Source organism: Tauraco erythrolophus, chromosome 6, assembly GCF_009769465.1.
Source record: "Tauraco erythrolophus isolate bTauEry1 chromosome 6, bTauEry1.pri, whole genome shotgun sequence".
Lineage (NCBI taxonomy): Eukaryota > Metazoa > Chordata > Aves > Musophagiformes > Musophagidae > Tauraco > Tauraco erythrolophus.
The window spans coordinates 10510184-10638037 of record NC_141470.1 but is presented as its reverse complement, the minus strand read 5'-3'; the positions used below and the strand labels follow the sequence as shown (position 1 = coordinate 10638037).

At 49.5% G+C, this 127854-nt stretch overlaps 3 protein-coding genes across 5 annotated transcripts; all 3 read left to right on the top strand.

The window, feature by feature from the left end:
* Nucleotides 1-7923: 7923 nt before the first annotated feature.
* ASCL2 (achaete-scute family bHLH transcription factor 2) lies at nucleotides 7924-8445 on the top strand. Its single transcript, XM_086613831.1, has one exon. It carries the CDS (start codon nucleotides 7924-7926, stop codon nucleotides 8443-8445), a length of 522 nt encoding a protein of 173 aa, XP_086469957.1.
* Nucleotides 8446-71277: 62832 nt separating this feature from the next.
* TH (tyrosine hydroxylase) lies at nucleotides 71278-89478 on the top strand. Of its 3 annotated transcripts, XM_086612890.1 has the most exons (14): nucleotides 71278-71424; nucleotides 71643-71666; nucleotides 76483-76686; nucleotides 80053-80227; nucleotides 81012-81100; nucleotides 81317-81384; nucleotides 83130-83180; nucleotides 84069-84214; nucleotides 84630-84765; nucleotides 84899-84968; nucleotides 85307-85363; nucleotides 85927-86022; nucleotides 86216-86349; nucleotides 89319-89478. In XM_086612890.1, the coding sequence occupies exons 1-14, from the start codon at nucleotides 71278-71280 to the stop codon at nucleotides 89476-89478; spliced, it is 1557 nt and encodes a 518-aa protein (XP_086469016.1). The 3 variants fall into 3 exon arrangements, with proteins under 3 accessions (XP_086469016.1, XP_009985216.2, XP_086469017.1); XM_009986914.2 differs by lacking the exon at nucleotides 71643-71666 and having other exon boundaries at nucleotides 71278-71367; XM_086612891.1 differs by lacking the exon at nucleotides 71643-71666 and having other exon boundaries at nucleotides 71278-71375; nucleotides 76479-76686.
* A 16105-nt stretch (nucleotides 89479-105583) lies between these two features.
* Nucleotides 105584-109666, top strand: INS (insulin). Its single transcript, XM_009986915.2, has 3 exons — nucleotides 105584-105673; nucleotides 106174-106390; nucleotides 109530-109666. Exons 1-3 carry the CDS (start codon nucleotides 105584-105586, stop codon nucleotides 109664-109666), a joined length of 444 nt encoding a protein of 147 aa, XP_009985217.2.
* Nucleotides 109667-127854: the final 18188 nt, after the last annotated feature.

Genomic DNA, 127854 nt, shown 5'->3' with positions numbered 1-127854 from the left:
TTACTATTTTTTTTTAAATCTGCATAAATAATATCTTGGGAGAAAATTTAGGCAAATGTTATTTACAAAAATATAACCTGTTGTTTAAAGAAGACATCAAAACCTCCAAACAGATCTGCAGAAGAGTCTTCCCTCCCCATTTAGAAACCACCACATGGCAACAACCTTTGTCTGAGACTCTATTAAAACTTACTTGCAGAAGAAGGAAAGATATCCCTTTCGTAGTATTTCATTCAGGAAAATGTCTATACATAAATATAAACCCCTGCTAAGGAGTCCCTCACTGTCCATGGATGTTTTGACTCTCTCCCCTCTCCTAGCACTGAAGACCCCATGGACCTATGTCTACAGAAAAGTCAGGTGACTTCTGGTCTTCAAAACCAGCTGCCTGCTGGATGCATATTTCCCAAAAGTAAATCGCAAAGAAGCCTCAAGAACAGTCTGGCCACAGGGAGACTGAATGACTGAGTGCCTTAATCATCCCTAGTTTTGGAGCTAGACCAGTGGAAAAGAGGTGAAATAGAATAATGGAAATAGCCACACTTCCCCCAGGTGGCAAAGAAAGCAGGGAAAAAGGTAAAAACATCCCACATCAGTAACTGTAGCTACAGGAAATTGACAAAGAAGAAAGAGGAGGAGAGTGAAAAAAAGGAAGGAAGATGTGTTTTGTAGAGCAAAGAGAAGCAAGAGAAAGTGAGTTGCACAAAGCCACGTGCACAGGAAAAAGCATGACATGATTTTCTGGCTACATTGCTAGCTTTCTCGCAAGCTTTCTTGCAAAACAACTTGGTTGCAACCTTCCGAGACACCAATGAGAGCTGCCACAGCTGCTTCTGAAAAGAGGTGTCCCCCATAGCTCATGGGTCCCTGTCCTGGTGGGGCCCCCTGATGCCCACTGGGAGAGACTGAAGTACCCATGTGGACCCAGAGAGCTTGCTGCTCCAGCCACCAGCTGGGAACCACCTGAGAACGACCAACAGATGGACAGCAGGGAAGGAGAGCAGTGGGGAGAAGACTACAGAGAGAGGGCAACAGGCTGGCGAAGCAGCTGATGCCCAGCCACACGTGTCCAGGAGCAGGAACCAGACACCGCCCACAGTGGTGCAGACTCCCCAGGGACAGGAATACAGCTGCAAGGTGACCAGGTCCACATGGTCCTCACCATGTGCCAGGTGGAGAAAGTGCCTTATAAAACACCATGGTGGAGTTAGGACTGCATCTAAACGCAGAGCTGTTAGCACCCATCATTTCTTCTGGCGCTACGGGACAGACGGTTGTGTTGTCACCTGCATTTTCAAGGGGAACGACCACCAAAGGGGCACAGTATAAATGCAGCAGAGTTGGTCCACAGATGGAGTTAGAGGTTAAATCTGGAAGGGTTGCAAGAAGGTATGAAGCACAGCTCTGCGTGTAAAAGCGGCTCCAGAAACCCAGCCAAGGGCAACGGTGAGCTAGAAGTGAGCACGCAGCCGTGGTGCCCACCGTGGGCACGCCTGGAGCCTGCAAGGAACAGGAGAAAGACCATGCAGCCCATCTTCGTTTTCCCCTAGACCTCAGTTTCTGTTCCCAATCTTAAACGCATGCTGCCAGAGACCTGTGCAAAGCCAGATCTCACACTAGAGGTCCCCACAGACCGGCAGAAACCCTTCCCGAAGGCCTGGATGATTCAAGTGGGCTTTCTGAAGAGAGTAGATGGGCAGTTCCCTTCCCAGTTCCCCAAAAGTCTCCTCTGTCCGTGCAGGAGCCCCGCACCTCACTGCAGGACAACCACTGAGATGGTCACCATCATCATCTACACCCCTTGGAAGTGCTCCTAGTCTCTCCACAAAAGATGCTCTGTCTCCTTTTGTCTCCTTTTTCTCCAGACATAAAATCAGGGACCTTCACTGCCACATCAAGCTCTCAAAGCAAGCAGGTAACTTCGAACACCTGGGTTTAAACAGATGTTTCCTCTGGTTTGGTCGTGAATGCCTATTCCTGGGCAGTTGGCCCATGTCCTCTGATGCTTCAGACGCTTCTCCCACCTCCAGCGCTCAGCACTCCACCTTCATGCCGGCTTCCTTAATGACCTGCTCTGGTGCTGTGCTGGATTTGGGGATGGAGGAATTTTCTGCTGTTTCCCTTTCCTCCGTCTAACACTTTATCCCACACAGGTACAGCTTGAAAGATTTCTCTTTGAGGCAGAACGTATGTGAATTTCTAACATCAAAAAATAATAAAGAGCAAAAGAAGTTACTTTCTCCGCCTCACCAAAAAAGTCAATAGTAGGAGCATTAGTAGACCTGGAGCATTATGAGGTTGGGCTCTGGCTGAGGGAGGGCACTACCAAATTGAGCAGAAGGTGTGCGTGCGTTCCTGTCTTAACTGTGGCCATCCAAGTGCGTCTTTACAACACTTCACTTTCGCTGGGACTAAATTTCCTCTGGATTCCTCTTGGCACATGTCTGCCTCGGCACCTCTCTGCCCAGGGCACCCTGGCAAGAAGCAGGGTGTTCCCCCCGCCCCATCCCAGCGGGAAGAGAGGCAGAGCTGGAGGCATGCCGGCCAACCGTCCTGGCGGCCAGCGCGCAGGCTGGCCGGCAGCACAGCTTTTCAGGCAACACTCGGCCTCCTGCCCGCCCCGCCGGGTTTTATCAGTTGGTCCCCTTTGCAAAGAGCACAACTTATCGCTCCCAAACGCAGTGCAAAAACCACAGGTGACCACAGCTCCCGCCTGCGGCTTCCTCCCTTATCTCTGGTTATCAGCTGGAGCATGGAAAGAGGGTGGTGAGGCTGGAAATACCCTGGGGAGCCCAGGTGCCCTCTTCCTCTAGCCTTGTGGCAGCTTGCAGCCTTCTCTTAGGCTGTGAAAATACATACCAGCATTGCCAGCTGCACGGGCGTCGGAAGGACCTGCCGCCTCGTCCGGAAAGCAAGGATTGATTTTTAAAAAGGGAACAAAGCTAGATCGTATTTTTTTTTGCCGAGCTAAAAACCTCCAGCCCTCTTCTGAGCTGGAGGGAAACGCTGCCCACACTGTCAGATGGAGCTGGGGGATTTGATGTATTAAGGCTGCACGGGTGAACTTGGGAGACGAAATATAAATGGAGAAGAGGCTGAATTCATGCCTGTGCTTGCTCGCCATCCACTTTTCCAGCTCTTGCTCTATAGAGGCAGCCACCAATGATGCAACGGCAGCACCGCAGCCCCAGCTGCTTCAACTCCAGCCAGGCAGCAGGTAAGAGAAACCTCCCCCTTGGCTTTGGGATGCTGCTACTGGTGCTCCCATGAAAGGATGGGCAGGAGGCAGGGGAGAGGAGGTTGCCTCAGGAGGCAAAACTACACCCATTGTCCAGGAAGGACACATCCATCCCAGGTCTCAGCGGCCCCTTGGGAACCTCCTCCTTTCCTGGCTCACACCACCGTTATGGAAAACACCTCTCCTACACAGTAGAAAACAGCTCCAAAAGTGGCAGATTTACAAGCGTTGCTGGTTCAGCCCATTCGGTCCCTCAGCTCCTGCCTGTCACGCAGCTATATTCACCCGAGAGCTCGCTCGTAAATAAAACATGCCCGTATCGAACCCCACCGCAGCCTCGGAATGTCGGGAAGCCAGGGAGCCCTCGCAGCCCACGTCTGCCTTCCCGGGCGCATCACAAGGCCGCATTGTAAAGGCTGCTTAGCATTCATATAGCACATACGCACCATCAAAGCTAAAAATCAACTTTTAAACCCGGGGCTGTCGCTTTTCAAGAAAGGAAGGAGAGGAGAAAAGGGGAGGTGCTGGGGTTTGCCAAGCTTCAGATGCACCATACAGTTCCGCTGTGAATGGAAAGGAGGCTGCCTTGGAAGAAACAAAACCAGAGAGAAATCATAAAATCTCCCAAGGAGGTTTTTAAATTTTATTTATTATTATTTCCAAAGCGTGTCTGAGAAATCCCCCAGTGATTCCCAGGCGTTTTCAAATTAATTGTAGGTGAGCAAAAAATATGTCAGAAGAGTTATTAAAAAAAGTTCATCGAGGCCAAGGAAGATTACACTTGAAAAGAAAGTGTAAGCTGAAGACAGGGAGCTCCCTGCAAAGAATAAACTCAAATAAACTTCTTTCCCCCCAGGAAAGTGAAAGAACTGTACTCACAGCTTTAAAGCACACCTCCTCTACTTCAACTGAATTCTTTTTTCCTTTCCACTCGGTGTCTAATTGCAAACCATAATTGCCCAGGAGCCAGTTGTGCAAGTGATGGACCTGAAGACACAACTCTAGCCCTGCTCCCAGCAAAACCAGCGCGAGCAGAGCTGGCAAACAGGGATTCACCTGCTCACCAAGAACGGGGCTGCTTGGCTGCCCATCACCATTCATTTCTGGCATTTGCCCTCTTGAGCCTTGTTGCAACAGGACCTCTATTGCCTTCCACTGAGGTCCAGAAAGTTTTGGTGAAAAAAAATTTAAAAGCTGCTGTCAGCCACCTGTAACACGCAGGTCACGGCGGGACCCAGCACCTCGTGTGCCACGTTCCCACCAACACACGTGTCAAGTCAGGTGGCAGCATCTCGCTCTCACCTTTGGCAGGTGCGAGAAGCATCATGCAGCATCAGAGCTCGGAGGCCCTTCAGCGCAGTCACCCCCTCTCCGAGCAGAGTTCGCCCACCCCGCACCATGCAGGGCTGCCAGGTGTCCATGCCAACTGTGTGTCTGTGGCTTTTGCCTTACATGTGCCAGGAGAGGAGAATTTCTTCTCCCCACCCTCTGGGGACCGGGAACACATCGGCGAGCACATCGCTGGATGCTCTCTCTCTCTCCCCAGATTATGATCAGGAAGTTGATTGTGAACACAGTGTTTAACGATGTCTTGTTCTACTGGATCTCGCATACTCGTTAACTTTATGGAGAGATTTCAAGTAAGATTACATTTCTCGGAGCACGAGATGTACCTGCCTTCCTTCAGACTATCAGGAAACCAGCTGTGTTGTTAGGAAAGCATAAGCAGTTGCTTTGTGCAGTGCTAAGGCCTGCACTCGACAGCCACATCTGGCTGAAATCACGCGTGGTGGTCAGCAGCCCTGAAGCCAGTTTGGACAGGTCAAGCTCGTCCCCAAGCTGAGCATGGAACCACTGGGGCTGGAGGCTGCACACCCTCCCTTGAGACTGGATTTACCAGTGTTTGAACTGTGCGTTATTAATGACAAAAAAATTCCCTGCAGTTATTTTTGTACGATAAAAATCCAGTTATTACTCTCGAGCGTGGCTCTTCGATACAGAAGGTTTTCTCTTGAAGAGCATCAAAGGCAGCAGCTTCCTCTTTCCTGTGAGAAAGGCTTGTGTCAGAAATTAAAGACGGGATAACGAAAGAACATCGCTATGACTCCATTGCAGCAGTGCCCTTTCTGACTCAGCCACCAGTGCCAGCGAGCGCCAGGGAAGCCCCAGCTTTGCCCACGCTGAAGACAAGCGCCAGCGTTACACGGCTTGAGCCGAGTGAGCCATCCCATCGCCGAGCATGTTCGTACGGACTAGCAGCTCCCCTGCGCTCCCTGGGAATCCACCAGGCAAAGCGCTCCTTCAGAGGAGCTGTGTGGCTGCTCATGGTTTTTCCCTCAGGTCTATGGCACAGTCAAGGAAGTCTCGAAAGCCACCGAATTTGGGTGCTAAGCCTGATGTGTGCTTGAGCGGGATTTCCAGACGCCCGGAGCATTCACAGGCTCCTGCCTGTCACTTCTAGGAATTCCAATCTGGTTGCCTGCGACGCTGCAGCGGGGCTCGCTCCTGCCATTGCAACCGATCCCCAGGGAGAAATATTTCTCTTCCAATGCAGTGGAGCCTTGCTGCTCCCTAAATACTCCACGCAGGTAGAAAAAAGCCTCTTCCGTGTCACACCTAGACATCATGGACGGCTCTTTGTATTGCTATTTTTGGCTTAGATACACCCCAGGAGCAGCACCGGAGCTGTTCGGGGTAGCCAGGGGGATACAGATCCTTGCAGATCCTTATAGATACCCAGATCTTGCTGCAGAGCCTCGCTGGCTCCACGTGTGTAGCAGGGGCGCACACATGTCCCTGCCACCAGGTTGCTGCCAGAGACCCCGGCTTTGAGCATCTTCCCTGCCAGAAAATGAGTCCCCATAACTGACGCCCCGCCCGCACGCTTCTGGGTGGAGGGACCCTGCAGAAGGCAATTAGCTCCGCTCTTACCCCAATTAACAGCTGCTGCAAACCCTCAAGTGGATGAGCACCTTCTACCTCCCGCAGACGGCCACACCGAGGGGCCGCGTGTAGATTTCGATTAGACAAAAGGAAGAAATTTTTTACAATGAGGGTGGTGAGGCACTGGCACAGGTTGTCCAGAGAAGTTGTGGATGCCCCATCCCTGGAAGTGTTCAAGGCCAGGTTGGATGAGGCTTTGAGCAGCCTGATCTAGGGGAAGGTGTCCCTGCCTGTGGCAGGGGAGTTGGAACTAGATGATCTTCAAGGTCCCTTCCAATCCAAACCATTCTAGGATTCTATGACTGGCACAAGGAATGAGGCAGAAAGGGCCTGAGTCGACCCCACCGAAGCCAGTGAAAGGGTCTGTTGGAGACATTTTAGCATCACACTATATTTTGTTGTTGTTTTTTTTTTGAAGGCTGAGCAGGAGCAAAGCTCCAAGGACAGCACAAGCTGCAGGGAAGCCAAGAGTGGACCGTAGTGGAGAGCACCTGCTCCATCCACTCTGCTTATTTAGCAAAACACCATACAAGTTATTTCTCACCACAAGCTCCCGGGATACCAAGAAGCAGCTCCCTTGTTCTCCCCATCAAATTCAGCCACCCGAAAGCACCTGACCCTGCTGCTCTTCCCCCGCAGCTGGAAGCAAGGCTGGATCGACGGACAGCCAAGGGGGGGCTGCTTGTCGCAGCACAGGGAACCCCAGCGTCACAAAAGCTTTGCATTTTCCTCCTCTTCCCCACGCCTTTATCCCTGAAACTCTCACTTAAGCCTGCGAAGTCGGCCGGCGGAGGACGGCCTTTGCAAGATGACTCACGCAACTGCTATAAATTTATAATTTTTTTTTTTTTTTTGTACATGTAACAAAGCAGAGCCCCGCCGTACCCCTGCGCTTCGCCAAGCAAACACCGACCGGCAGCCAGGTGCCCGCACCGCCCCGACCCCGGTGTTCGATGGCGGGGCTGCTTCCACCCAGCGCCCCGCGGGGAAAGCCCCGCCGGGGCAGCCGCGCTCCCGGGGCCGCCGCCGCCGCCTTCCCGACAGGAGGTGCCCGGGTGTAGCGGGGGGACATGGCACTCGTGGAGGGACAGGACCCGCGGCCGGCACCGCACCGGGGGCAGGGGGAACCCTGGCGGCTTGCGCGTGTCCGCGCCTGTGTGCCGCGGGGGGCGGGGAAAGGGGGGAGGAGGGGGGGGCAAGAGGGAAGCCCCTCCCCCGAATAATAATAATAACAATGAAATTAAAATAAAATATTAAAAATATCAAAATAGAAGCGGTGATTCAAGGAAAAAGTTGCAAAAAGAGGGGCGGGAGCGGGCGGGGCGGCGGCGGAGGCGCAGGGAAAGAAGGCGGGGGGGGGGGGGGGGTTGCCGGGGCTGGCGGAGCCACGCGCCGGGCGCGCGCGGGGGCGGGGGCGCGCGCGGGGGATGGGCGGGCGGGGGGGCGCGGCGGCGGCGGGCGCGCGTGGCGAGGCGTGCGCGGCGCGTGCGGCCGGCGGGGGCTCGCGAGCGGCGGCCCGTTGATAAGGGCCGTCCCGCGGCGGCGCCCGCCGCAGAGGCGCGGAACGGCGGCGGGAGAGGACGGGGGTGGGAATAAACAGCCCCCGCGCTGCCCACCCCCTTTTTCACTTTTTTTCTTTTAAATTTAGGGGTTTAAATTGTTTTAAATTTTTTTTTTCTTTTTTCTTTTTTTTTTTTTTTTTGCGCGCGCTTGCCGCCAGCCACCGCCGTGGCCGCCCGGCGATGAACGGCGGGGCCCTGCCGCCGCCGCTGCCCCCCGCCGCCCCCCGCGGCCGCCGGCGGCCCGCCTCCCCCGAGCTGCTGCGCTGCAAGCGCCGCCTGACCTTCGCCGCCCTGTCGGGCACCGGACCGACGGCGGCGACCGCCGTGGCCCGTCGTAACGAGCGGGAGCGCAACCGTGTGCGGCTCGTCAACCTGGGCTTCGCCGCCCTCCGCCAGCACGTCCCCCACGGCGCCGCCAGCAAGAAGATGAGCAAGGTGGAGACCCTCCGCTCCGCCGTCGAGTACATCCGCGCCTTGCAGCGTCTCCTCGACGAGCACGACGCCGCCGCCGCCTTCCCCGACGGCCGCGGGCGAGCGGCCGTCGGGGAAGGCGGCGGCGGCGGCTACTCCTCCGCTTCGCCCTCCTTCGCCTCCTCCGTGCCCGGCTCGCCTTGCTCTTCCGAGGAGAGCGGCTACGACGCGGCGCTCAGCCCCGAGGAGCGGGAGCTGCTGGACTTCACCAGCTGGCTCGGCAGCTACTGACCCGGCGGGAGGTGAGGGGGCAGCCGGACGGGAGGGGGGTGCCGCTTCCCCCCGGCCCTCGGGGGAGCGGGGGCACGTACTCACCGCGGCTCTTTGCAGCTCTCTCCGCAGCCGCGCTCAACCCGCAGTACCTCAGCGGCCTCGCTCTCCGCAGCAGCCAGCGTGTCCCGTCCCCCCCCCCAAAAAAAGAAAATACTCACCCCCTCCACCTCGGCGGGACCTCGCTGGCTGCTTTCCTCGCCGGGTTCACCCGTCGTCTTCGGGCTGTGGAAAGTGCAATGGTGTAAATGACCGGCGGGGCTCCGCTACCGGCTCCGGGGCAGCGGCTCCACCTGCCCGCCGGGAGCTGCCGACGGAGGAAGCCCGAGCGACCCCCGCCCCGGCTGCTTTCTGGTGTTGCTTTGGAGGGGTGGGGAAAAAAAGAAATGAAAAACACTTGATGCTTCCTTGTTTCTGGAGGGGGAGGGAATTTTTTATCATGTCAGATTCTATTTTATATGTAACTTGAACTGCCTGTGGGAACACTGGTGTATGAAGACTTATTTTTGTACAAGAAACCTTAGAGAAAAGGGGTGAGGAGATGGTTCTATTTTTAGCAAATCCTATTCCCTTGTTCTTGAACACTGCCGGCTAGAATGTTTTGGGAACGTACACGGTTTAGATAAAAAGCTGGGGTTGTTTTTTTTTCCTCTCCAAACACTTTAGTAAAAGACTGTAAAGTTATGTTGTGTCTTAACATGGTGTCCAAGTTTGCCTGGTGTGAAGGTCCACTTCTCTGAAAACTGAAGTTGTTGTTTGTTTGTTGGTTTTTTTTTTTTTAAAAAATGTATTGAAGGCATTTTTGTATGCACTTGCTAGGATTTCTTAAGTTGTACATATGCAGTTTTTAAAAGAGTATCATATTTTATGTAAATTGACTTTATAAATAAAAATCTATTTATAAATGGCTTCAGGGTTGTAAGATGAATGTATTTGCCAGAAATGCCCAAGGTAACTTCTGCCCGATGGGGTGGGAGAGGGGAGTAATGAGTGGTACAGCAGCGAGGCAGTTCTCCTGGAGCAGGTTTCATGTGCAAAAGGAATTAAGGAGCAGCACAGCATAACCTCCAGGCATGCTTTTTTCCCCCATTCAAGTTTTACGAACTCAGCACTTGTTGCAAGTACTGCAGAGATGATGTGTGGGGAGATGCACATGTGTGTAGGAGACAAGGCAGGTTCAGTGCTGCTAACTCCTTTCCAGGACGTACAGAAGGTGCTGTAGTCTGTGCTGCCCTTACCTACAGTGATGGGAGGAGAGTCATGGAAGGGTAAGGAGGGAGTGGATATCTGAAGTTGGTTTTTTTTTTTTTGTCCTGGCAGCTACTCTCAGGAGCTAGGTTGGGGTGCCTTTATCCAGGGGAGCAACATCTCTGAGAACAGTGTTGTCATTCAAAAAACCACACGTAACCAAGAGCATCCCACTCTGACCTACTCTAACTTCAGCTGCATGTGCATGTACTTTGTCTAAAGGCAGTAAACAAACATGAATTGCTCCTTAGAAACAATTGTTGGAGACTCCTAAGCTCTGTCCATTACTTTTGGGCTCATGATGAGGATCTGCTTCAGTGGAGGTGAGACAGATTGCTGTGGAACAAAACACAGTGGTGATGGCATGAAAACTACGGCAGAGGCTCTTACTTTCCCTGAATAGCTCTAGTGAATGTTACTAGTCAAATGGAGCAAAATGGGCTGGCCTACAGAATATGCTGAGTGAACATGAAGCAGAAAGGGTTATTAAAATTGACCTACTTTGCAGGGACTGTGTGTATCATCTCGCTGCTGTGTTAGTACTGGGAAGGCAGAAGTTTTCAGGAGTATGATCACTCAGCAATCTCAAATTCAGTAATTGCAGTAGGTGCTCTGCAATCCAGATCTTTAAGAGTGTTATGCATTCATGGTTCTGTTTGAAGAGAAAAAAAAACCCAAAACCCATGGGAAAATGCAGGTTCTAAGAGCCTGCAAGCAAGAGCAATAGTTACTGTGCTTCAAGTTCACTCCGTAATCGAAGTTGCTCTAATAAACAGGCCTTTTCAAAGTCCCTGGAAATTGAAGCGCTTAATAAATTGCTTGCAAAAGTTTTGCTGCACATGACTCTTCAGCAGCCCCACAGGTAGGAGTGAGAGCTGTGAGCTATCCTGGGTCTTAAGTGACCTGTTTCACTTGGCAGCAGCAGATAGGGCAGGTGGGGTGAGGGAGTGACATGGTACCTTTCCCCCGTGGGGACTTAGGGGCTTCATCCTTACAGATGACCTCCAGAAATTGAGTCAGGCATAAACCCATGCAGATTCTCACATTTTTATTCTCAGCCTAAACCAGCGTAACATCTTTTCCAAGCTACTTAGAAATCAAGACCGCTGTGTTTATCTGCACAACTGTCCCGTGATGGCAGAATGCGTTTTTTTAGAGTGTTTTACTACTGCTTGGCAGGTTGGTTGTTTTCTTTCCTTAGGAACACCAATCATTTTTGTATTTCCAAAAGCCCTGTTTGGCTCTTGGTCAAGTAACTTCCAGCATTATTACTAGGTTCATCAGATCACCCAAGATACTGTTGCAGCAACATTAAAGCGGCATCGACTGTAACTGTATTGGCAAGAAGCTGGCTGGGAACAGTTTTCACTTAAGCAATATTAATATCAGGGGAAAAAAAAGAGCTCAGTCAGCATCACGAGTTACCTTAACGCTGTCAGCCAGTGTTTGAGTAGAAACTAAATAGCGGGAAAATCAGGAATGCCCAATTTACTTTGAAAAAACCCAAGGTATTGTATCATTCTGGCCTTTCAAGAAAGCATTAAGGAGGATGCAAGGTAGGTTCTTTGGCTGTTGGAGAGACAGCGGGTACCTTCAGCCAGCCTATCTCACTCTTGTTCAACTGAAGCCACCCGAAAACTGCTTGAACCGAGTTGAGAAGATTCCTGATCCTGAAAGCTTACCCCTAGACCTCTATGCTCCATTTATACAAAACACTGTGGAGCAAAGACTTGGAGATGAAAGTCATCTGACCATCAGAGTCACCTGTAAGCAGCAAGAGTAACATCAGATCTGTTTTCTCAGCTAGGTCCTTCCTCTGCCTGGAGGAGCCACCTCTATGTGATGGTGGGACCTTCAGTGTTGGAGTTAGCTGCCATTACCCAAGGGCTGCAGTGGGGGCTTCCAGGAAGCCTGGGGACCTGCCTCAGCTGCTACCCAGCACACTTGTGGCAGGGTCAGGGAATATTTCTGATGAGCACATCATTTCTCTTTAGATGTATAACTAGAGATTCAGTGCCTAAAATGGAAATGTTGTCTCCCCAGGAAGACACAAACCCAGCCTTAAGGCACAGGGCTGCAGGAGAGTCAGATTCAGGCAGAAGAAATACACTGAGGAGTTCTGAGAATTAAGAAAAAATCAAAAAGCAGTAAGCCGAGGGCACCAGAAGGCACAGGCTTGTCAATGTGCAGCTACAAAACGCACTTCTGTAAAATTCTCATATCTACATCCACCGACGGCTTCTCATTTTCCTGTGCAGCATTTCACAGGTCACAGAAGCAAGTTGCAGGATGGTGTCAGGATTAGCTGCCCCCTTCCCCAGGGTGGAAGAAGCCTTCAATTTTCAACCACGATCTCTTCCTTTGGCATTTTGAGTTGCTCAGGCTGAAGCTTTTCTTGTTACCCAAAGCACATGAAACCCAGCTCACGGTAAAAATAGTTCCTTGCAATGAACTATGCATTATTGCACTGTAGCGTTTAAATGATGCTGTCACCTCTTACTGGCAACCTCAGGTTCAGCTGCATTCCTACACTCCTTCCAAATTTCTTCATCTCATTAAAAAAGGAATTTTGTAGGAAGGGGCTACACCACCTGCTTGAAGGCTTGCACATCACGAGAAGCACTAAGAAGCAGGCATGAGGGTGCCCTGCAGCATCTCCATGGCAGGATGACATGGCTGGTCCTTCTTGCGGGGCGAGTGGCTGCAGCAGAGCCCCAGCACCACAGTGGTCTCCAGGAGAGTACTGCCTCAGAGCACTTTAAGGGATAAGAGTCCAAGGGAAGAAGGCTTTTTCCTGTTCCTACCACCACATGGTACCACCAGCAAATACCAGCTCTACCACAGATCCTCCTGCAGAGAACAGCCAATGGTTGATTTCAATTTATGACAACTCACTTTTACATTAACGCCTCGTGAAGATCTTGCTGCGGACCAGGCGCAGCAGGCAGCGAGGCAAGCTTCTGCGTATCAGCTTGCTTCTGCCTCTCCTCTCATCTGTGGGGAGTAGCCACCAGCAAAATCCTTGTCTTGCCAGCCTCTGGTCTGCGTACCGAGGCTTTCCACCCACCCTGGTTTGTGGGCAGGCGGCCGTGCGCTAAGGCTGGTCCCCAGGTCATGTCACTCTTTTTGCACAGGTCGCAGAAGAGCCGGCTAGCAGGAACAATTTCCAGTCATTTCTTATCCGGATTGGATGTGGGCCAGGAGCCCAGGAGCCTGCGTAGTTGAGAGAGAAAGGCAGCCCCTTGCCCAGCAGGCAGAGCTGGCCCACCTTTGCCCAGTTTAGACACCAGACAATGAGGGTTCCATTTGCTCCCCAGAAACTACCATCAATGAAGCATTACCCAGAGGTATACCTGGCAGTCATGGGACTCAGAATATTAAAGCAGCACCAGCTGTAACCACAAATTAATGTTGCACTCTTAAGAGGCTGTCAGGCAGTATAAGAAATGACTTAAAATCCTGGGGACACCATAAGCCTCTGGCTCCTTCTGAGCTCTGTGCATGCCTTGGCACACATGGATGGAGGAGCTCTGCCAGGTGCTTTCAGAGCATCCCTTGGGACCTCACTGTGGGTCTTCATGACCCGGTCCGTGCGGCTTGCTCTTTGGAGAAGTGAGTTGCTGCTCCTGTAGCTGAGTGAGGACATGGAGAGGTTTTACACTTACCAGTGCTTGATCTTTTTATTATATCCAAGTAATTTCTTCTATCCATTATTTTCCTGTAATGAAGATCTACTGGGGAAGAGGCTAAAGCTAACACAAGAATAGAAGTGGCATAGCTAAGGTGCTTCCCAGTAAGAGGGACTGCTTTGCACCTCTGCTGTCACCATCATCAAGAGGGGAAAATCAGCATCCTTGGCTTAGAGAAAGCGTGGTAAAACCATCAGAGACTGGGATTTCCACTATGTTTTAAATTTAGGTTTTCTCCTGTTCTTGAAAGCCTGCAATCAGCCAGAGATCATCGTTTGGAAGAGGATGAATAAATCCTCATTTTTTACAGAGTGGTGCCTGCTCCCTCACTCCTGTTGTCTCTTCTCTTTTGTCTCAGGGTACAACAAGGTGGCAAAAGAATAAATGACATGATCCACACAAGTCCTAGCACGGCTGTGCTGCACACAGGTGAGGCAGGAGAGAGATCCTCAGAGAAATCTCAGCCAGCTGGGAGGCTCCAGCACCAGCATCCACACACGATGAGCAGGAAAAACCCTAGACAGACATTTATTATCTGCCCAAGTTGTCAGTGGTGTTGTAAAATGGAGGAGAAATAAACAGTCATGTAGAGGAATATGGAAATGAACAGGAGGAACACGTGCAAGAAAGTGGTCAGCAGTGGAAGATATAGGGCATTAAATTAGAGCAATAAGCCCAGAGAGATGACTTAAGTATTAGGCTTTGACCCCCCCAACCTATAAACACTTCTGTTTATGGGTAGATGTTAATAAGATCAGAGGAAAGGAGATTAAACAGCAGAAAAGGAGAAACTTCTGGTAAGACGATTGTTTGGCTGCAGGGACCAGGGCAGCCCTTCGTGCTTTGACCTACAAGCATCCACCTTGCTGCTGGAGAAGCCTCAGTTCTCTCCTTTCTTGATCTCCTTTCATCTCCTGGCCTCAGCCTCACCACTTAAAGCCTGCAGTACAATAGTTATCCAGTCACCAGACCTAGTAAATTGTGCTTGCTTTTTAAGTTGTTTGTTTTTGTTGTGTGGTGTTTTTTTTTTTAAAGGGGAAGAAAAACCAGCAGAGAGAGTCATGATAGCCCCAAGGGGAGTTTTCTGTTAAAGTCACTGCCAAAAGAATGGCCAATTTGTAAGTGAAATGTTGACATTTTTATAACACAGCAAATACCTTTCCTTTGAGTGAAGCACTTCAAGATTTTTTTTTTTAAAGATTCATTTTGTCAGGATATTAAATACTAGGAGGAAGTGTTGCAATACTATAACACATTTTCCCTTTCTCACTGTTTCCCACTTTCACACACATGATTCCTCCAAGGCTCCACGAAGGCTCCACAGTCCCTTTAGCAGAGCTGAAGCAGAAAAAGCAGGTGAAACCCACTAGGTAAATAAAAATCTAGCTTAGAAGTATTAGTAAATACCATCATCCTCTTACCAGCACAGTACCTGCAAATTCCTCTTTGCAGGCTGCTGGCTCCCACACCCCTGGCACCAGCCTGCCTTCAGCACGGGCTCGCTTATATTGAAGAGAAACCAACTGGTGCTGGTGGAAGTGGCTGCTCCCCTGGGTGAAGCACCTGGGTGCGATGCCCTGCTGAGGGGGCTCTGCCCTGGCCAGCCCACCCCGATTGCTGCCTCTTGCCTAGGAGACACCTGGCACTGGAGCAAACTGGGCAACGGAGAGGGTGAAACGTGCTTTAAGCAGCTTGAAGTTGGTGGTGTGCACTGTGTTTGGGTCTGATTTGAATGGAGACGAGGATGGGGACCGGGTCTCGGTGCACCCTGGCATGGCTCTGTGCCGTGTCCTTGCCTGAGTACCTTAAAACTTCATTCCAGCATCCCCCATGACTGTCCCACAAGCTGCATCCCAGTGTGCTGCACAGACCTGGGATGCTACCGAGATAGTTTATACCCTTCAGTCTTTGGTCTTGCTAGAGGACAGCCAGTAAAGAGGGGTGAGAGCAGAGAGGCTTTTGAAGTGGGGAGACCACAAAGCTCATTTAGGATGCATACACCACTGAAAAAACCCCAACCACCAGACAGTAATAACTTCAAACCAGTGCTGGCTGGAGTTGAAAACAGCGATGTACTGGCAGAAAAACTAGCACCTAAGCCAAGTTCAGACGTGGTGTAAGCTGAACTTGACTCTGTTTACGATGCTGAAGAGAGCTAGTGGTTGCCGGCAGGCAAGTCTTGCCATTAAAGAGAAGCACACAACTTGTAAAAGGGACCTCTGAGCACTCTTTCAGGCCCAGCAGAAAGCACAATCAACCCCCTCTGTGCAGCAAAACCTGCTGGAGAAAGCAAGGGCAGCGCCCGTGTCTCGCACATCCCATGGCCGGTTGGGCCTGAGCTACGTGGACAGGACACTTGGTGGGATCTAGGGTACAGGACAGGTGCTGCACTTGGCTTACATGTGGTAGAAATCACCCAGAGCTGGACCAGGAGCAGAGGACAAGGACTTCTGAGGCTGCCAGAGGCACAGGCTGGGGTGGGAGGCAAGGCAGGCTGCCTGCAAGTTGCTTCTGCTACGTTTGAGGGGCACAGGATTGAGGACCATTCCTTGTGAGCAAACCAAACAGCCACTCGCACTGTGCTGCTGCCTTCCCATCCCAGCTTCTCACCACTATCAGCCTTGACCCGCCGAAGCAGCGTCATCACTGCGTCGGCACCGTTGCATCACTGCACCCTTGTACGGGGTACGATAACCGGGTCTTGCAGCTGCTGTCTTCAGGCACTCGGTACAGAGGCAGCAAGGAGCAGCTTCGGCATCACTGAAGGAGCTCAGTGTAGGCTACTTCATCCCGCTAGAAAGCCACGCCGCACGGCTGGATTAGCCCTGGCTCCAGAGAGAGATTCTGCATAGCCGGGCAGCGGATTGCGATGCCCGCCTGCTCGAACAGAAGCAATCTAAACAGCTGCATAGCTCTTTTCTAGCAAGTTGTTATAAGCCAGAAGAGTTAAGATAAGTGCAAAGTAAATTTCTTCTGTTAATTTATTCATGCCCATTTAGATTTGTTTTGTTCTGTTTTGATAAGAGAAGTGAGTTGAGACTTCTATGGGAGAGTTATTCACTTCGAGCAGTGCTTGTTAGCATGTGATAAAGCTGGTAATGAACTCCCAACTAAGTTCTGAGCTGAGCGTTATGGAAGCTATTAGTTTGCCAAAGTTGATTAAGTTGTTTATTGAAAATAAACTAAGTGGAAAATTTCTTTTTGTTTTCTTTCCCCTGATAATTTATTGTCTGAATTGAGATTTTTTTCATATGGCTTTTTTTCTTCAGTAAAAAAGCAGATGCAGTGAATAAGAAGCATTTTAGAAGTGGAGCATTTGGGTTACAAAATGATCTGGTTTAGGGGCTGTTTGATGGAACAACTTTTAATTCCAAAATGTTAAAAGTCTTACTGAAATCTCCAAAGTTCTGCATGGTCAAAATGTACAAGACTGTTTGCTGAAGCAAAGACTCCACTTTGGGTCAACTTATTTTAAAATTTTAGTTTTTTGGAAAATTTGAAGCACCTCTAAATTATAGCATCAAAGTACAGTTACGAGATCTGGGCTACCAGAAAAATCTTAGGCTCTGTCTCTGTCTTAACAAAGCGCTGGCAAGTCCACATTGGAAAAAGTCAGGTGGCCAGTAGAAAACCGGCAGGTTGGAAGAAATAACACCTGTGGTGGGGTTTTGGTTTTGGTTGCTTGCTTTGTGTCTTGGCTTGAGGCAGTAGGACTTCAGACCTCCTTCCTTACTGAGGAAGGACATGTCAATGTCAAGGAGATTCAAGCCAGGGATGATCCTGGGCATGTGAGAGGCAATGCCCCAGGCTGTGGCCACTTCCATGGCAAGAAACCGCCTCCAGCAAAACCCATAAGAGCAGCTGGGGGCATCTGTAGAGGTGTGGATATGTGGGACATCTTGTCCCCAAACTTCTCCAGCCATAGGGGCAGCCTCGATGCTCCAGGTTTATGCTCCTAAAGCATCTCAGAGGGCAGGGGTCTGCATGGCGTTAACAGCCCCAGGCACTCTCCGCCCAGGATTCAGCCTTGCCATAGGATTTGCAGCACACAGCTTGTATCAGGGATCAAAAAACCATGCTGAAACACAGACGTCATGGCTTGTGTGTATGGAGGGGGTCTCCTGATAGGCTCCCTGAGCTCATTTTTCACTGCTGCTGCCTTCGTTCTTCCCCTCCCACTGCTACTTAAAATTAACTTTGCATCATATATCACCCCACTTTCTTTCTCGGTGCTTTCACCACGGGAGAAAGAGCTGGAAGCTGGAGGTGGAGCAGGGGAGCAAAGGAAAGAGAGACAATGGAAAAAAAAGGGAAGAAAGTGAGAGGCTGGGGGGTGGGGGCAGGGGGTGGGAGGAGGAAGGGCTTGAAAGGGCTGGGGGGAGGACAGGGGCAGGCTGGCCCCCGGCCGCCTCGCATTGTGCCCGGCTGTATCCATCTAAATAAAGGGACTGTCCTGACTTGTGTCCCAGCTGAGAGAGGTTTTCTTGCCTTTCGGATTTTGATGTTGTCCCCTCCCCCTGTTTGCTCTCCTTCCCCTGTCCCTCCCCTCCACCCCCCTTTCATCCAAACTGCATCAAAGCCCCCCGGGCCTTTCCACCCCCTCCCCAGAGGCACAGTGTCCCCTTTTGTGACCACCCCCCGGGCGACCTTTCCTATCTCCTTAACCCCTCCCCCCCACATTTATCCCCATGCCCCCGGGCAGACAAATCCCGGGGCGAGGGGAGGGTGGCAGCTGGGAGGAAGAGTGCCCGCGGGGAGGGGGGTGACCCTGGGACAGATGTGCCCTTTTGCATCCCCACTTGCCCCAGTGAGGCAGGGGTGGCATCGGGGGCATGAGAACGGGGACGTTATTAGGGAGTGGCACGTGCCCGGAGTGGATCAGCCTGCCGAGCATCCTGCAGGGAGCCAAAGGGTGCACAGAGCTTTTGCAGATTTGGCACCGAAAGAGAGCCTGTCCCCTTTCCCACCTTACATAAATGCCGGCCCCACGAGAAGGGGCAGAGCCAGGTTCGGGTTGGGGTGGCTGAGGACACTCAGGCATGGGCACATAGACCTTCAAGGAGCAAATATCCAGCCACAGCCTGCACTGGGGGTGTTTGCTGGGGGAAAAAAAAAACATATTTGCTGGTCTGGGTGCAGCAAGAGCCTCCCCACAGCTTGTTCTGCTGCGCCTGTGGGCTGCTCGCTTCTCTTCTGGTTTTCCCTCCTTAGCATTTGTTTCCCTCAGGTTCCTGCTGCTTTGTCAATCTTTATGAGTCTCCACTCGCTTCAGCGGAGCTCAGTCACCTGTTGGGGCTGTGGCCTGCATGGAGGCTTCCCCTTTGGTGGCTGCACGGGATGGTAGTGCAATGAGGTCCCTTCAGCCTGCACCACAAACAGTCCCACCGCTCACCTTTCTCATTCTCAGGTCACCTGAGAAACACACTTTGTCCTGCCAGCTCCTGGCTTCCCTGCCAGCAGGCAGTGAGGAGGTGCGGGGCACCTCACTTTCCCACTTACCAGGAAGGGATGAGTCTGCCCCCGGGAAGCTGAACCCACCATCGGGAGTGATGCCATTAGAGGCGGTGAAGAAAGTGGTCTTGTTTTCAAGTGTCTCCCACAGCATTATTTTTCTCCTAGAACAGGGTTTAAGCATCCTTCACGCTGGGCTCTCCTGGCATACAATTTTTTAAAGCTGGTGCAGGTATTTAGAAATAATTTAGAATTATTTGTAATAGTTTAGAAATAATGCCCTGGGCTGCTGGAGGAGCAGGAGGCACAAGGGTGGGATCAGCCAGTGACAGGGAAAGGGACAGGGCCACACTCGCTGCTGCCCAGGCTGCATGCCTAGGGCTAAAGCTCTGTGTTAAATGGTGTCAGCCTTTTTCTCCAGGATACTTAGCAGGTTCCAAGATCTCCAAGAGATGGGTAACACCTGTGCCTTGAAGTTTTTACGGTGGATATTTATTTTAGAAAACCATGACCAGCTCTCTGAACCCCGTATTTCCTAGCCCCCCCTAGCCTGGCATGTGTCCCTGAGCAATCACAAATGCGCAGAGGCACGATACGGCGCTCCAGCTATGAAATCCCAGTAAAAGCCCTTATTCTGCATGTTTGATGCTCTCAGGCCTTGACATTCATGTGGCCACACCTCTGCTGAGCTCTGCTCCAGCTGTGCGGGCTGGCTGCCCTGGAAAGGCAGGGCTGGGGTGGGCTCATGAACGCCTCCTGTCCCCCAGGGCAGACGGGGACATCAGAGGGGGCTGGGGTGGCTCACCGCGGCTGAGGATCTGGCTCGTGCTTCTTCACCGTCTTGATCTATAAAGGGAGGGCTCAGATCCATGTAAGTGCCCCAGGTTGTCCAAAACGGAGAACTCTCCATCCCAAAGTCCTTGTCTCCCTGTGTTTCAGATCCTATTTTGGCTGCCCAAGGTGATACAGTCAGATCCTAAATTAGCCTCTTATAATCCAAATTGAATTTAGACCCAGAAAATCCCCTGCTTTCAGATGTTTCTGGTTACACAATAACCCTGGCTCTCCTTCTCAGAGGAGTGAAATGGCAGGATTTTGAAATTCCTTGTTGGTTCATGTTTGCATATAAATGCTGATTTTATCTTTTCTGTACACAAAGTAAACACAAAGCTGTTTTACAATAATGTTGCCGTTGAAACATGCACACAGGATGGCAAAACAATCCTGACTTAGAGATGTTTCCAGACTCAAGGACCATGCCTCCCTTCACACAAAGAAGCCGCCCGCTCTGAGATGCCCGGCCCACCCTCATCCCTGTTGATGCAGTTCAATGGGCAGATTTCGTAAGGCAGGAGTAAGATCCAGCAGTAAAAGTGAGGCAGTGGTGGTAAAAAATGTCGATTCACTGGCTCTCCAAGCCAGTGAGCAAGCCTAAGCACAGGCTCCGGATGGAGCTGAATTTTTCCGTAGACCCTCGTGAGCTGCAGACCAGGCTGGAAGTGCACAGACCCATGGCAAATGCGTGATGGTGGCACTCACTTTAACAGGGACTTATATCTCTTATCTTGTTTTAATGCTGGTCTACACAGGGAATGTAATTCAGATTAAAATAAGGGCTTGAAGTAAGGCAGCTATTGACGATCAGCTCTCTGGGAGAAAACTTACACTAAAACATCCTCGTTGTGAAAGGACTAATTCCAGTCCCGGACAGGAGCAAAGAGAAATGAAGTGCTGCTGGGAGGAGATAACTGACATTGAGTAAGTTAACTCCACGTAATTCCTGAATTACAGAGCCCTACTTGGGGACCAAAGATGGCCATACTTAAAAAAGGACCACGTCCACAAGCCTGATAGCCTAATTTATGGAAGGAATATGGTAAAATCAAAGAAAATCACATTTTCTGATGATTTCTTCTCTGTCAGTGGATGTTGCAGAAACTCCATTTGAAAGTCAATGGCTTCTGGTGAAAGAGGCACTCTTGGGTGCAATGAGAGAGGATAAAAATCCAGCCCAAATAGCTCCCTTCAGCCATCTAGGAGTGTGGTGTCTACTTTTAAGTTAGTCATTTGTCTAGTCATCTACTTTAATAGCCAACGAAGACAGGCATTTTCTGAGAGTAATTCATTCTGCTTGCTGTAGGATGACTATTTGACACGAGATCAACCGCCCCTGGGTGATGCTTGTCCCTCCTGATCGCTGTAGGTGGGTCTGTGGTGAGTAGATGCATCAGTCCTAGCCAGCTTTAGGTGGTCACAGGTAGATGAGTTGTCTCCTGCCCTATATACCTGAGTGCTCACGGAGGCTAAGGCACTTCCCGCTGTCCAAGAAGTCATTTCTGAAATAGCATGTATTCAGCCCAAAGTTCACTGAAGTCCAGGTTGCCGTAGCTTTCCTTGGCCTTCGCATCACATCTGTAGTAATGCATTTGAGGCAGCATCAGAAATGGACCCCACTTTATTGCTGCTGGTCACCATACCTGATCTACAGCACAGATCAGACTGAAAAAGCCCGCAATCTCATCCATTGGCCATCAAGCCGTCGTCTTTAAATGGTGCTAAATGCGTCCAGCCAAAGCTGGCTAACATGTTTTTCATGTCCTAGCAGTTTTATGGGAATCAAATGTTGCTGCCTTTGACATGGTAGGAGCAAAAATTGTCACACAACTGCCTCATGTGGCACAGTTAAAAAAGTGAACTTGCAGGATATTTCTGTTAGAAACCTCACTTTTCTTCTCGTTAGTTTGGACAAAAGGCTTAGGAGAAGGACTGTGCCTGTTCTTGAGGCACTAACTCCTGTGGCCAAGGCCAGGGACATCAGAAAGTGGGATGACGAAGACAGCTGAATAATCTGAGAAATGTCAGATTATTTATCAACACGAGTTGTCCTGCAGCCCATGTAGGGGGATGCAGTGGGACAAGCAAATCATCCCAAGCGTCCTGGCTCAGCTGCCCGAGCATGGCTCACACCTCTGCAGTGGAAATCACGGCTTGTTTCCATAATGCAGCAGGTTACGCTGCAGTGTCAAGACCTGCTGCAAGCCCTCGCTATCACTGGCAGCCAGGTAGTTAATGCTCATGCAAATTTCATTACTACAGGCAGAGCCTCAGCCTGTCTAGAAATGTGAGCATCTGCTAGGCCCAGAATGAAAGAAAAAGTATATTAAATTGCCAGGAATTATAGAAAATTCACACGCCAGTATCCCCTCTCTAAATGGAGTCACTCACCCACAAAGCTCCTCATCTAACCGCACTTGGGTGGCTTTTACTGCCTTCATTGTTCCTATAAAAATCTCATATAGATTTCAGTCCATAAAGAAGAGGGAAACTCTGTTAATTGCCTTATGACTGCAAGACAAGCCCACCCCTACCTTGCCCTGAGCCTTCCTCCTTGCCAGAATCACAGCTCCTGATCCCTCACCAAAAGCCACGGGGAATTTCAAAGAGCTGGAGAGACCTTCTCCTCTCTGCCTCCACTTCTGTCCTTTGCGTTGCAGGAGGACAGGCATAATACATCACACAGTGAGGGAAGGGACACATACACTTCTCTGCCTTTAAAGAAGCCCTATCATATGTATTTTCTGTAGGCGAGCAGGTGTCACAGCTGTAGGTCTCCCAGCCCACACTGGCTGGGTGTCACTGCTCCTGTCCCAGTACCCTCTCCCTGTCCCTGCAGTCCCCCCAGTGCTCCTGCCTTACCTCCAGCCTCTCTGGGCGGTGATTAATGGTGCCCATCAATCAGGCACGGCTGCGATGAATGCGGCGGGCAGTTCGCCATTAACCTTGGGGAACCTTGTGTGTCCCGTGCCCCCCCCTCGCCCTTCCATCCCCCTCCAGAGCCCCCAGCTGAGATTATCGGGTGAAATGAGGCGGTGTTCCTATGAACTGGGCCCTGGAGAACAGGTCTCCTCGTCTTTTCATATTGAAATGGCAAAGCCTGAATGCTCCTTTGAAGTTTGTTCTGCGGGGGTGGGGGGTGGGGGGTTGGGGGGGGGGGGGGGGGGGGGGGGGGGAGCCCCAAACGCTGGTGTTTTCCTTCAATAACGCAGGAGAGAAGCAGGATTGGGACAGTCAGCTCGCCTGCCTTGTGCTGAAGGTGAGGTTTAATTGGAGAAGAGAAAGTGTAAAATTGTGGGGCAATTACCAAAGAGGAGAGAGTTTCACTTGACGACTTCTTATTTTCCCATCTGGATAGTACCAGGCAGCCCTGGCTCTGCCAGTGCTGTGCCAATGCAGGCAGGAATATAGTCCTTGCTTTTAAGCCTGCGGCAGGTTGAGGAGGAAAAGCTGATGAGACCGTTTGAACAACACCTGCACCCAACACCCAGCGTTCCGCTGTCGTGCTCCGTGTTAACACAGGGTGTTTTCTCCCTGAAGGTGTTCAAGGCCAAAGTTTGCACCTCCGAGTGTGAGGGTTTGCTTGTCTGCCTGGTGGCAACTCGTTGCTGGGGTTGAGATTTCCTGGGCAGGCAAGGCTGTTGGTTCGGGGTGAGCATCCGATGGGTCACACACCGACTGTGGCAGCAGGAGAGCATGAGGAACAGCTGGCGCCTTCAGCAGAGACCAACCCAGGGCTTGTCATCCCAGGAAGGAAGCTCTGGTGGGAGAGATTGTGCTCTGACAGGTGGAATGCACTCCTCCTTTCCCTCCTCCACCGGTCCTTAGGGCTCCCTCATTTGCTTATAATCACCAAAAGAGGCTTTGTTGGTAAGAAATAAAGCTGCACGTGCTCCATTAGAGGCCCATGGGGCCCTTTCTGGTCTTGTCCGTTGCTGATAAGTATGTAAATTAATGAACGAACTGCAATTAATAGCCAAATCCCTTTCAAGAAACAGCCTCAGGCTTGAGCGTTTCTGAACAGGGTTTTACCAAACATTTGTCTCTTATTTGAATGGACATTATGAACATGATGAACTGTGCTGTTCATATATATATACGTGTATACATGCAATCCTGCATGCATGCAAATCTTCGTGCATCCAGTCAGTGTCTTCACGCTCAGGAGGAGGGGGGCCCGCTTTGCTCGGGGATTTTGGGGGAGCCACTTGGGTTAGCATCAGTTCAGTGGACGGCCTCCAGCATTAGCCTGTTTAGTCTATCTTTGGCTTCCCCACCGCTCCTCCCTCTGGATGGTGGGTGCTCCAGGAGTGCCCCGGGGCTGCCCCTCGCAGGCGAGTGCTGGGGGTGAGCGGGCAGACTCGCCACCCAAGGAGCCCGACGAAGAGGCTGGAAATGCGAAGCTGAACTTCACGATGGCACTTGGGGAGGTGGGGTGAGGTGGGGAGGGTGCACGACTATGAAGATCTCCCTTCAAATGTTATTAAATAATATTTTGCTGCTGCGGCACGACAGGTGTGGAGGCGCAGGCAGGTAAACACAGCCCGGAGCGGGGCAGCCCGCCAAGTCTGTTTCCTTACATAAATCTCTCCACTTCAAGGTATGCAATTAATCCCGGCTCCAGCCTCCGTTCACCACAGACCTTCTTTGTACACATGATGTATTAATCACCAGAAAGGACTTTTGTACCTCTGCTATCATTCCTGCTTTGCAGGCTGCTGCAAAGAACTTATGGGACCGGCAGAGACCCGAGGACGTGGTGGCAGAGGTGGGTTGGCGATGGCATCTCACACCAGATAGCCGGAGGATGAGCGTGAGCACGTGTGTGGGCACATGCACGTGTGGGTGTGCGTACCTCTCTGCCATACCATGGTGTGCTGCAGCCCATCTGACACTGATTTTGCCAGCGGACCCCCGGTTCCACTTTCCCTGGAGACAACTGATGTTAATAAGTAACAGCTCCCCACCCTGAGTTTTATAGGGGCGATTACAAGAATTCTCATTACAGAGCCCAGGAGGACAGCAGATCCCCAGCAGGAAGCCTGAGCCTGCAAGAGCCTGCATGTACGTCTGCATCCTCGGTGCACCCGGGTGGCCGGTGAGCCACAGCCCTATCTCCTGCATCTCAACGGAGGGAGAAGAGGGCACGGCCCGGCAGTCCGAGGGAACCTGCCCACACACTGGTCCCCAGCACCCCCAGCCCGGCCCCGTTTTGGCAAGCCCAAACGCTTTGTGCTGCCCAGGGTGAGCTCTGCTGGGAAATGCCTCTGGGGCCACTGCAGTGTCCAGCTTGGACTGAGCGCCCAACATGGCCAGGCAGCTCAGATGCCAAGAGCCCTCAGTTTTCCATTTTATTCCCTGTTTTGCCCTCCACAATGCACACTGTACTTACTTTACATCCCTTTTTGAACAGATAGCAACAAGACCCTGGGAATTACACGCTCGCCTGGCAAGGTCTGATGGCCCCTCCGGTCCCTATTTCCCCAATAAGCCTGGCAGCAGAGCAAGGCGTTTCTTGGAGGTGCAAAGCATTAGGGCAATGGCAGAATGAGGCCAAGCAGGAGACACTCAAACACCAGCCTTGCTTGTCCATTTGTCCTGCCACCCTTTTGGCAGTAGATGCCTCCCGGTCTCCTGGCATAGCTGTCCCTCCACTCTCTTTCCCTCTGTTACCTCCTTCCCAATTGCCTTAGGAAGGAGCCCAATGGCCACAGCTGCAGCTCGCATTGGGTCAGCAGGGAGGGATGTAGGGGAAAGCAGAGGAAGAGGGGAGCAGATGGCCCGGAGCGCTCCTATCTCCAAGGCCTCGGAAAGATTACAGATGCGCTTCTTCAAAGCAGCAGAGATTGGAGCGCGGGGCGGGTGGACACCCACCCTGCTCCCGCCGGGGCCGCGCGAGCCCGCGGGGACATCTTTCTGCCCCATCTGCTTGCAAGGGGTCAAGGGCTGAGCCTTCAGGCGCCCCGATAAGTGGGGGCAGAGGGAGTCGTGAGCAAGGCTGGAGCTCCTTGTGTGCTTCCAGCCATCTCAGCTCAGCGTTCAGTGCAGCCGGAGCAACGTTCCCAACTGGGAATATATTTACATGAGGCACCTGGGTGGCAGGTCTCCTGCTCCGAAGACTTTACTCAAATGCTGCTCAGAGCCCCTCAGCAACACGGCAGTGACCTCAAGGTGAGGGGTGAGGACTCGACACCTAACACTTGTGACTCCCCAGCTATACCTGAAGTTTTTTTGGACATCACCAGACAGCGCCTGGCTTATGTTGGAGAGGCTCTGCAGCCTGCAGGTAACCCCCCCCAGCTCCTAAACCTTCAATGCCCCCCCGCAGCGCTGTGCTCCTTAGGGGAACCACGTATGGCGAACAAGCACGTGTCCCTTGCTCCAGGGAGATGCCAGCTTTTCACTTCAAGCCATGCATTATTTTAGGACCCTCTTTCTAAGCCTGCTCATCCAAAGGCTTTCCACTTCTTGTTTCCCTTTGGCTCTAATGCTTGTCCCTGGATGTCCTCAGCCTCTATTCCCAGCAAGCTAAAGATAGTTACCGGTTTTCTTCGGCAGCTGTTTCTCTTGCTGCGGCCTTTCTCCCAGGTGGGAGGCAAGATGCTGGTTCAAAGCCATTCAGTAGGCGCGTGAGCGAAAAAGAGACGTTCCCGTTTGCAGGGCGAAGACTTGCCGGCCCCAGCCACGGAGGGCAAGGCACGGCACGAAGGCAGAGCACTGACAAAGTAGCCACTCACCCCGAGATCAAGCTGCTGAAGACCTACGTTAATTAAACGAGGAGAATGTTTTTGTTTTGACATGTTTATTAATTATCGTGATGACTGTTCACAGTTTATATTGCAGTAATGCCTCCAGGCCCGAATTAGCAGCGTGGAGTCACCCTGCTATCCAGTGAGCAAGCACCCTGAGGGCAGAGCCCCTGCCCTCAAGAGCTTACCCACCAAAACACTGCCAGCTTGTATGGATCATCTGGCTCCTAGATCCAAATCAAATTTCTCGAAATGTGCAGCACACAGGCGACTCAATGTCTCCCACACAGGTGACACACCAGGGGGTTGTAGAAGCAACCCAGCTTTGAGGCAAAGGCCTTGAGGCAGAGAGGACTCACGGGGAGCTGTGTAGATAGCTCAGCTCGGAGTTGTTTGATGAGTCCGTGCTGCATTATTCAAAGAACCAAAACTTGATTTGAGCCTTGAAATCCCTCAACAAAGAATATGCCCTGAGTCTCAATCCAGCCATTGTCCAGTTGTCTGAGATAAGGCAAAGGGAAGCTGGAAGATTTGTGCTTCAGCCACAACTTTGTGTACTCAGACAACTTTGTGTATTCAGACGATCAATAACGAGACAGGAGAAACTCCATGTTACACCCCCAAAGACCCCCTCAGGCATGGTACCTACATAGTCACGTAAACCAGGGGATAAAAGACCTATGATTTGGGTTGGGAATCGGGAGCTTCTTCTCCAACTACACAGCTGGTCTGTGAGGAGATTCTTCCCCCCTTGATCGGGAAGCCGGCCAAGGTAACTTCCTTAGGATTGAGAGCCCTTACCTGGAGGGCTAAGTGATTATTTAGCATGCTTTAAGTCTAGTGCCCTTGTGTGTTGTCTCTTTTGTGTGCTGCAATAGTACATTCTGTGACTCTCTTGAATGTTGTGATAGTGTATTATAGTAGTGTCTATTTTGGTTTTAAATTGCGATAGTGCATTCCTCCATTGTGTCCATAAAAACCTGCAATAGTGGCGTATTGAATCTGCAAGTGCAGTTCCAGTAAATTGTTATCTTGAACCTCACAGTTGAACCTGTAAGCGCAGTGCAAATAAACCGTTTGCTTGAACCCCGTAGTTGAGTCTCTTTTCATCACAGAGCTCAAGGCAACTTGGCAGCCCAGATCCTTACAAACCACCCGCAAACTCTTCTTTGCACCTCGAGGTGCACCCAAACTGCCCTGTTTTAAGCAGCGGGAGACAGAGCTGTGTCCATGGATCATGTCCTGAGGACCACGCTGCCACGGGGCCACCAGAGGGGACCCAGGGTGGGGGAGACCTGCAGAGCAAATCGAGTGGCCACGAATGAGGGCCAGAAAGGACACCGAGGCACCACGTTGCCTATTTTTGCTGAAGTCATTAGCAGCTAAGGGCTCATCTCCTCGATGTGATGTCCTCTTCCCTCAGGGTCTTTTTCAGTGGGTTGCAGTGTGGAGCCCACAGGGTGAGTGAAGCAGAAAAAAACGGAAAAAAAAAGAAAAAAGAGAAAAACAAAGAGACACAACTTTCTAGGCCCTGCAAGCATGGAAAAGTTTGGGAGCCATTTCTCTCCTGCCAAGGGAGCCTTTTCTCTCTCCAAACATGGGCCAAGACAGGAGCAGAAAGCGGGAGCGGACGCAAGGGCATCTCGGCAATGCAGGCATGGTCCTCTGCGGTGCCCCGTCACCACGGGTGCCCACGCAGGGCAGGGTGACAGTGAGCACCTCGCGGGTGACAGAGCAGCGATGCGGCTCCTCGCTGGGCAGGAGGCAGCCAGGGGACGGGTGAGTGAAGCCCAGCAGCTGGTGGCTTGTAGCCCTGGGCAAGGGCGATGGGAGACAGCTCTTGTCGACAGCCTCCTCTGGGGGTTGAAGTAGCAATCCCGGAGCTTGGGTGATGGCAGAGGCCAGAGTTCCTGCTGCTCGCTAATTCCCTGGGCATTGCTAATTAAATTGGGGGTGTTTCCTCCAGCTACTGTCACACTGCGAAGGAAGGCAAGCCCTTGCCTGGCACCCTTGAGCAGTGATGGAGAATTGCTGTTGAATTGCAAAGCTCCTGCATTTCTGACCACCTCTTCCTCTGTCTCCTAGCTTCCCAATGAGTTGCTGCTGCTTAAAAAGCAGGCAATGGCCTCCGTGGTGTGCCCAGGACAGTGGAGGGACCCGGAGGGCGCTGGCAGCTCTCAGCTCTGGAGCTGTGCAGGCATCTGCAGGTCCTGCTGCTGTTGCCCTCCTTGGGGGCTGCCTGGATGCTCCCCGGCTTCTCCCTTTCTCTCTCAGGGAAAGCCCTCCTGCCCCAGGATGGCTATGCCACAGAATCCCACCACTCCCTTTGGCTGAGTCTTCAAATCAGAGCCAAAAGGAAAATGTTATTGGCCTATACCTCAAATTGCTCCAGAATAGATAGCTGGCAAGTCTCGGGCAACTGTCTAGTGAGGCCATCTTGAAAAAAGTCTGAAAACGGGAATTTTCCTGATTTTTGGCATTCTTTATTTCCCTTAAGACTAGTAAGGAGAATACAGCTGTCCCTATGCCTTGGCTTTTGGACAACATCCTTGCAACTGGGGCACTGCTGGGAAAGGAAGGGGCACAGATGCTGCATCAGCTGGGATCTGGGGAGGATGGGGCCAGGGAGGAGCCCTCAGGGCTGCCCAGTGGCTCTGCGCTCATTCATCGTGCATCTCTGCATCCCCAGGTCCTCCAGTGGTACAGTTGATCCCAGAAAGGGGGACACCCACCGGATTCTGGGCAATAGCTAGGGACCTCAGGAGCAAGCGGAGTAAGAGTGTGCACGCCCTCTTTCTCCTTTGCCTCCCTTTGTCATGCTAATGAAGAATTAGGTTTTTCTTTTGAAGTCTCTCTCCTCCAGCCCCAAATAAGCCACCTCGTCACCATGTCTCCCCCTTTCCTACCACCTGAGCTTTTCAAGCTCCGTTTCTTGACCCGTGCCCGGCTCTGCACCACCAGCCAGGAGCTGGAAGATCCCTCCTGCTGCCTCCCTTACACTTCTATCAGGTTCAACCTGTTCAATTAGTGGTGCCCCAGGCGCTGTGGGTTCCAGCTTTCTCTTTCTGCTTCATTTAATTTGAACACACGGACCTCTCCCTCCCTCCTCCTCCTCCCTGCTCCCTCCAAGGCCCGGGGCTCTGCACTGTGAAAGGCGCAAGGCAGGGCATCACTTACACACCTGGAATATGTTGCAACAAGCCCAGCAGCCTTTTACAAGAAAGTCTCAGGCCCAGACGATGAGTTAGAAAGTCCTTTGCAGAGCCGCCTTTCTTGGGTAAAAAAATGTGCAGCTAAAAACCCATCCACCAATTTCCATTGCTCCTTGGGGGATTGGTTTTCTGCCCTGCTTTCTTCTTTTTGGGGTTTAACATTCTCCTGTGCAGACGTGGAGAGCCAGCCAGCCGGGCAGGTACACAAACGACACAGGCGCCGACCGAGGGAAGGATTCGCCAAAACCACTCACTGGCTTTTTTTCTGGTTTCAAAAGGAAGCTGCTATTGAAACACTTCAGTTGCTTGCCTAGTTGTGGAGAACCTTCTAATGGGCACTTCTCTCACCCCGTCCTGGTGCTGGTGTGGAGATACCCGAAGAAGATGCAAGACAGCTGCTCAAAAGCATAGATCTGACTTGCCCAACTGTCCGACCCCAGGATTAAAGCCTTTGCCTACGGGGTGCAGCCTGGAGGAGCCCTGTGCTCCTGCTGAGAGTGGAGGGGGCTCCCTGAAAAACCTCACAACAGCGACAGCTTCTCCTCCCAGAAAACACCTACCCTTGAGACCCATATAAACAGACGGATGCACACACTATACATACGTAACGCACCTCCCCTGGCATCCCCAGGCAGAGAAGCAGACCCCGTGTTGTGGGCACGGTCCCTGTCCCCATCACATTGTCACACAGGGCTACGGAAGAGGCTGAGTCTTGCCATTTCCCTCTACGTATGCACATGGGCAGCACGATCAGGGCTGGCATGGCTGCTTCTCCCCTCTGCTGTGACCAGCCAAGGAGGTGGGACATAGCAGCTGCCTGCCTTGTTGGTCTCTCTTCCAGGCACAACAGCTGCCTTCCTCAATGAGGACCAACACCTTGGTCTGAAAATGATCCCATCTGCTCAGCAAGAAGTATTTCTGCCTTGCAACTGGCCTGTTTCAAAATCCAGCTCTCTGCAAAAAGAGGGCGAGGATTGCAAGAGTAAGGCTACAGAAGGCACTGTGGGCTGTGGTGGAGGAGGGATGCTGTGCCCGTGGGCAGCATGTTGGAGCAGCGCTGCTCTCGCCAGGGGGAAATCCGGTGGTGGCGGGGGGAAGCACGGCGTGCTTTGGGTGAGCAACGCGACCTGACAAGTGGCTGCTGCTGCTGGGGGCTCTGCTCTGCTGTCGGGGTGTTTGGAGGCACCAGGCTGAAGAGGATGACTTTGAGCATCTGCACCATGCAGTAATCCCCCACAAAGGCACAGCCCACCATGCTCTGCAACAAGCAAGAAAAGAAACTTAGAGCTAAAACTAAATAAAACGATCTGACCCATGAAACTGCATGTTTGGGGAGTTCAGCAGAGTAAGTGGGACAAAGTGCCACCAAAATCTACACACCAAGACCTATTTTGCTGGTAGAAATGCTGGCTGCTGCACTAGGACCGACAGCAGCAGCAGCAGAGACAATGATGTGGCCATAATGAAGTGACAGAAAGTCACTGGGCCTGTCATTTTGGGATGAAGATTTAAAGATCTCACTTGCTAAAGACCCAGCTGGAAATATTACACTAGTCTGTGTAAATCTCTTTTGTGCTGCCACTACACTCAGCTGTCCTGCTCACGTGGTGGCTATACATTGCAAAGCATAAACGCTTCCACGTCTCATTTTGTGCTGGGCAGTTTCTCCATGTGGTTTCTTTATGCCTTGGGAGCTTGTTCTGCAATGTGCCATTTATTCCTGCCGATCAACTTAAACAGATGTTTGTTTGCTTATTTTACAGGTGGGGAAATATTTGGCCAAGCTATACCGCTGCAACACTTTATCCAGAGCATCCTTCGTTGTTTACCAGAACTCAGCGACTGGGTGGAACAAGAGTTCAGCCTGGTGACTGCTGCTTGTGAGCATGAAGGAGGAGCTGAGTGGATGCAGATGCCATCCAAGGTTGCCTTCTCCCTGTGAGTGGGGGTTAGTGATGCTCGCTCAGCATTTTGCAACGGACTGCTTCAGACGGGGAGCTGCTGGAAGACCCCCTCTGTGCTGCAGCTAGGAGCACGGGCTGCTGCTAAGAGGAGCCATCCCCAGCACGTGGGGTGAAATTTTGTTGGGGGGTGAAGTTGGCGGGAATTTTTATGACAGATATCAGCGCCGCTGGCTTCTTCTTTCCTTTTAAAAACAAAGAAGAGTGCATTATTGCCTTTTGTCTCAATCTTTTGCAACCTTCAAACGCTGCCTCGGACCTGTTTTGGCCGCTTTCTGTTTTGAAATGGTGAGCAGACGGCCATAAAGCTCTCTATAATCTGTCTGTCTCACCTGGGTGACTCACTCTGAAAAGCCACAGGCCGTGGCAGTGGCTTCACGATCCCGGAGGATGACTCAGAGTGAGGACCAGGAACGGGTGGACAGGAGCAAGGGGTGCTCCTGAAGCCTCACCCCCATCCACCCAGCGCCTGGTGGGAGCAATGGGTAGGAATGTGCACCCAAGGGAGAGAATTTGTAAGGCAATAAAAGCTTTTAATGCAGGAACGTGGCTGATTTCCTTTTGGTAAATCCCTGGTTTTGCTATTCGTACCTCTCAGGAAGATGATGCAGCCAGCTATATACTTTTTTCATGCATTTTACCGTTAAAAAGGCACGCTTTTAAGAGGTTTTGAAGAAAAAGAGGCTGTGCTTATTCCACTGACCCCGTGCTATCTCTTTATAAACATTGCTGAAAGATTTCTATGGCCGAGATGGGTAACAAAGGCAAGCGAAAGGCTCTGCAGAGCCACAGCTGGGATCTTTCATGCTCCAGGGAGAGAGGAGCATCCTGCGTCCCCCTGAAAGGTTTCGGTTGGAGCTGCCCCACTTGTTCTCACCTCCTTCCCCTCTCTTTCACCCAGGACAACCCACGCTGGTGCTGGCCGAGCTGGAGGAGGGGGAGAGGAGGACGATGCTGGCGCAGGGAGGGGCTGGAGGAAGAGGAGAGGAGGAAGGGCAGGAGGGACGAGGAGGCGGGGCGGGCAGCCCGAGCACACAGCCAGAGAGGAGAAGGGCGGAAGGGGTCCAGCGGACGAGGCGGGGGTCCGCAGCGAAGCGGAGGGGACGGGACGGGGCTGCTCCCCTCGCACATGAAAGCGGCTTTTCAGACGGAAATGGCGGGGTCAGGAGCAGCCCTTGGACAATGGTCCCTTTCGCTCCGCTCCCCGCCGGCCACAAAGGAACGGGGGGACGCTGCCGGCGGAGCCCCTCACCGCTCTCCCCTGGGCTGGGGCGGAGCGAGGGGCCGAGCCCCGGCCCGGGGCTCCCCGCCGCTCCGCGGACTGCTGCCGGGCTCGTCGCCCAGGGCCCGCGGGGCACGAAAACTGGCTGGAAGAATGCTAACAAGATGGGGGGGAGGGAAACGGCGGGGGGGGGGGGGGGGCGGAGAAAGAGGGAGGGAGAGAGAGAAAAGCCAAAAGATTTCAACACAAATAATCTTCAAGGAGTGTTCTGTAAATAAAAGGGAGGGCATCGCGCCAGGAGCACCTGCCTCTCCGCATTGACATTAATTGTTTGGGGAAGGAGAAGAAAAGAAAAAAATTCCGCTTGCCGTGTGTGCGGCCGTCTGCCCGTGGCTCGAGCAGCTGGGGAAGCGAGCCGGTGCAGGGCTGCGTCGCGATGGGTGCTGCGTGCCCGTGGAGGCGGGAAGGGATGCGATGCCGGGTGCCGGGCACGCGAGCGAGTCCGTGGGTGCTGCGGCAAAGCCAGCCCTCGCACACAAACCCATCAGGTGCCAGCCTCTCATCCGCTCTGCCTTCCTCCCACTGCTTCATTCCTGGGTGGTGCATGAGGATCTCCATGCTTTCTAAAGCTCTTGGTGGTTTAAACTTCTTAGCGTCTTGTGTCACTCGTGGTTCTCACTATTGTTTTCTCTCCGTATATCGTTCCCTTGCCGGGTGCTGCCAGGCTGCCGACCTTGTGGCTCCTGCATTGCTGAGTTCCTCAGGCGCAAGTTTTGTCCTGTTCTAGGGGTGAGTATAAAGGAGCTGGAAGGCTCCTGCACCCACACAAGCAGCAGAGAAGGATTAGCCCGTGCATGAACAAGTCCCTAATCATCCAGTTTGGCAATTTCCTGAGGAACCACCTCACCTCTCCCGGCGAGGATTTACTCTCCGGGTCTCAAGTGCATGGCACTGCCGGCAAGCAGCACCAGTGCTTGCAGGCGCTCAGGGGCAGATGATGCTGTGGCAGCCCTGGTGCCTTTTCCTTCTTCCCTTTCATCCGAAAACCTGTGCCAACCTTGGATGAAAAGCTCTCCTCAGCGTGCTTCCAGGGACCTGAAGCATTGACGCATCAGTGCACGCGTTTTAGGTTGAGACACTAAGGGCACCAGTTATGCACAGCATCTCCAAGCAGCAATAATGTGGGACCTGCTTCTTCCCTTTTAGCCATGAAGGACATCAAGGCACACAGGGTTATGTGATGACAACAAGGACGTGGGTGGCAGGACACAGTGCAAATGCAGACAGGGCACAGGGCTGAATCCTCACCCATTGCTTGGAGTGTATTGGAGGCTGCCAGAGCTGCCTCCCGGGCACCTCTTCTCTCCCTGCTTACACAAATAACACTTGCCTGAGGCACACAGCAGGCCCAAGCAAAGAATCGAGAAATCATCCACTGCTGCTGATGGATTTGTTAGCTGGTGTGAACGGTATACTCATTTCATCTGAACACCATGAGGATGATTACAACTTGCTAAAGAGCTTTCCTAGCTATTACCTTCAAAGATCTTCCTACAGATGCAGCTAATACCAGCCAAGGGTCGGTGGCTAATGCTAGTTTGCTGCTCTACCTTGGAGCTGACTGCATGACTGAATTTTGCAGACATTGCTCAAATGCCATGAAACAGCACAAAACTGCTGCATTTGTTCATCTTGTGCATGCAGAAGAGCCTGGGTGGGCTATGTCACTGCAGGTGGCTAACTGTCCGAAAAGTCTGGTTTGGCAATGCAAGCTGAAAGATGACCAGCTAAAGCCCTGTGGCGTGGAGCAGTTCTTGTAGTGCTTCCTCAGGGGAGGCAAATCTGTAGCAAAATTGTATTCGTGGTGGCATCACCCACCTTAAAGTAGGGTTGCGTGGTTGCAGCACAGTGCTCTGTTGGTGTTATATTAGACCGAGGTGTCAGCATTGATCAGCTCTCTGAAGCTGGAGTTACTGGAGGAAAGTCAAATGTCTTCTAACAAAAGTAAATTATGTTATTCTATGCCCAAGCTTTCAGTTCTCTATCTCCAACTTTCTCCTCTCGATAGTCACTCATCCTTACTTAGGGTGCTCACGTCTTGGCCTGCTCCTCAGTCTGCCTTAACTCTTTTGTCTTCTGCCTAATGTCCATCTCTATACATCCTAAAAGCGTTTCTCCCTGCCCCATCACTCCTCTTTCAGGCATGAATCCTACCCCGTGCCCTGGTGCTAGATGCTCCCCAATGGATTGCACGTTTCCGAAGCAGTCAGAGATCACGCTCGGCGTCCCCAGCTGACAGCAGGGACCCTTGCAGAGCTGTCAGCCCCCTGCAAAGGATGGGGAAACCTGCAGATTCGGGAGGGTGGGAGGAAAGGCCGCCTGCAGCCGATGCTTCCTTCCCCCCATCCCACCCGCTCCCAGTTTAACCATTAACAGGCTGGCCAGCCCCGCCGAGACAATGGTCTGTTTGTTTAGCGCCGAGGGAGCTCGTATGGGGGGTGGGGGGGGACCTGGCAGTTTTATCAAAGCGGAGTGATTAGCTCTATTAGAGAAGGGATTTGTGTAAACAAAAAGACAGGTGCAAAGAGACGATTCCAGCTGGCAAAGGCTTCACAGAGCTTGAAGCATTTCAGTGGCAATAAAACTTCTTCCAGGAAACAAGAGTCAGACCAGAGAGAGCGCGGGTGCTTTTAGCTTATTCGGCTGGCCCTCTTGACCGCTGGCCTTCCCAACTGCTTGTCCTCCCTGGCCCAGGGGACAGGACGTGGCCATCGGGGCCCCCATGTCCCTCACCACTCCACCCAGTTTGCAGGTGTCTCCAGGCCTCACAAGTCCCCTCCATCCCAGGTGGGAGGAGGATGGTTTTCAATGATGGTATGGAGTAGCATAAGCTCTCTCTTGGGGACGTGCCATGTGTCACCCCTGAGCCAGATGATGGACTCCACTTTGTAGTGGGAAGGCTAAACCCTGTCCTGCTGTCCCAGTAGTCTTCCTTCCTTCGTCTGGAGAGAGAAGTTCTCTCCATCCTCACTCCAGCCATGTCCTGCTGAAGTGATGCTGGACCACTACGGTCCCATCAGTCATCAGCAAAGATGTTTGGCATTTGCTTCACCTGTGCAATGTGGCTTGTTACAAGCCTGGTGCCAACCTCTGCAAGAAGGGATGAAGGTGTAGCCCAAAAAATGCACAGACCTTGACCTATCTTGAAACCTTTCTTTGGAAACAGAGGTGTAAAGCCTTATTGACAGCATGAATACCATAAGCTCCCCGTTCTAAATACTCACTTCCACTGCATTTACTGACTCACTGTAGTAATTATTATTCAGTTTAGACTACACCGAGACCAGAATAAGCATGCTTTTTATCTCCATTGCCAAAGTGGGTAAAGCTTACTTGTAAGAAGCACTTTAAAGCAGAGCATGCAGCTCTTCTAGGCCAGCTCTTTGGAGCACTGCTGAGCAGTAGCTGAAGTTTTGATTGTGAAATGTTAAGTGAGTGAAGCAAATTGAAAAAATAGGAGGAACTTCACCATGGGCTGTTTTTGCTTCTCTGATTTGAGATCTCAGCAAACCCGAGCCACGAATGATTCAAAGAAGAGAAATTTGTCACCCTCAGCTGCAGTGTGCAAACCTCATGAAGTTCAACAAGGCCAAGTGCAAGGTCCTGCACACGGTCAGGGCAATGCCAAGCACAAATATAGGCTGGGTGGAGAATGGATGGAGGGCAGCCCTGAGGAGAAGAACTTGGCAGTGTTGGTTGGGGAGAAGCTCAACATGAGCCAGCGATGTGCACTTGGAGCCCAGAGAGCCAGTTGTATCCTGGGCTGCATCCAAAGAAGCGTGGCCAGCAGGTCGAGGGAGGTGATTCTGCCCCTCTACTCTGCTCTCCTGGGATCCCTCCTGCAATACTGTGTTCAGCTCAGGGGCCCCCAACATAAGAAGGGCATAGAGCTGTTGGAGAGAGTCCAGAGGAGGGCCATGAAGATGATCCAAGGGCTGGAGCACCTCTCCTATGAAGACAGGCTGAGAGAGTTGGGGTTGCTGAGCCTGGAGAAGAGAAGGCTCTGGGGAAATCTTTTAGCAGCCTTCCAGTACTTAAAGAGGGTCTACAGGAAAGCTGGAGAGGGACATTTGGAAAGGTGTGTAGTGATAGGACAAGGTGTAGTGAATTGAAACTGAAAGAGGGGAGGTTTAGATTAGATAAAATAAAGAAATTCTTCACTCTGAGGGTGGTTGAGGCACTGGAGCAGGTTGCCCAGAGAAGTTGTGGATGCCTCATCCCTGGAAGTGTTCAAAGCCAGGTTGGATGAGGCTTTGAGCAACCTGATCTAGGGGAAGGTGTCCCTGCCCATAGCAGGAAGGTTGGAACTAGATGATCATTAAAGTCCCTCCCAACCCAAACCATTCTATGATTCTAAAATTCATTGTCACAGAAGAGGACAGCTAACACAGGTCTGTCATTGTTTTCTTCTGCAATAATCTTTTCTGCAGTAACAGATGTGTTTTCTGCTTCCCATGCTACCTGTGTCCTTAAAGGATCTCTTCAAAGGAGCTGTACTGATGCTATAACAACATGTTACTGAGTGTAACAGGGATGAAAATGTTCCTTCAGATGTGTTATACTGGCTAAGTATGCATTAGCAACGCTGACCGAGGGCTGTTTGCTAGCTGATTCAGGCCCAAATGGCAGCTGAGCACCTACTGAGTTTTTCAGAAGCCTGCTAGATTATAATCTACATTTTTAGGTACTGACTTGTCTGTGTTTTTAGGCACCCAAGTCAACTCTTCATCCCTTAAACCTCCTTTGAATTCTCCAAGGGCTTCTAAAGCTTTGTTGTGTGCGTGCGTGCGTATATAAAGTTTCCTATATTACTCAGTTTTAGAATTTTTAGAGGTCTTTTAAAACAATCTCCCCTCAATTAACCCCCAAGCCAGGCAGTTTCCCATTGCACGTGTGTCCTGCTGGGCTGAGGGAGAGGCAGGTGCATCCCCACGCAGGCAGGCTGGAGGGTGGCTCCTGAGACCTCTTTTGCACACAGATCACCGGTGCACTGAAAGTCTGCAAGCGAGGTGCCACGCTACGCCACCCACCTACTGCACGACCTTTGGGACTTCAATCCACCTTCCCCTGCCTTGACTTTTTTTATACCAACAGGAATGATAGGGTTGATCTCTGTTTGCAAAGTAGCTGTAGATCTTTAGGACAGTGTGCCCTATGAAGAGACTTCATGAACTATTGCTCTGCTCACAGCTGGTCATGCTCGTAGCTGCATTCTTTGGCTGGTTGGAGGTAGCGTTTATCACCAAAGGAAGCTATAAAATAAGGCCCTGGGGCTACATTTTCAAAAACAGGTGCCTCAAATGTGGTCACAAAATATGCACATCCCAAAAGAGAGCTGTGCAGCAAGCACTGGGCCCTGTGCACACACTGTCTGCATTGCTCGAGCAGTATGTGTTTTGACTGCCCAAAGTCTGATGCCGCTTAAAGTTACCCCTCCTGAGTTCAGCTGCTCTCTAAAACGTACAGTTTTTCGGAATGTTGCTTTAACAAGAGATCCAAGGGCTCTCTCACTGCTTCTGTGTCTCTGTTGCACTTGCTGTATGGATGACTTGCCTGTTTGTGTCCCTAGATGAGAATGATCATCATTTGTCCTGCTGCGTTTTCCTCCCCTAATGGTGACCTGCTTGCTCCATGCTATTTCTCTATTTGTGGAATATATGGGGCTAATAGTGGCACTGATGCTAAAATCAACTCTCTCAGGCTAAACAGGTCCCAGCATGTGATTTCCAGCTACCAAGTCTGCAGTGGTGCCTTTTGCACCTTCCCTCATGCTGATGCTGTTTCACCACCCCAGAGTGTGCATGCCCTCTCTCCTTCTCCCTTCCCACCTTGGTGGTCTGTGACCATTCGCTGTTCATCTCAGCTGAAAACCAAATGGAGAGTAAAGATACACATGTGGGAAATCAGCGGTTCAGGCAGTGAGAGCAGAGATCGTGTCAAACCAAAGCATGACCTAAGAAGACCCGCGCTTTCAATCCAGCAAACAAAGCTCACTCCTGATTATAGCTAAAATCTTTCTTGTGAAAGTGTTTCCGTTTTACCGGTATCACATAATTTGCATCGACAATGAGGTGAGTCAGTTCCACTTTGTTGTGGCATTGTATAGCTGTTCAAAACAGAAAGCTCAGAGGCTCTGCTCTTGTATCAGTCTTCAAGGAACAGAGCATATTTCCCCCCATTAATTCGAAAGCATCAGTTCTCTTCTGCATTCAAATGGCAAAACAGATCCATCAGCATGACAGAACCATCTGAGGGATCTTCATTTATGCCTCTTCCCCAAGGGTCAAATAATGGAGATAGGCAAGAATGGAAAGAAAACCAGGCTCATGAAAATTCATGCAATTATTTCTTGGCAAGTCATCACTACCGTTTTGCTTTTGGGTCAGGAGGATGTAGAAATGCTGTTGACTGGGCAGAGATCTTGTGAACCTGGGCTGCTGGCTGCCTTGCACACCCCACCAAGGAGCTTGACCACAACGCACCATGATGAAGAAATGGCATGAATAGCAAACCTGTGATTTCCCCTGGTCTGCACTCCTTCTGGGCTATGCTTTGAAAGAGCATCTTTCATGGCACCGTCAGTTAAAAGCTTAGTTTGCACAAAGGCAGGAAGTGAAAAGGAGGAGAAGGCAAATGAGATGTTCTCTCTATGGCTTCTCAACAGTAAGGCTTGAATCTACTCTGCCACGGAATCAAATCCATGCAAATGCTGGGTATCAGCTGTGTGTAATGGTGACTGTTTCACAGAAGGACAAGGTGCTGTTTGCCGAAACGTGCAACGGCACCTGTACGTTATAAGCTACGGATGACCCGCCGGCAACCTCAAGAATTGCAACGCGTGTGCAAAAGGTGCGTTTTGCATTGCCTGGATGTCACAGACCACAGCACTTTGATGAAAGGACAACGGGCATCCTGGGTGGAGTCCTGGAGGTGAGTCATGGCTGACATTGCTCTGGGTGGACCTTGGCTAGCTGAGAAGATGGCAGTGGCCCCGTGCAGCCTGTGCTTGATGCCCAGTAATGTAACGTACAGGTTAGTCATGTCTTGTTCTGAGTGCAACTCGTGCTGCTACCTCCATCTCCTTTTTCCCCCAAGGGGTGAATTTTTGGCAGCCTGTGGGTGCAAGCGAGCTGGTGGCCTACACTCCTACAGGGCAAGAGGTGGGACTCGAGACCACACAGGTCTCTCACCACAGTCAGAGGGCTCCCAGCCTTTGGTCTAGGGCAGCCCTGCTGCAATGTGTTACTCATTTCACCCTGCCCGTGCCAGACACCAGCAAAGCCATGATTTACGCTACTTCTAGGAATGGAGCCGTGCAAACCTGCAGGTGCCTTATTTCTGGGTACCTAGTTTGTGTTTTAGCTCTCCTTAGGCAAAGGCAAACAACAAAGTGGAGACTGAGCCTGACACACCTCTCTTGAAAGCCATCCCAGTGCTTCCTAGTAGCATGGAAAGGCAGTGAGGCTCCCAGAGTCCTGCACACCTCTCCTCAGGAATATATACTTGTGTGGAGAGGTACAAGAGCTTCCTACTGGTAAGTGCTCTTAAGAGCTGATTAGAGCTTGCAGACACCCGCAGAAACCCCTGGGAGGATGGAGAGGGAGCTGCCACCCCAGCCCCTGCTACTTGGGATTAATTCGTGCTTTGTGGCATGTTTCTCTGACAGAGCGGCAGTGGCCCTGGGGATTCATCCTGCGCTTGCTTAACCCGCCGGCTGGCCCCAGTCCTGCTCCTCCTGTGGGCAGGGCTGCTGCCTGGCAGAAGGACCTGCCCCTGGTTGCTCCATGGCCCCCAGTCCTGGGTTTCCATCAGAAAGGATCAGCTGTGATGTATGGGCTGCGAATTAGTACCTTTCTCTTCAGTGCCTCGGAGGGGTAAGTGTGTCCTAGCATCCTAATAGTGCCAGCAGGATTTTCTATAAGAAAACAAACCGAATCATACCAACAGCAACAAAAAACAGTATATGCCTAAGAGAGAATCGACAATGTTACACATGTGCCACTGCAGACTGTGAGAGCCCTTCCAGGACACCCCTAGACCTCAGCCATGCCTGGGGACGTTCATGGTCCTCCTTCTGAGAGGACAGCCTGGATCCCAAAGGGCACCAGCACTACCCCTTGGTGATCGAGAGATGTTGGGCTGCTCTGAAACACTCCTGCCAGGCACTCGGCACCTTTAGGGGCCATGTGAAGACCTGCTCAAGCCATGATGATTAGGAAGAAAAACTTTAAAAAGAAGATTTGAATATGTGGAAAGACACAGAAGTTATGAAGGCAAGAAATGGCTCCTTCACTATCTGTAATGTACTGGCTTATGAGCCTGGGTTGGTTGTTCAGATGGTTTGTAGGTGATGAGCATCAATGATTGCAATGGCTTCTGCTGGTCTTGATAAAACCCTAACTTTAGATCATGAATCTCTAGCTTTGCCTAGGCTTTTCTTTCCTTTCCCTGTCTAACTTATTAGGATGTTCAAGCAGCTTTGCTTTACTCCTACGCATCAGCAGCCAACCTACAGAGAAAGGCACGTGGCAGAAGAGGAGCATTGCAGCCTGGAGAACCAAGGTGTGATAGAGGGGCAATACTCCTTATGGCAGGGTGCAGCATCGAGCCTGCCAGTGCAGCCAAGCACGGCTTCTAATTAGAGAGGGCATGTTCCCGAGTTCCTCTTCTATGCCATGAAGTCAGTTATACTCATTGCTTTGGTGCAGACATTGGGCTGGAAAGCCAAAGCTGATGTGTGAAGGCAGCAGCTCCGGGGCCGAAGACCATCAGGGAAGAGGATGGCAGGGTCCTGCTGCACAACAGTAATGGAGACATTGGCAACGCATCTCTGCTCTCGTGGGTGTAAAGGTGTCTGGGTGAAGCACTGGCCCTTAGCGAGGCGGCAGCCAGACTCTCCTTGCTGCAGCATGAGTGCTTGACCAGCTCCCTCATCCTCAGCAACCCAGAAACCCCTGTGGGCCCTTCCACCCCTGTCCCTCCATAAGTGGCTGTGAGCCCTTCCCATATACACCTGCTTACTGGCTTTTATTTTATTTTATTTTATTTTATTTTATTTTATTTTATTTTATTTTATTTTATTTTATTTTATTTTATTTTATTTTATTTTATTTTATTTTATTTTATTTTATTTTATTTTATTTTAATTTTATTTTATTTTATTCCAGGCAGCTCCCCTATGGTTTGGCAGCATCCGCAGTGAACCCTGGCCCATCCTGGGGCTGGGGGCGTTCCGTCTGGCTTTGCTGGGGACCAGCTCCACGCAGCCAGTGGAGCATTCCTCATCCACCCTTTCCATAGAGGCGTGCATGCCTTTTGTTACCTGCCAGGGAAGCGGAGGAACAGGATTGCTCAATTAACATATATGTACCTTGGCAGGGCACCAGCCCGAATCGCTGGCTCCACCCTGCCTTCCCTTCCCCGTAGCCATATCGCTTCCCCCCTCCTTTTCTGACATACCATTCCTCCTTGCTATCTAGGCTAATCTTCATCAGTCATTGCCCTGATGCTCTCCTGCTCTGACACGCTCCGAGTTTCAGCGCAATTCCTGCGGCAGGTCGTGTCATGTCCTCTCACGCCGGCTGCTTTACACGGATCCCCGCTGAGGCACCGCGCAGCCTTGAGCAAGACTTCTTCTGCACGCAGTAATTTAGGGCGTCTTTCTTTATTGCTCCCCGGGAGGAGGAGCTGGGGCTTTCGGTTTGCTTTGGAGAGCTGGCTAAAACGCGGCGCGGGGCAGAAACCAGCCAGCGTGTTCCAGCTTGAGCTCCCGCCCGTGTGATTTAGACACTGAGGGATGCGGATTTGTTATTTCTGGAATGTCAGAGAGTTTCACTTGGGGTGGTTTTCTGTTTGTTTTCTAGAAGGGCCCAACTGATACCCAGTTTATGGCCAGTGCGCCGCGCTCTTTTGAGCAAAATGCATCTGCTTCCGCAGGGCTCTCTGCCACATCTCCGCGGCTGCCGGAGGTACATCACTTCCCTCGCGAGCCCACGTGTGTGGAGGTATCGATTGAGGCTCTGGCAAGGGAAGGAGCTGGTATGCACCATTCCTTCCTCCCTGTGCTCCCTATCCTGTCCTTCCCTGTGCTCCCCTGCCCACCTCCATCCGATTTCCCATCCCTCCAGGCCACACCAGCCCCTCTTCCCATCCTTCACTTGCCTTCTCTGTTTCTATACATGCTTCTCCATTTGCTTCGTGTCTTTGCAAGGGTTGTGCTTTGTCATGTTAGATGACACCTTGCCAGGTCACCATGCAACTCAGCTGTGCAGCCTTCAGCATGGCGTATAAAGAGGTGCCACTGTTTTTTTGGTAAGGTGTCTGTGAAGATCTCCCCCTGTCCACTTGAGCCACGTCCGGCTGGTGGAGGTGAGCTTTGCAGAGCACCCAACACTGCACTGCACCGAGAGAACAGGGAAAATCTTGGTGGTTTTGATTGTGTGGGTGAAGGAAAAGAAGTATGTGAGCTGCTATGAGGAGAAGCCTCCCAGGTCTGGAGGACACAGAGGTGAAACATCCCTCAGCATGGCCATGGGACCAAACCAGGAGACTCACTGCAACCGAGCTGGTGTCCCGTGTCCGTGATTGCCCTGGCTGCTCGGTTAACAGGCAAAAGAGATCGTGCTGCCTTCGTGCTTACATCTGGTATCACTTCCCCGGGCCAGTGGCAGGGCTGGGCAGTGCCCGGTGTCATGGGCTGTAATCCCCACTCTTTGTGCTTTGTTGTGTAGCGGTTACGCGAGCTGATGTTGCAGGGCGCTTTGAATACCAACAACGTGTTTGTGTGTTATCTTTTGCCCTAAGTAATTGCAATGGACCTGAGAGATGAGATGTGGTGAGAGAAGGCGGCCCTGGAGAGAGGACATGCTGCATAGAGAGGGGTGCAGCCATGGAGAGGGGACACGTCCTTACCCTTCGGTAACTTCCCAAAGGACGTTTGGAGTCAAGCTGAGAAATACAACCAAACCAAGTTATAAACATGCTGAATTACAGCAGTACTACTTTAAATTTCCAGGTGTTTCTTTCTTGGAAGTTACTGCCGCTGGGTAGTGAATATGCTCCTGTAGACACCAGAAATCCTCCTTCATGAAGGACTTTGAGTTTCCCAAATCTGTCCCCTCTCTGACCTGGAGCCATTCTCCCTGTGAGCCTTTTAGCTCAGCTGAAACCTTCCACATTTATGGTCTTTAGGGTTATATCTCACCAACGACATGTAAAACTCCAACCCCAAACTGAGGAAGGTGGAGCAGCCCGTAAGCCCTGGGGCCCTGGCTGTTTCACCTGCTCCATCAGAGGAGGGAAGGAGCAGAGCAAGGAGGGAGAGGACAATCCATCCCTGATGGGCAGTTGTTTTGCGCCTCCCCCCCACTTCTTTCCACCTTAGCAACTGGCAGTTACTGTTATTTTACTTAACAATAAATAAGGAAGAAGGAAGTTCAGGATGCAGGCATATAAAAATGCTTGGCCAAAAAGCAGAAAACAGAGGGAAACCAGTTCGAGGAACTGATTTCCTTTCACAGTGACAGTTTTATCCCCTCCTGAAAAGAAAAAGGCAAGAGCGAAACATGCCTAGTGCAACCACTAAACCACTAAAAAGGCCAAAAAAAATTGGTTGCTTAACAGCTGGTCTTCAAGTAAAGGTGGAACAGAGCCGTGCTTGTTGCAGGCCCGTTCCCCTATCTCTGCTCATGATGACTAAGATGTTTATCACGCACTAATCCTGGAGCAAGTCATCGCTCTCTGCAAGAGCAATGATGACCCTAAATCTGGAGGTACTCTCTGGTGGTCTTTGTAGACCTGCAGTCTCAAAGCCAGCCTGATGTAGGTGCTCAGCTTAGGCTCACTGGCTTCTGAAGACCTTTTGGGACCTGCAACCAGCCCGGGCTGCAATCCCGATGATGAGGGATCTATTGAATCCTGCTCCCCTTGTGCCTTGATTGGCCACACCTGGGCAACGGGTAGCCCGGCTCTGCCCCCTGTCTCTCTGCTCCCCCTCCCCGTGCAACCAGCCACTGCCTGGCCCCTAAGACGATGGGGAGGAGGAGGAGGAGGGCATTAGGCAAATATCCCCAACTTCTTAAGATTCCTGCTTAATGAGCACATTTGCTCAGTACCAAAGTTTTGCCTCTGTATCAGTAATCTTATCAGGCTGAGCCTGCCTCTGCCACCTGCAAGCAGAGATATCAGAGGGGGGGGCCATAAACCAGTTTGTTTTAAGTTCCTAGGCGCTAAAGTCAAGAACAAGTTTCAAAGTGAACTTATCACTTTATTTTTGCCATAAAAAAAAAAAAGAAAAGAAAAGAAAAGGGATAAAACACGACCGACTAGCTTTATGATTCACTGATTGCAGATGTTTCCTGTCGGGTGGCCGGGGCGCTCGCCTTTCTGTTTGCCGCTACCGAAAGGCGAAGGCGCTTGGCACCGTTTTGGGCACGTGTCGTGCAACAGTTGAGCCACGGAGCCTTGCACGCCGCCTCCCCACGAGGTGCCAAGTCCTACGGCTTCGCCTTCTCTACGTGCCTGTGTGCGCACAAAAGGACTTTCCTATCTGTACTCGGGCTAAAAACGTGTTTCCAAAAGGAGTCGTAGGGACTCGCAGAAGAAAACAAGGTGTGGTAACGTGTAACTGCCCACTGTGCCACTTCAAGAGGGTTTTGAAATATTTTCTGGCCAACTGCTCAGATGTCTTACTCATAGCAGGTCTGGGTCGGATCCTGACCAGCGAATGGGCAGAGGATTACACTTGACCTCACCTGTGGGCTCACCGAGTCCTGTCCAGGGTTCAGTGGTGGCTCGCTGCTGACTGTATCTGCCTTTTAGCCGGGCACAGACTTTATCACATCCAAGAACAAACCAATACACTGACACTATCTTCATCACTAAGGAACAGAACAAGACATAAATCCCTTATTTCTACAAATATATTACAAATATGCTGGACCTCGACTGTTTGAAAGTAATCGACCAATTCTCTCATGCCTTAAACAGATGAAAATCCTGGTTTTTTAAGAAAGTTTCGAAGGTCCATGCTTTTTTCAAGTGGTAAGTTGCATCAAACATCTCACAGATTTGGAGCAATAGAAATCTCAGAGGAGACACGTGCTGGACACAACGCTGGTGACGTGAAAAATGTGATTTATCTCTCTTTTGACTGTTTACCTCGCGGATACCAACAGCGTCACATTCAGGCACTGCCTCCCTCCCTCATTAAGCACGCCATGCCTGTGTCAAAAGAGTGTAGGTACATGGTATAGGGAAACGCCATGTGTTTCCAGGCATATGCTTGGCTGAGCCGCAAAGCTCAGCATCTCCCAGCAAGGCAGCACAGCACGCGTGTGCGCCCAGCACGCTGCCAACGAGGGTATCGCCGTCTGCACGAGCACAAAAACTCCTGCGCTTCGAGCTCTTGAGCGGGGTCTACCTGAGGATGGGCGGTGGTAGTGACACGCAAAGCTGGACGAAGAAGCAAGGAGGGGATTTTTGGTATCCAGCCCTACCGGCTGTCCCGTGCCTCTGCCCAGGCAGCTGTGCCGGTGCCGAGCAGCTGGGCTGCGGATACGCTGGAGCACTCATGACCCTGCGGCTCTGCCTATGTGTGTGCAGAAGTTGCTGGCGTGGGTCGGGATGAGAGATGTCAGCCTGATTTTGGAGGTAGAGAGGGAGCCTTTTCATCTCAGGGGCTGCTGAGAGCAGCCTTCACACATGGGCTTAGGTCTGGGAGCAAATCCTTCACATGAACATGCTGCTGAGCACACCACTGAGTTGTCCTCTCAGAGCCAAGATGTGCACCCAAACGCCGGCTTGCTGCTATTTTTGAAGGGGGAAATAACCCTGGGACAGAAAAATGTGAGGCTCTAAGGGTTGTTTTTCCCCCTCTTTATCCCTCGCTAAGCCATGAGGACGCGGTGTAGCTGGAGGCATAGCTTGCTCAGGATCTGTCAGCTCCCCAGCCCTACCCTGTGCTTTAAACAGGACAAACAGGTTATGACATAAAATTTCGAAACCTGGGGGGGTTCCTTGCACGGGAGAGGTTAGCACAGGGGCACTTCAGGCCCCGGGAGAAGGGGAGGGGATGCTTTCACCTTTGAAATGCAGACACAACTTTTCCAAAACCGGAGCTGGCTCAGAAGAAAACCAAACCCGCTCTCCCCACCCACCTCTCTCCTCCAGCGGCTCTGCAAAGCTCCGTACCTCTGCAGGTGGAGGCTCAAAAACGTGTCACCCCAGGCGAGGCCTTATCTCAGCCGATCCCAGCAGCCCTGGCTGGGGCAGCCACTGGCACCCTGGGGCCGGGCTTCATGCAACCGATTGGGGAACGCTTGGGCATCCAGATGCCAACCATCTGTGGGAGGGGAATTGCCCTCCTCTTCCTGAGCACCATCTGAAACAACCCAAGCCTACCCAAATACGGACAGCCTTAAACCCAGAGCCTGCGGAGGCGCTGCCTGTCAGGTCTCTGTGCTATTCCCACTGTCACGTTGGATGTGATGCTGGCAGATAACGGGAACAAGCGGGTCTTGGTTTTATTACTCCAACCACATGTTGGTGTGGGAGGGCAACTCCTGGGGCTGCGAGATGTTTTGATGGCATTGAGGGGAAAGCGTGTGCCCTGTGAGGCAGGGAGGGAAGCTCTTGCCCCTGGGCATAAGATCTCTTCCTCCTCATGCCCCGAAGACCTTGCACATCTAGCAGTTTATGGAGAGTGAAGAGGATGGAAAACTGCTTTTTGTCTGCCTCACGGCCTGCGGAGCCCCTTGTCTTGTGCCCTTGCCTCTTCGCCGTGGGGGCTGGAGCACAGGCAAGGGCCCCCCCTCCAAATTTAGGCTGTCTCCATGGCCCCAGGGCAGCACCGACCCCCATAGTACAGAGCTGCCCTGGTGGGGCAGCAAGCAGGAGCTGGGTGCCAAAGCACCTCTGCCCAGGGTACATCGCTGCATCCGCTCTGGCACCCCCAGAGCAATCCGCAAGGGGAACATGTTCTCCCTAAAATATGAGAAAAGTCTTGGAGAGCTTGGAAAAGTTATGTGCGAGTTACTAACTGAACTGCAGATCGGGCAACATGCCTAAAAGTTACTGTAACGGGAAGGACCTCTTTGGGGTCCAGAACACTGTCTGAGAGATGCCCTGAGAATTGCAGGGTCCAAGCAGAACTGGTGTTCACACATGGGAGCTGCCTGCGCTGCCTGCAAGTGAGAAAGACAGGTAAAAACAGATTTTGGGACAAGAGTAACCACTAAGCATAGGCATTTTGCAGGCTGCAAGTACTTGTTACACTCCAGCAGCACCCGTGCTGTACTTTTTTACCTTAAAACTGCTAGAAGCCATCCCATGGGATTTACTATACAATTTTACAAGAGAACATGGTATTTCTACTGGTTTATGGTGCCAAGGTGCATGGCATTGGGAAAGTCAGTGGTCTGCATGGTCCCGGGGCTGTTTGGTGCTCAGGGCACGAGGTGTAGAGTGGGAAACAGCCAGGGACTCCTAAGAGGAAGCTGGCCGTGGACCTAGACCCCCTCCCAGCTCCAGCACATCTCCAGGAGGTCCCCTCCTGTGGAAAATAGCATTTCTTAACCAAGAGATGGTGTGGCGGGGAGGGAAGCACTGCAGATGGGTGTCCCTTGGCTCAGCTCAGCCACCTCTGGGCACGGGATGCTGTTGCACACACCTCTGAGTATCCCGGGTAGCCCCAGCTGCTCTCAGACCATCCGTGGCAGTGGAAAGGGCAAGCAGAGAGAAAGCTGCCACCCTGCTCCAGCTCCCCCCGCTGCCCCTGACCCCCCGGCTGACAGGTCCCCAGGCCCCAGGAGGATGACACCCTGACATTTCCCCTTCTTCTTCTGTCTCCAAGTGTCACTTCTCAGAGTAGTCAAGGAGCTGCCAAGCTCCCTGTCCCCCGCAGTGCTTTGGAGGGCACCCGCTGCAGCCGATGCGCCTGGCGGGAGGGAGTGAAAGAGAGGCAGAGCGGGGCAGGGGGGATGGAGATGACAGCAGTTGGGAACCCCCCCATCTGCAAGCGGATCAGGCTTTCGCTCCCAGCCATTGTGGGAACTTCCTCATGGATCTGTATATATGTGTTTTTTTTTCAAGTAATTTCTTCTAGCTTCTGAAGCCCTCCAGTGCCAAGCTGTCATTTTGCTCTTTTAATCATATTTTGTGCCTGTGTTGCTCTCTAGGCCAGTCTGCAAGCTGCTTCCAAGCTGTCTCAACACTTAACCATTTACAGCCGGAAAGACATGCTGAGATGTTTTTCTGCTTTTGGAGGACAGGTCCTTCCCCCTTTCACCTCCCCTTCAGAGGCTGCTGGAGCTGGTGCTACAGTTGCAGGTTAGTTGCCACAAGATCCCCATGAAGGAGCAGGGAGAGCATTTGGAGAAGAAAAGAAAGGCAGTCCTCAAGGAAACCCCCTTGTTACCCCTGGTTTAGCTCAGATCTAGGGCCAAGGGAAGTAAAAACTAAATATTCTCAAATCTTTGCTGTTCTTGGCAGCTCTCTGAAGGGAGACAAAGGTGTGAAATGGTGGCATGGAAGAGAGATAAAATGGGTTCAGTAACATGCATTTTTCCTTTGGCAGGTAGCAGTTACCAGAAGCCTCAAGAAGAGATACCCAGCTCCTGGCATCCCTGTCCTCCTTCAGCTGGGTTTGCTCTGGTGCAAGCAGTACATTACCAGCAGAAATTCCTGAAGCCCAAAGGTCTGCCAGATCATCTGGAAGCATGAGCCCTTCCCAACAAGCCTAGGGACAAGGTGGCAGGAAGCTATTTTAACCCAGAAGATGCTTTTATGCACAGCATCTGCTTGAGCAATCTCCAGAAGTGGCACTCGGCTGCCCTGGCACATTTGCAAGTGCCAGGGACATCCCACCAAAGAGATATTCCAAGCAGAGATGATGACCAGTGCCTGGGGGGACAGGAAAATATCTCCTGTGCTTTTTGCTGTTTGCGTTGACTAATACAGAGACCACTGTGAGCATGTACCACCTGCCATAGGGTGATATGGAGGCTTTGGGGACTCAAGTCTCATTTTTTAAATGATGGAAGCACTGCCTCTTTCCAGATGGAAAGCAGGTAAGGAGGTGGCCCTGCTGCCCTAGGCTTTTTGTGCATGTAAGCGGCTGGCAGGGCAGCAGAGGAGCCCTCCGCTTTGTGCATCTACAGGGACCGTTGCTGCTGGGTGGAATGGAGAAAGCTCATCTGGAGCTGGTGGGAAGCAGAGCTTCCCACACCAGTGATGCCCATGCTAACCCATTTATATGCTGCAGAAAGAGGGCTCCCAGGGACTTCAAGGGAGCTGCTCCAGTACCTGGAAGAGATTTGGTGGGATTCGTACCTCCCTCACCTTCCCGCTGCTCTCACTCTCGGCTTTGTTACAGCTCTCCTGTGCAGAGCAGTCTCTGCAAAGGGGCACCTCTGAAACAAGAGGTCTTGCTGCACCTGCCTGTCAAAGTCACGTCCACTGGCTGCAGCAGCAGTGACATTTAATGCTCTCCAGCCTTGCAAAGACCTTTGGGTTTGAACCCATCGCATGGATCAATCAGTGGGCTTATGTTACTGTAAGCAGGGGCAGATGGTGAGGACAAGTGTGTTGCTTGGACATAAACAGTGGCAAGAGGTGATGGTGAAGATGGTGTACCCATGCAATGGGAGACCTGCTACAGGCCATTGCCTGTAAAAAATGCCTGTGAGATCCAGGATGAGTCTGCAGGGTCGGTAGTTAGATTAAAGATGTTCTCCCTCACAGGAGAGGAATTTGGCCCGTGGCAGATCCCAGCCTCTTGCCCTGCAAGATGCACGTGCATGTGGCTGCGTAAATCGTAGCTGGCTTGTGTCCTTGCTCGGAGCAGTGGCAGGGCTGGGACACACGCCTGGGCCCCCAAACTGCCCCATGCTCCCCTGCCAAGCAGCATCGCTGTAGCCTCTGCTGCCTCTCCACGTCTTCGAGCTGTGCCCCACGTGCTCTTGGTGGACCTAAAGAATTTGCCTGCCCCTCCAACTCTAAAGTGAACAGGTCCTGCTTACTCTTCATTATAATAATTAATGCTATTACTTTTATTACGGGGCTACCTAGAATCTGCCTTCAAGGGATGTGTTAGAGGAGATGATGGCTAAACACACGGGATAGGACAGGCTCTGCCCTGCAGATCTGATAGCCAGGGGTGTACATCTTCCTTGATTTGGAAACGTGCTGGTTGTGCTTCTAATTGACTGCAGGTGCCAATTTGGTAAAGCACAGTTGTTGAACACAGCTTTATGAACACATTCCTCCTTTGGGATTCTGTTTCTCACTTCCCTGAATGAGCCACAGATAAGAAGACCATGTCAATGCTTGCCTGAGACTTTCCAAACCTGTTTATTCTGGTCTTGTTCTGGTCATCCAAAGAAAGTGCTTTGGGATGGAGATACATCTAGCAAGAGCTAGAGTGAGGGCAATGGCTGTCTTTGGACCCCAGCTTTTTCTACAGCAAACCAAAGCTGCTACATCCAAGAACAGCATTTTTTGGGAGCCCTGAGCTGTGCTAGGGCTTTCTTTGTCTCATTATTGGAGCCCAGTTGCAGCGCCTGAGCTCTGCTCTCCTGTAGCAAAGGCAAAAGAAAGGAGCGTGTGCTACAGCACGTTCATCAGCATAGCCGATGCTATGGGGTGACAACTCGTCCCTTCTCTTGGGCATGTGACAAGAGAGTCCATGCTTCCCAGCAGACCATTTGCTCAGCAGAAAAGACTGCAACACGTCGCATTCTTGGCAAACTTGACGCAGTTTTCCCTTTCTTGCTTCCCCTCCTTCCCTCCTGCCTGACCTCTGTGCAAGTCATCCCTCACAAAAAGGGTTGGGTTCCGCCCTGGAGCTCCAGCAGAAGCAATGCAAAGGGACGCAGAGAAGCAGCCTGTGCCTGCCACGGCCTGGCGAACCTGTCTGTCTGACAAAACTGACAGTGGGGTTTCCTACAACCCTTCAAGCACTGACACTGAGGCTGGGAAGTGCTGCTACCAGTGAGGAACAGAGGTGTATGGCAGCATAGCAGGGGCTGAGAAATGTATTGGTGAGTGAGAAGGGCTCAAATCCTGCAGTGGTGACAGTGGCATGGGACAGACTGAGTGCGTGGTCAGAGCCGACGGCTGGGATTGAAACCCAAACCCTTAAGAGAGCCTTGAAAACTTTGAAGCGTCTTTAAAAAAAAAACCCAAAACTTCGAAGGCAGCAGTAGCCCTGGTGCCTCTGCCAACGTCCTGGCAGAAAACATGCCCTCCTGGGTGGGTGCATCTGCCCAGCGTGTTTACAAAGCACTGGCCAGTCTTGCTGTGTTGGCAGAGGGAGCTGCTGTGGACACGTATACCCGAAGAGATCAGAAACAAGGAATATCCATCTTCCAGGCAAAGGCTGCTTTTTCTTGGGGTTCAGAGGGTAGAAGAATGGGTTGTGAAGGGCCAGGAGCACCAAGAGAAGAGAGACAGCACTGGGCATGGCTCATGGCCATCACTAAAGTGTCCTTCGGCAAAGTGTCCAGGTCAGCTCTGCTCTCCTGTGGCTGGCCAAGGGTACAGTAGCTGGCCTCATCAGGGCAGTGCTAACCAGTGTCAAAAGAGCAGGGACAGCCTTACTCCAGGGAGACTTTACTGTGACAGCCAACAGGAAGGGACTAAGGGGTGTCTGAGACGTAGACACAGATGTCCACCTCCTAAGAGCCTGAGCTGTTGACTGTCACAGCTCGGTCCAGTGAAGCAACCTGCTCCAAGGGAGGGGAGGGGAGGGAGCCAGGCTGCCACGATCCATTGATCGTCAAAAACCCCATCTTCCCTTTCAGGACTATTGGAGGAGTCTCCAGGCACCCAGAGGAGAGACTGCTGTAAATCATCACCCCACTATCTTCTTAAACAACTTGTCACTTGTATATCACCCATCTTTCTGCAGGTCCCCATTCATCAGCAACAACAGGAGCCCAGCAATGGCATGGGGTGCCCAGGGAAAGCAGGAGAGCAGGAGGAGAAGAACTGGTTGAATTTTGTAGGATTTTTTGTTAAACTGAATTCAGATCAACATTCCTCGGAGATTTTATGGCAGAGCCCACAAACAGAAGCTCACTGTCAACCTCAGGAGACTGCCATAGGCATACCAATACTTTGTATTATATTTCATAAGTCTGTCACTCTTGAAGTGAGAAACTCATTCCTTGGGTTATTTTCCCTGCGAGAATAATTCTGTAAGCGCAAGCCGTGCCCTGGGGCATTTGCAGCACGTAAACTCTAAGGAAAAAAAGCGCTGCCTTTATACCTTGCAGCAAACCATGAAACGCGTTGGGTGTAGGCTGGTGCGGGGCTGCAGAGGGGCTTTGCAGCTCTGCCTTTACATTGACAGCAAGAACCTCTGCAGCTTCCAAACAGGGAGATCCAGGCGGTGGCACCCGGGGCTGTCCCTCTGCCCGGTGCGCGGCTCCTTCAGCGGAGCGGCTCCCGCCGCTTGTTCGCCGTTAGCACGGCGGGGTGCACGGGGGCCTCTGCCTGCGCTCTCCTTCTTCCCTACGCCACCCAGCACCTCCCTAAAGCCCGGGGAAGCGGCAGGAGGGATGCGCGGGAGGAGGACGCCGGGGCCGCCGGCGGACCCGCAGCGCCGCCCGGTGCGCTGCGCCCGTACTGCGGCCGCGCCGCCGCCGTGCCCATGCCGTGCTGCCGCTCCGCCCGGCCCGGCCCCGGGGGCAGCCTGGTGGGTCCCCGCTGAGGAAGGGAACACTCCGCCACCGCACGTCCCGTAACTCCGGTCCCCGCTTTCGCCTTCCCCAGCGTCAAAGAGCCTGTGCTGCCGCGGAGCAGCAGGATCCCCTCCGCCACGGGGGTGCCGGGTGCTCAGGACGCAGCTCACCAGCCGGGGCGGGGGCCACAAGATGATGACATCTCGCCTTTGTGCCCCAACATTTCCCTCCCTCTGTCATAAACGCTCCCCTGCCTTCGTCCAGCTCCACCCGGGCAAAGCGTGTGAGGTCCAGGTGCTGGTGGTGGAGCCCCAAAGCAGAGCACGCCCCACTCACACGGCAGTCTTGGCCTTGCAATGGGCTGGGGGTACCTTCCAAGGGAAGGAGCCCTTAGGAGCAGGAGGATTTTAACAAAGGTCTCCCTGCTGCTGGGATGGCACCTTCCAGTCCCTGCTTGTTCCCTGCACCTCGCGGCCCCTCACGGTGCACCCTGCTAGAAAGATGCTCGTTCATCATGGCCAATGCCTTCTTGACAATCTCAGATGCACAGAGATTGTCCCTGTCTTGCCAGGGTCATCTATTTGTTTTTTCATCTCAAAACACGCTACAGAGAAAAGTACAGGTTTCTCAGTATTCCCTGCACCACAGTTTGTTCCCTGTCTGCAGTTTAACCAGCCACCAGCATTTTCTTTCAGCCCACTGGTTAAGATATCCAACAGTGCTGGCCAGAGAGGATACCATCCTTTTTTTTCCCAAGTATGCTTTGCTTTGGGCTTGCTCTCCACAGTTCTTATACTGCACAATTAACTCTTCTTTGCATTTTATCTCATCTCCCTAAACAGAAAAGCTTTCAGCCTGTCATTTGAGGTGCCTTAAATTAAGATGACATTATTTGAAACAGCTTTGCCACGCGACCACCCCAAGACCAGCTTGGATGCACGGCTCCCTGCAAGGTGATGGTGCAACGAAGACCTGCCCTCGCACTGGGGCAGCAACTCTGTCTTTTTCCCATAAGAAATCACATCTTCCTATTTTCCTGCGCTTCCCAATTCCAGCCACCTCCGGTGTCACTGCAAAGTGCGACCAAAAAATCTATACTTTTTCAATACCCTGTGTGTCGTCCAGGAAAGGGCTAATAGGAGAGACAGACCACTTGAGAGGCGGATCGATAGACCCGCCTGATTTGGGTGGTAGGTGCCTCGCAGAGCCAAGCGCTGTCTAAACCCTCAATTACCCTTCCCTCGCCTCTCCCTGCCTCCTGACAACCGCAGCGGTTAAGCCCTCTTCAGCATCTGTAAGCACATCGCTGCCTAATAAAAGGCTGCGAAATGCCAGCACATCCCTGAGCCACTTCAGGAGGTCACTATTTAATGCTGAAAAGAGATGCGCTGGAGGGACACAGCCCCATGCCTCCAGTTGTAAGGAAAATAAGGAAAACAGGGATGAAAGGAAAAAGCAGTTTTTAAAAAATACTTTAAGAGGAATGAGGGGTTTAAGACATTTTAGAAACAGCTTCTGGTGAAGCCTTTTCTGAAAATCAGGCCCAGATCAGTCACTTCAATACAGGTGTCTGAACTGAAGCCTTTTTAGGTGGCCTGGGTTTTGACTGTGGAGAAAGGGAGCAGGGAGGCTGCCGGCCCTGCTCTGCCATGGGGCACACTTGGCTTTGGAGCTGTTCCCTGTCCCCTCCTGTGTCCCAGGGTTGCAGGTGGGCCTGATGGGGAGGGAGCGGCAGGTGCCCGTCCACAGAGATTATTGACAGTCACCCTGAAGCGAAGCAGGATCCGAATGAAAGGGTCAAAACAAGGGAGAAAGAGGATGAGTGAACATGCTGTCATGAGCGGACGAGGGACAGGAAGCTTCTCCTGGCTGGGGCTGCAAGTCTGGCTGGAGTCAGCATGCTCAGCTTCTTGGAAATTTGGCAAGGGAATGAGATTTCAGGCTTCCTCATGCCCATTTCCACCCATTAAACAAATGAGTGTTTGCTGAAAGGAAGAGAGCTGTTCCAAGCCCCTCTTGTTTCAGGAAACCACTTCCTTACAGATATCTTCTGGTGGAAGTGGCTGGCAGCGGAGAGGAGGTGAGGTGCAGACCTGAGTGCTGCCGAGGTTTTGCAATCCTACTTTGATGCGTCGGCTCCCCCAGGCAGAGCTTGCCTGGTGTGAGGACCCACGGGAGCAGCTACAATTTTCTGTCTCCTGGTTCAACTCCTGGCTGACCACCAGCAACCTGTGCTGGGGCAGAGGGAAGGCTTTGGAGGAGGGGTAAGGAGAGGCTTGCAACATCAGACATGTTTATGACCAATTGCGTTTGCGGACGGTGAGTCACGGTGGAGAAGGGAGCTGAGAGGATGGTTTGGATTTCTCCTCCTCCCAGACGCATCTCTTATTACAGTTCTTTGAAACCTAACAGAGTTTTGGTATCACTGACCAAAAGGCAGGGTGGAGATGGCTACAGGACTTTAAATGTGCTTTGCATACAAAGTAGGCAGAGGAGATTTCTATGACAGCTTTAGCTCCTATTTTAAGGCCAGTTGGCCCTTAGAAGGAGATTTCAGGTTCAGGATCATCTCCCAGACATCTCTGGGCCACCATTTTTCCAGAAAACATGAGACTGAAGTTTCTTTCAGCATGCACATGGGAAAGCAGGCAGAAATAAAACACTTCTAGTGTCCTGCACAGCTGTAGACTTTGGGAGAAGGGAATCTGCTTTTCAGGTCTTGCTGGCAAGAATAGAAGTCCAGAGACTGACCTAACCATGGCTAATCCTATCTCCCTCAGTGAGATGGGAGAATAACCAAGAGATTATGAGGGCTAGTGAGGCACCAGCAGGAAACACAACCTGTTTTGCTTATTGTGTGTTGGAGGCCTGATGGGGCAACCATTATGGGAGACAGGGAAGGGAGCAGCACATGGTGTCGTAATTACAGAAGAGCCTTAGAAAGGATGTGAATATCATTTTTCATGCTACTGTTGAACAGAAATGCGGCATAGATTAGATCTAAGGAAGAAATTCTTCACTATGAGGGGGGTGAAACACTGGAAGAGGTTGCCCAGAAAACCTGTGGATGCCCCATCCCTGGAAGTGTTCAAGGCCAAGTTGGATGAGGCTTTGAGCAACCTGATCTAGTGGAAAGTGTCCCTGCCATGGTACAGGGTTGGGAACTAGATGATATTTAAGGTCCCTTCCAACCCAAACCATTCCATGATTCTATGATCTTCCTTCCTAAGTCTTCTAGGACTTCTGAAGCACCTTGCAGAGGTATATATTGCCATCTTCCAGAGAGGCTCTGGAAGAAAAGGGGAAGCCTTCTCTAGAGATAGCATCAGCCACTTGAACCACCATTTCTCTTGGTGCACCTGTGCCCACAATGGCTGGAGGATGGAGGGAAGACTCCCAGGCCATGACTCAGTGTGGGGCCCACTCTAGAGCATGGAGTCATGCCATTCCACCACCAGTAGAGATGAAAGGCCACCAGGCATATCACGAGCAGCAGCTGGTTGCCCGTCCCCGTGCTTGTTTGACCCCGCCATCACTCCATCCCCATGGCTCACGGCTATGCCACAGGCATTGAGGACCTGATGGCAGCAAGTGAAGAACCCTATGGTTGATCTAGTAGCAACTCCGACATATCATGGAACTTAGAAGGTGTCATATTATTGATAAGAGTATAAAGTGGTCATTAAAATCTTCCCAGCAAACTGAAAAGTACATTGACCAGTTAACAGCTGGAGGGAGGGAAGCTCTTTTTTTTTTTTTTTTTTGTTTTTTTTTGTTTGCTTTTTTCTTTTTTTTTCTTTTTTTTTTTTAATTTTGGAGTTTTTTCAGGTGGGCTTTTTAAGAGGACCTTTTTCAAGAGGTACTTTTTTTTTTTTTTCTTTTCTATTCTCTCCATTGGCTATCCCAGAATGGCAGAGCGGTTGAGTTTAGAAGTGATCTCAAGATTGCCTGTCCAGGCCTCTGCTCAGGCAGAGCAGGTGCATGGAGCTGGGTCCATCTGGGATCACCAGGAACCCTAGGGCCCTCTGTGCAAAGCTGATTTTCAGCCAGTTGGCCCCCAGCATGTGCTGGTGCCTGGGATTATTCCCCTGCAGGGACAGGACTTTGCATTGTCACTTGCTGAGGTTCTCAGCTAATCACTTATCTAGCCTGCTGAGGTCCCTCCAAAGGGCATCATGACCATTTGGCCATCCAGTGTGTCCCAGGCTATCTGGGGAATGGAGGCTAACCTCAATTTGAGTCTGACTTTTAAGCTCTTCCTGGGCATGAGGAGTCCTCCCGGTCCTTTTTGGGGCTGTAGGGGTGACTAAGGCCCAAAAGGAGACCAGTGGGACCTACAAGCTGTTTTCAGTTTTGGGGCATGGACTTCCCTGATAGAGGAGTTCAAAACACACTGTCACCTGACTGACCCAAACATACTGTAAGAGCTGCTTGCACAGAAGGCCTTTCATCTGGACCAGAGGGAGCTGCTAATTCAGGGAAAGAAGCTAAGAGAGATGCTCTAAGGATAACCGGTCTCACCCTGGCACCCAAGCCGCTGTTATCGCTCTGCGCCTAAGCTGCACTGCTTTGACTGTGCTTTGGTGGCCGTTTGCCACTCTCTAGGAGAGTGAAGAGTGCCAGGAGAGAAGGTCTTGCGCACAGCCAGTGCACAGCCATGCCCCACTGCCAGCTCCCCAGGTTGTGCTGCAAGAGAAGAGCATGCTGTTTCTCCAGAGCTTTTTTCCCAAGGAGCGAAATGGTGAGCAGCATTGGATTTCAGCCTTGGGTCCCCACTGCTGAGCAGCTGCAATTGCCATGGAGATATCACAGGAGTGGAAACAAGTGCCCCAAGCTGGGGGAACCATGAGATGGAGATGGCGACCAGGTTTTCTGCCCATCCAAGGTCTGACATGATCTGTATTGCCTCTGCCTTGGTTATGTCCCTGAGACCATGGACTGCCATGCAAGGAAGGTCTGGCACTGGGAGGGAGGATGATGAGGGTGGGATGTTGGCCCAAAGCAGACAGCGAGGCCACACCAGCTCTGCACTGTTCACTCATTTAAGGTGCCTGAAGGTGTTGGCCTCCCCCAGCAGGGATGCATCCGAACAGTGCTGGGTCTCATCAAACAGGAGCTTAGCAGAGACCTTCTCCAGGCGCTGCTGGGGCTGAAAAGCAGCCCTGCATCACCGGGAACAACAGGCAGCTGTCTCTGCACCCGCCTTGCGCTGCTTATCGGCAGGACAGCGGGAGCAACTCCATTTAGGGATGTGTTTGCTTTGCGCAACTGCAACAGTGCGATATGGGCAGCAGCAAGAAGTGGGGGCCCCCGCCGCCTCCCTGCTGCCCGTGTCAGTGCTACGGATGCTCGTGCACACAGACAGACCCTTGCTCCCATCCCAAACCTCCTCCCATGTCCAGCCCACAGCCGTGTGCTCACCTTCTCCATGCTTTCAAACCTCTCTGCGCTGCTTACATTTGTCCAGTCCACCCCACCCTAACCTCCACCACAGGGTGTGGGAAAGATCCCTTGCCACCTCTTAACCCTTCCACCTCTGAAAAGCAGAGAGAAATACACAGATTTGCAGTAACCTCACTTCTCTGGAATCTGACTGGAAATGCACAGTTAAAAAAATGGTTGCCATTGAAAAACATTCTGAGTAAAATGCCATGAGGGAGCCCTAGACTGAGAGAAGCCCCCCAGCAGAGGCAGCAGCACTTCCTCCCTTGGGACACACACCCTCCTCACCTTGCCTTCACCCAGCTGTGTGCTCCCGCCACTTAACTTGTCTTGTTAAATACCTCCGTCACCCAACTCAACTCCCTGTCATGGCAAAAAGAGAAGCCGAAAAATTTCTCATCCAGGTTGGGATGGGCAACCATCCACCCATAGTGGAAGGTGTCCCTGCCCAGGGCAGGAGGATTGGAACTAGATGATTAAGGTCCCTTCCAACCCAAACCATTCTATGATTCTATGATTCTATGATTCTATGATTCTATGATTCTATGATTCTATGATTCTATGATTTTGCTCAGTCATTTGGAAAACCCTGGCACCAAGGTGAGAAGCTGGTCCTGCACGTGGTTCTGGGATTGCATCCCAGCCTCAGCACCCTCAGCTCCTCCTCTCCCGCCTCATCCTCCACAATTTCTCAGCCAATTTCAGGAATAAATGTCTGGCTAATGGCAGGGCACTGGAAGGGCTGATCTGTCTCTGAGCACAGCATAATGACAGGTTATCAGGCACATTGATCCTGCTCCCATTTCTGAGTGCTGGGGAGAAGGCTGCAGCATCCCGCAGCCCCCAGAGATGGAGCTCCATGGCAGCCTCCCGGAGCCTCTGTGCCCCAGAACCACCCTGGGACATCCTCCGGGGCATGGAGGGCTCACTTGGGATGTCCCAAGCTTGGGGCTAGATGTCTGTTTTGTGTTGTCATGAGGGAGACTGACTTTCTGCATTTTGGATGCCCTTTTGAAGCACTGAAATGAGGGGTCTGATGGGGTCTTACTTGCTCTGCCTGCCAGGTGGTTTCTGAACTGATGGAGAGCTTTGATTAGCACGTGTTCTCTCCTAGTGCTGTTGCACTTGGGTCTCTCACAGATCAAAAAGTTCCCTGAGCTTTCTTTAAGGTTCCTTTGTGGAGATGCTACTGAGCATCCCTACAAAATAAAATCTATTTTAATATACAGAAAACTACTCTAAGCTGCAGTACATGAGGACCCGAAGAGATAAGTCGAGTGCAGTTGTCCTGAAGCCAATGGGGTAAGTCCTTTTACACCCACAGTAGTAAATTTCCCAGTACATTAAAGCTCACACCGAAAAAAATTTGGAAAGTATGGCAATCCAGGGGAAGATCCTGTTGGTGGTTTTTTGTTTGTTTTTCTTTTTTTTTTTTATCATGAGAGCCTCTGTCCATCCTAGTCATGCTAAATGACTGACTTGGGAAGTGGAGATTTGGTTATAGTCCTGGAGAGCACTGGATCTGTAACAGCCAAACAAACCATAGGAAAGTGTTAAACTAACCTTCTGCCATCCCATTATCAAAAAGAAAAGAATAAAAAAGGAGATAATCCTTGTTTAAATATCACGACCGGCAGCTGAGTCAGTGGGAGCTTTAGACTGGAAATGTCAGGGAGGAATTTAGATTTTCAGAGCAGTTGCTGCTCTGCAATTATCATAAGTCACTTACAAGGACCCCTTGTCTCTCATTGCCCTCAACCACGCATCTGCAGGGAGCAGGGAGCAGAGAAAAAACACATGGCCCTACTGGGGACAGATAAGGGAAACTGAATGCCATCCCACTAAAGGCACAAGGCAAATCCCTTCAGGCTACAGCTGGGCTCCTGCATGGTTCGGGTCAGGCGTAGGTGGGGAGGAAGGGGATGATGGGGACAGGGAGCTGGGGGAAAGCAATATAAGAAAGGGAGGGGAAGGGAAACAATATAAGAAAGAGGAGATCACTGGAGAAAATCGCATGCTGGCTCTCTCCAGGAAGGCATTTATTTGCTTCTGGCAATGTTTTGGGGGTAGAAGTGGAAGGGAGACAGAATAAGAAAGATCTGGGGGTTTTCAGCCTCTTCCTCTTCTGTCGTGCTTTTTCTCCTGTACCAGCATGCCTGGCTGCCATCTAGCACGTCCCTGATGTAAATTAAATAAGTGAAAGTACTATTAACTCTCCTGAGGCAGGCAGTACCTGCACCAACAGGGGAAGGAGGAAAGATGAGCACTCAAAATGCATAATTTCCACGTTAGGTGACGCAGAGACACGCATTTTCCCAACTCGTACACGTGAGAAGGCTAAAGACTTCTTCTGCAGGGATGGTGTTTTCTTACCTGTCTTTTCTCACTAGAAATGTGAGATTTCCAAGCCCAGGTCTTGGCCAAGTGCAAAGTAGAAGGACCTGAGCCATGCTATGTTGACTGGAGTTGGTATGGGTCCACCATGCCTCCCTGGCTGGGGACAGCAGGTACCCATGCCCCAGCTTTGTGCTTTGTGGCAATGGGTCATCACAGTCGTATCTCCTGCACAGCACGTGGGCTGTGCCATCCCCATTAGCCTTAGCCTGTCCTGTCTCTATGTCCAACGGACATGATCTTCAAGTGAGGTAGCCATTCTGGTTAGGACACTTCAAGCAAAGGGGAATATGGCTTTCCCCATGCCTCTTGGGCTTGCTCACCATCACTATTAAAAATGTATGTCCTACTGCTTACTTGAAATTTTCTTCTTTGCCTGACTGTCAGCTACTGATCTTTTTGTTCTCTTCTCCACTAGATTAAAGGATTTGTATGTGTAGAGGACAGTCCTATCATGAGGAGGGTAGGAAATGTAATCTAGTAGACCCTGCTTTTCCATTGTGTCATCCCAGTAGCTTAATGGCAGAATTACTGAAGTCAGGCACGTTGTACCAGCATAGATCTCAGACTCTGGTTTCTTTACTTTCCATGACTGTGGATCAATAAAACACTGTTGATACACCTTGAAGATCCAGAAGAGAAGCAAAGGGCTTTGATGAGTCATCCTCTTAAGCCTGTTGGGGGGAATGAACCTTGCCATGGGTGATACATTTACTCTCATCCCCTGAAAAGGAGAGGAAAATATTTTCTTATGCATCTTCTCTTGTATTTACTTGATGAATACCTGTTAGAAATAACAGATGAGATCCTGAGCAGATGTGAATCAATAGGAAAGCATTGACTTCACTGTGAAATGCTGGTGACAATTTCTAATTCAGAACTGGTTGTGTCTCCATAATAGATCTCATCCATTTGATGCTGAATGCCTCTCTGCCTATAAGCAGAACGATGAATAAACATTTGTATGAAGTCAATATGGTGACATTTTCATAGGTCTGAGGCCCTTTGTGTGACTCCTAATGCTAAAATCACATCAGACCTTTTGTTTGACAGGCAGATGGTTTTTATCCTCAAGTGCCCGAGGAGAGAGAGAACTGAGTGGGTAAGAAGTTGGTTATTCTCTCTTCACACAGAAGTAGCACTGAGCGGCATTTCACTGGTCCACCTTGCTGACCTGGACCTGCCATTACAGAAGATGAGAAGGGGAATACGAGGAGGGGGAACGAGATATATCTACGTCAAAGAAGTGCCATGTTCATTAAAAGGTAGAGTGTTGGACAAACACTGACACAGCACTGATGGAAAACCCTTGGCTTCTTCTAGCATCATTTGCTTCCATGGCTAAAGCAGCAAGGAGTGAGTCACCAGGAAACTGAGGAAAAACAACACTCAGGGAATGTCCCAAAAGCAGATGCGACGTCCAGACCTGCCTGAGCCACTCTGTGAGGCCTCACAGTGCAGGTCCTAACAGTCACAGGGGACGGGTGGCAATGGCTCAAAGTCCCTTCTGGTCCCACGCCATCAGCTTTGGCCTTGCTAAGACGGCACCGACACTGTGCTGTCTTAGCAAGGCACAGTGAAGTGTTTCCGGTCATTCGGAAACATTGACAGGAACTTGCTTTGGATCCCTCACCGTAGCTTGTCTTTCTCCATTCTGATGCAGCCAGGAGTTAAATAAGTTATGTCTTACTCTGTGGCATGGATGGATGAGCAAGGGGGTTAAACACATCAGGGCAGGACACCGTAGTTACTAGCAGTGAAGACACAAAGCACCCTCAAAGCCCACTTTCAAAAATGACTTAATACAGTAGAACTGGGACTTAATGAACTTGGCAATAAAGACAGGAACATCCCCTTAACTTTCTCTTTTCATCCAGAAAAAAGAGTTGGAGGATCCAGGTCACTGGATCCAACTCTCAGTGCTGGATCTTCCAAGGGTCAGGAGAATAAAAATAAGCAGTAGCATGAGTCCCTTTTCCACACATTTTGAGCAATGCAAAGGCCTGATGGGCAATCAGACTACAGGCCAGAGGTCTGAAAGGAGGCGAGAGCCAAATAGTTCCATGGAGTTCTGCATCTGTTGCCCACCATTAACCGTTTCTTTGCAGCTGAGAGTTACAGCAATCACCAGCCTGGAGGCAGAAGGCAGGAGAGGAAGGCAGCGAGTTAAACGACTTGCCTGCGGCCCTGCGGTGAGCAGCCAGAAAAGGCAGCCCCGTGTTTTCTGCGCTGGTTGGCGGCAATAGGATTAGCGCCAGACATTTGATTTTTCTTGTCATAATGTTCCTGATGTTTTCAGGGAGTTGTTTACCTGCGCAACCTTCTCTTTTTCCAGAAAGGCAAATTCACTGTCAAACTCAATTTTCAAAAATTCTGTGCCGGATGTCCATATGATAATTACTGTTTCTGGAGGGTTTTTTCCCCACTTCAATCTTTCCTCTCCTCTCAAAAGGGCCGTTTGTTTGTTTGTTTGTTTGTTTGTTTTTCCCAAAGAAAGCTGACTCCAGGAGCTGGGAGTAAAATATTGGGTAACGTAGACATAAATTTAAATCACAAGAACTGGTAGTACAGGAGGAGACTTATTGCAATACACGTAGACTACCTTTCTGCACAAAGGTGACATTCCCTGATGACCTAGTTAAAGAAGTTGTCTATCAGTTGAAATACAGGGGGCCGGAGGTGTCAGCAATTGGTTTTACAACCCCACGAGATGGCATGCTCCGAGAGACGGTGCGTTTTATTCCGCCACCCGTTCCCGACTGTCTACTTGCTGCCCACATTTCCAAAGAGAAAATTGCTCCTAAGTGCTTCCTCATTGATCCGCGACAAGCTGGTTGTTTTGGGTTCTGCAGTGGCGGTTGAATCATCCATACAATATTTCTGAATTTTCACTCGCCTGTTCTGCGTCCGTTTCCTGAAAGACAGAAGGATTGCTGCTGCGTTTGTTTCCAAAAGCTTAGGGCGAAATTCTCTCTTCCTGGGAAGAGGCTGATTTTTTTCTCCGTCCAAGCTGCCTCTCTTCCCTCTGAAAACCCTTTCCCAAAAACATTCACTATTTTGCCGGAAATCAGGTTATGTTCCTCTGAAAAGTTGATTGCTGTGAAAGCTTCCCAGAATTGCATTTTCATTCTTGGTCAATGAGAGGAGATCTGATGGGGTTCGAGGAAAAATTTGAGCAGCATGAGTACAAAATTTTGAGTCTAAATGTGGAGGTGAAAAAAGAGTTGTGAAACCAGCTGCCCCCCACTTCAAAGTGGAGGATGGGAGGTCATTTTTTGTGGATAATTAGTAGGAATATTCTCAAGTTTAGCTAAAACCTGACCTGGCCTCCTGAAATACGAAATCCCAGACACGGAAGTTTGCATTTAGCTGCTGAGGGTGTTGGCCTTCATCCTTAAGTCGTTGGTTTGCATCTGTGGAGCAGATCTGTCCTGTACAACACACTGTGAAAACGTACTGACATATTTACGGAGGCAAAAAGGCTCCGGAGGAGGTGGCACAGCTCTGCTACATCTTCTCTAGGAAAGTGTATCCATCTTCTGCCACTTTCTTTTTCTTTTAATGTGGTTGACTTTTTTGATTCTGCCTTGGGATTTACCCACTGGCTGGAAGAACAACCCCTGCACCATGGCTTTTCGTGTCCCAGTGGTCACCTCTGCAGCAGGGAAAATGGGGGGCCAGGACCCCACATCTGGCCTGTCCACTGGACCAGGTCTGAAGCTGCTAAACCTCATCTGATCTGGCAGAGCTTTTCTCCCATGGTGGCAGGAAACATCTCGCAGCACATCTCTGCTGCTTGCAGCCCCCCTTCCCCTGGCCTCATCAGTTGTGAGAGAGCATGAACATGAAAGTCAGTGTTTTCTAGATAATAGGAGGCTGCAAAGTTAAGAGGGAGATGCGGATTTTAATTATCCTTTTTTTTTTTCTCTCCTGTCGCTGCCCCAGTCCTAGGGATGCTGCAATGACGTGGAGGCCTGAGGTGTCATTATGGGTTATTAAACTCCTTTGTGGCACTTGGGGATGTTGAATGGAGCTGTGAAGGCAAAAGAGAAAAAAAACATCTCTTGATGGAGCTGGCTAGCCCCTCCCTGTAATTGCTTCATGTGGCAGACTGTAATTATTCAGGCTGTGGAGGGGAAGAGGGAGAGAGAGCAAGTCAGTGGGAGAAAGAGCAACAAGGGGGCTTGGGCACCCCACATGGCCGTCAGGGCTACCTTGGCTATGATGGGAAATGGCAGCTAGTGCTCACATCGGTGCACACCGTCCCTTGCTTTGGCCCTTGGTGGGACACTGTCACAGCACAAACCATGTCCCTGCAGCTCCCCGGGCCACTGGAGAGACACCCACCCTCTCCAGACTGGGCTGTAACCGCCTTTGCCACTGATTCACCCTGGGACTTGTATTAAGAGCATAGGCTGTTGCATGGAGATCTCTCCATCTCCCATGATGAAGGACAGGAATTTGGCAGATGGGGTTTTCCTCTTGGTCCCCTACCCCAGGTGCTCCGGAACAGTGATTATTGCAAGCAATGCTTGAGGATGCACAAAATGACCGCATGAATCCAGCCAAAGAAGATAATTACCTTGCTTTTCCCTCTGCACCCTCAATCCTGCATCCAGTGACAGGTGGAATGAGGCTCTGGAGCACCAGCAGCACTCTGCACCTTAATGCCACTTCTGGATCCTTTTTGGGTCTGCTTTACCCTCAAGGAAGGCACAGCCAGAGCTGCCCAGTTTATGGGCTTTTCTGTTAGGGAACTCGTGCACTAAGTGGTGTCCAACAGTGTTTGCTGTTTCTGCTTTATGTCAGATTAATCCCTTAAAACACACAGCTGGATACACATGGCACCCACACACATTCAAGGACGCTCCTGCGGTTGGAATGTGAGAAACAAAGCAGGGATGAAGACACGTCCATCTGTCGTATTTCCTTCACAAAGCTTCCTGAAGGCTCTTCTTCCTCATTAGCAAATCTGGTAGTTAGTCAAACATGACAAAAGCTGAGACGAGCCTGGCTTAGTTTAACCAAATAGGCTCACAGCCCCCAGTAGTCATGTCTGATATCAGCAGAACTTAAACATGGACCCAAACAGGTGGTTTATACAGATGTAGATAGATGAAGAGATGGAAATGTCTGAGCTGTGGGTGGTCTCCAAACAGGTGGGACTTTGCCTGGGAAGGACACAGGTGGAAAATGCGTTAAGGAGCTTTGCCCTGGACTCTCTTGGAAAAAGCAATGCCTGTCCTCTTGCAGCCACTCTGATAAGCCTGCTCTGAAGGACGTCCACCTGCTGCTCACCTTCTTTCCCAAAAGGAGAACCTTCTGCCACATGGTTTCTCCCAGCTCACCTTCTCTGTCAGCTCCTCCAGGATAGGAGAACCAATCTGATTTTCCCACTCTTATCAGAGAAAGTCATATAATCGCTCGTGACAATCTGGAAGTTTTGCCCTCGTTGGCATGGGAAGCAGGACTTCACTTTGGCTATGTGGAGCCTCCATGCTGGAGAGCGTTTCCATACAGTGCAGGGCTCTCATCACCAGGCGGGGATCAGTGGTGACAAATTAGCAGGGCTTAAAGAAGAAAAGAGTTGTACACCTAATCTATCATCCATATAAAGAAGAGGGATTAAAAACCAAGGGCTTTGGGATGAGATAACTAAATCGAAGAACTGATGAACTTAAATAAAGTGCTGGATTTCACAAGGAGAGGAACAATATGTAGTGAGACAAAAGGAAAACAGAAAATATATTCAAAGAAATTCCGACTATTTGTAACTTGTCCAATGTTATTGGCACTTTTTAAAGCCACTGTTTGTCAGAAGAGCCTTCATACGTGATCTCTGAATATGTTACAGCCTGCAGGAAGGCTGAGTGACTCATTCTGTTCTCATATTTATTAAAGTATTTTACCAATTTTCTCAATTCTTTACATGAACTGACATTTTAAAGCTATCCTTTCAACAAATTGATTACAAATTTGGATAACTGGAACTTGCTTTGATGGCTGATTTTAGATTTATCATCCCTGCCAAATGTTGTTGTAAACAGACCTTTAAACTAAGTCAGCTACCCAAAATCAAAAATCTGACAAAATGGTTTCTTTTTCTGATTCTAAAGTAAGAAAACAGTATGAAGGAAAAAAGATCAAATTCATTAAATATTTTAAAATATTTTTTGCCCTAAAATTAAACCGAAAACCTCAAACAAAAAATGCTAAAATTCCATATTCTACATGCTTTAGTGCAATACAGAAGAGTTCATCCAAAATTCAAAGTTTCTTTGATAAAAATATTCAAATGCAATTCTTCTAACTCTCCTCCTACTCAAGTAACTTTTTCTTTCACAAATGAAATCCCAGTGAAGCTGGCCCAATCTTGGCAAGGCTTTTAATTGAAAATGCTCATATTGTAACAGTGTGTCACACTGGCAAAGTCTCCGAATGGTTTTAATCAAACACTTCTTGAGTACTTGGCCTAACTATGGCTTTCTGCCCTTAACACCTTTGCTGCTTCATTCTGGACTATCTAACACCACCATTGCATGAAATGGTCTTGTGTGGCTGTAAAGCCGCATGGGACAACTTTTTGAGCAGAGCAAACAGGCAGTGGTTGCAAGAGGCATCCCCTTTGCTTTCTTTACGTGTTCACTTCACCGGCATTTAAGGAGTTACAGAATCCTCAGTGAGGGCTCTTCATTGATGTGTAACATGAAAGATAGGTAAGTTTTATTTTTGTGGCCACTTTTGGAGTTGGTTCTTCTTCCTGCCAGACTTCATAAATTATCTTCAGATGACCAACATGGTCTTAGTTTCCTTTTAACTCATATATTTCCATATGACACCTACTTCCTACATACTAGGGAGCACTAACAGCGAAGTGATTCAGTCTTCTTAAAGCAAGACACTGCTGCAACCTAGGTCAGACACCTGCTTGTCTGAAGGAGCTGTTTCTGTCAGTTTACTGAACTACTGCTTGTCTTGAATCATAGAATCATAGAATCATAGAATCATAGAATCATAGAATCATAGAATGGTTAGGGCTGGAAGGGACCTTCAAAGGTCATCTAGTCCAACCCCCCTGCAAGGAACAGGGATATCTCCAACTAGATCAGGTTGCTCAGGGCCTCGTCCAACCTGGCCTTGAACGTCTCCAGGGATGGAGCATCCACCACCTCTCTGGGCAACCTATTCCAGTGTTCTACAACTCTCATGGTAAAAAATTTTTTCCTGATATCCAGTCTGAATCTACCTCCCTCTATTTTAAAACCATTATCCCTTGTCCTATCACAACAGGGCCTCCTGAACAGCCTCTCCCCATCTTTCTTGTAGGCCCCCTTGAGGTACTGGAAGACCGCTATAAGGTCATCCCGGAGCCTTATTGAATCCCATCCTATATCAGAAAGGTATAGAAGGTAAACTTATAAACCCACAAAAATCCAAAAATTTTTCCTGTGGTCTCTGGAGAGGACCAGATCTCTTGTGGGGGAAATATCAGAAAGAATTGCTGTGACTGACGTCTGGAGAATTTTCCGGGGTCAGCATCCCTCTTCATGCTTTGTGGCTGTGATTGGGCTAAGACAGAAGTGTTCCAGCATGGGAATGAGCATTATACTGCTTCAAAGTACTGTCTATGAGAGTCTTGAGAAAAGCCTTGCTTTGAAAAAGTCAGGACGGAATGTGGAAACATGAGATAGTGTGAGTGGCAATCTGCATGAGATCCTAATCTTCTTAAATTTAATGGAAATATAAACCTCAGCAGGAGCTGGGCTGGGTTTTAAACGAATGCTGTCCTACAGTCATCCCCAAAACCCTTCGTTCCCTTAGCCAGGAGACAATCCATGCCTGAGCAGGTTGGCAAGCATGGACATTGAAGACAGCCTTCACTCCTCAGGTGACAGCGGTCTCGGTGGCAGCGGGAAGCAATGCCGATGACTTGTTCTGTGCACCTGTTGGAAAAAAAGGGCTCAAAAAGGTTGTGAAAAGGTGCAGCCTGCAGTTAGTGCAGCTGGGATGCCTTACCAAGATGGCAGCGCAGAAGTGAGCGCCGTTATCTCGGAGTGGTGTTCCCTGCACCCCAGCTTGGCTGGCTACCATGGTCCACCTTTGCCAGTGGCACCAAAACAATCAGCCACAGGATCGTGCTAATTTGTATCCCCCAGTAAGGGGGTCCCCAAGGCCACCCCACCCCAGCATCCAGGAGGTGACTGAGCCTGCAATACTGCTGCCTGCCCAACTGCTGGGCGGTGGGGATGACTCAGGACCTGCCCCCAAAATGTTTTTCTTGAAGATCTTACAGCACCAGGCAGCATTCCCCTCCGTCAGTTTGGTGGGTTTTTATCTTGTGTTTTGAGCTTCCAGGGTTTAGCAGAGGGCAAACAGAAGGTTTAGGAGACTCAGAGGGGATTAGGGATGAAATTAAAGCAAAAGCAAGGGCTGCTCTTGGTGTGTGAGGTGGTACCACCTGGCAGGATGCAGAGGCTGGGGAGAGAGGAACCCCGATGGCTGCTTAACTCCTTTCTCTGGTTTCCACTGTACCCAACACCAGGGTGTTCTCAGCACCCACAATAAGCGAAACTGTTCCACTTGAGTTAAAATCATTTTTGGCTCGCTACTGGACCAAATCTTTAGCTGCTGCCAGCTGCTCACTCCAGCTTCAACTTCTACCAACCTCTAGCCAGCTGGGGCATCCCAAGCTGCCTTGGTGGGGCTGGCAGCTTTGATCATGCTGTCTGCTACCTGGTGTTTGCAGGAGATGGCAAACATCAAGAGCTTTGCAGCCTTGAAGAGGTCAGTGGGATGTTGATTCTCCAGGGCTTTTGGCACTGAAAAACTCATCAGCACACTGGCATGAACTCAGCTGTCCCGCCATGGAAAGGAAGAGCCACCAACGCTAACGAGGTGTCTTCAGCAGATGTCTTCCACAGCATCGGCAGCTCACACAAAGCAGGAGTGTGCATTCCTACACATTCTCACTGTTTGGGGTGGGAGAGCTGCTACAAATCCCCCAGGAGGAAATAGCCACCTTTGCTTGCAGCGAAACAGGGTCTAGGGATGGGTCCTGAGCTGCCACCTGCTGTCATAGCCCCAGAGGTCCTCAGGCATTTGGTCTCTTAGGAATTACCGCAAGAGGAGCAAAGCCCTTGGAAAGGTAGGATTGGGAGTTTTTTTTTCCAGGTGATTTTCTCTAAAGCCTTTCTCACCTCTGAGGACTCGAGGGTCCTGCTGTCAGCGTTACACGGCCAACCCAAAACGTGAGGTGGTGGGAGAGCGCACAGTGTTTGCAGGGGCCAGGCGTCGGGAGATGTGTGCACGAGAACAGCATCCAGTCCCGCGGCTGCCTTGGGGGAATCCGTGTAATTTTCCTATCCCTTTACTACCTCAATGACAAGGCAAACAAGGGGGAAAAATGGGCCAGAGAGGGCTGAATCTCTTCCTACCTTTTATTTGGTCCTTTCACAGATCAAAATCCTTTCATGCAACTCCCAAGCTGGGAAAGCAAATGTGTCGGATTGAAACACGGCTCCAGAGTGAACTCTATCAAGAAGAAGGGGGGGAAAAAAAAGAGTAGAAATCTTTTGGGTGCAGGCAAACAGGTTGGGGAGAGCGTCTGGTCTGCGAAGGCAGGGTGTCTGCAATCTTTGTAGCGATTAGATTTAATGGGACAGAAATGTTTCTCTCCTTCACGTCCCCTCCTCCTCTCAGCCCGAGGGGGAGAAAGGAGGGAGGTGGTGATGGGGAGGTGGCGGGGGTGGGGGGGAGAGAAGATTTGAAAGAGTCTTTGACGTCAGCCCTGCCCTATAAAAAGCCGGCAAGGAGCTGGAAAGCGGAGATCAGAGCTCGTGGAAGAGCAAAGATGCCAACTCCGAACATCTCCACCTCTGCAGCCAAAGGTTTCCGCAGGGCGGTGTCAGAGCTGGACTCCAAGCAAGCTGAGGCCATCATGGTAAGACAACCCTACCCCACTTCCTTCCCTCCCTCTCCAAAAACTGCAGCCTCTCCTGTAGCTATAGGCAGAGGCAGGCAGGGATAGATGGACCAACACTGCCTTTGCGGGAGTTCCCCCAGATGGGCACCTCCGGGCTCCAGGCTGGCAAAGAGAAATTACTCAAACAGTTCTCTCTACGTACTGGTACATGTGAAATGCAAACATTTAGGGAGACGAAAGCTTGAACCCAACCCCCCCAACTGAAAGCAAGGTAAATAACCAATAGACCTAAGGCAGGAATAACAAGGACACCCCGTGTGAATGGCAATTCAAAACCCTTAATGCTCTCCTGATTTCAAGGCAATAAACTGCAGAGATTTCACCCGTTCCAGCATAATGAAAAAGTGTGGCTGTTATTTCAGACAACATATGAGGCACGGGCAATTTAATCACTTTGTTTGCTGCTGCTGCGTCCGCAGTTTCTCTCTCTCCCAGCACATCCTTTTCCCCGCTTCTGTTCCCAGTCCTCCCTGATGTGATCTCAGCCCTAGGTTTAGCCCCGCGAATGCTTCTGCACACACCAGATCTGTATGTGTCAGGGAAAGGAGAGGAAAACTTCCTGCTGAGCTCTCAAGTGCCTTTAGAAAGCTGAGTGTGGCCAACCCATTGGACTGGCTGTAGGGACAGGGACATTTCACCTCCTAACCCAAATTCCAGGGCAGGCAGGAGGAGACTGGAAACTCTTGGCATGGGACAGTCCTGTGGGTCAGAGCTGTGGCCAGGCTGCAGGTGACCCTGGAGGAGCCGGAGCAGCCAGTGGCAGTGGGTGCAGCAGAGGGGACCCCCTCAGGATGCTCGGCAGGAGGAAACCTGGGAATCAAGCCGAGCTGGGGAGCAGATGTGTCTGGCAGATGTCTGCAGGGTGACTCCAGCAGGTCGGTTATAGAGCTCCCCATTTCCCTCCCCTACGCTCACTGCCTTTCTCACCTGCTCTCCTCTTAACTCCTTGTGATGCTCTGACTCGGTAAAGTCAGCTGCTACATCGGCAGCGAGAGGTGTTTCAGAGAGTGGAGTGTGCTGGAAAGGAAGGGAAACATTTAGGAAACAAGGAGGTAAGCTTGCTTTCTCTAATAAATGGAAATTGGAGAAGGCTTCCCTGTCACACGATCATTTTCATTCTGGCAAAATAACGAACGCTTAAGTGGTTCTTGAAAACCCGGTATTTTCCATGTTGCTCATCAAATCAGTACTTGAGATGCTCATTACTGTCTGGAGAAGGGGCGAGTGTTTGGTTATTACCCACTCTGGGATGCTGCTTTGTGTTTGATGGGAAACGGGTCACTGAGTGAAGGGTCCGGAGGAATTTGGGTTCACCAGGTGTGCTGGCAGGAGCCTGGCAGCCTGCTTGGGGTGAGCGGCTCCGCCAGCCTGCGGGGGACATAAAACCTCAGCCCATCTTTGAGTGTCCCTTCTTTGAATGGAAATTCTGAGAAAAATATAAAGGAAAGAAATCTTGGCTCTGTTAGAATCACTCTGAGAGCTGGCTGCGTGAAAGGCTTGGCCCTTTGCTCTCACCTGGCATAGGAGCTCTCCTCAATCCCATCACTTATTTTGCTGGCTTGTACCAGGCAAGAGGCATGACTCTGCATTTGTACATGATGGTGCGTGTCCCTGACTCTCATGGTGTTGGCATGGTCACGAGCAATTGGCCATCCAGCCCCTGCCCACCACTGCACCAGCTCCAGCAGCTCCGAGGTGTTCCCTTGCCACTAACCCCCAGGGACCCGTGCCCAGCTGTGGGGCAGACTCTGCAAACTAGGGGGAAAAAAAGACTTTTGCAATCCCAGAATTCATCTACACCAGCAGGTATTTTACATGTCAGCTGGGCCAGCCGAACACTAAACTCACACCGTGGAAAACTCTTTTGTCATATATTTAGTTTTTTTGTTGCTGGTAGTTTTTACAAGACACCCTGGGACTGGAGCTGGAGCAGAGTTTGGTTACAGAGAACACAAGCGGAGCCAGACAGGAGACAGCAGTTGGAGGCAAACTAGCACGAAGGAGTGACCAGGGAAGCAGGGGTGGGACATTACTGTCCCCATGCTGCAGGGAGGGAAATAGTCTTTACAATCCTTCCTGCTTGCTGCAAATAATGAGCCAGAAAAAAAAAAAAAGTGCCAAAGTCCTTTAACTTAGAACAGAGCATTCTTGATGGCACTACTCAGGCTGAGCACTCTGAGCTGCAGCAAATTGAAAGAAGGAAAAACAAACTAACCTCTCGTAAGAGGTGAATGATCGTATTAGGCTCAGGCCCTGGTTAGGCAAATAAATGCTTTGCAAAATCAAATTAAAGTTCTGACTGTAGCTAGTTATGTGCTCAGGGAGCTAGTCTGCAAGGCAATTCAGAAATACCACATATCGGCGTTTTCCAAAGAAACGAAGGCATTTATCATGAGAGATCGGTTTGGTTTAGTTTATATCCCAGATTGCTAATTTTCAGCAAAAGGAGGTAATACCCCGATGACCATAAATGTGAGGGGCAGAGAAGAGGACCATGAGATGGGGAGCACGCAGCCAGGCAGCCTTTACCCGGCAGAGGAGGCAGCAGCAGACCCCTTCCTACGCTCTTCTCCCAAGCAAAATTCAGCATTTTTCTCTTTTCTTTTCCTTTCTCTTCTTTTCTTTGCTTTTCTTTGCTTTTTTTTTTTCTTTTTCTTTTTTCTTTTTCTTTCAAAAATTTACCCACCCAAAACATGCCAGCACAGAGATAAGGAGCTTCCAGGACCCCTCGACGGAGTCTGACTGGTTGGGGCTGCCTCTCCCAGTGCAGCTGGCCAGTCACACAGATCTTCTCGCTATTTAAACTCCTCCCAGGTGGATTTTCACCTGATTTACAGCCTGAACATGAGAGTGTAATTTCCCTCTTCTCCACCCCAGAAGTAAAATTCTGCGCCTTGAGGCACAGTGTGATAAAAAGCCCTTTTAGCTAATGCCCTGCCTGGCTTGTGACTGCTGCAGAGCCCAGCCACTGTGGCCAGCACCAGTCTGTTTGCCCTGCTTATTGCAGGCACTTTAAAGCAAACACCTGCTTAGCTTTAAACACCGTAGCGATATAAAACCCATGCTCAAAGCTGAGCTCGTGCTCACAAGCTTTTAAAAGTTATGGCTGAGGATACTTATGACATGTCTTCTCTCTTTGGGCATAAATACTGTCTATTTAGGCAAGCAGCAATACGTACTTATTTGTTAGAAGGTGTTTTTCTGTGCCACAAGGAATAAAGGGCTTGAGGATCAGCAAATATGATTTCAGAGGAGTGTCTTTATTAAAAAAGGACCAGCGAGAAGTGCGTGGGCTGGTGCCTAGATGTGCAGCATTTTTCAGGCTGCATTTAAAATGTCAGCTTTACACTGCTAAAGCATCCAAGAGGATTTTCACAGGAAACTTTGGTTACTGATGGTAGGCTTTGAAAATCAGAGAGAAAAGAGGCTTAGTAGTTGAGCAGGCTGACTTTTTAAAAGGAAAACCTTCTCCAAATTTTCACAAGGTAGGGAAGATGCTCCTTGGTTAGCATCTGTATCTTTTGGAAGTATTTTAATATAATCAGAGGGAAAACTGCAGCCAGTTCCACTCTGTATGCAGGTGCTGGATGGCTTTTTATGCTACTCCTTCCTTGGTGCTGCCCCAGGTTTCTTTTAGCAAATTCTGAGAGTTTGTCATCTGGTTTGAATATTGAACATAGAAAACGGGAACCAGCTGAGCTTCCTCTAAATGGAAACCTGTCTGTAAAAAGACCAAGAACAAATAAGTTAGTATATGTATATATATAGAAAGAAACTACAGTGATGAAAATAGTTTGTAGCTCACAATAAATATAAATGAGTGACCTAACATGACCCTAGGCACAGAGTTGCAGCATTTTAGATACAATTCCAAGTAACAGAAATCTGCAGCAGTTTGTTGGGACAAAACAAACCTATAGATCAGTGGGAGGAAATTGTTTTCTGGTGTATAAGGAAGTGGGTCCCATTACACTTCAAAGGACAAGCTTCCATAGATTCATAGATTCATAGATTCATAGATTTCTAGGTTGGAAAAGACCTTAGAGATCATCGAGTCCAACCGTCCCTAGTCCCCATTAAACCATATCGCTAAGTAGATCATCCACCCTATTCTTAAACACATCCAGGGATGGGGACTCAACCACCTCCCTGGGCAGCCTATTCCAGTGGCTGACAACCCTTTCAGAGAAGAAATACTTCCTAACATCCAACCTGAATCTTCCCTGACTAAGCTTATACCCATTTCCTCTTGTTCTATCACCCAACACTAATGTAAAGAGCCCTTCCCCCACCTCCCCACCATCTTTTCTCAAGTATTTGTAGGCTGTAATCAGGTCTCCCCTCAGCCTCCTCTTCTCCAGGCTAAACAGCCCCAACTCCCTCAGCCGCTCCTCATAAGTTTTATTTTCCAGCCCCTTGACCAGTTTAGTCACCCTTCTTTGGACTCGCTCCAGGAGCTCAATATCTCTCTTAAAGCGAGGGGCCCAAAACTGGACACAATATTCCAGGTGCGGCCTCACCAGTGCCGAGTACAGGGGAAGAATCCAGTTAATGTCAGAAGAAAACATCACGTTGGATCCTGGGAGAAGTTTGGCTAAGCTGCCCTGCTAATGCACCTGCAAACAGTTCATGTTTCTGGGCCAGGCCACAGCTGTGGGCTTCAGCTGTCCCTCATAGTGTATCTTTTCTCAGATGGCTTCATACTTATCTAATGCCTCTCCACTTGAGTTAATCAGACACCTGAAAACTGTGTAAGATTGTTTCGGATTTTTATTTTTCGAAGGATATTGAAAACTGTTGCTAGGGAAGGTGAGGGAGAAGCCCACTCTCTAGTCATGTTACAGGGATATTTTACACAGATTTTTCCTAAAGCTCCACATTTCCGAAAGTTCAGTTCTAAAGCTTTGATCCTCATCACCAGATCTTCCTCTACAAAGCCAGGCAAGTCCATCCAACCTTGCCCTTCTAACTCTGCTAAGGCGCATTGGTCACACCTCACCCAGCTACCAGGGATGCCTCTGATCTCCCCTACAGCTCTATCAGAAGTGTTCTTTATTTCTGTTCTGCCTTCAGTCTCCACGGTTCATTGGTAGACGTCAAAGCCTCATTGAAGATGCCAGGAAGGAAAGAGAGGCTGCAGCTGCAGCCACTGATGCCACAGAGTCTACAGAGACCATTGTCTTTGAGGAGAAGGATGGGAGAGCCATGCTGAACCTCTTCTTCATGCTCAAGGGAGCCAAGACTTCACCACTGTCCCGTGCACTTAAAGTATTTGAGGTGAGTACCTAGCCTGTTGTACTGGACTCAAAGAATACACTACATGTTTCATGGCTGTTCTGTGAGAAATAGCATTTGAGTCAACTAAGGAAGACTCAGACTAGGTCTGCCTACTGCCAATTATCAGTTAATTGTCTGATCTCCCCACAGATATGCTTTGGTAATGCCCCAGCGTGCCCTCACTTTCCATCACTAGGAATGAGCCATACCTCTGGTAGGGCTGTTAAGCTCTGGGCTTAACTGTGCTTAATTACTGGAGCCAACCACACGTTTTCAAACCTACAATACACACCCTTGTGACTTGTAGCATACTCTGACAGCCCCCTCCACTGCTCAGCACTGCAACTTCACGTGTAGGTCTCTGATCCCACATTCAAAACACGCCATGTACCCTGCGTGGCTACAGACCAAGACTGCCTGGCTTGTGGGTCAAGGCTTTGGGCAGTCTCTGAATGGCATTGCTGCACTGATCCTTGGTCAATGTTATAGGAACAACTTCACCCTGGGTGTAAAACTGGTATATTGATTTCAAAATTACCTCCCTACATCAGAGATTAATTTATTAACATTTTAGAGATTCTGTTGGTTCCCCCCAGAGATGCACCCTGTATATGGCTTTAATACCAAGGAAAAATAGCAACTAATTGAGATTTTTCCCTCTAGCCAGCAATATAATATTGCATTATCTAGGATCTCAGTACCACGAACAGAAAGACTGAGATAAGTGCTGACTATTTAAACAGTAATCAAAACATGAAAACTTGAATTAATGTAGTCAGTTTTCATCCAGAAGGATTCAAAAGTGTTTTGCAAACTGAGGTTCTGGGATATGTTTTATCTACAGTAGTTTAATTGCATTTACTTCAGCAGGGAGAGGAGAGGACAATTTGTTCCCATTAATCAGTCACGTGAGTTGTAAGGGGCCTCTGGAGGTCTCTAGCCCAACCTCCTACTCAGAGTTGGTCCAGTCACAGCAGGTTGCTTGGGGCCATGTTTGTTGCATTTTGAATATCACCAAGGTAGAGAGCAAACAGTCTCCTTGGACCCCTTGAGCAGTATTTGACTGCCTTCATGGTAAAAAGCTTTTTCTCCTTTCTTTCCCCTCCCCCTCCCAACGTCCTTGCTTCCAGCTTGAGCCCATTGTCCTCCCGCTATGTACTTTTGAGACAAATCTCTCTCTGTCTTGTTTACACCCTCCCAGCAGGTACTAGTAGACAGTGATCTAATCTCCCCTGCCTCTTCACTTCTTAAGGCTGAACAAATCCAATTCCCTCAGTCTTTCCTCATATAACGTGTTCCAGCCCCCTGAACATCTTGGCAGCCCTTCGCTATACCTGCTACACTACATCAATGTCTTTCTTCTACGGGACATGGTACTCCAGATGTGGTCTCCCTCATCACGGATGATAGAGAGGACGAATCATTTCCCTTGACCTGCTGCCTACAGTCTTGCTACTACAATTCAGTGTGTGGTTGGCCTTTCTTGTCACAAGGGCATGTTGCTAGCTCATATATTAATACACATGATAACTATATAACACCTTCTTCCCATGAAACGCAACCACTTCTGGGGTAAAATCAGATCACCAGCAATACTATTCATCAAACCCACTGCCTAACAGCTGTAAACATCAAAAATGTGTTTGAGGGATGAGTATTTCCCTGAAATTGTAGGGCACTCTAGGTATTCATCTCCCATGCAGTACTATTTCTGATAGTCTTATGAAAAGTTTTAAGACCTTCAGCAATTACAAAGCATCTTACGTCTCCTCTAAGAAGATTTTTGCAAGAAAAGATGTTTTCTGGGCAACATGTGGTTCTTGTGTCACGACTGAAAGAATCCTTAAGACAAGCTTGTCAGACAAAAGCCTTGGTGTTGCCATGGTTGAGGCAACAACCTTCCCAAAAAGCGCACAGCTTCCCTTCCCAAAAGTGCACAGCTGCCAGATAAGGTATGAAAACTCTGTCAGTGTAACATTTCGAATGCAACACACTGCTTAGCAGGTATGAAACATGGAAGTGTATGCTTTTGTACTTGGTGGATTTTATGCTACATTGCATTTAAAGTCTGTAATTTAAACAATTTTTAAAACATCAAGCAAGAAGCAAGAACAGCTTATGTACAAATATTATTTATTTCTTCCTGGGGCAATTTACTTGCTGCATCAAGAGCTCTCCTGGTAAAAAACCTCTTTGAGCTTGTCACAGAGAGAGCTTTAAATACAATAAAAAGACAAGCATGTCAAGCCACGACAGAGTAAGATTCATTTCCCAGATCCCTCTGGCAATGCAGGTACAAGATATGAAAGCAGACAGGCATAATGACATTTGCCTCATCATGAACCAGGCTGCAGGGAAGCTGGTTTCACTCTGCTGTATGTGTTACATGCAGCCAAAGCATAGGTAATGCAATCACGGCTGTCAGATTAATGCAAAGGTATTGATTATTGAGGGGACAATGTAATAGTGAAGTTGGTAGATACATTCAAAAACACAGTCCTAAATCTAATTTACCTGTGGCCTCACATCTGCTCCTTCTCATCTTTCTGCCTCTGATTAACAAAAGAAATCATGTCCCTCCCTCTACGAAAGATGTCGCAGAGACGTTGGAAAGGTTGGGTCATTGCCCAGGGGTTTGGGCTTGTACTGGCAGTTCTCAGTGAGCTAGAGAAAATATCTACAGACCTACCGGGGGCCTTTGGAAGACTGCAGACTCCATTTTGTCTTCTCCTTGTTCTTTGGGGGAGTTCAGTTCCGATAAGGAGCCCAAATGAGGTCAGTTGTGACAGGGAGCCCCCAGTGAACGCTACTGCAGCGGGCGGGGCTCAGCCCCGCTGGTTCAGCACCACGGACAGAGCCGCGCCGCCGGCCCGCGCCCGGCCAGCGGCCGCCCCTTCTACGTCATCGCCGAACACCCCCAAACCGGCAAAAAACCACCTTTGCCTTAAGGCAAAGATCAAAGGAAAGGGGGTCATAGGAAGCGGCATTTTGCCATATCAGTTTCCACTCTTGATACAGGTTGGAACTAGATGATCTTTGAGATCCTTTCCAACCCAAACCATTCTATGCTTCTATGCTTCTATGCTTCTATGCTTCTATGCTTCTATGCTTCTATGATTCTTTGTCACTGTGGAAGTCTTCTGTTGATCGCTGTTGACCGGTCTTGCTGGTTGTCTGTCCAGAAGGAAAACCTGTGGAATTAACGGATTAAGTGTGTTTACCCCATAGAGGGTAAAAAAAAAAAAAGAAGAAAAAGGCAAGGGGGAGTCCGTCCCAAAGGTATCCATATGGACATCTTTGGGAATTACTAGCCAGTGTTTCAACTGTTGTTTAATGGTTTTGTTCTCTTTCTCCATGTCCCAAAAGACGTTTGAAGCTAAAATTCACCACCTGGAGACCAGGCTTAGTCGAAAACCCCGTGAAGGGACCGCTGAACTGGAGTACTTCGTGCGCTGTGAAGTCTACAGCTCTGACCTCAATACTTTCATTAGCTCGATCAAGAGGGTAGCAGAAGACGTGAGGACCACTAAGGAAGACAAATGTAAGGAACTTACAAACTGTTTCAGTTTTGTGGAGTGGCTGAGCTGTAGAAACAGAGTGGAGACTTTGTTATTCTCAGAAAAGAGGAAGGGCTACTGTATGCTGAATTTTAGCAAACCAGAAAAGACTACCTCTAGGACACGTGAATCCTGAAAGCCACTTCCCTCTTTGCCCATTTCTCAACAGACTCCATAGTCCGTAGGCCATTCTTCTGGTGTCAGATTGAAAAAATAGAAATAGGAGATGAAATTTCATGTTTTCTTTACACCTCTCCTGTAGAGTTCTCCATCCCTACTCCTGTTTTGTACTTTTTTAATGCTCTTTCCTACCTATATGTCAGGAACTCTGTACAGATACAGCACTAAACTACAAGACACCCCCCATGCCATCCTGTTCTGAAGGCAGGGTGATTCTTATTGTAAAATATCCCTAGAGGTCTGCAGTGATTACTCTACAACCAGTTGGACCTCTGGATTTGTTTTTAATGTGAAGTCTGGAATCTTTAAGTAAAAACCAGCTTTCTCATTTACTTTTGTTACAAAATACTCTGCTGAGAGATGTGCAGGGAAGTCAAGAGATGGAGATCACAGCATTAGACCTGACTCCAGGACAGGAGCATTGAGAGTGTGGGGCTACTTCCCAGAAGACACAGCTGTGTTGTGTGCTTTTGTGTGTGTTGTGTTTGGTAAACCAGGTCAGATGCACATCATTCAACCTTACAACTCCTTCTCAGCAGGGGATGCTTATTCTTCACTTCCACAGCTAGTTTTTCTCTTTCTCTTTAGTTCATTGGTTTCCCAGAAAAATCTGTGAATTGGACAAGTGCCACCATTTGGTCACCAAATTTGACCCTGACTTGGACCTGGATCACCCGGTGAGTTAGTCTGTGTGGGCACATCCTCACATTGGAGTCCTGAGCCTTCTCTCAGAAGCAGGGAGCTGGAGAACATCTATTAGTGCAGCTGATCAGGGAACTGTAGTGCAATCACCACCATAAGAGAAGTTCCTCTAGCCAGTGGTGAACTTTGTTGGTTGAGAAATTTTAGTAACTGATTAAAAATTCTGTCTCTCTTCCTATTTATCATCACAGGGCTACTCTGACCAAGTGTATCGCCAGAGAAGGAAATCAATAGCAGAAATCGCTTTTCACTATAAGCAGTAAGTCTCTTACCTAACATCCATGCAGGGATAATGCCATGTCAATACAACCTGTTGGGAAGGCATTGTGGTACTTGCATGAGACTTTTCCTCTTTTATGTTTTGTCTCCCCATTCAGCCTTGCCAGCTCTTTTTGTTTCCTTCTGTCTATGTATTCCAGTTTCTTCTTAATTAAAATATGTCTGTGGTCATTAATTCATACTTTGATAAAGCCAGAATAAAACTCCTGCATAACAAAAGCCACATATAATTCCATCAGACCTCAAACTTTTTGAAATACAGCATCTGTTTTAGAATGACATCTAGTCTCGACTTCAGTGTTTCAAGTACTGAAAAAGCTACCACGTGCCCAGAAAACTTGTTCCAATGGTTCATTATCCTGGCTGTGAAAAAAAAATGTTGGTTTTATTTCTAAGCTGAACTTCGGTAGCTTTAGCATTCACCCAATGGATGATACATGCCTTTCATCTGCTAGATGGAATTCTGCTATCAGATTTTTTTTTGCTATGAGAGTGTTTATAGATTAAGTGGTTCACCTCCTAACTCTCTCTGATAAATTAAATAGATTCCTGTAATGGTCTCATCATTGTCTTATATAGATTTAAGACTATTTCTTGTACTTCTGCTTAATAGTCGTGTTCTGGTGTATGCAGTGATAACACCCAGCCTCTTCGCTACGACATCAAACAGAGCTCTACTATTCAGTCGGGTTTATAAAATATTCCCTAGATCCTATTGCCTTCCACCGTAGCATCTCCCTTGCCGAGCAGGACTTTAAATGTAGATTTCTGCAGCAAGCCATGCTGAAAGCAGTCCATGGAAATTATATGGGTCACCTTCTTGAGCTACCCCTGCAACTGGTGTGATCCCAGCACGGCTTTCTGCTCTGCTAGGTTTCATGTTCTTTGCAGATTGGAAGCCCAAAATACAGACATTGCTGTTTTTAACCTGTACTAACACTAAATGCACAGAAAGTCACTGTGCTGGCAAGAGGGTCCTGCGGGACACAGGAGGAAATACTCTCCTAAGATGACGCACCCATTTAAGATATCTTCTCTCACACTGATCTGCAGGTTAGCATTTATGAGCCGCTGTGTAGCATCCCTTCAGGCTGTTAATGGAACAAGAACTATGCTTTATCACTGTAATAGCTGAATACCTCATTTGTTCACATTCAAAACAGGAGGATTTAGGAAATGCAGTTGCCAATTGTGATGCAGAAAAAGCAGAAGTGTCCATCTTCTTCAGTTCCCGCTTATATTAATGTTAAGATTTTCTTTTCTTGCCATCCTTAATCTTACTGACAATATATTTTTCTGCAGTTTGAATGGTTTTAGTTTTCCTTATTAGTTGCTTTTATTTCTCAGCCACTGATTCATTCGTGGAACCACCAGCTCCCTGCAGTTCAGGCACATGAAATTAATTTCTTTTCACAAGAATTTTCCATTTTTGCCAGTGAAAAGCATTTTTTGTCCTGAAAAATATTATGCCTGCTAAGATTTTTCTCATCCTTTGTTCATTTATAACCTCTGGCTACACTAATGCTTTTCTCTGTGTCCATGTCTATGTTGCACCTGTAAAAATGACCCAGTATCAAGGCTTTGTCTTTCCTGTCACCCCCTTGTTTGGTTTAAAGAAGATGGATCAACACCATGCAGAGCTTCTCCAAAGTGCTCCCTTCTCAAAGGGAAGAGGAGCCTGGCTTGTGCTCTGATGCTGTCAGTAACAGTGCGTTTGCCTTGCAGTGGGGACCCAATCCCTCATGTGGAGTACACGGTGGAGGAGATCGCTACCTGGTGAGCACTGCTTTAGTCTGCGGCCTCTATTGGTTTCACCAGTAAAAGGTGGGAATCAAAACCGAAATGTTAGGGCATGACCTCTTGGATATGTATCAGGAGTGCAAACATCCTACTTAATGGTTTGTTATAGAAGCCAGTAACTCATTGCATGGTGTTTTATGGTAGGAACTGCATTCAGGAGAACAAGCTGCCTCCAGAACGGTGACGCTCTGCCTCCTCCTCTCTTGGGGCTGCACCAAGAGCACTTTCATGCTGCAGCCCCCAGGATTTTCCTCCAAGGGAGCTTCCCCAGAGAGTGAAGTAGATAACTCAGAGCCTCGCTTCTCCAAGGGGACATGGCTTAGTAGCAGACTCCAAACAAAGGACAGTGATCATAGAGATCATAGAAAGAAGTATGAGACCTATGGTGAATATCTGCGGGGTACCTCACCAGTCTCACTTAGGAAAGTGCTCCCTTTGGATATGATTATTTCCAGGAGTGTCACTGCAGGAGTGTCTCTGAAAACAAGGCCAGCTCGCATGAGCTGAGTACACAGGCTCCTAAACAGTGTCGTCATCTGGTTTTATTGACTGTCTTCATAGTGCAACTTCAGGAGGTCACCTACAGGGAATATTTTAATTCCAGTTAACACCTTGTATACAATCTTCTGACTGTCAAGGACAGAAGTAGGTCTGTGCAGTTACAACTGCTGACTTTGCAGGCTCATTTGAATGTGTTTTATGTTTGCATACCCCTATCAATGCACACAGGCATAGACTTAGTGGTGTAGAAAGACAAAAGGACAAGAAATTTAGAGGCATGAGTCCTTGATAGAGTATAACTACAGGACAGGAGAGGACTAGGCACACCAAGCCACTGAACATCTGCCACCTCTCATCCTGAAGGAAGGAGGTGTACAGCACCCTGAAGAGCCTGTACCCCACCCACGCCTGCAAGGAGTACCTCGAAGCTTTCAATCTACTGGAGAAATTCTGTGGCTACAATGAGAACAACATACCTCAGCTGGAGGAGGTCTCCCGCTTCCTGAAAGGTGAGTATGAGCCTGGAGGACCCAGGCCCGGGGTCTGCCAGGGCTCCAGCAAGGTGGTGGCAGCTACAGCTGGGAAACCTGAACCCGAAGAAGGAGCATGTGAACTCAGATGTGGGAGGAAAGCTGGTGGATGCTTGTGCATTGCCCACAGAGGTCAGGGGTAGACCCCAGGAGATGGGGACTGCAGCTAAACATGATGAGCTGCAACTGAAGGTCAAGCCCGTAGTCGAATGATCCCACTGAGCACCTAAAGAACAGATGTTCCTGCCTAGCAGGAGCAAAAAGATTAGGCTTGGCACAGCAGAAGCCCTTTAGTTTCCAGCACTGATGCTTTTACTGTCTATACTGGGAATACGGGGCACCAGCACAGCCTGTGGGCTGTGCACCCATGTGAAGATGGTGTGCGCTGTTTCAGAGAGGACTGGATTCCAGCTCCGGCCGGTGGCCGGCTTGCTGTCAGCGCGGGACTTCCTTGCCAGCCTGGCCTTCCGCGTCTTCCAGTGCACGCAGTACATCCGCCACGCATCCTCGCCCATGCACTCCCCCGAGCCGTGAGTATCGCCTGGCCCGGACGGCCTCCCCTGCCCGGGCATCTCACCTGGCCACCCACTACCCTTTCTCCCTAATGGGCAAACTCTAGCTGCTGCTGACCACGTTTTCCTCCTTTCCCCCGGGCATCGGCAGGGATTGCTGTCACGAGCTGCTGGGGCACGTCCCGATGCTGGCTGACAAGACATTTGCCCAGTTTTCTCAGGTAAGGTCTGCCTCCTCCTCCCAAGAGGGCAGAGCGTGAGGTGAGAACCCAAACTGACCTCAATCTTGCCACCTAAACCCTTCTTGGTCTGGGATTTATTTATATTAAACACAATGTTTAGAAGCCCTGGTGATGGACCGAGAACACTAACACAGAGTAAAAATACCAGACTCTGCAGGAAAGCATTTTTCAGTCTGAGTGTGATGAAGCCACAGCAGATGCATGACAGTACAAGGCAACAATATCTGTTGTCTCAAGTCAATAAGGCTGAGCAATCCATGTGTAAGGCCCTCAGACCGAATCTATCCTGACGCTTGCCCCATCCCTTCTCTTCCCAGGACATTGGGCTGGCATCTCTGGGAGCAACAGATGAAGAAATTGAGAAACTTTCAACGGTAAGTTTTCCTTTCTGCTGGATGTGGGGCCTCAACCCCTCCAGCAGCACTTCTGTGGTACTGGGGGGACTGGTCTAGCCTGGTCTCCCCAGATTTGCAGGCTCAGAGCCTCTACTAAAGCTGCTCCAGCCCTGCTCTTTCATGATGACTGTGCGGAGCAGAGATCAGTTAAACAGCAGAGCTCACTTGCACATTAACCCAATTTTCCCAGGCACCGGAGTATCATCAAGCATCATATTTCTAACGACAGCACTGCTGGGACTCCTTGGGATGGGATTAAATGATATCCGCTTCCTTTGGCTCTCCCTCAGCAAGGTGACCCACCTTGCTCCAAGGGCACACAGGAGATCAGCCCAGGGACACAGTTTCTGTCTGTCCCAGCGTGGCAGCATCTTAGTTTAGCACTTTACTCTGGCAGGGTAAGAAGAGGTGACAAAGTGCCAGGTGCCAGTTCCTTTAAACAACCCCAGACCTCGGCTGCGATGCAGGGGCTCAGAAGCGACAGGGAGAAGTAGATGAGGAGCTGTGTTGTGCCCCATAGGATTTTCTTTCTCCTTTTACAGCTTTACTGGTTTACAGTGGAGTTTGGGCTCTGCAGACAGAACGGGATAGTCAAAGCCTACGGAGCAGGGCTCCTGTCTTCCTACGGGGAGCTCATAGTAAGTATAACTTAGTCTTTAAGTATAACATAGCAAGTAAGCATAACTTGCCTCTCTGCTTTGGACAGCCAAAATCTCCCTCTTCTGCACTGCTCCAATGATTTTACCCAATCTATTCTTCACCTCTGTCTATTACATATGTGCTCTCCAATCCCCTTAATTTCTTGCCAGCACGTTTCTGTTGTGTCCATAGCACTCCTTGTCAGACGAACCAGAGGTGCGGGACTTTGACCCCGAAGCTGCTGCCGTTCAGCCCTACCAGGATCAGAACTACCAGCCTGTATATTTTGTGTCTGAGAGCTTCAGTGATGCCAAAAATAAACTGAGGTAGGACTGGGCAGTGAGGGAGACCCAAACAGAAGGAAACGAAGTTATAATATATTGAAATGGGGCTTAACACCATGGCTGCTTTCAGTTCAAGGTCACAGAAGTACTCTGGAAATTGTTGTCAGGTCTTTCCAAGTAAAGTGATTCTTCAGTTCCTATAGAGTCCAACTTCAGTCCCTTGGATTTACCCAAGAGCTCCTAAAAAATATGCTGGACTGAAGGGCATGGGTATGGAGGAGTGAGAATGGGAGGCTCTCTTGGAGACAAGACCGAGGGAGTGAGAGAAGGGAGAAATCTAGCTCATCTCCCTAGTTCTTATAGGAAGAAGTTACAGACTATCTCCAGTTCCCAGGAGAGGCCAAGCCACATAACAGGGGGCTGGTGGTCCAGAAATTGGAGACCCAAACCACCCACCAGGACCTCCTCTGCTTCCTTGCTGCAGAAGGGCCAAGTGATACAGGTCAGGTACTGGCCGTCGCTCATGGGACCATCTTGCCAGCACATGTCCTTCTGAAACATGGGTTTCTGCGTCATGTAAAAGTTTGCTCTGTGGGTGAAAGTTTTAGGAGAGGGGTTAAGAGCTGCTCAAAATGGTGGCATTCTGTGAATTTAGAATGCAGAAAGATGTTTATCTTTCTGAGCAACTGCTGGTCAACTTACCTATTTATCATTCAATCAGAAAACAAACAAACAAACAAACAGGCATTGTTAGTAGCTTGTACACAAACCAAAAAGTTTTACTTGATAGGGATAGATTTATCCATGGAAAAAAAACCAAGAACTTTTTCTTCCTAGGATGGTTAACATGGGTTAGCAGACCCCAGACAGCACCCCTCCAGTGTGATTGTGTTTCCCCATCCTGTGGGATGGCTAACAGGATGGAGAGAGGCAGCTCTACCCACAGACATCTCTTCAGAAGAGCATTTTCTTGGCCATACTCAGAATTGCTCAGAGGAGGAAAGCTCAGCCCTGTAACATTTGACTAACAGAGGAAAACTTTGCCTATTCCATTTTATCTTAGCTTAGGAAAGGGAAAGGATGAGATGAAGTATTACACAATGTACATGACTTTGCAGTTCCTGCAAGTGGGCTATTTCATATAAATAATGTGGTAAGGACTGCTATATTTGAACTTCTGCTTTTATTACCCTCACTTGCACAGTTCATACAACCCGGAGTCCAGCTGCTCAAAAGCCAGCACCTGGGGAGCCCATCCGATCACACACACTAGGCTGCTTTAAAAAAAAAACCCAACTGCTGCCTGTATGAGTCATTTCCTTGTATTTAAAAAGGAAAAACACACCACAAACACAGCCAAGATTAGGCTAGAGGGTTTTGACAGTGACAAGCACTGTAAATGATCCTCTTTAAAGAGCTCAGAGACCACACAGATGTTACTCTATGAGGTGAAAACTCAAAACATCTTTATTTTTTGCATTACTGGCAGCTGCCTCCATGGACCTGATTATCAGTGTTATCCCTCAAGAAAGGCCTCTTTTCTCAAGAAAGAAAACTTTCCACCAGTTTTCTAGGGTGGACACACCCCTCCAATGCCCTTGCAGGCAAACCAGGTGGTACTTGTACACCTCAAAAAGGTGTCAAGTGAACACATGTGTGCTGGTGGGCCAGTTTCTAGCCGTTAGCAGCTGTGCTACCAGCCACTGCTGTGGCTGATGGCATTAATGAGCGAGGTGAGCTGGCCCTTGCCTGCGAGAGCTGGGGGAACGGAGATAAGTCATGTCTTTTGGGAGGTGGACAACATGAGTATGCAGAAAACCCCTCTGTTGGCGCTTGGTTTTGTTTCCCTGCAAGCATGGCAAGCTCCCTGGGCCATGTCGCCGCTTGGCCCCGTCTGGGGCTGGTGGTGTTTCCTCCAGACCTCGGCGATTCCGGACGAGGCTTCCCCACGGCCCGCGGTACCAGCCGGAGGAGCATCTGCGAAAGGGGTGCGCTTCCTCGAGCCCTGAGCCGGAGCAGCCCCACGGTAGCCACAAGACCCACGGTAGCCACAAGAGGGTAGCCTAAGCTAAGCAATTCAGGAGCGAAGGGGTGAAGCCTCGGCAGAGGCGAGGAGCACGCTTGTGGCTAGTGCTGTTTGTCCCCTCATCTTCCCAGGCGTTTCCAGCATGAGATTGTAGTCATGAGTACTTAAAGATAGATTCACAGCCACTAAAGAAAAAAAAAAAAAAACAAAAAAAAAACCCCAAACCAAACCTTAACTTGTCGAGTGTACAAATCTTAGCGTTGGAGGTGAACGTGAGCAACTTTGGGGAAACCTTACCCTTGATATGGTTTCACTTGACCGTGTACTTTTCCATTAGAAAGGTAGCAACAAGATCTTACTCTTGAGAGGTATCAGGCTCATCACTAAGATTCAAACTCCAGTTGACTTCAGGTACAATTGTGCCACTTTGCTCAGCCATATGGCTCTAGTGATGCTATTCCTAGTCCCTCACTCAGGCCTGAGCCACTGCCTTTCAAATCTATCTTTGACATAGCTTGCAGCTAGTTCCCCCTTCCCCAAGCAGAAATTAGTCAATAAATGAATGTCAGAAAGGATTTAGGAATATAATACTATAATAGCACAGGCTTTCCCAGCAATTAGCTTCTAAATCTCCTTGGCAATTTTGAAAAAGAAAAAAAAAAAAAGAAATTGAAATGGAGGATGTCAGATAATGGATATGGAGGTGATCAGTTCAGTGCACCCTCCTGTTTGATGCAAGCCCATGTGTTCAGCCCATGGAAACCTGCAGCCAAATTCCCGGTCTTCCTTGCTGAACAAGAGGGATCTCACCTACTGCTGTAGTTCTGTGGATCTGGAAAAGTGGGAAACCAGAGCTTTTGAGCTAACCTAGAAACCTTGCCTAAAGGAGGCATTAACTTGTTGCAATCCAGATGAATGGTGGTGGATAGGAGGCAGACTTGGGATCCATTTCTTGTACCAAGCCCTCTGCACCCTTTCCTTGCAGGAACTACGCTGCACACATCAAGCGGCCCTTCTCGGTGAAATATGAGCCCTACACCCACAGCATCGAGCTCCTGGACAGCCCTCAGACGATCTGTCACTCCCTGGAGAGCGTAAGGGATGAGCTTCACTCTCTGATTGATGCGCTCAATGTTCTCAGTTAATACGAGAACTGGGCTCTTTCCTTCCCCTCTTCCTTCACAGCCCCGAAGCCGCCCGCTCTGCCCTCACCTAGTTCCCAGCTGATAACTCCTACCTGTCTTCTCCAAACATTTATACTGCTGCCTGTCACCATGCGACCCCAAAAGCTTTCTACTTTTGTATGTAGGGCCAGCTCGGAGGAGGGCAGAGGGACGGACCCAAGGCCTGCCAGTGTTTTGGGTAGCTTTTCTGTTAACTGTTGGAGGAGGTTTAGCACAGACCAAAAGCATGGCCAAGCTGCAAAGTCGAAGTCAAGAGCTGTGTGCTAGGCTCCTGGGTGCAAGGAAGAGGAGAAAAGCTGCTTTATTATTAAAAAAAAAAAAAAAAAGACAGAGAGTGAAAAAATATCTATTTTCTGCAGTTTGAAATAGTAAATCAGTCTGCTTTTTCAGCTCCAAAGCAACTCCTACAGCAATTCCACAAGCATCTTCTGCCATCTTACAGCCTCATACATTTGGGAGATGCAGAGACGCTCTAGAAGCTTTTCTGCCTGAACCAACCCTATGAGGTTTGAAATTTCAGCTCCCAGTCTCCCCTCAGCTTCTGGCCCAGGGGGATGCTTAGGCACAAACCCCTGAGCTGCACCACCCCACCAGGCTACAATAAGCATCATAGCTCCCCTGAACTTCTAAATTGGCTGAAGCCAGGAGTTGTCTGTCTGGCATAAAGCAGCTCTGATCTATCTGCGTCCTCCCTAGCACAAGCACCACCAAGCAAGCCCTGGCCACCCTGGACCAGAGCATGGACACCTCCTTGAAGCCCTCTTTCAAAAGCTCCCACAGCAGGGAGTGCTGAAGGGCCCAGCTGCCATCTCACACAGCTTTCGCTTTTCCCATCTATTACACAGGTACAGCATTGTCTTGTTCTTAGATATCCCAATATCACTGTCACCTGATGTAGCTCAGGTGTGTGACTAATGCTATTGCTGGCCATTTCCAAGGAAGGTAATATATAGCTGGGATGCTCCAACCCAGTTTCATCCAGCTTTTGCTGTTGATATTAATGGCTTGCTCTGACCCAAAGCTCTCAGTTTTCCTCCCCCTGCGTTTGCCCTTCTTATCTTCTTGCAGGCTGTCTCATAACTTAGCGGTTTGCTCAGAAGTTTGGCCCAAGGTTATGCAGCTGTGCAGTATCAGAGCTGGGCTTGGGATGCGTGGAGGCAGCTAAGCAGCTGTGGGGGACAGCGAAGGGGAGAATGACACACAGCTGTTCGCATGGTCAGTTATAACATTTCTGTATAGACTTTTACAATCCTTATCCACCATACGTGATTTTTATAATTTCTTCTTTAAAGAAATGTGAGGCTTAGCAGTTAAGCTTGGCTATTAGGTGTAAGTATCCACCAATACTTACATATACCATTGCTCTCCAGTATTACTTCTACTGTGGCTCAGTCATAATCGTTTACAATCCATTACACTTTATCCTGTTTTATACTCTTCCATACATATGCTTAACCCCTAGTTCTCTCAAATTTTAGCTACTTAGCTACTGACAGCATTCAGTCTCCCACCTGCTTCAATCCCTCCTTTGTTTCCTTTTTTATTTGACCCCCCTCTCCTAAATTCCTCCTAAATTGCTTAAAAGGACATTACTGAAATCAGCAGTTCAACCTTAGGGCTAGCTGGTTCTCCTCAAGTTCTTCCTCCTCAGAGGATTGTCCTTCCCGTAAATGAATAAACTACTGAGTTCATTCAGTTATTGTAATTTTAGAACACTTCTTCCAAAGCTTCAGCTATGATTTCCCAATCTGGGTGGATCCAGATCCTGAGCTGTAACTCTCAAGGCTCCCTTAAGAGCTGTAACAATTTTTAATTTGGAGTCTTAAGCTATTACTGTTAGATTAAGTAGCTGGAGCAAGCTATGCAAGACTAAGGCAGGTTAGGTCATAGGTTAGCTATCTAGCCATGAAAAATCTTATCAGTGACTCCAGTAAAACAGAATAATATAAAGAAAATAAAGCTCAAAACAGGCAAGATGTTAAACAATGAAGCCTGTAGAGTTAATGCGTAGCTTATGGCCTTGTTATTAATGCCGTGTTACTGGCCTGCAGGTTGCTGTTCCTCTTTTCCTTTGGTAGTCTTCAGCCCCTGGGTTATTGCCCACAAGTGCAGTAAGGATGCTGCAAACCCAGCAGTGACATCAGGCTCCTGATCAGGACCAAGCAGGGTGTCTCCATGGAGGCGTTTGCTTTCTGCTCTGGCCTCGAAACCCATAGAGGTCTGAAGGTGGTTGCCTCTAGTTCTCCAAAGCACTTCACAGTCATTTTCTGCCTTGTTAAATGTCTAAAATTAATGCAATTTATAAAAAGACTAAAGCTATTAATATGGAGTGAAAAGCCAAGTTAAAAATCCTTGCGACTGCAGGAGCCCTCAACTCCTCCGCCTTGCCTCCAAGTTTGCGTTGCTGCTCTGTGACTCTGCCAGCTGTCGCTTGTTCAAGGAGCTGTAGTAAAATCTGTTGCCCTACGAAAATAGAAAATGAGCAAAACTCGACGCATAAACCAGCCCCGTTAGTATGCAAGCATATAAACTGATCGATGGCAGCCACGCGGGAGGTAAACACCCCGCGGGCTGCACCCCCTTGCTTCCGAGAGATGAGGTTGTGCTGGGGCGTGCTGTGAGCGTGGGGCTCAGGCTGAGCAGGCGCCGGAGGTTCCTCCTCTGGGCATTCTCTGTGTCTATGGTCTTGACAAATTCATGAGCGATTCTAGAATTATTTGGCCCCTTAGGGGAGACATCTGAGAAACATGAACCCGTTTGTATTTACAATTGCTCTCCTCTATTTAATATCTTGGAGGACTTATCCTATTAGTAACATAATAGGTACCCTTACATTTTGTCTCTAAGGCTTGTTCCTTTTATTCTGAGTTCAAATACATTACTTGGGCCCTTATTTCATAAGCCATATATGAATTGGAGTCTTCTTTTCTCATTTTACCTCTTCTTCTCATGCTGCTGTTTCTACCCAAGCCTTGTTTTCTTCTCTATCCTGCTGTAATATTTTAGGGTCTTGGACATAGGGCTGTAAACCAGTCCCTAATCTGTCACTGCTTCTTAAAGCTGCTAATATCGAGGTTAACTTTTCAGCCCATCATTTTGGATATTGTCCTAGAATTTTCTTTAGTCTATTTTTAATAGTCTGACTCATTTCTTTCTACCAGTCTGGAGGATTGCAGGTGGTAGGGTATATGCAGTCCTTGCTTAATCCCCAGGTTACTCATTAAGGCTTCAGTTACTTCACTTGCAAAGCCCCCTCCTCCATCTCATCCTACCTCAGCTGATGTTCCATATCTATGGACAATTTCCTTTAACAGCATTTTTACAGTTCCAGTGGTTGTATTCCTTTTAGGTAGAAGAGCCTCAACCCATCCTGGAAAGATACTCATGGTGAAAAAGAGATACTGATACCCTGCTCTAGTGTGTGACAGTTTATCTGGATGATCCCTTTGCAGTTATTTGCCAAGGTCCTTGGTTTAGCCAGTACAGTAGAGTTGGCAGCTTTCTTTTACTAGTTCACTTTTGTATAATTGCACACTTCATGCAGTTTTTATTTATGTCCTCTATATCTTGCTTCATTTGGGGCCAAATATAAATTCTTTACACTCTTACTCTAGAGTACCCTGTACTCCTTTATGTAACTTATTACGACAGTCTAAGATGACTTGCTCTCATTCAGCCGGCCACAGTATCCATTCCATCTTCTCTTTTAGCCGATTCCTGGTTGAGGCTGCAGTAAACACACTCCGAGTCAATTTATCTACTTCCTCACTAAATTGTTTCTCAGTATTGCTCTCAGTCTTCCCATGTACGTTAACGTGCTTTACGTATGTTTTATTCCCAATCTCCCTCAAAGCTTGCAAAATAAACCTCCTGTTTTCTTCATGGGTGTTCCATTATGTGCTTGCCATTGCTTTTCTCCCTATCATGCATCCAGTGTTTTATTCTATTATCATCACGGTGGCTATCTGTAGAGACATATTGTGCAGAGGGGTTTATGTCTTTTACTGACAGCCTTTAAGCTCCTTGGCACGATCCTTTCTCTAGTTTCCCCACTATTTGTTCCCTCATTCCACTAGTAGCAGTACCTAGATTATTTTTCCTCCTTGTTCAAATGTAGCACTCCCATGAGCGCACAATACCTTTGGTTTATTATTGGTTTCTTTTAAAAGTATATCCACGTTAATATCCGTTTCTTCTCTTTGTGCTTAAGAGCAGAGCATGAGTAGACTGGGGTGGAACTGGACTATCGAGGGTGAAAGCCTCAAAGACCATCACAGCTGAGACTGCCTCTAACCAGGCTTTCTCATGGCCAGGGAAATTCTGGTCCAGGCACTGGAGAGAGGAGGATTCATATGCTACTGGTATCCATTTTCCTTTGCTATTTCTCTATAACAGCACTGCTTCTGCAGAATCAGCTCATGTTAAAATTCTCATTATGAATAACTTTCCTTTGACTGGGAATTTCAATGCAAGAGCTTCTCAAGCAGCTTCTTCCACATTAGATAAAGCATCACCCTGCTCTTTGCTCCAGCTCCCTTCCTGATTCTTTTTCTGTCGTTTCCATAATGCTCTGCTGGTACTAGCAAAGATGGATACGCTGCCATAAGATACTAGCACAGTTATAGATATGCTGCCATAAGAAATTAAATCCTCCCAGCACTCTTCAGAGTTGGGACTGATTAGTGGGAGTCTTTATTTCACAGAAAGCTTAACCTTTCAAGCATCTATCCATCTTCTTGTTTCACCACTTCCAATTCCCAAGCAGTTAACTTGGGGTTGCGTCAATTGTGCCGTATTCAAATTGACTTTAAATCCCATTCGGTCTATTAATTTTAAAACTCAGCTACTTCTGTCTTGTACCTCTTCTTCTGTAGCTGTGGTCCCCCCAGTATCATCCACATAAGACCATTTCTTTTCTTTGTCTGCCAGATGCCATCATTCAAACAATTTCTTATGTACAGCAGGGTAGGTGCTTGGCCCTGTGGGATACGGGTAGAAGCATATTGTTTATCTCTTAATGTGAAAGCAACCCTGTAAATTGCTTCTTTCCCTGTATTTTGCCATATGGGAGTTTGCTGTGAGTCATGGGGGTGTGTTGGTGCCGCTAGCTCTCCTAGTACATCTGCTGTCCAAGGAGCCTGACTCAGCCTCGGGGCTGCCAGGGGCAATGGAGATACCTGTGCTCCATTGGGAGTGGGTGGTGGGTACACGGTATCATGTCCTGCTGACAGTCGAGCAGCTCCCCATCAGTTCACTAAAGACTCTCCATCTTCCTCAAGCTTATGAACCGATGTTAATGCTGCCTGTTGCATCTTTGTCTTACCATTCTGCTGGGTAATTTGATTAAATGCCCATGGTGGCGTGATTAAATGCTCATCAAGGAGGTGCCCAACATGAAATGAATAAAAGCTGGTGGAGCGCACGCTCTAAATCAACTTACTGCTTAATTCCCATTTAATTGAAAATGTGAAGCAGTTTCTCGAAGTCCTACACTTCATTCTGCTGTTGTGCTTTCTTTCAGCGGTTTCATACCTGCAGCTACCTGCCTTGGGGTCACTTTTTTTTCATCGTAAAAGCTACAGCAGTTTGATCTGCCATACCTGTCTGCCCCGGGACAGCACTTGTAGTCTCTGCGGGATACGCTGCTATTCTCAACTTCTCTTTCTTTTCCCATTTGCCCATGTCATCCTTGAAATCATCTTCCTCTGATGGCTCCCTATCCAGTTCTCTCCATCACTGCCTGCAGCTACAGCAGTTATTTTTAATTTTTGCATCCCAATCTGCTTTTGCAAAGTGACTAATTTTAGCTTCGCATTTACTATGATCGAGTCCGTTTTGAGCTTCCCTTGCTCCAGGGTGAATCACTGCACTATATATGTTAATCCCTCTCCTTACTTCTGCAGTTTTTCCTTCTCTTTTACTAAATTCATCTGATTCTCTAATTGCCGTTGCACCTCCTTATTGCCTTTTTGGGCCACTAGATGGTATTCCTTTTCTAAAGACAAACTTATCCCAAGTCACTCAATAGACTCCTTTAAAAACACGATTTTCCCGTTGAAGCAGCTGATACTCTACTGTTGCCTTGGCTCAGTCGGCACGGATTATTGCTGCTTCCCATACCAGTCCCACTAATGGAGGCAGTGTATCCTCGAGTCTCTCTTCATTCGCTCTCCCGTATCGGGGAACATTTGGTCTCTATCACCCATCGGCTTCCTGTGGGCTGGAGAGGCGCCCACAGCCCCTGCTGTAATCTCTGATATTGTTGGGATTTCCTGTAGCCCTCCAATATTCCTGTTTTTAGGCTTTTTCCTGAGCCTTTTCAGATTTTTCCCATGCTTTCAATTTCGTCTTGAGGTATCCCTTAAGTATTGTGCACAAGGCTGGTCAGATTTATAGAGTTGCCTTGAAAAAAAACGCTCAGAAGAAAAGACTTGGAGGATCTACCCAGTCACACTCTCCACCAAAAGATATTATAAATTCCCTTTTCCTGACAGTGGAGCAGATTTGTAGGATTATGTAGCTGCTTAGAGCTAAGCACGACCTAATGTCCTTTGGGGTGGGTCATGATTGCCTTCACGCCATTTCCCCAGACCTCACCAAATGCGGCTGCGAGCCCTATAAAAAGTGACCTGGAGAAAGCCGAGGTGATGGGTCAGCCCAGGTTAAACTCTCCCATAGATGAGGCATGGGCTGGCGAGGGAGGAAGAAAGGAGAAAAGCCTTCCTCTGAGCCAGGCCCCACCATACCCTCGTGTCCCGGTGCCTCGCTGAGCGGTCTCGCTGTTGTCGCTGCTGCTGCTGCTGTGGGTGGATCTGTCTGTCCGTCTCTCTGTGTAAAGAAATACAAAACGGAATTATTTTTCATTCTGGAATCGTGCTGCTGCTGACATGATATTAAGAATAAAAAAAATATATTTCTGGTCTAGCATCCTGAGTTTGGCTCTTGTGTCCTTCTGCTGTCCAGGTTTGAGTCGTCCGTCTTGCCTGCGGGCAGTACGCTAAATCCAACCTGGGGCCAGTTACGGCAGGGGATCTGCAACTTGCGCTCCTGCAAACTCTTACCTCGGAGGTGGAAAACGGTCCCTTGTTTGCAGACAAGCTGATCTAAGCCTTTCTTTGCCAGGATATTACCAATTGCACAATTATGCATGAAACAGTAGTTGGGAGGTCTCTTTTAAATAGTAACACACCAGGAGGGCTGCCCTCACTACGTGCTTTCTCTCCAGCATTTCTCACTATTCCTGGTCAGTTCCAGTAACGCTGGCCATGCAGGAACGCCGGCGTACGCACTGCGTCTGGTAACGTCAGCTGGTTTGCGTGAAACCAGGCTGTGCAACCCCGATCCTAAATGTGTCGAACACTCCACTAAGAGTAATTAGGGGTGGATCCTGCTTGCTAAAACATAGGGACTATTTTAGATGACCTAAGGCGTCTGCTGCATCCGTGTGGGAGTGGTGGATTGGATACAGGATGCCCAGGAACTGGAATGCAGCCCTGGAGACCAATAGAGATGCCCAAGGCCACAGAAGTGTTTCCTACTCCAGAGTTATGTTTAAGGAAGCTAATTTCAGTCACTGTTGCAAGCTTGGCTTTTACGTGAAAGCCAGACTCTTTCTCTGCTTAAATCCCTTCCAGAATCCCGGACAGAGGCGGATTAATGTATTGCCGGCACAGGTCTGAACCATGCATCCAGGCGCCCCAGCACCGTCTGAGAGGGAGTTTCCTAATTTAGGACTTGTAAGGATAACCTGTATCTTCACAGTGCTCGTTAAAGTGTTACAGCTGTAATGAATTCATCTTCATTGCACGCTGGGGAGGTAGAGGAGTACTCTTGTCCCTGTAAAAGGCTGACAGATAAAAGGAGGCAGAGAATCAGAGAGACTCAGACCAGGCGCAGAGCCTGAAAAGTAATTACATGCCTAAACAGCTTTGGGAAGAAGCGTCTAAGTGGCAGATCTGGGGCCTGAACCTCTGTCAGCCCCCTGAGGACCACATCTTTCTTCTTGTGCTGTGATGGTACGGATCAGAAGAACTCAATTATTTACAAATCCTATAGCCGCAGGTATGCGCGCACACACGCACCACCCCCCCGGAGACGGGAACTGATTTGGATAAGGCTGCAGCTGACCTGAGCTGTCAGTTGTACTGCTAATCCAGCTCAAATCAGGCTTGTATCTTTCCCCAGGGACCAGAAAAGGTACTGCACTTTCCACTGCAAAGAATTTGTTTTTGGTTTTCCTACACTTGTTCATTACAATGTTTGGGAAAACGCTAGACTTTCTAGGGGAAAGATGATCTTTTGACATTTTTCTGGCACGGGCGACAGCAGAAAGTATCTGAAATGTCTTGAAAACTGATTAGGAGATATTTCATTTATTTTTTTTTTAAACTGAATAGAGGTTTGCAAAGATTAGGTAAGGGATTTAAAACCCTTGCACCTGATTGCACCTCAGACGTACTATCGTGGCCTTGCAGGACTCTCATTGCACGGCCGGTACGGTTTGGGGTGACAGGTCGATAAAACGAGCATTCAGAGATTAGACATTTTTCAGATTTGCAAGTGCAAGTCCTCAAATGAGTGAGGTTTTCTTCATGGCTTTGTTAATGAATCCTCTTGGACCATCTCGTACATAGTGTACATCACCCAGGAGCAGCTGGGGCACGTGCACATGTTGACTTCTGTACTGCAAGCCTCCCAAAATCACATACATCCCAACAGGGATGGGACCCACCCGGACTGCTTGTGCACCCCCCGAATCCTCTCCCCTACAATTTGTGGAGGGTTTGGGTCTTGATCTAAATTCCCTATATGCAGATACTAAATCCAAAATACTCCCTCCAGCTCCAACCAGCCACTATCATGTGTTTCTGTATATGATGTTCAGAGGTTCAGCTCGTGATGGAGCCTCTGGTTTTGAAGCTCATTCGAAACACAGGTTTGAGTTAGACCTGAACCACGGCGATGCAAGATCGGACAGGCTTGGCGGTGAGCTCCAGTGCCTGATGGGGTCACAGCTCATCCTCATTGATTTTCCTGGATGGATAATGATGCAAAATCCAAATTTTTATTTTTTTTTTTTTCACTCCTGACATTAGTTCTGCTTGGTCTCTTTGCAATTATTTTCTCTGGGCACAGCAGGGTGAATTGATCTACAAAATATTTGCAGGGATGGTGGTGGATTAAGTATCTTACACAGATAGCTCAATGCAACAGTTGTTACCCAGGACGGCGGAGAGAAAAACAGGGTGGGGTAAGGGAGTTGTTCATTTTCCTTCCACTAAGGTCAGCCTTAAATAACTCTCCCACCTCCCTCGGAGGTCGAGACAAGATAATAAGGACAAAAATGTCAGAGAAAAGCACGGGGCCCCTCTATTTACAGCAAAGGCCAAATCACTAACTGGCAGATTGGAACTTGCTTTCTAAACACCGATAAGCGGCAACTTTGAATTAACAGCCCCGGTTCCTCCGCCGCTGTAAATCAGCCTGACCCCAACTGCCCGCAGCACCCCAGTGCCTCCCCCCAGCCACGGGCTCCCTGGCAGGAGGAGGGGGCTGCAGCGGCAGGCTCACCCCTCCTGGCCCTCGGCGATCCCTGTGCCTGGCTCCAAACACCCCCCTGCCTTCTTCTCCCCAGCCCCCTAACACTAACAAGCCTTATCAGTAGGATTTACACCTCCTTGTCTAGGAACCCGTAGGCAAGCCTACGGACTGGTTACCGATGTGCAAGCAAATCCTTAAAGTAGCTTTAAGTGCTCAAAATGATCCACTTATCCAGCAACAATTAATGGTATCAGACCTGGGAGTCCCCGTGCCCTGATGAGAGAGATCAGAGCACTATACAGTGAGGTCCGGCTGAGCAGGAGTGGGGAGGGGGTCACCCCTTCCGAAAGTCCTCGGCACCTCCCAGCCCTGGAGGAGCATCCCAGGAGAGAGGAATAACCAGCGCGGCCGGCGATAACACCAGGGAGAGGGATGCCTGGGAACAGCAACCACTCGCGAGAGTGATGGTGGGATGGGTTTTATTCGCTGCCGGATGCCGTGTTAGGAAAGGTCCTTTGGCGCAGAGCTCTGCTGGTCGGTGAAACACCAGTTCCCACGCGGGTGAAGCTGCGAGAGTGAGAGGGAAGGAGGAAAAAATCACAGCTCCTGTGTCGGGTACCAATCCAGCTGGAGGCATCTGAAGTGCTAAAGCTCAGAGCGCCCTGTGAAGGCAAAGGAAAAAGCGGCACCTCCCGATGGGAAGACACATCTCACAGAGAAAAGCAGGTCCACAGGGCAGCGTTAGCCAAAATCTCCAAGAGCACCCTAATAGCAAAACAAGGGCTTTTAAAGAAAGGTTTATTCTAGAAAGCGAAGTCTCAAAGCTTCGTATTTAAGCTCAGCAGAAAGTGTCGTGTGAGAATGAGCACGTTGTTCCTCGACGTCCTCTTATGATATCCCTTGCAGCCCCCAATTTTGTCATTGAGGAAACCGTGGCAGATGTTGACAGTGCATCCACAGATGGGCAGTGGCAGAAAGGACAGAACTGACGTGATCATTTATTTTCAGTTCATGAGACCACTTTACAGCAGGGGACAAATCCATACTGAGCCAGCAGAAACCATTCCTTCATTTTTTAGCATTTCTCTCTTTATCCCCTTGCTGTCTCAGCTGGTAATAGCCCTCGTCGCTTTCTGCTAATGTCTACTGCTCTCTGGTGGCCTGCCCATGCTTTCCAGCGTCGTGGCCAAGGACCAAGTCTTCTTCTTTTTCATTTTACCAAAGACTTCTCCAGGTCATCCATGCCTTTGCTTTCCAAGTGGTGCCTGTGATGCCACCTGCTGTGGAAGCCATGGCAGCGACACCATGAGACTTTACTGCCTACAATTGTGGACACTGGAGAAAACTCCCTGATGGACTCAATGGCCTCTCTCATGGCTGTTTCTTGAGGGCGAGGTCAAGATCTTCTTTGGTTGTTGTTGTGAACTTCCATGACATGAAGAAGGACAGATATGGTATCAGTGCTGAAAATGTGTATTTTTGGATTGTTGCTGATCAGGCTACTTTTCCAGTGCTTCTCCACTCTGTGGAAGTTATTTGTTACTTTTGCTCTTCATTACTTGTCCTCTAGCAGAGTGTCATCAGGTCTTCTAATGTTTCTCTATCTACACCAAGGATTACTTTTGGGCCATTAATAGCCACGGATTTCATCTTCTCATCATTGATAAACAAACTAATTTGTACTGCTGCGTCTGCTAATAGCTGTGTCTAGGAACTATTAGCAGCTCTCAGGTGCTATTTGCTCCTCTACCTTTTAAAAAAATATGTGGCCAGTAATATTTTAATGGGCTTAAAAGGAGCATACCTGTTTTTTCCAGCTATATTTATAACTTTGCATATGCTCTTTCTCAGGTGGATGGGAAAGATTTTGGGAGCTTTACTCTACAGATCATTAAATTTGGTCTATTTTGCTTGGGTAGCTGTACTTGTGTAGAGGTTTGAGCCTGCAGAGACCAGGGAGTCTTGAGCATGGTGCAGCCAAACCAATCTGCAGGTGCCATGGACCCCAGGCGAGCTGGGCTGGTTGAATGTCAGCATTTCCCTGCTGAAAGATGTGATATGCTCAGGAGGGGTGGCCAGAGGGTTTGAGTCACAGGAAGCCGTTCTCAGAGCTGCAGCACACCTGGGAAACAACCTCATCCTCTAATGAAAGCTACTGGCTCTTTGGAATTGTTCCCTGGAGCATCTTCTACCAGTGAGCTGCATCTCCAGATGCACAGATGTTCTCACGACCCCCTCCCAGCTCTCCTGGAGCCCCTGGCTGTTAGTGGCTAACCCAAAGGTGATGGAAACTGATGGGTCAGACTTGGTTGGTTACACTGGGCCTTGGGTTACAACCACGGTTTTATGAATCAACCCTTTGTGTTCTAAGCTGCAAGATAATGTCCCTGGCCTGGGAGAGCCTTGAAAATTGTGAAATCCACAGTCTGGCAGGAGCATCTCTCTTGGGACTGGCGGCCGGCGGGGTGATGGGGACGGCTCACATGCCCTGCACCCAGGCGGCCACCTGGATTAGTTTATAGAAGCAGCTGAGATTACTTGTATCCCAGTGAGTGGCCCCCTTCTCCATTCGCACAATGCCCCATTTGAAACAAGGGCATCTCTCATTGTGTGGCTCCAGATAAGACGCGGCGCCTCACCCTTTGCAACAGGAGCCCACAGTGGCCACCCCACCTGCCACGTATCTCTGCAGGCATTGATGGATTTGATTGCAAGCATTCCTATGATTAAGCACCCTCCTCTGTGCCAGGTTCACCTTCCCAGCTTTCGTGTCCAGCCTCTGCTGCTCCATGGCTGCTTGGACACGCTGATGGGAGCACGGCTGCTGGAAACCACACGGAGACAAGGAGAGCCAAGGATGTTGGCTTCCCCGCTCCATACCACACTGCTGGCTGCTGCTCACCCTGCACGGGGACCGGAGGAAAGCCTGGAGGGGCAAGCGCTGGGTCCCTGGGGGTCCCCATCTCCCCATGCCAAGTGAAGAACTATACCTCTGTAGCTCAAATGGCCCATGTGCTTGAGTGCATTGCCCCAGCTACACATCTCCAGCTACCAGTGGCCATACTGGGGCAGCTCTCAGGGGCCGGCCACCCCCAAAAGCTGCTTTTGGGGGTGCAGACTCCTCTGGGTGCCTCTAGGCTGTATTTCGGCAATTGACCCTGCAGGGAAAAGGAGGCATGTGGCCACCACTGCGTTGCTCTCTGCTCCGCTTTTGGGGCAACGTACGCCTGGGGATGGGTAGAGCAGCCCCGCAGTGGCTGCCGAGTGTGAAAGCAGCGGTGGAGATGTCAGTGGTGTTTCAGGGTCCCCAGGTGCTCACCAAGAACTTGCTCACCACCAGACCTGACCTTTGCTGTCAGTAAAACTTGCACAAACTTGTAATCGTTAACCAGTGTCCCTGTAGCGGGCTTGTTATTTTTTCAGGACAGGGTTCGAAAATGCTAGACATCTACAGTAGTAAAGATTTTATTGAGCTGGCAACAGACTGTAAAACTTGATTACATGACACCAGGGATTGCCTAAACCTCGTTGATGCAACAGCTTGGGGTCGGGGTGGGGGGATATGAGTGAGGGAGGTGGCTTTTAATCACAGGAGGTGATTTAGCACGAATGGCAGGAGCCAGCAGCAGCCCATTCCCACCTATCCACTCCCACCCTTTGGCCAAGCCTAATGTGGAGCTCAGGAGTTGGGGTGGGGATCACAGGAGGCACATGTAGCCAAAACGAGGGATGAGTGTTTAGCCTGTTGCTGCCTAATCACATGAAAATCATGGGGAAGCTCAACCTGGAAGGAGAGAGCTGAGATTTTTCTGTAGAAAAAGCTGTTCTGTTGAGAAATGGGCTCCCCTGTTGGACCCCTCTCTCAGTTCGCTGCTGACATGGGAGTTTTCCCTCTAAAACAAAACTTTCCACGGTTGATATCCATTTTATATCTGTTTATATCACTGCTAGCGTTTTTCATATTCCAAAGGACCATTTATGGTAAGAAAATACAGTTTTCAATAAATAATCAAAGTGATCATATTTTGGAAGGGGAAAAAAAATCAGAGTAGGAAATTTTCGCAAAAAAAAATTGGCCCATGCTAAACTTTGAGCCAGCGTAATGTCTTTTTTCCTTCCAATAAATCTTCTGGCTTACTTCTGCACCCAAACTGCTGTGAGCCAAGAGGGATTTCTGAATGTTCAGGCACAGTCAGCCCTTCCCCTGCTTGGGCATGCTGCAGAAATGCCACCAGCTTTTTGAAACTACCTCCAGGATTTGATTAGCCAAGAGTAAGAGAAGCAACAGACTAGTAACATGGCACTTCCAACACAAAATAAAATAGCTTTTTTTGCTGTGTCAGCAGGGTGAGCCTCAGAGAAGGGGGAAGCCCAGCAGGGAAGCTACTCAGAAGGGAGACGGTAGTGGATAGAGAAGCCTCCCACTGTTGATAAAACATGAGTTCAGGTGAGCTCAGGTGACATTCAAAAGTGTAAGAAGGAAAACCCTAAATGGCAAATCTCAGTGTGTGATTAACCTGGGCAACACCCTGCTCCAGAGCTGTTCCAAGGCAACCACTGGCCTGAGGTCCATCAGACCTCAAGTGGTGTGGTGACCGCAGGAAAATGACTGCTAAGGGGATCTGTAGGCTAATTCTGCAGGGCTATCCCCTTCATGTGAGGTGCTGGGTGGGGCTCCCTGCTCTGGAGGAAGCTCGACGGCACAAGACTTCTGCTCCTGACTTTGACAACCTGCTTCAAACGGAGCGAAAAGTCAGGTTTTATCCTGTGTAGCTGCTAACTCCCCATCTTTTCCCAGTAGAAAGAAGGTCTGAGAAAGTGAATTCCCTGTAGGCATATCTTGTTGAAACTGGAGACTCTTCATGGGTATACCATGAGGTCATTCAAGTACATCCAATATCTTTTTTTGAGGGGAAAGGTGACAGAGATACTGTTACACATCGTGCAGAGATGCTATTAACTGTAGTTGCGCATCACGACTTGGATTTATCAGCAGGAGGCCAAAAGACCTACATGGCAGGGGATGTCACTGATAACCTTGTCTCACATCCGTTTGAGCAAATGAGTCCCCTCCCTGTACGCTCATCAGAGATTTAGCACTTCTCACAGCCTTTTTGCAATCGCAGTCATTTCGCAAACATATGATACTTCACACTTAAAGCCGTGCCGGGGCCATACGGGACTTCCTACCTCCTAGATGCTGATGGGTGGAATTGCTTTGGCTACTCGAGAAATCGAGGGCCTGGTTTGAGTCTCAAGGCATTCTGTTCCTTCTGGTGAACATCCTTCTGACTTCCCTGTATATGGAGAATCAGGCTTATTCTAAGCTAAACAAGCAGCAGAGTTCAAACAGATGAAAACGTCTTCGCTTCAGTCGTGTTGAGCATTTGTAATCTCAAAATTTAGAGCAATGGGAAGTTTGAAGATCATCTCTCATCCCCAGCATTTAAAATGACTGCCGGCCTTTTCAGGCAGGAAAAAAGAAAAAAATATACTTTAAGCAGAAAAAGGTAAGAGCATGCTATTGGTGACAGAAAAGTTGAGCACAGAAGTATCCAAAAAATGGAGTAATGTGAAAGAGGGAGGGAGCTGCATCTGTTGCCGAAATCAGACCCATGAAAGCCAGTGGACCACCCCTGGCCCATCATCTCCTATCAAAAGCGAATTTACCAGCCAGAATATCTCCTGGTTTTCACTGGGATTTACCAGAAACGATTCTTGGTGTTGAAGACACGAATTTGGGCAGAGCCCCAGACAGAAGAGCTTAGAGCTCCTACCTGCAAATGGCAGAGACTGAGTCTCTGCTCTGCTTAATCCCAAACAGGAGTTTGAAGGGGCACTTGGCAGGTGAAGGAGGGCACCTGCCTTTCAGTGGGCAAAGGGGAAAGGCTTATTTTTGCAAATACAAAATTTCAAATGCTCTAACTCTGGCCCCGCGTTGAGCTACAACAACCACACAAGGTACGTGGATGTTATTCCTCCCCCAGCCCAAGCCATGGACACGTGCCTGTCACTGTGCAGCGCATGGCCAGTGAGTGGGGCCACAGATAGCCCCAGCACAATCATCTATCTGTTTTCCTTTAACACCTGACAGTAGCATGGTCTCACCCACAACTTGGTCCCACTGCTGCATACTTTCCAAGGTGATCTTAATCAAACAGATTAACATGTTTGCCTTTAATTTTACATTTTAGAAACAGCTGTTGAGCCACCTCAATGCCAGCAGTGCCTATTGCCAGCATTAGTGTCACTAGCAATCATTGCAGCTGTAATAGCACCATTATCTCCTGCTAAAAGGGTCACTGATGGCTCAGGACAGAGCTTCAGGGAAGCAAAAACAGGTCGGATGAAATGAGATGGAAACTGCAAACTGTTGCTTCTATCTTAAATTGCATAAAGACCTGTTGATGCTAACTAGAGGGAAATTAATGTGCACAAGCAGCAAAAGTTTTGGCTAGAGTGTCATCGAAGAGGTGGGGCTCGTGCTAGCTCTTGTGTCACTTGGGCTAATGTAGAGCATATAAATATGGGAAAAAGAGAATGGGTATATGACTACCAACCAAACAGTCTTCATCTCTCAGAGCATTCTCTCCATCTCTTGCTACCACTTCTTTGGGTAAGTCTGATTGCCACCCTTTTATCTTCTACCTGTTTTGCAGAGCTGTTTTCTTAAGTTAATGTAGCTGGTGACAAGTGCTGGCTCACTAGTCCAAGAAAATGAGGTTTCCTCAGGTCTTTGAGCACATTGTGGTGTTTTTAGGCCATCATCATCTTCTGACTTGGCAGAGAGGGTTTTTCCTCTGAAGGTGTCTGCCAATCTTGGCTCTCCTGGGTGCGTATACTACAGGGCTCAGTGGGATGGCTCTTCCAGTCTAGTTTGGCCTTTTGGTGAAAGACAGCAGGGAGGCCAGGACTGATGTGAGCATGTGGATGGAGATGGACTTCTGGTTATAGTCATTAGTCATTTACTGTGACTTGGAAAGCCTGATGCAGAAAGCTCTCCTCTCTGAAGCTAGGGCATCTTTAGAAGGTCCATCTGCTACTTTGGTCTCATTTTCATGCCAAAGGAGTTGAAGGATGTAAGATGCTTGATAACAGCCTATTTCTCCCTCCTAGATCTCGCTGTATCTCCCTTGCCTGGTAACCATGGCTCTCTGGATCCAGTCGCTGCCTCTCCTGGCCCTTCTCGCTCTTTCCGGCCTCAGGACCAGCCAAGCAGCTGCCAACCAGCATCTCTGTGGCTCCCACTTGGTGGAGGCTCTCTACCTGGTGTGTGGAGAGCGGGGTTTCTTCTACTCCCCCAAAGCCCGACGGGAAGTTGAGCAGCCTTTGGGTAAGTCAGACTGAGCTTGAATGTAGTCGTATGCTATGTGATGCGAAAGGCAACAACCGTCTATCTTTGATGGTGACACCACAAATGTCCTGGATAGGGAATACCAGGAATATCTTTAACATACCAACAGCATCATATTGCCAATGAAAAGCTCTTCAGGTTAAAAAGGTAGATAGGAGGGCAGGCAGGGAAAGAGGATTTATGAAGCAAAAGGAATTGTGACTGAAAGCCCAAACTTGTCTATTTCTTTGTGTGGCCATTACACTGGCCTGGAAGCATTCAGAGCAAATAAAAGTGGAAGGAACACAGAAAGCCTCCTTCTGCCCCAAGACAGGATCAGCTGTCCCCATCCTATTCCTCACCCTTGCTTGTCTAGTATGTTCACGAAAACTTCTAGTATGTTCATAAAAAAAGACAGAAGCTGCTTCTGTCTTCTGAAACTGCCCGTTCCCGTGTTTAACTGACCATCTTCCTGGTGTTTCTTCCCAATATTTAACCTGAACGTCTCTTGCTGTAAATTATTTCTTGTCTTCTCCATAGTGGATGTGGGGAAAACTCTTGTCCTTTTTTCTTTATGGCTGTTTTTCAAAATATTTGAAGACTGTTCCCCTGTCTAGTTTTAATCTGCTCTCAGCTAAATCCCCTCTACAACCCCCCACTACTTTTTTAGGTCTTATTTTCTAGATCTTTGTCCTTGCAAATTGTTCTGCATTTAGTCCACATCCTTAGAGCCTGGTGAAGCCTGGAGAAGAGCACAGGACCCCAGCTGAGGCCTTGCCAGGGCCAAGTAGAGAGAGCAAACTGGAAGAATGGTATTGAATGTATTTCACACCATGTTCCTGCCTACGCAAGTGGTTTACCTTTTTCAAAGGAGCACTGCACTGTTGATTGACAGTGATCACTGTCTCCCTTGGATGCCTTGGCCCTCCCTTGAGTGGATCAGCAGTCCTTGAAGGATCGCTACCACAGTCGAACCCTTGTCCTGGATGCCCAACACAGTCTTCCTGCCTACCTATAGCATCATTTTCATTTCTTACTAAACAGCATCCCATATTTTCAGTGTTTCTGTAGTTTCAAAGGTAATTTTTTACTACTAAGTTTATTACCAAATCTTGCCCTTCAAGACGCTCGCAGCCCCACCAGCTTTATGTTGTGTCTTATTTCATAGTGGTGAAATGCTGGTGGAGCTGCTTTGGTTACACTCCTTAGGACTCCTGGGCTACTGATAAGTGCAAGGACCGGGAGGCAGGAGGAAGTGACAACCCTGCGCACACACCCTCGGTGCCGGGTCACTGGCCCTGGTCCAGCACTTTGTGTCTGTATGGCAGTGTAGGTGGGATGAGGCAGTCCAGAGAGCTGCCCTTCAACACGGTGTTTGCATCTAGATGGGGCTAGAACCTATATTGCCCCAGCAGTAATGGAAGGATGATGTCTCTCCTGGAGATAGGTAGCTGCAGTTCCTCTCAGCTTTGGCTCCTCTATGAGACCAGCAAGTACACTTTCTCTTAGAATCATAGAATGGTTAGAGTTGCAAGGGATCTCAAAGATCATCTAGTTCCAACTCCCTTGACATGGACAGGGACACGCTCCACTACACCAGGTTGCTCTTCTGTCTTCCAAGCTACTAATGGAGACTTCGAATAGATGCAGAAGAGACCCCTGACAAATCACAGTCATTTCAACCCTCTGATTTCAAGATGGACCATTACTTAACCTCCCCTGACTACGATACACCTCTTCCATCAGTTATTTTCCCATCACAAACTATTTTCATTTGTATTTGATTCCTTCTCTTGCATATGCAACCATCCCATGAAATAGTCTTAGAGGTCTTTGGGAGGTGAACAAGGTAATGTCATAGCAGAGGATTTGACATGATTTATTTTCAATAGCCAGCTGTGCTGTTAGTTGCTTCCTTCTCTGATGATTTGTTTATGAAGACCACCAGAAACGGGTTGGAAGGTTCGTCAGCCAACTCCCTAAATACTGTATGGAGAATTTAATCAGGGACAACCAGTTTGAGAGTATCTGAGGACTTTCTACCTCTTGTTCCAGGATTTTTGCCTCAGCCAACACCTCTTTGTCACACAAGCTGGTTGTGTTTACAGGCTGCTCACAGCTGGCTTGAAGGATGAAGACAAGTAAATCACAAAACATTGACTAGCTATTTCCTCTTCTACTTAAAGTTGGGCTAAACCTTTCCTAAATTTTCCTCCTAGCACACTAGCATAATGATTTCTTGTTACTCTTGTGCCTCGTTCATTGTATGACACTTTGGGGGCTTGGGGATGTTGCATCTTATGCTATACTTTCATACTGCCCTAGAAACCTCATCTCATTCTCACTTTCCAGGCATTTTCTTTTTGTTGTTATGGGATCTTTTCTTCCTGCAGGAAAAATCACTGGTTTATTTGCCATTTTCTATATTTTCGTTTGGCAACTAAAACCTAAACAGTTCTGTCCACAAGTTTTCAAGTTCCCACCAGCAAATGAGACATTCTGTTGAGTTTTGTCTGTGTCCAAATACACCAATTCATCATTCCTTCTAAAAGCTCATTCCCAGCTGTGAACGTGGACACACATGAATGCTTTAGTTGTCAGCTCGAGGCTACATCCAGGCAGCCAAAACAGGAGCAGGCTGTTCAGGACCAGCTGGGAAATGCATCCAGCCCCAGGACTGGACTGTCCTTGCAATCCCACGGACATCCCAGTTATTTGCCCAGGCTCCCAGAAGAGTGACTAACTGCCCGAGGGGGGCTGTAGTCCCAAGCAACTCATCTCTCTGGAGCAGACCAACCCATTTTATCATTTTACTTACTGGCTTCTCATCCCAGGGAGGGCACAGGGTTTCTCTTCTTCTCCACACACCTTTCTCATTAAAGCCCCTGCATCCCTTTGTCCCTCATGCTGCTGATATCCACTCAGCTTGGCTCCTTCTGAGCATCACAGTATTATTCTGGGAGACGAAACACAGAGCCTGAAGGTGCTACAAGCAGCATCAACCCGGGGAGACCTATGCAACTTCCTCCCCGTTTTCCAGCCTGACTTAACAACCTGGTGTCTGCAAACGGGATGTCTGCAGGGCTCAACAGCTGACGCTGAATGATGTCCCATGGCTGATCTTTTTCTTCCCTGACAGTGAGTGGTCCCTTGCCAGGCGAGGTGGGAGAGCTGCCCTTCCGGATGGAGGAATTTGAGAAAGTGAAGAGAGGGATCGTCGAGCAATGCTGCCACAACCCCTGCTCCCTCTACCAACTAGAGAACTACTGCAACTAGCAACCAGGCCAGTGGCAGGGAGCTCGCGGGCGACCAGTGGAAACACGCACTTAATGCTACTGCACCTTCAAAGCTACTGAATAAATGTTGTGGATCTATTCAAGGGGCTGTGCCCGTTCATGCATCCACGTCTTGGGGAGGAGGGCACTGATGTTTACTGTAGGGTGTTGTCATCCGTGATCGGGTAAGGGAGTTTTAAAAGGTCCTGGAGCCACCCATCACCTCACAATATCCTTCTGCCATCCGAATGAACTCCCTGGGAGGGAGGGAGGGAGGGAGGGAGGGAGGGAGGGAGGGAGAAGGATTACATAGCACCGGAGTGGGTATGCAGAGCATCCGGTACCCCCAGTGCCCAGGGGATGAGGAGGAGAGGGCAGAGAGGTTTGAATGAGTTTTGTCTTTCTAGGGAAATGTTACAGGGAAATTTCTATGCCTATCAACTTCCTGCACTTTACAGCCCAAATATAGCAAGGCAGCTGGGAGCCTGAACTTCCTCAGCTACATAATGGAAAGAGTCTGATTAAGCAAAGAATTAAGTCACCTCTTAATTCTACCCAGAAAAACTGTGGATGACCGCCATGACCAATATAGAAAGTGTGTCCAGTTCCCCCTTCTGCTTGAGGGAGGCCCGGGCAGAGTCCCTGCTGTGGAACGTGCTTGTCTTTCACAAGTATTTGACAAGTCACATGCAGAAAGTGAATTTCATTCGAAAGGAGTTTGGAGTGTATTGGCCAAGAGCTGGGCATTTTGGGGCAGCACCCCTGCTCCTGTTGCTGCAAACCTCTTTCAAGTATCTGGCCCCAAAATCGCCACTTTATGGGAGGAAAAGCTGCCATGGCAATGCCAGCTGGCTGGGGTGGTAGAGTGTGTGGAAAAGGGTCACATCCCTTCTGCCAGTGTAGTGGAAACTGTACAGGAGGTCCCTGTGGGATGGGCACAGCCTGGCAGAGACAGCAGCAGAGGCTGCGGCTGCATTTGGCTGGTGGCAGATTTTGAAAGCTGGTCTGAGAGGAGGCTGTGGTTTTAACAGCCTCTTTTCCCAAACCAGATCTGACTGCCTCCATCAGAGCTGCACAGATGGAAGCTGCCATTTCATCCCTGCTGGAATGCGTTGCTCCCACTCCTATCATGATCGCAAAACTGACAAAACCACTGGAAGAGCAGCCAGAGGAGCTGCTGAGAAGAAGACACAGTCATAAAATAGGAAATCAGAAAGCGCCAGCAATTCCTCGCGGTGACCCTCCATATAGGCTCTCAAGAGCCCACGACAGAGACACCCTCCTGCATCCACCACACCAGTGCTGCTCTGCTGGTGATACTCCCCCTAACCACCCTTCCATCTCTCTCCATCACCCCTTCCTCTAGGCCCTGCTGAATATTCCCAGCAGAAGAGCTTGCAACTCTGACAGGCAGCCTTGGGGCAAAATCTTGTGGCTATGAAAGCATGGCAAGACGTTTGCTGTTTCTGAGCTAATTGGCTTCCACCAAACCTCACAGCATATAGCTCGGGTGGTTTCTAAAGGGGATTTCCTAGAAACAATCCTCCTAGCTGTCCTGGTGCCCCATGTGACCAAGACTGGTGTTACTGCAGTAAATAGCAGAGCTATTGCTCATGGTAAGGCCACCATCATATTCAGGCACGCAACAGAGTTCCAGCAATCCCATACATCCATCTGCCCCAAGGAGATGTCACCCTGATGCCAAAGGCAGAGTATCAGGTCTGCTTGCATGGTCTGAGGGAAGCACATCCAAGAGAAGTGCTCTCCTCCACAGCTGAAAACCCAAGACTTATTGGAGTCAGCTGAACTCATACCTGCATCATGTAGGACTGAGATCCTGCACCCAGTGTTGGGGGTCCATGGAAAGCAAGTGAGCAAAGAGGCTCTTCTGAGACAAGATTTAAACTTTCTAGTGCAAATCTGAGATTTCCATCTGTACCTACTTGACAAAATTGTACAGGTTTTCTGACAGGAAAGGTTGGAAGTGTGAATACAGGAAGAGAAAGAGGTGGTGTAGGAGGAGCCTTGAGTGCCTGACTACCAGACTGGTACCAGTGCTTCTCCAAGTGCTGCATAGTGGTGATGGAAACAGCTGGAAGAAGAGGGATATAGCCAAACCTGTGGAGATACCTCGGGCTTCTCTAGGAATGGGGCACATGGGTCATGCTGAGGACAGGTGCAGACCAGAGCGGTCTAGAACCTTCATTCATAATATCAGAGCTGCATCTTGCATGACAGAGATAGCCCACAAGTATTGAGCACCAAAGGGACCACCAGTCACTTGCAGCAAGGTCTAGCTCCTGCAACAGAGCATGGTGGTTCCCGTGTCCACCCCAGAGCTGTTTATCTGCTGTCACTCCTGCCCCAGAAAGCTCTTCTGAGATGCCCAGCTCGTTTCCTGCCTTCTGCCACCGTTTGGTTTGCTCACTTGTTTGTTTGCTTTTTCTCAATGCTCCCAATTAGGACTGGTTGGGAAATTGCAAATGCCACGTTTTTCACTGGAAAATGTTGGTTCATCAAAACCAGCACTTCCCACAGGACCGGCCTGGTTTTAGCAAGGCAGGATTCAAAGGGATGAAGGGACGCGGGAGGTTCAGGTGCCCACTCTGAAGGCATCAGAGTGGGGATTTCATCCTCTGCTCCCGATTGCCCAAGACCACAGGCTAACCACCAGGCTCTGGGCTACTCCGGGGTAGATTCGTCTCCTTCTGCTGAAAAATTCCAGGAGGTTTCAGCAAACAGAGAGGGGGAATTGTTTTGAAATCTTAAGATGGGACAGGACCATCCTCTCTTACCCAGCTCAAGATGCAGTCCGATATTTTCTCAGCAAGTTTGGAGGTTAGGTGAGATGGGGATCTGGACACACTGGGGGTAACTACTCAGGGCTGGAGCAGAAGAGAGAAGGATGAGGAGCAGAAAGGGGTCATGATGGTTGTTCATCACCATTGCCCTGCCTTTGTGCCTTCTGGGAAGAGGAGACAGCAGGTCCCTTGGTGGAGAAGGGAAAAGGAGGGAGTGGTGACCACTTAGGGTCGGGGAGGGATGGTCCCACGTCTGCTTTGGGGATCCAGGCACTGTCTGAGCTCTCTGCAGCTGCTGTTGCTGCCTTCCTCTCCAAAGCAAGAGCCATCGTGGAGATGCACGACATATGGTGAGCCACACCACTCTCATAGAGGTGCAGGAGGAAATGCTGCATCAATTTAAAAGCCGTAGAAAACATGGAAAAAAAAAAAGAAAAGTAGTCATTATGAATACACTTTGTTTTCCAGAACTGAAAAAAACATAAAGGGCTTGGATAGGACCAGCTCTTCACTTATTACAAGCCGCAGCAAGGCGAAGGCCAAAGGAGAACAAAGGCACTTTTTCCCCTTTTCTCTGGGACCCCAGGGAAGGAAGCCTGAAGGCAACCCTGTGCACTTTCCACACTGGAGCACACGGCTCCTCAGCTCGCAAACGTGATGCTGTTGGCTCCTGAACCTGTGCTACGGCAGGGCGGGCAGCGTTAGCCCCCTGCCCCGCCCAAACCTGAGCATGGGCAACAGCCCGGGGTGTCCTTCACTGTGGTCCAGGGTGGGATTTCTTTATAAAGCCCTCCTCAAACTCCTGTGCCCTCACTCTCAGATATACTTGGGAGATGCAAATCTCATGAATTCCTGTAGAAGTGACTCAGGGACAGGGAATGCTGCATCCACTGACCTTCCTCCTCACTCCTCCTCCTGCCCGGCTTTGCATTGTGATCTTTGGGAAGTGAACGCATCCATCCCCCTTTATTCTGACTCAGCAGCTGCTTTGAAGCGATTTTTGTGGTAGCGGTGGGGCATCATGCCCGGCTAAAGTATCTTGGCTGTGCTACTCTTGCAACAAACTTCCAAAGGTCTCATGCTAGCGGTGGAGGGCAATTTGAAGAGAATGCAAATAAAGGCTTTGGTTCATTCATGCTGCTTGAATAGAGAATTGAAAGCTGAGCCACAGAGGGGATTGCAAGACAAATTCTTTGGGCTGCTGAGTTGTTAACACTGTCTAGAAAAGAAATGACCAAAGTTGTCCCTGTTTCCTGCGTGCGTGATCCCTTATCCAAAAGGGCTCAGCTCCGGTTTGAGGAAAGGGGAGTGATGTGCACAGAAAGAGGAATGGAGGGGAGCCACTGCCAGGCACCCACCAGTGGGGTCTGCAGTGGCCAGGTGACAGACCATGTCCTCCAAGTTGCTGGATAGGTTGCGCTGCTCCAGCTTATCAGGAGAGGAAGGGAAGACTGCCACTTCCCCGCAGCTAATCTGACTGTATTGTTTCCTTTTCTGGGAAGCCACAGATAGAAGAATGCTGTCTATTACCCTGAGAACTCACAGATTCACTTTGTATAAGAAATATCCAGACTATACGCTAAGATTTATTTTTTTTTAACCGTATTATCAGCTTTTTGGGAATTTTTAAACCTGCTTACATCCTTTCCTGCAGGCTGATTCCTTAATAACTGACTTTCAGCAATGACTTGAGTTGGAAAGCATGCACTGAGCAGACTCAATGTTAACACCCCAAATTCCCTCTGATTTACACTGACCTCACCAAAGACATCTATTTTGAACAAAAAAAAAATATCCCCCTTCCTTCTCCTTTCACCCTGAACAGGAAGAAAGCTTTAGGTCAGGCTATAAATTGATCTGGAAAGTCATTGCCAGCGCATTGTCTCTGGGTGAATTATTCCTGCGTGTGGCGGGGAGGAAGGAGGCCAGTTTTTTCCAAGCCCAATGCCAGGCTGGTTCTCAAGTCCCCCCCACCCCGGTCCTGTTGGGCAGAGCAGGCAGGAGCAGACCTGGGACAATAATGGGAAACAAAGCAAGGCTGTGGGAGCATACAAGGAAATGATCCAAGCCTTAATCCTTTCCCTCCATTCCCAGTCAGCTTCAGGACCGACGGCAGGAGGTGAACAAGCCATTTGGGCTCCTCTGAGCTCCTTTCTGTTGCTGAAAAAGCTGGCCAAAATATGGCTTTCTTTTTTTTTCCTACCTGGTAAATGCCAGGGTTTCCAGGATGCCCATGGTTGCTCTCTCTGAAATTTCCCATAAAATGTTTTCAGATTTTGGAAGAAAATAGATAACAGAAATAAATCTGGCTTTTGATTTCCAGGTTGTTGTCATTTGGGCTTTGTAATGCTGGATTTTGGGATTGGGGGTGTTTTACAGAACTGCCAACTTCCAAACTGTAACTTTTTGTGGGGAAAATAAGGCAGCTTCCTCCTTTCTAATCAGAAAACGGAAGATCAAATATAAATGACATCACCCACTCTACATTCACGATAAACCATTCTGTGGAAGTTTAAACGGAAAAAATTTCTTCCCTTTTCTCCACTTATCAGAAAACTCCTCCACTTTGGAAACTGGGACCCAGCAGGGTCCTGGCTCTGCAGACATGCCTGCCAGCAGATCTCGCGCACTCCATTCCAGTTTTTCCTACCTGGTATGGGAACGTTTAGGAGGATTTTTAAAACTTATTCCCAATGCTGTCTGGGCTCCTGGGCTTCTGTTGATTTCAGTGGCGAGGGAGAAATCATGGTGAAACAGCTTGAGACCTGGCCCGCGCCTAGTAAAAGCACACCCAGGGTGCAAACCTCAGCGTGCTCCACTCCCACATCAGAATTTGCCTTTTCAGCCACTTTTTAAACGTCTGCAAGCTAAACCTGGCCAAATTTTCCCAAATGCTGACAGCTTGTCCTGAAATGATGAATTCTAACCCCAAATGAGGAGAAAAACTGACCCCACGAAATTGTGATGGAAGGTAGACAGGTTATTTTTCTGTCCTAGTCTCAGTACAGGTGTTACAAGGCAAGTGTCCAAAGTGCCTCCCTGTGCACCCGCATGTCTTTTGGCTTCTTGGTGGTGAGGAAGTGGTGGCAGGGAGGGGACAAGGTCACCCTCCGGCTCATGCAGCCGGGGTGGGGAGGTGGCACCAGGCTCAGTATGACTTCTGCCAGGGAGTTGGGAGGACTGTCAAAGGCTGAAGCCCCTCTCGGAGAGCGCTCCTCCAGCAGTTCCTTTGCTCCTGCAAGATCGCTGACCTCACCCCGGGGACACCAAGCAGCACCAAGCACTGACGTCATGCCCGTTTTGCCTTTATGGTTTTGACTATAGAGCGCCGATGTCATTCTTGAGGTGCTTTCTCTCAATCTTCACCCTGAAGAGCCGTTGCTTTGACTGTCCTGCTCCACTGTGCATTCAATCAGAGAACACATGACTGGGAGCAATTTGCAAGCCATTCGCCTTGGCCCTTGCTAACCTCACATCACTGTGCCTTCTTCATCTCCAAAAAGGCTTTTCACATCCCAGTTTCTTCCTTTAGCCTGTGTGCAGCTTTAGTTTTCTTTCCCGAGGAACCCATCCTCTCCCGTTGGGCTTCACAGTCCTCACAACCTGGAAAAGATCCTGAGGTTTCACATATCTGTTGAGAGCAAAGCAATTATCTGTGGCTCTGTCACCTAAACAGGGCGCCACAAAAATGCTGGGAATCCGTTAAAGCCAGATTCCTTCAACAGCTTTCCCTTCTCCTGCAGTCCCAGCTGCTGCCAGGGGATGGAGCGCAGGGCAGCCCACAGCTGGATACGGCACCCCTGCCTGCAGCTGCCTGGCAGCGCCGTCTGGTAGGGCAGGGCAAGGTGGCATGGGCACCAGGGACTCCCAAAAATAGGGGGGAAAGATTAAGAAAGACAGCCGATGCAAGATGTTGGAGGAAAATTCACTGGAGATGTGATGCTGGAGCAAGACTTTGCACCAAGGCCATGGGACCACCAGAGTCGGGGCAGCGAGAAGATGGCTGGAGCACTGTGAGCAAACTGCCCTTTGACCCATGGGCTGCTCCCCATGGTGATGCCAGCCCTCACCAGCAAGGCCAGTGGCCTGCAGCAATGACGAGTTGGATTGCTGCTGCTCTTGCTCTGCTCTTTGTTTAAAAGTGTTATTTCTCCAAGGAGGATTTTGGTTGTGTTTCTGAACCCTGACACTCTTGAAGCCAGGATCGCCAGCCTGGTCCTCACACCTCGGGGCACCCTCGTCACCCTTCACTTGCCACCCTGCAGCGCACCCCTCTGCCGTGTATGCTGGGGAAACTGTACCTGCCCAGTATTTCCTCGGATGCAGCACATACCTATGGAGTGTTTCGGGTGAGTGGGGCATGTGGTTTTGAGCCAGAAATTCCCTTTTGAGCAGACCCAGCTTTAGGTCTGCAGTAACCTCCTGCCCCAAGGAGCCTGTGAGGTGCAGCAAACCCCTGGGTGCTTCTGGCTCACCCTGGCACTGACGGACTGCCCGAGCACAGATATATATGCTCACCATAAATATTAAGGTTTCAAACAAAGCTAGGACAGCATTATCACCGGGCTGTTGCTCAAAGCCTCTGGCCGGCTCACAAGGCACTTCATGGCACCACGGTCCTTCTCCTCCGCCGTGACACAGCTTGGATCAGCTATCCTGCTCTTGGGGAGGGCTATCACCCCAGGCGGCATCTCTTCCCGGCGGGGCTGAAGTCTTAATGATGTAATGGTGTTACGAAATGATGCTGTAGCCAGCAGAGGGAGCGCTCAGAGCTTCAGCCGCGCACCAGGAAGGTTGGGAAGCGCCGGGAAAATGTATTAAATCCCGGCCGGAGTGATAGGGAGCTGACACAAAGATTTGCCCTGGCTCAGCCACCAGCCTGGTGATGCTCAGCTGTGAGAGAACGGAAAATCGATCTGCCACCAACCCCCCTGGAGACCTCGGGTATTGGCTGAGCTAGAGATGAGGATTCTCAGGGAGGGACACGCTCAAGCTTTTTGGGTCATTTTGCAGCATCCACTCCAAGTCATCAAGTGAAATTCCCCCATTAATTCAGTTCTAGGTTTGGGCTCTTACAATTGCTTTCCAACTCAAGTCATTGCTGCAACTCAATTATTAAGGAATCATTCCTATAGCATTTTATTTGCAAAGCAATTTGTACCTCCATCCCAGCATCAGCTTAGTCCTTGTGCCTCATTTCAGCGCTGGAGCAGGGAGGGACTCGGTGGGCTGGGAGTTGCAGGAAGCTTGGGTGTTTTAGGCAGAGCTTCATTGGAATTTAGGCCAAACAGAGCAACACACAGCTAGTTTGTATTACTTTAGTGAATTAAAGACTTAATATCTGGCAGTATCAATAACAGCCTTTTATTTCAGGAAAAGGGTCTAAACTATTTTCCATTAAATGCTTTGGTGGGTGGGGGGGGGACCTATTCACTCACATAGAACGATAGAAATATTAGTTACTCAAATGCTCATCAGCAAAGACGTGTGCCCAGTCCCCTCCTAACTGTGTGAATCCCTCAGGTTTTTAAAAGAAGGCTCTTCAAGTACCAATGGGCAATTTTGCAACTTGTGTCCATGCAGATCAGTAACTAGAGAGAGTGATGTAACTAAGTCAGGTGTCTCTGGGATTGAGTTAGGACAAGCCCGCAAGGGATCCTGATGTAGATGAGATAAATATGTCATTAAATCACTTGCAGAGCGAGGTTATGTAGGGAAAGCGAAGCGCTGAGTGTTAGGAGCACGTTGTGTAGGTGAGCAAAACCACAGGCTGATTAACACCCCTTGTGAAGCCTATTGCCAGCCTGATAAAAGACAATGGGCCACATTTTCACCACTAAATACATCAGGGTTGAAAGGGAGCTGGGGGAAGAAGCAGAAAAGAGCAGCAGGAATGACCTGACCTGCCTGAAATCTGCCTTTCTACAAGAGAGCAAGGAAGCTCGCTGTACTTACCTGAAAAAAGATTGAGAGTGACGTGGTCAGAACCAAGTCGGTGGGTGTGAGGAGTCCTCATTGTCTACAGCGGCCAAACATCTTACGAGATTTAATATCTGGAAGGTGAAGTTAAGCCTGACTGGACTGGAATGGCCTTTGGTGGGCAAGAGGCACCTACTCAGTGGGACAGTTCAGCTCTTGATACAAAAGATTTGCATCTCTTGAATCAATGGAAGATGAATCTTGTTCAATGGTATCTGGCTGCTCACCCCAGTGCCAGATGTTTGCTCTGGGAGCAGCTGGGTACAATTCCCTGGCCACGGCATGTAGAGAAGCCCCCTTTCTCCACTCGAAATCTATGTTTGAGGCTTGCCATGTGCCTGATGCTCTCGCTGCTGCCTCAGACCCCTTGCCCCTCTTTCTATTTCATCCCCTGAGAAGAAGGTGCTGGTGGCAATGAGTATTTACACCCTATAAAGGGGCAGTATGGGAGCCACAGGGGAGTGATGCTCTTGCTGCAAGGGGCTTCTCTAGGGCAAAGCAATACACGGATGAGGGCAGAGCCATGGGCAGTGAAGATCTCTGCTGGAAAACAACCCCATTTTGCAGCCTCTACCCTCTCACAGAGAAGATGTGTCATTGAACTCTGCCACCAGCCCAGGTAGCCTGCTGATGTTCCTGCTCCCTTCCCAAAGCCATGATCACATGAGGAGAATAAGTCCTCAGGAAGGAAAAGAAAGGTCCCTGTTCCTCCTCCCTGCACTTGCTCTTCGATTAATCTTCCTCCCGGGTCAGGAGAAATCTCATACAGCTCTGCAGCAGAAGACACTCTCTGCCTTGCTGACTATGTTGTGTGCTGTTAGCTGGTCCCAGCTTTTACATGGCAATGCCTTGACCCAAGGCAGCCTGTAATTTCCAGTTTATAGCTACTCAAAATAAAATCTGAGAGGAGACTTGGCACTTGCTTGTGATGTGGGTGACTCCTTCAAATCCTGTCTTGCCCACAGCAAACCGGGGCTGGCAGACCTTCAGAAAGATGGGGTGACAAAAGCTGTGATGGGTTCAGTGAAGGAATAGGGGAAAAAAATAATCAGTGCAAAATGGCTCAAGCAGTGGTTTGTTTGGACTTTTGTTATGGTTAGTTCCAAATCAGCAAGCACAACCAAGCTGTCAGCAAATCCGGTTTAGATATGAGCAATCCTCTAAAATTTCCATCAGTCTTAGTCTATAATATGCTAAGTTACACGTGCTAAGACACTTTCCCTTTTGAACAACACCTGATGCCAGGTACAGAAGGGCAAGAAGACTTCACCCTCATGGTGGTGGGAGCTCTGGGTTGATGCCTTTCCCCTTGGCTACCACACCGTGCCTCTGTAACCAAACTGATGCTGCGAACCATTTTATCTGACTATTTCTGATGGCCAAAGCGTGGATCCTCCAGGCAGCCCAGCAGAGACACGGGCACTAGCACACGTGCCCTGCTTGGGCACTTGGCGGGACACGGCGAGGTTCAACCCACCGGCCAAGGTACTGCAGGAAACCTCTCACCAGGGCTGCAGGTCCCCCAACTTTGTCGCAGAGCTGTCCTTCAGGATCCTGACATGCACGTTTTGCTTTCCTCCTCCGACAAAGTCGAAAACCACTGCAGGGCGGCTGCAGAGCCTGGGAAGAGCCCCTGGGAGGAAGCCCGGCTCCGAGGGGAAGTGGTTATCTGTCAGAGAGCCCCACAGCAGCTCATATTATTAAAAAAAAAAAGGCTGTGGTTGGGAGGCTGGCTCCCCACAGCCTGCACCATGGCAAAGCCAGAGAAGAGGCAGGTGAGAAAGTAGCCACTGTTTGGGTAAATGTGGGGCAGCGGTGCCTTCCCAGCTTGGGGCCAAGCGCCGAAGCTGGCTGGAGCATGGCCAGGTTAGACAGAGCAAAGTTCTCACGCTCCATGGCCCATTGGGTCTGGTCTGAGTGGCTCTTGCAGCCACCCAGTGTCTGCCGCTCCCACCCCACAGCAGTCGGAGTCCCCGTGCCTGGGGCAGCTGGATTTGGGATGCAGGGATGCTGCAGCCTGCAAGGGATCTCCATCTTCTCTCTGGGCTTAAGAGCTTGCAATGCTCCTGCCCCTAGAAGACAGTCATTTGAAAGCATCACGGGATCAATTCCGGTGCTGGAAACTGGTGGGTAGAGAGAGGTAGGTCGCAGGGGCTGGCATGTTTGGTAACTGGAAGCCACATGCTGGTGGCAGGGAGAAGAGCAGCCCAGAAGGTGGGAACCGCCACCAAAAGCCTCCAAGTGTGGTGGGAATCACTTCCTCTGCCCCAGCCTTCTGTGGTGGCCTTGTGCAAATCATGCAGCCCGTTCACAAACTAGCAGTATTCCCTGGCTCTTGCCTCCCCAGGAATTACCCATCGGCCAGGGCAGACTCTCCAAAGCAATTAGTGAAGCTCAAGGGCTGGTTTCCTATTTTATTGCGAGGATCTGGGGCTGGTTTCACTCCCAAGACCAGAACTTGGCTCTGTCCATTGCTATCCTGACAGAATCATGCCCAGAAATGCACGCTTAATTTAAAAGCCAAGTGCCAACATCCCAATCTGGTTGTTTACACTAAATGAAAGGTTTTCAGAAAAAAAAATCAGTCTGACTTCAATTCCACCCCCCTTCCTCAGGAGATTGCTCCCTATCTGGTTGCCTCCCGAAGGTGGGAGCAAAGGCTTTGCAGTGAGTCATCTTTTACTCTGTATACCCCGACAGTGCTATTGCTGCTTTCATGTGGGTCTCCAGGAACGGCGAGGGCGGTGGCGGGCGGGAGAAAGCAGCCGTGAAACAGGCGTCAGCCAACGGAGGGTTTTTGTGCCCCAATCACACTGCTGCGTGCCGGGGAACCAGCGAGGCATCCCCAAAAATATTGCCCTCCCCAAGACAGTTGTGGCTTGGAGCAGAATCTGCCACCCTACACGAGTTGGGTCTTGACCAGGGACTGGGATGGGAGCTCTTGAAACACTCCAGTGACCAGGGCAAACACGAGACAATGCTCAGATAAGTTAATTGGGGAGCGAGGGCAGTACTCAGCCTGCCCAAATGATCCTGAAGCCCCTGGGCTGATGCTGGAAACAGCAAGGCTCACCCAGAAAGGTCTACTGAAGCAGCTTGTAAGAAAACGCTGTTGCAGGTACTCATCGCCTCCAACGATGGGAGCCCTGGAGTGAAACCCAGCAGGTCCGGCCTGAAGTCCTTCCTCAGCTCCAACACTGAGGTTTCTCAGAGGGAAAGCAGCTTTCCTCTAAAAGTCCCTTTTAGGGGATGCCTGCTATCTGTTGCTAGATTTTTCTCTCTCCTTGTATCACACGCAAGGACAAAGGAATTCATTCTATCTCTGGAAAAGGTCTTTTTCTTTTTTTTCCCTTTGGATTAGGTTAGTGGAGAAGAGGTTGTTCCAGTCTGGCACCTCTTGTGGTTGTTGTGCTTGTTTTGACTAAAAAACACCCGTGTGTACTATACATATTTGAAATGGTTGCAAAAATTTTGTTTTGTTTAGATTTTTTTTAATGCAAAAAAAATCTAAACAAAAAACTATGCAATTTACTTCCCGCCAAAAGGAAAAAAAAATCTTCTTCTGCATGAAGATCTATCTGGTGGACAAGGATGGCTCAGCAAGAGACTTACCTGGAAGAATAAAGGGAGGAGTGGCAGGCAGATTTGAACCAGGGATGCAATTTCCATTGCTGTTATTATACTCGCTAATCATTAATCTAGGTACTGGTGTAGCTACAGAACCTCATCACAGCCACCTCTCATAATTAGGGATGCCCTAAACTGGGGTCTGCTGAAGTCCAGAGCATTATTTCCACTAATTTTTGTGTCATCTTATCCAACGTTTGTTCATGCAGGTGCTTTAACAATTTCCTGGCTACCGTGGCATGAGCAGCACATCCTTGCCTTCAGCTCAGATAAAGGCAGAGGGAGGCTATGCACTGCACACAAGCAATGCCACAGCAATGGAGGAGCCACCTTCAGCTCATGTGGCTCAAGGCATTAGGGGGTTAATCATAAGGGCTGCATCCCACCAGCTTCACCAGCAGCAAACTCACCAAGGGTCAGAAGCCCAGCGCCACGGGAGGCGGCTGACGGCGCGTATATCCACGTATGGATTATGCAGGGAAAGGTTCGTGGGGGGTCTCCCTCGGCCGTAGCGATATCTTGGGTTGCAGTTTTCTTTAAACTGTGGGGAAGTTGGATTAGGTGAGGAATTCCACAATTTCTTAGCTTTTCAAATAACATGTCTGCGATATCACACAGTCTGACTCGCGCTCCCACCTGCCTTGGGAATTTGGTTAACCCTTTGCCTGTTGACTAAGGGGCTTGCACCAGGGCTTCATGGAGGGCCTTTTCGGAGCCTGTCATCTTTGGCTGATGAAGAGAGGAGGACTCAAGTGGCACTGCCAAAGTTGTGCCAGAAATAGGGGGTAGCATCTGAATCACCTGCCATTTGGCTCTACCTACTTAGCCAAGCACTCACTTCCCCCTCAGCACAAAAATACATGTGTGCACACACACGCACGCCTGCACGTGCTCTGCAAGCACGCCCGCTGGTTTGAAAAGCTACATGTATTTTTTTTGGTGGGAGTTACCTTCCTAGTAATTAGCTTAGCAGTCCTAAGGGTCCTACTCTGCGAGATCTTCTGGTCCAGGAGCTCTGGGATCTCTACATAACCCTTGCTTCTCTCACCAGAGCCTTTTTGGAGCACAACTGGCACCATAAAAAAAGCTTCCTCTCCCCATCACGCAGGATTGCATTATACCTGTTTGCCCTGTGGCACTACTTGGAGATGCCAACCCTGTCTATACACCTGTCCTTGAAGGTTAAATAGCACCGACGGCCAACAGGAGACAGTAGAAATGAGGTTTTCAAGGATGTCTCATCCCAGGTGGAGCCGTGCACAGGATGCCCAAAGCAGTCTTCATGCACCTTCCCCCATCCCTCCACCTACTCCCCCCATGTGAGACACCCTGGGAGCCTCCTGCCAGGACAAGCTGGTGACATCCCCAAGCCCACCCCAACTGGGACCTGGCTCGGGGCACAATCCCCACCTCGGCTGCCTCTGCTCTGCCAGCACCACACCGCACTATCGCCACGCTCGGTGGATTTTTCAGCGGTGGAGTATAAACATTTCCAGCGAAGTGCACTTAGTGCGGGTTGCTTTGCCAAGCGCCGTTGCCTCCCCTCCTTCATTATGATTATGAGAAAGTGTTTTGTTTAAATGAGAAAACAAATTGCCTGCACCTCCCACCACCCTGTGGGCATCCATCACTGGTGACAAGGGCAGCGTGGTCCCAAGGAGACGCTGGCAGCACAGGTGGGCACAGGGTTTCCTCTGTGTCACCTGCTTCAGGAATGGGAACGAGGGGAGAAGGCAAGCAGTGGGGACCTTATTGCAAACTCTGGTATGCCTGCTGCCAGCCATAGGTACTGAAAGTTGCAGCTCCTCAGGGAAAGAGGCAACAGGGGACAGATTTATTCCTGCCCCGAGCCGACAGATGGGGATGCAAACCAGAGGGAAATTAAACGACTTGCCCAAGGTGATGTGCACATGCAGTGGCAGAGGAAGGCTGCACTCAAGGTGTGAGAGTCTGGTGTGAGCCCCATGCTGCCCCTTCTCCCCACGCCCACAGCTGTCTGCTCGTGGGACCCCAGCCCACCGTCCTCCTTTGAGGTCTTCACTGCTCCACTCAGCCCTGAGGGCACCAGTGGCTGGGCCGAGCAGCCCATTTATCCTGCCCAAAAAGACCCTGTCCTGAAGGAGTGATGGGGTGGCCACCGCTGTGGCCGGCAATGGGAGGTGAGGATGGGGGTCCCTGATAAAGGTGAATCCGTGGTCTGGGGGAGATGCTGCCACCCAACCCTCTGCTTGAACACAATGAGAGCTGCAAACAAAGACTCGCACTGAAGCACAGCAGCAATGCAAAAAGGAAAAAAAACACCACTAAAAAACAGAGGAAGAAACGCCTGAAAGATACATAGCTGGGATTCCTGAACCCCTCAGAGGTTCAGGAATTAAGGTTCAGCTTAGCCAACAGGCTCAGGGTTTTTTTTTCAAAGCCATTAATTACACAACAGAGACGTATCTGCACCACTCCACCTCTCTGCAGCAAATAAGGGCCCTGCGTATATTCCCTAAAACGCATCACCCTCTGTGCTCAGTGCCATCGCCTCTCTTGGGCACTTGGAAAAATAACCCATTGCAGGATGGTATTTCCAGCTGACTCTAGTGTCTGATTTTCTGTGGAGCATCAAATGGTCACTCAAAGCATGCGCCTCCAAAGGGTGCATCCAAAATATGTGAGCTGCATGAGCAGCAAACGTCGGAGGATGTGGCAGAGGGTTGGAAATACCACCTGGCTCACCTGGGCAGCTTTGCTGAGTGAGCTGACTGCTCCATGAGGCCAAGGGGAAGCGCTCCAAGGAGATGCATCAAGGTAAAATCAGTGCAAGGGCTGCACTCACCTCCTGCACGGCCCATTGCAGGCATTGTCACCGGCCACTCAGCCATGGCTGCTCTGTTGAAGTAGCTGGAGAGGACCTCAACAATCACTGCTGTGTCTCTTTTTTTGAGGAAGAAGAATTTATTAAGAGCTTGCCTGCTTTCGCTTGTGAATCCATCAACATGCAGCCAGACTGACCAGTTCATACCGATGCTCCCGGGAGTAGGATAACACATTTTTGAGGGTGAACTCAGAGTTTTCCAAGCAAGAGCAGAGTGAAGCAGTGTGTGCGAGGGTGCCACGCTGAGGGGTGGGATGCAGACACTTTTAGAGGGCACGGCGTGCTCCTGCTCAGAGGTGGGTGGCATCCTTGCAGCCCACCTTCCCAGGGCATCCTCGTCAGGTCACTTCTGCAGGGGCAGAGCTATGGGGCACAGTCTTCACCCCAAAGAGCTTCTAGTCCAAAGGGTTTCCCACTGCCTCCCACAACACATTTCATTCGCAAGCTGTTTTGACTCAGAGCTTGCTCCGCAAGCACAAGACCCATATTCGCACAATGCTATAAAGAGCCAGCTTCATCCCCTGGTGCTTGGAAGAACTAATTGTACCTGCTGGAGCTTTGATTGCTCCTTAAATGAGCTTAGACCTCTTCTTCCTAATGACATTCCAGTGAGTATTTTCATGGAAATGCTTTAAAAAAAAAATAAATAAGGAACACAGGAAATGGTGATGTGCTTAGTTGTTAATACAGGCACAGACCCATCTTCCTTCTCTGCTACTGCATTTGTTGCACATTTTTGACACAAATAATCAGACAAAACTTGGCACCTTCCAGCCTCTCTCTGCAATGAGAAGAAGCTGGGGAGAGGGCGGGCATTTCTCCTTATCTACCCTATTCTACCCTTCTTGGAAATCCCCTTTGGGAAGCTGTTAGCTGAGCCAGAGTCCACTTTGGCATCCAGGGATGACCAAGAGATGTTTGCAGTTCCACAGATGATGGGGAGAAAAGAGACACTTCTCTCTCTTTCTGAGATCATCTGACCCTGGGACCCTTTGGCCTTCTTTGTCTGGGCCACGCTGCAGATGGCATCCCAACAACCAGACCCACCGAGTTTCACTTACTGAACATCATTCGTGCTTTTTCAATTCCTACCTCACACTTGGCCACTATGACACCTCCTTATCCTGCATCCTCCTTTCCTCAGCCTCTTTGGCCAAGTGAGGCTACTCAAGCTGGAGCTTTTCTCTAATTGCTGGAGACATTGAATTTCAAAGGACACTACAGGAATACCAAGTCTGTCCAGCCCACAAAAAAATGCAGCTTGTCCTCCATATCAACAAGGGTGAAAACACTTGTGCCTTTTACCACTGTCACAATTCCTCTAGCACAGCACAATAACTCACCCTGGAATAACTTCATTTTTGCTGTGCTCAGCACCCCCCAGGTCCTCAGGATGCATCTGCAAGCACTCCTCCTGAACACCTAAGTCCAACGAGTGCTCCAGGGCATCGGTATACCTGGGCAGGAGTTGCTACAAGAGTCCTCCTTTCATTCTGAACATGCCAAAAAAAGGTCCTCTGCTGATGCCTAAGGACATCCTGCTTTTCCTCTGCCCGTATAACAATCCTGCAGCAGAAACCCTCTGGAATGGGAGCACGGCCCCAAAACACCCTTCCCATCCCACGGGTGCCAGGAGCCCTGAGCAGACCTGCCCAGTCTCTGCTCTTGTTTGCTCCTTGTTGAGCAGAGGCCCCAGGTGAATTATTTCTCCCGCTCTTAGTTCTTTGACTTCAATTTCACACAGGGACCTTCCATATATCACATCTCCTTTCGCCAATGAATCTCTCCTGTTCCAGTTTAGTGTGCCCCAGGATCAATATATTTCAGCAGCATGCAAGGACACCGTGTTATTGCCAGGTTTCTGGTTTGTACAAAACAAAAAGTATCACTTTCTTAAAGCCACTGAAAAGCATTCTGGGCCAAGTACAATTATTCCTATGCCATTAAACAGCTGGGGAGAGGACTCCAGCTAATCTCTCCCTTCTCACCAGGGATGACTTTTTCTCCTAGTCTCTAATGACAGGGCCAAACCCGTGGCCCATCCTCACCCTTCTTTTGTCTCATCTCAGACATCTCAACCTGCAGCACCCAGATCTGCTGGACGTGTCAGTAAAGGAATCTGATTTCTCCTGGTTGTCCTCACTCTTGACATATGAGAATATAGGGGGCTTTACAAACTGGGGTACCTTTGTAACGCTGTAGGCACAGCACCTGAACCGTGCACCTTAAATCTCCATTCCGCTCACCTCGTCATTTGCAGTATAATTGTGAGATAAGCCAAACGAGCATCACAAGGGTGTTTGGGTTGGGATTAGGTGACCTCTCACCTTTTTGGATTGCAGGTGGAGAGGAAGGGAAAAGTCATGTAAATGTCCCCTTCCCTGAAGGTATCTGCTTGGCTCAGCTCCCCAGCAGCATCACTAACATCCACCCTGGCCCATGACCACTGCATTTCATAGAATCATAGAATCATAGAATGGTTAGGGTTGGAAGGGACCTCAAAGATCATCTAGTTCCAACCCCCCTGTCATGGGCAGGGAAATCCTCCACTACACCAGGTTGCCCAAAGCCTCATCCAACCTGACCTTGAATACCTCCAGGGATGGGGCATCCACAACTTCTCTGGACAACCTCTTCCAGTACCTCACCACCCTCAATGTAAAGAATTTCTTTCTTATATCTAACCTAAATCTGCCCTCTTTCAGTTTAAATCTATTGCCCCTTGTCCTATCACTACACGCCCTTGTAAAAAGTCCCTCTCCAGCTTTCCTGTAGGCCCCCTTTAGGTACTGGAAAGCTGCTATAAGATCACCCCGGAGCCTTCTCTTCTCCAGGCTGAACAGCCTCAACTCTCTCAGCCTGTCTTCCTAGGAGAGGTGCTCCAGCCCTCTGATCATCTTCGTGGCCCTCCTCTGGACT

Excerpts from the sequence above, each read along its gene's own strand:
- ASCL2 (XM_086613831.1), top strand. The coding sequence starts at position 7,924 with ATGAACGGCGGGGCCCTGCCGCCGCCGCTGCCCCCCGCCGCCCCCCGC.
- TH (XM_086612890.1), top strand. The coding sequence starts at position 71,278 with ATGCCAACTCCGAACATCTCCACCTCTGCAGCCAAAGGTTTCCGCAGG. Across the intron at positions 71,667-76,482 it reads GAATAACAAGGACACCCCGT|TCTCCACGGTTCATTGGTAG; the intron begins GTGAATGGCAAT and ends TTCTGCCTTCAG. Across the intron at positions 81,101-81,316 it reads ACTTGGACCTGGATCACCCG|GGCTACTCTGACCAAGTGTA; the intron begins GTGAGTTAGTCT and ends TTATCATCACAG.
- INS (XM_009986915.2), top strand. The coding sequence starts at position 105,584 with ATGGGAAAAAGAGAATGGGTATATGACTACCAACCAAACAGTCTTCAT. Across the intron at positions 105,674-106,173 it reads TCTTGCTACCACTTCTTTGG|ATCTCGCTGTATCTCCCTTG; the intron begins GTAAGTCTGATT and ends TCTCCCTCCTAG. Across the intron at positions 106,391-109,529 it reads GGAAGTTGAGCAGCCTTTGG|TGAGTGGTCCCTTGCCAGGC; the intron begins GTAAGTCAGACT and ends CTTCCCTGACAG.